Source organism: Callithrix jacchus, chromosome 14 (genome assembly GCF_049354715.1).
Source record: "Callithrix jacchus isolate 240 chromosome 14, calJac240_pri, whole genome shotgun sequence".
In the NCBI taxonomy this organism is placed as follows: domain Eukaryota; kingdom Metazoa; phylum Chordata; class Mammalia; order Primates; family Cebidae; genus Callithrix; species Callithrix jacchus.
The window spans coordinates 21,666,801-21,788,696 of NC_133515.1; the positions used below are offsets into that span (position 1 = coordinate 21,666,801).

At 42.9% G+C, this 121,896-nt stretch overlaps 5 protein-coding genes and 3 pseudogenes across 6 annotated transcripts in view; 5 read left to right on the forward strand and 3 right to left on the reverse strand.

The window, feature by feature from the left end:
• Positions 1-4,439, reverse strand: part of IL37 (interleukin 37) — an 11,882-nt gene extending 7,443 nt beyond the window's left edge. The window contains 1 exon segment of the mRNA XM_003735278.6: positions 4,337-4,439. The gene's annotated coding sequence lies outside the window, so the exon portion shown is untranslated.
• Positions 4,033-4,587, forward strand: LOC103789355 (opsin-3 pseudogene; annotated as a pseudogene).
• A 111-nt stretch (positions 4,588-4,698) lies between these two features.
• LOC118147241 (rab proteins geranylgeranyltransferase component A 2) lies at positions 4,699-5,450 on the forward strand. The gene has a single exon (XM_035271953.3). It carries the CDS (start codon positions 4,724-4,726, stop codon positions 5,408-5,410), a length of 687 nt encoding a protein of 228 aa, XP_035127844.3. The 5' UTR covers positions 4,699-4,723; the 3' UTR covers positions 5,411-5,450.
• Positions 5,451-5,933: 483 nt separating this feature from the next.
• LOC144579145 (rab proteins geranylgeranyltransferase component A 2-like) lies at positions 5,934-7,034 on the forward strand. Its single transcript, XM_078348413.1, is given in 1 exon segment — positions 5,934-7,034. A coding segment is annotated over 1 exon segment (1,101 nt).
• Positions 7,035-20,178: 13,144 nt separating this feature from the next.
• On the reverse strand, positions 20,179-23,414 carry LOC100407493 (putative ATP-dependent RNA helicase DDX28). The gene is given in 6 exon segments (XM_008980283.5): positions 20,179-21,304; positions 21,306-21,487; positions 21,490-22,065; positions 22,068-22,408; positions 22,410-22,663; positions 22,665-23,414. Coding segments are annotated over 6 exon segments (1,605 nt in total). The 5' UTR covers positions 22,701-23,414; the 3' UTR covers positions 20,179-21,088.
• A 50,146-nt stretch (positions 23,415-73,560) lies between these two features.
• IL1B (interleukin 1 beta) lies at positions 73,561-79,993 on the forward strand. Of its 2 annotated transcripts, none has more exons than XM_008980284.5 (7): positions 73,561-73,632; positions 74,164-74,225; positions 74,793-74,844; positions 76,811-77,012; positions 77,556-77,720; positions 78,950-79,080; positions 79,784-79,993. In XM_008980284.5, the coding sequence occupies exons 2-7, from the start codon at positions 74,179-74,181 to the stop codon at positions 79,991-79,993; spliced, it is 807 nt and encodes a 268-aa protein (XP_008978532.1). In that variant the 5' UTR covers positions 73,561-73,632; positions 74,164-74,178. The 2 variants fall into 2 exon arrangements, with proteins under 2 accessions (XP_008978532.1, XP_002757551.2); XM_002757505.7 differs by lacking the exon at positions 73,561-73,632 and adding an exon at positions 73,772-73,937.
• Positions 79,994-108,337: 28,344 nt separating this feature from the next.
• LOC100412896 (histone-lysine N-methyltransferase EZH2-like) lies at positions 108,338-114,768 on the forward strand (annotated as a pseudogene).
• On the reverse strand, positions 109,775-112,896 carry LOC103787839 (DNA annealing helicase and endonuclease ZRANB3 pseudogene; annotated as a pseudogene).
• Positions 114,769-121,896: the final 7,128 nt, after the last annotated feature.

Sequence of the window (121,896 nt, forward strand, 5' to 3'; positions counted from 1 at the left end):
CAGCCAGGACATCAGAGCAAGAAATGTCTTGTAGAAATGTAGCTATCCAAAGACATAAAGATACTGCAGTGCTGCTGAAGGACAGAAGGATGCTCACAGGCTGGAGGACCTGGAGCCATCCCTGAGGGGTACTCATGAAATCTGCCACCTGTATTAAGATAAATGCAGGGAGCTTTCACAGAACTCCCTAAAGAAGCAGTGCATCTGGTCATCTGAAATCGATTTCTTTACACCCAAAATCTATTTCCAAGGACCAATATTTTCTAGATTCTGAAGTCAGTCTACTGAGCGAAGGGACAAGCATTTCCAGGATTTACAGGTTTCCTAAGTTAGTGTCTGCCTGGCCCCCTGGCAATGCCCTGCTTGTTGGTGGAAGCTCTCCTGGGAGAGAGCAGGCTGCTACTGGGGCTGAGAGCAAGGTATTCTGTGCAGGTCTTAGAGATCATATTTAGAAATTCAGATGTGCTTTCAGTGGAGATTACAAGCAAGGGGACTAGATGGCCCGATGTTACTCTACTTCCCCATCCATGCCTGTTGGCCTTGAAAGCCAGCACAGGAAGATCACCTACCCGGGCCAGGGATCCTCATAGTCAGTGGCTCTGTCTTGGACTCCTGGAACTCTGCTTGCCTTCAGTTCTCAGGACCCCTTATTTAAAGGAGAGGTTTGGTACTCATTCAGAATCAACGATTTGGGAGTGGCTTGCAAATACAATACAGTATTCCTTTAGACAATAATAAATAACATCCTCAGTTATCAGTCATCATTCATTTCCTGCTGTTTTCCATGCCAAGGCTATAAACAAATTCCTGCGGGGTAGTGCCACTCTGCTAAGGGCATGCCACACCCATTCAACACATTTCGAGGCACTTGGGATAGATCGGGTGGTTGCCAGTCCAGTCTAATAACAGAGGTATAGAAAAAAGACAAGAGTGAAGGAAAGAAGAAGTGCAGAGCTTAGTCAGTCAAATGAGCATGGGAGGTTCAGGGAAGCCCTTGTTTTCTTGATAGTTCTTTGCCCTAATCCCAGAGTTTATGCAAGTGGAGTCCCCATCTTCGAGAGAAAAATGTCCTCCTTTCATGTCTCCTTCCAGGTAAATTCTGCGATGTACTAACACTGCCCTATACCTCTTCTCTGGGGCCTCTTCTTCACAAGTGACATACAAAGGGACCTTCCTTGATCAAGCCCTCCAAGGACTAGCTTCCCTCTGCAGCCCATTAGCTATTTACTTGCACTTCCATTGCATTTGCCTTTGCCAGTTACAGTGTATGGCTATGTTTTACAATGTCACACACAGCTAGTACTGTAGGCATTGTATGAAGGAAAATCCACATAACGAATTAAGGTAATAGCTTCTGGACCACCACCAGCAGCACGTCAATAACACAGGAACAACAGTCCAGCACAATAGTTAACCACGGTGCTCTCACTCTGCCAGATCTAGGCTCAGTCCATTTTTATTTTTCTCCAACCAAATCCTTTGATGACTCTGGGAGTAAATACCATCCTTCCTGTTTTGCAGACAAAAGGCAGTGCAGTTTAGAGAGGATGCACAATTTACCCAAGATCACATCCTTAATTGCTGGGAGAACTATAACACTATAAACCAGGCCTTTCTGAGCATGCTGCAGCCTCATCTCTTAAATTTGACTGAAGACTGTGGTCTCATCTTCTAGCCTTTCTTCACATACACATTTATAACATGCAAATAAAGGAATGTGTCTGACAAATCATTTTGTAAGATACATTTCCTACTTAATGCATCTTGCCTTTTCTACTCAATGTGATATCTCAAACATCATTCCATTTCATCAATACTTTTCTACAATAGTATATCTTATTACTGCAAGGTATTCCATTATTTGTCTAAAGACCTGACAAAATGTTATTCCCTTGATGGCTAGAATAAAAATTCCTGATTTGTCTGTTAAATTCCTAATAAGGACACACATATCTTTAGAGAACTTCTGAACAAACCTCTTGGGATGGGATGAGATTGTGAAGGAAAAGACGAAGTAAAATTTTTAAAAAGTGAAAGCAACCACGAACTTATCTTCTAAGAAGGTGGTTGGGTTAAGTGTGGGCACTTCTCTGGTGCTGATTTCTGGAATGAATGAGGATGTGAATGCGGGGGCAGCTGACCATTGCTCTCAGGATGGGGAAAATGGAGTTGCGGGGGAGTGTGCCCTGGTGAGGTAGTTGCAATATAGACTTGTAGAGATCTCACCGAGTGGTTCCAGAAAGGAAGGGAAATGAGAGAGAAGAGTTTGTCTGTAAAAGGGGGAGCTATGTAGTGTAGTGTAGAGTATTTACAGTAAGCTCTCGCCTTTATTGCCCCATATAAAACCTCAATAAGTTCAATTATCTGTACCAATACTGGTATACAAGGGACACTGTTTGTAGGAGGTTGAAGCTCAAGAGAAAAGGGACAGCTAACTTGAATGTCACATATGGACAGATCACAGTTTAATCCTCAGTTTTAAACTTTTGAGTTATTTCCACTTTTATACTATTATATGTAAGTTTTATATATATACACACACACACACACACACACACACACACATACACATATATATGGCCTAAAGTGCCAAAGGGGATATCTTTCATGTAAATAAATCAACTGCAAATCGTAGTCACTCTGTGCCCTGCCTTGTGCTGTGCAGATACAAAGGAAACAAAGGCCTTTCTCCTTTCCCAATACACATATAACACACATAACATATGTGTGTGTGTATGATATATATATGTATGTATAAATTCTGTGTTTAATATGCTCTTTTGATATTTCTGAACAGATTAGAACCCACTGAGATTCCACCTTTAAAGAAATTCAAGTGGCCACTTGACAGCAATGCCAGATAAGCTGACATGAGGAGACAGACAGCACGGGCTGCCAAGCATTCTCTTTATTAGACAACCAGCACCTACCCAGTGTGGGAAGCCAGGGTCCTGATGACTGTGCAGGGCTGGGGCTGCTGCTCCTTGCGTGACACAGCAAATATGGCATGTGTCCTCAGGTCACTGACCATCCTTTCTGATACAAGATATTTTGGCATTTTGGACCCTCACCTGAAGCTTCTGGCAGCTCTGAGTTGGTGATGGGAGGAAGGGGTCTTGTTCCATCATCCACAAGTTATTTCAAGAATTTATACCAATTTTTTGTTGTTATTATTTGGGCCATAGGAAGTGAGTATTAACAGAGGGAAAACTCTCAAGAGAATGTCCCACACAGTGTGGTGGTTGCTGTGCTATCACATTGTCTTATTTCCTATTTTCCAGCCATCCACCCATCCCTGACAGTCACTGGCTCAGCAGAGGGCCTTCTCCCTTCCATCAAACAAATGCCTGAGCTCCTCACTGAAGAGTAAACCACCTGCCAGTAGTGAAGTGTCCCTGCTATGATCCCTCTCTAAGCAAGCCTGGTCCAAATGAACTCCTAGGAGCCCACACCCTGGGAAATCTCCTGGCTACTGTTGTGGCTGGTCCCGCCTGCTGGAAGAGGTTCCTCCAGGGCGAGATGCAAGCCCTGTGGCTTTTCCAAGAAGCCCCTGCAGCATTAGCTCAGACTTGTACCATACTGGACTCCTGGGGGCTTTCTGCCTCCATTTCTTCCTTCTTCACTCCTCCATTATTGCACCCTTGGCCTAGCCCATGCAAGAATCCATCCCATCCTAGGTATTTCTGATGGCATGATGCCCCCAGTCAGCAGGTGCAGAAAGGATGTTTAATAATAACAACATCAATAACAATTTTTTATTTTCTCAATAGTCAGGTATCTTGCTAAATGCTGTTCATTGTTAACTTTTTTAATTCTCAAGAACCACTATTAGGTGAGCATTATTCCAATCCTCACATCATCCATGAAAAGTATGAGGTTTTGGCGGGGGGGAGAGGGCGGGCCCGGCGCTCGGTAGCGCGGGCCCCTCAGAGCACAATGGCCAGAGCCGGTGGCAGATCCCGAGCCCCATCCAGTGTGGAGCGCGCGGCGAGCCCGGTCGCAAGCTGAGCGCCTCCGCCCACCCAGCGCGCCGACTCCCTGCCATGGACTCGGGGAACTGCCGCGGCGGCCAGGGCTACTGGGACGGCGGCGAGGCCGCAGGCGCTGAGGGGCCGGCGCCGGCGGGGACGCTGAGCCCCGCGCCGCTCTTCAGCCCCAGCACCTACGAGCGCCTGGCGCTGCTGCTGGGCTCCAAAGGGCTGCTGGGCGTCGGCAACAACCTGCTGGTGCTCGTCCTCTACTACAAGCTCCAGCGACTACGCACTCCCACCCACCTCCTCCTGGTCAACATCAGCCTCAGCAACCTGCTGGTGTCCCTTTTCGGGGTCACCTTTACCTTCGTGTCCTGCCCGAGGAACGGCTGGGTGTGGGACACCGTGGGCTGCGTGTGGGACGGGTTCAGCGGCAGCCTCTCCGAGAAGAGTTCCAGTCACAAATGCATATGTGATGCATTTTGACATTTACTGCTAAGATGAAATGCAGAAATGAAACCACACATCCGTTTTAGTATTCTCAGATGTGATTAGATGTACTTTCTCATGTTTTTATGCTACTGACTTACAAGAAAAAAATTTTTTTTAAGGGTAACCGTTAAACAGCGAGGACCTGCAACTTCAGAGCTTCTGGGATAAACTGGAACATCAGAAGGACAGCTTTTATTACAGCATAATCACACCTTATTTCTTTCATCAGCAGTTGTCACCAGACGATTTTACTTCCTAGAATGGCAGACAATCTTCCCACAGAGTTTGATGTGATTATAATAGGGACAGCTTTGCCCGAATCCATTCTTGCAGCTGCATGTTTAAGAAGTGGTCAGAGGGTTCTACATGTTGATTCAAGAAGTTACTATGGAGGAAACTGGACTAGTTTCAGCTTTTCAGGATTGCTATCCTGGTTGAAGGAGTATCAGCAAAACAATGACATTGGGGAAGAAAGTACTGTTGCATGGCAAGACCTGATCCATGAAACAGAAGAAGCCATTACTCTGCGCAAGAAGGATGAAACTATTCAACCTACAGAAGCTTTTTGTTATGCCAGTCAGGTTGTGGAGGAGGGCATTGAAGAGATTGGTGCTCTGCAGAAAAATCCTTCCTCGGGGGTGTCTAGTACCTTCACTGAAGTTCTGGATTCTGCATGCTTGCCTGAAGAAAGCCAGTCATCACACTTTAATAGCGATGAAATACCTGCCAAACACACTCAGAAAAGTGCTAGAGAGGTTTCCCTAGAAGTAACTGATGTAGAGGAATCAGTGGAGAAAGAAAAGTATTGTGGAGATAAAACTTGCATACACACAGTTTCAGATAAAGATGGAGTTAAAGATGAAAGCATATCTACAGTAGAAGACAATGCCAATCAAACAAACAGAAATAGGATTACTTGGGCCGGGTGCGGTGGCTCATGCCTGTAATCCCAGCACTTTGGGAAGCCGAGGCGGGTGGATCCCGAGGTCAAGATATTGAGACCATCCTGGTCAACATGGTGAAACCCCGTCTCTACTAGAACTACAAAAGATTAGCTGGGCATGGTGGCGCATGCGTGTAATCTCAGCTACTCGGGAGGCTGAGGCAGGAGAATTGCCTGAACCCAGGAGGCGGAGGTTGCGGTGAGCTGAGATCACGCCATTGCACTCCAGCCTGGGTAACAAAAGCGAAACTCCGTCTCAAAAAAAGAAAAGAAAAGAAAAAAAGTGAAATAGGATTACTTACTCTAAAATAGTTAAAGAAGGAAGGAGGTTTAATATTGATTTGGTATCAAAACTGCTGTATTCTCAAGGATCGCTAATTGATCTTTTAATCAAATCAGATGTTAGTCGTTACCTAGAATTTTAAAATGTCACTAGGATTCTTGCATTTCAAGAAGGAAAGGTAGAACAAGTGCCTTGCTTTGTTCTAAAGGCTAAAGCAGATGTATTTAATAGCAAGGAACTTACCATGGTTGAAAAGAGGATACTAATGAAATTTCTCACGTTTTGTTTAGAGTATGAACAACATCCTGATGAATACCAAGCTTTTAGGCAGTGTTCATTTTCAGAGTACTTAAAAACTAAAAAATTAACTCCCAACCTTCAACATTTTGTACTGCACTCAACTGCAATGACATCAGAATCATCTTGCACTGCAGTAGATGGCCTTAATGCAACTAAAAACTTCCTTCAGTGTCTTGGACAGTTTGGCAACACTCCCTTTCTATTTCCCTTGTATGGCCAAGGAGAAATGCCCCAGTGTTTCTGTAGGATGTGTGCAGTTTTTGGTGGAATCTATTGTCTTCGTCATAAAGTACAATGCTTTGTAGTCGACAAAGAATCTGGAAGATGTAAAGCAATTATAGATCACTTTGGTCAAAGAATAAATGCTAAGTATTTTATTGTGGAAGACAGTTACCTTTCTGAGGAAACATGCTTAAATGTGCAGTATAAGCAGATCTCTAGGGCAGTACTCATTACAGACAAGTCTATCCTAAAGACAGATTCAGATCAGCAGACTTCCATTTTGATAGTTCCTCCAGCAGAACCAGGAGCTTGTGCTGTTCGGGTCACAGAATTATGTTCTTCAACCATGACATACATGAAGGACACCTATCTGGTACATTTGATGTGTTCATCTTCTAAAACAGCAAGAGAAGACTTAGAATCAGTGGTGGAGAAATTATTCACTCCGTATGCTGACACAGAAATAAACAAGGAAGAACTTACAAAGCCAAGACTCTTGTGGATTCTTTATTTTAATATGAGAGATTCCTCAGGCATTAGCAGAAGCTCATATAATGGCTTACCTTCCAATGTTTACGTCTGCTCTGGGCCTGACTGTGGACTGGGAAATGAGCATGCTGTCAAGTGAGCTGAAACACTTTTCCAGGAGATCTTTCCAGGTGAAGATTTCTGCCCTCCACCTCCAGATCCAGAAGACATTATTTTTGATGGTGATGATAAGCAGCCAGAGGTTCCTGGAACCAGTAATACAATAATAGCCAAACTAGAATCCTCTGAGGAAAGCAAAAACCTAGAAAGCCCAGAGAAGCACCTTCAAAATTAGAAAAGAACTATCTGGAAATGCTGTTTTGGACCTTTACCGTGGGGTCAGAATATTCTCATTTAAAGAAGAGTTTCCCATGTGAGTAATTAGAAGTAGTGATATAGGATGAATGCTATGCAGATGTTGTCTAACTCTCTTTCAGACATTCAGCATTGAATATCTTTGTTAACTTATCAATAAGTGATTTATTGATTATTGAACGTTTTGTTTAGAATGGGCTATGTGATCCAAAGTCTTAAAGCAGAGTTAGCTTTATTTTAGTATTGGGTATGTATGTAAGGGTTCCATGTTAGCAACTCAGCTTCAAGGTAATGTTGTATTTGCTAATGATCTTCAGATTTTATCTTTGTCTACAGAATAGTTAGTAATACCCAAGTAATATTTTAATTACTTTTACAGCTATTAGAGTTGCTGCAGGCTGTTTGAATAGTGAAACACACACAAATGGTAAATTATGTGGATCTTTTGCATATAATATAAATATATAGACATGGTGGTAGGAATAGCAACTAATACAGATGTCAATATGATAATAAAATATGTTTGTTTGTAATTGTTAAAAAAAAAAAGAAAAGAAAAGTATGAGGTTTGGAAGGGTTTTTAAAGTTGCTCTATGTCCTACACTAATAAGAGAGGGAGCTCAGATTTGTAACCAAGTCTGTCTACTTCCAGAGCCCAAGTTCTGATGCTCTCAGCACTCTCTACTGTGACAAGGAAGGACAAACCCAACGCTTTCTAGGGCTAATGGCAAGTGATTCAGAAAATAATTTTTCTAGTGTTCTACCCTTGAATGCCTCTCACTCACATTCAACTCAGAGTGGAAGGGTGTTTCCCTGGGAATCTGGTAAAACTGCTCAGTCTTCATGCAAAGGGAGGAGAAAATTGTGCTTTTTGCTTTCATGTTTCTTCCTTGGCCCAAAAGATAGAAAACCCTATCATTGGCACATACTGGGGAGAGGATCTTCAGGCATGTGGCTTTGACCTTTGCCCTCTGACTGTGGGGCTGGGCATCCTGAGGACAGGTGTGTCGCCTCCTGCCACTGCTCTCCTCCTGGAAGTACCCTGCACCAACCCAGATCCTGTTATCTGGAGGTCTCCACACAAATGTGGGCTAGTAATTCTCGGAATGACCCTATGCTCTGCAGACTAAAACTCTTTCTTGGACAGCTAATCCCATGATCTGGCCTCAGTGGACTGAGTAATAGGGAACCAACCTGAGTATAGATTCATGACATTCTATAGTCCAATATTCAACTAATTGGAGCACTATATAATAAGCAAAAATTTGATTCCTGCCTCCTGCAGCCTGCATTATCATAAGATGCTGTTATTTCTTATGATTTGTCCAGGCATGTAGAGCAGCAGAGACAGAAAGGCTAATTCTCTGCTCTAGGACTAGCCATGCTGAAGAGGCTGGACAGTGCTCAGGGAACTGATCCAGCTGCAGATGCCCAATAGAAACATTCAGACTGATGCCCAGAGCAGAGTCCAAAGGAGTATGGCAATGTATTGTCTTGGTAAGTATTCAGTTGGGGAAGATGGGAGGGGTGCCATACAGGTATGAGCAAATCCCATTAGGTGGGAGGAGCACAGTGAGAAATCTGGGTCAAGTAGTAGCCACTGCATGCTCCAGATAAGCATACAGTCAGTATCTGCAAGGCCCATGAACAAGGACCAGGGGTCCAGTCACAGGAATGAGGTTCAGAAGATTAGCAACTTTTAAGGGGCCAAGGTAGTGGATGGTAAGCAGGACACAGCCCAGAACAAGAAACAGTAGGGAAGTGGAAGAAATTATGTGATTTCATATTTGCTGTAAGTAGCTTTTGGAAATCAGTAAAGACATGTTTGCCAGACCCATTATTAGTGCTCTTACTAACATCTTCTGATTGTCAGTCTGCTCATTTCACTATTACATTTTCCCACAATGTCTGTACCTAAATGTTTGGCATGATTTCTGCAGTTGTTAGGTTTGGCATTCTGTATATATCCATGAAGACAGATATATGAATCCTGTTGATTAAATGCTTGCTCTCCGTACTGCTCTTTTTCTCATCTTAATCTGTTAATAATATGAGGTACATTAAGATCTCCCATGTAATATATATTTATTATTTTGATCTCAGTTTTGGCATTATATATTCTTGAAGCTGTGTTATTAGTGAGCCCTATGACAATCCTCACTTTATGCATGAGAAATCTGAGGTTTAGAAGAATTAGAAACTAGCTGTGTGTCTTACACTAATAAGTGAGAAACCTCAAATTTGCACCCAAGTCCAATTTAGAATTGTATCTCCCTGGTGAACTGAAGCTTTTATCTTTAAGGAGACACCTCTTTGTCTTTAGCAATGCTTAGTGCCTTAAAGTCCACTTTGTCGGACACAGCTACTTTCTTTTAATTCATTTTTGTGTGGTATATCTCTTTCCACCGTTTTTCTTTTTCTTTTTTTTAAATCATACTCTAGGTTCTGGGGTACATGTGCAGATTATGCAGGATTGTTGCATAGGTACACACGTGGCAATGTGGTTTGCTGCCTCCATCACCTACATCTGCCATTTCTCCCCAAGTTATCCCTACCCAACCTCCCCACCACCACTTCCCACTGTCCCTCACTCGCCCCCCGCAACAGACCCCAATGTGTGATGTTCCTTTCCCTGTGTCCATGTGTTCTCATTGTTCAACACCCGTCTATGAATGAGAACATGGCGGTATTTTATTTTCTGTTCTTATGTCAGTTTGCTGAGAATGATGGTTTCCAGATTCATCCATGTCCTTGCAAAGGACACAAATTCATCATTTTTTATGGCTGCATAGTATTCCATGGTGTATATATGCCACATTTTCCTTGACCAGTCTATCGTCAATGAGCATTTGGGTTGGTTCCAGGTCTTTGCTATTGTAAACAGTGCTGCTACGAACATCCATGTGCATGTGTCTTTATAATTGAATGATTTTTAATCCTTTGGGTATATTCCCAGTAATGGAATTGCTGGGTCAAATGGAATTTCTGTTTCTAGGTCCTTGAGGAAGTGCCACACTCTTCCACAATGGTTGAACTAATTTACACTCCCACCAACAGTGTAAAAGTGTTCCTATTTCTCCACATCCTCTCCAGCATCTGTTGTCTCCAGATTTTTTAATGATCGCCATTCTAACTGGTGTGAGGTGGTATCTCAATGTGGTTTTGATTTGCATTTCTCTAATTCTCAGTGACGATGAGCATTTTTTCATATGTTTGTTGGCCTCATGTATGTCTTCTTTTGAAAAGTGTCCGTTCATATCCTTCTCCCACTTCTGGATTGGTTTGTTTGTTTTTCTCTTGTAAATCTGTTTTAGTTCTTTGTAATCCTGGACGTTAGCCCTTTGTCAAATGAATAGATCACAAAAATTGTTTCCCATTCTGTTGGTTGCCGGTTCACTCTAATCATTGTTTCTTTTGCAGTACAGAAGCTCTGGAGTTTAATTAGGTCTCATTTGTCTATTTTGGCTTTTGTTGCCAATGCTTTTGATGTTTTAGTCATGAAATTCTTGCCCATGCCTATGTCCTGAATGGTTTTGCCTAGGCTTTCTTCTAGGGTTTTTATGGTGTTAGGTCTTATGTTTAAGTCTTTAATCCATCTGGAGCTAATTTTAGTGTAAGGTGTCAGGAAGGGGTCCAGTTTCTGCTTTCTGCACACTGCTAGCCAGTTTTCCCAGCACCATTTATTAAACAGGGTATCCTTTCCCCATTGCTTGTTTATGTCAGGTTTGTCAAAGATCAGATAGTTGTAAATGTGTGGCGTTGCCTCCAAGGCCTCTGTTCTGTTCCATTGGTCTATAACTCTGTTTTGGTACCAGTACCATGCTGTTTTGATTACTGTAGTTTTGTAGTACAGTCTGAAGTCAGGTGGTGTGATGCCTCTGGCTTTGTTCATTTTGCTTAGGATTGTCTTGCCTATGTGGGCTCTCTTTTGGTTCCATATGAAGTTTAAGGTGTTTTTTTTCCAGATCTGTGAAGAAGGTCATTGGTAGCTTGATGGGGATAGCATTGAATCTATAGATTACTTTGTGCAGCATGGTCATTTCCATGATATTGATTCTTCCTAACCATGAGCATGGAATGTTTCTCCATTTGTTTGTGTCCTCTTTTATTTCCTTGAGCAGTGGTTTGTAGTTCTCCTTGAAGAGGGCCTTTACATCCTTTATTAGTTGTACTCCTAGGTATTTTATTCTCTTTGTAGCAATTGTGAATGGGAGTTTGTTGATTTGGCTCTCTGTTAGTCTGTTATTGGTGTATAGGAATGCTTGTGATTTCTGCACATTGATTTTGTATCCTGAGACTTTGCTGAAGTTGCTTATCAATTTAAGGAGATTTTGGGCTGAGATGATGGGGTCTTCTAAATATACAATCGTGTCATCTGCAAATAGAGATAATTTGACTTCCTTCTTTCCTAATTGAATACACTTTATTTTTTTTTCTTGCCTGATTGCTCTGGCTATAATTTCCAATACTATATTGAATAGGAGTGGTGAGAGAGGGCATCCTTGTCTAGTGCCAGATTTCAAAGGTAATCCTTCCAGTTTTTGCCCACTCAGTGTGATATGGGCTGTAGGTTTGTTGTAAATAGCTTTTATTGTTTTGAGATATGTTCCTTCTATACCTAGTTTATTGAGAGTTTCCAGCCTAAAGGGCTGTTGAATTTTGTTGAAGGCCTTCTCTGCATCTATTGAGATAATCTTGGTCTTTGTCATTGATCTGTTTATGTGATGGATTACTTTTATAGACTGACATATGTTGAACCAGCCTTGCCTCCCTGGAATGAAGCCTACTTTATCGTGATGGATAAGCTTTTTATTGTGCTGTTGCAATCAGTCTGCCACTATTTTATTGAAGATTTTTGCATCTATGTTCATCATGGATATTGGCCTGAAGTTTCCTTTTCTTGTTGAGTCTCTGCCAGATTTTGGCATCAAGATGATGTTATTAGTTTCATAAAATGATTTGAGAAGTATTCCCTCTTTCTGAATTGCTTGGAATAGTTTCAGAAGGAATGGTACCAGCTCCTCTTTGTACGTCAGGTAGAATTCAGCTGTGAACCCGTCTGGACCTGGACTTTTTTTGGTTGGTAGGCTATTAATTGCTGCCTCAACTTAAGCCCTTGTTATTGGTCTATTCAAAGTTTCAACTTCTTCCTGGTTTAGGCTTGGGAGGGTGTAAGCGTCCAGGAATTTATCCATTTCTTCCAGGTTTACTGGTTTTTGTGCATAGAGTTTTTTGTAGTAATCTCTGATGGTAGTTTGTATTTCTGTGGAATCAGTGGTGATATCCCCTTTATCGTTTTTTATTGCATCTATTTGATTCTTCTCCCTTTTCTTTTTTATTAATCTGGCTAGCGGTCTGTCTATTTTGTTGAACCTTTCAAAAAACCAGCTCCTGGATTTATGGATTTTTTGAAGGGCTTTTTGTGTCTCAATCCCCTTAAGTTCTGCTTTGATATTAGTTATCTGTTGTCCTCTCCTAGCTTTTGAATTTTTTTTATCTTGCTCCTCTAGCTCTTTCAGTTTTGATGATAGGGCGTAAATTTTAGATTTTTCCTTGCTTCTCATGTAGGAATTTATTGCTATACATTTCCCTCTAGATACTGCTTTAAATGCATCCCAGAGATTATGGTACATTGTGTCTTCCTTCTCTTTGGTTTCAAAGAACATCTTTATTTCTGCCTTCATTTCATTGTTTATCCAGTTAATATTCAGGAGCCAGTTGTTCAGTTTCCATGAAGCTGTGTGGTTCTGAGTTAGTTTCTGAATTCTGAGTTCTAACTTGATTGCACTGTGGTCTGAGAGCCTGTTAGTTATGATTTCCATTCTTTTGCTTTTGCTGAGGAGTGATTTACTTCCAATTATGTGGTCAATTATAGAGTAGTGCCATGTGGTGCTGAGAAGAATGTATATTCTGTGGATTTGGGGTGGAGATTTCTGTAGATGTCTATTAGGTCTGCTTGGTCCAGATCTAAGTTCAAGTCCTGGATATCCTTGTTAATGTTCTGTCTCGCTGATATGTCTTATCTTGACAGTGGAGTGTTAAAGTCTCCCACTGTTATGGTGTTGGAGTCTAAGTCTCTTTGTAGGTCATTAAGAACTTGCTTAATGTATCTGGGTGCTCCTGTATTGGGCGTGTATATATTTAGGATCATTAGCTCTTCTTGATACGTTGATCCTTTTATCATTATGTAATGCCCTTCTTTGTCTCTTTTGATCTTTGTTGGTTTAAAATCCATTTTATCAGAGACTGGGATTGCACTCCTGCTTTTTTTTTTTTGCTCTCCATTTGCTTGACAAATCTTCCTCCCTCCCTTTATTTTGAGCCTATGTGTGTCCTTGCATGTGAGATGGGTTTCCTGGATACAGCACACCGATGGGTCTTGACTTTTTATCCAATATGCCAGTCTGTCTCTTTTGATTGGGGCATTTAGCCCATTTACATTTAAGGTTAATATTGTTACATGTGAATTTGATCCTGCCATTTTGATGCTAGCTTGATGTTTTGCCTGTTAGTTGATGCATTTTCTTCATTGTGTCAATGGTCTTTACCATTTGATCCATTTTTGGAATGGCTAGTACTGGTTGTTCCTTTCCTTGTTTAGCATTTCTTTCAGGAGCTCTTGTAAGGCAGGTCTGGTGATGACAAAATCTCTCAGCAATCTCTTGTTCATAAAGGATTTTCTTTCTCCTTCATTTATGAAGCTTAGTTTGGCTGGATATGAAATTCTACTAGGTTGAAAGTTCTTTTCCTTAAGGATGTTGAATATTGGCCCTCACTCTATCCTGGCTTATAGGGTTTCTGCTGAGAAATCTGCTGTGAGTCTGATGGGCTTCCCTTTGTGGGTAACCCAACCTTTCTCTCTGGCTGCCCTTAGCATTTTTTCCTTCATTTCAACCCTGGTGAATCTGACGATTATGTGCCTCGGGGTTGCTCTTCTTGAGGAATATCTTTGTGGTGTTCTCTGTATTTCCTGGACTTGAATGTTAGCCTTCCTTCCTAGGTTGGGGAAGGTCTCCTGGATAATATCCTGAAGAGTGTTTTCCAGCTTGGATTTATTCTGTCTGTCACATTCAGGTACACTTATCAAACATAGATTAGGTCTTTTCACATAATGCCATATTTCTTGGAGGCTTTGTTTATTTCTTTTCACTCTTTTTTCTCTATTTTTGCCTTCTCATTTTATTTCATTGAGTTGATGTTCAATCTTTGATATCCTTTCTTCTGCTTGATCAATTTGGCTGTTGAAACTTGTGCGTGCTTCACAAAGGTCTCATGCTGTGTTTTTCTGCTCCATCAAGTCATTTGTATTCTTCTCTAAGCTGTTTATTCTAGTTAGCATCTCATCTAACCCATTTTCTAGGTTCTTAGTTTCTTTGCATTGGGTTAGCACATGTTCTTTTAGCTCTAAGAAGTTTCTTATTACCCACCTTCTAAAGCCTTGTTTCTGTCAATTCATCAGATTCATTCTCCATCCATCTTTGATCCCTAGCTGGTGAGGAGTTGTGATACTTTGGAGGAGGTGAGGCATTGTGGTTTTTTATGTTTTCATCCTTTTTGCACTGGTTTCTTCCCATCTTTGTTGATTTATCTACCTGTGGTCTTTGTAGTTGGTGACTTTCAGATGGGGTCTCTGAGTGGACATCCTTTTTGTTGATGATGAAGTTATTTCTTTCTGTTTCTTAGTTTTCCTTCTAACAGACCCCTCTGCTTCAGGACTGCTGGAGGTCCACTCCAGACCCTGCTTACCTGGGGATCACCCACGGGGACTGTAGAACAGTAAGAGTTGCTGCTGGTTTCTTCTTCTGTTATCTAAATCCCAGAAGGGTACCTGCCAGATGTTGGCCTGAGCTTTCCTTTATGAGGCGTCTCCTTGGGTATACAGGGGTTGGGGAGCCCTTGAGGAGAGAGTCTGTCCCTTTTAGGAGCTCAAGTGCTGTGCTGGGAGGGCCATTGTTCCATGCAGAGCTGCTGGGCAGGTGCTTTTAAGTCTGCTGCAGCAGAACTCATAACAGCCTCTTCCCACGTGCTCTGTCCTAGGAAGATCAGCTTTATTTATATGTTCCTGATGTGCTGCTGCCTTTTTTCATAGATACCCTGCCCTGCACAGAGTAGTCTAGTCACAGTCTACCAGCAGATGCATTGCTGAGCTGCCGCAGGCTCTGCCCAGCTGCTGTGTGAACAGCCTCAGTAGTGATGGTCGCCCTTCCCCCCACTGAGCTGGGCCATCCTGTGTCCAGTTGCTCTTGCTGTGAAACTCTAAATCCAGAGTGTTTCAGACTGCTTGTTTGGTGGAGGTGGTACCTACTGAGCCAGATCATGTGGCTCCCTGTCTCTTGAACCCCCCTTCAGTTGAATGGGTGGCTTTGTCTCCCAGGCATTCCAGGTTGGAAGTTGAAACAGCTGCCCAGATTTGTGTGAGTTTCTATGCACCAAGCCAGCACTGGCTGAAACCGCTGTGCTGAAAACTTGTGGCGATTTTTGGCCCAGGACTCTCCTGGTCTGTGGGCAGTGAAATTTGTTTGAAAATGCAGTGGGCACTCACCCTCTGCATTGTTCTTGCTGGGAACTGCACTCTGGAGCTGTTCCTTTTTGGCCATCTTGGATCCTCCCCCGTCCCACCCCTTTTTCTTTCAACCTTCTCTGCTCTTACATTTTACATGTATCTCTCTTCTTTCTTTTCTTTTCTCTTTTTTTTTGACAGTGTTTCATGCTTTCACCCAGGCTGGAGTGCAATGGCATAATCTCGGCTCACTGCAACCTCCACCTCCCAGATTCAAGCAATTCTCCTGCCTCAGCCTCCTGAGTAGCTGGAATTACAGGCACCCACCACTACACCCAGCTAATTTTTTGTATTTTTAGTAGAGACAGGGTTTCACCATGTTGGCCAGGCTGGTCTTGAACTCCTGACCTCAGGTGATTCACCCACCTTGGCCTCCCAAAGAACTGCTACTACATGCATGAGCCACCATGCCCAGCTTATTTTAGATATGTCTCTCTTAAAAACAGCATGGGCTCTGTTTGCTTTCCTTATTCAGCTTTATAATATAAATCATTCACATCAAACATCTAAAACACCATGGATTGTAAAACACAGCCATATTTTATGTATGAATTAAAAAGAGAAACACAACCAGTTAGGTCCTGAGACACAACACCTTAACAACATCTCTGTGATGTGTATAAACCAATCACACCAGTTTCTCTGTTCTTCAATATTTCTTTCATCAATTCTAAGAGATATGGCAATTTCTCTGGTTTTACATTCCCAGAAGCAAGGAAAAAGCACACAGCTTCTTCAAGTCATGAGTAGCTTCTTTTTTGTAGCTCTTGATGTTTGCAAAAAAGAATGGAATTGCTTCACTAATATTAAATTTTCATCCTATTGCTCTGTTTCTATGACAAGCCAGAGGTCATCTTTTGAAGACATTTTCAACAGCAATTAAACACAAAACATGTAATGGCAATGATATGCAAAACTCAACTGATGACCAAATGAAGAGTTCTGACCAAGTTGACACAAGCCGACTGACAGAGCTTGTAATACACACAGCTTGACATATGCCTCCCCATTTCAGAGATGTAAAAATATGAATAAATGTTTGCCCTTAAATCAATGAAATAGAGCATTTGGACTGAAAATCAGCCACTGTTACAGTGTTTTCTATTCATTATTCTCATTCTGTTTCTTCTCTTCCTTCTTGCTTTCTTCTGGTTTGAATATTTTCTGTCATTCATTTTTCTTCTTACTAGTTTGAAACTTATGCATTTATTTTCTCTTCTTTTAGCACTTACCTAAAATTACCCTGTAATCCATAAATCCTTAATTTATTTAAAAACCTAATGTTAATGAGTAGCTGTATTTTCCTCCAACATAATTTAAGGCCCACAGAACACCTTCACTTATCTCAATCCTCTCCCAACTTATATGATTTTAATGCCACATATGTTAATTCCATATACTTTAAAACCCTCTAAAATAATATTTTATAGCATGAGTGTTCGTTTACATTTGTGTATAGATTTAGAACTTTCTTTGCTATTTATTTCTTCTTCTACTTATGACCTCCGCTCTGGGATCATTTTCCTCCTACTTGAAGTACTATATTTTAGTACAATATTTTAGAACTATATTGTTCAATACAGTAGCCACTAGCTATAAGTAGCTATTGAAGTTCAAACTAAGTAAAATTGAGTAATACTAAAAAACTCAGTTCCTCCATCTCACTAGCCATATTTCAAGTGCTCAGCAGCCACATGTGAATAATGACTACTGTACAGCAAATTTATAGAACGTTTCCATCATTGCCAAGAGCTCTATTGATAGTGTTCATCCAGAGTTTCTGTTCTTGGACCAAACTGAGGGTTGGGCTGCTATTTCTTGTGGCCCGATAACAAGATGCAGATGAACTGGGAAGGTAGAGAGTTTTTATTTCCACAGTTACAGGGAGAAGGCCTGAAAATTATTGCCAGACCATCTCAAAATTGCAAAGTTTTTCCAGAGCTTATATACATTCTAAGCTATATGTCTATGTGTAAGTGTGCATTCATCTAAAGACAAGTGATTAACTTCTTTTAATCTATAACTAAGGTCTGAGTTCTGAAGACCTTCCTCTGGAGCCTCAGTAAATTTACTTAATCTAAACGGATTCAAGTGCTTGGGTGATTACCCTTATCTCATCCCCTGCTAAATCGTAGAGGTTTGAGGGGTTCCTTCAGACCCCCAATAAACATGTTTTCGGAGGCCTAGTGAGTTTCTTAAGACTCACAATAAAACTTGTTTAATCCTAAATGGATCCTGTTAAGAATTCTTTCTTTATTTTGTCATGCTTTTAGGAAAGACCTAGGCAAAACTCTTGATAGGCTTTTGTTACATTCTAGCCTTTGTATAAGGGCACTGGCTTTTAAATATTTAACTTAACCATCAGTCAGTACTGAAATAGTTGTTATGGAGGTCTGCATTAGTGAGACCTGGCCTGCCACATTTCCTTTTCTGAAGATCTTATGGTGGTGAACACCTTTGTGAAAGAAAAATATATCTTAAGACCCCAAAATCACTAAGCCAAAGAAAACAGTCCAGCTGGGAAGTGCACCAGGCAAACCTGTCTCCCATTTCATTCCTAAATAACAGCTACAGGGAAAAACAAGCTGCATATCTCCCTCACAATATTGCCCACTAGGAAATTCCTTGTGGGCCCCCCAGATACTTACCCTAAAAGAGTTCTATTGAATTTCACTCTGACAATGTAAACTGATAGCTTGTCCTCACAGGTACAGGACAAGGGACAGGACTCAAAGTCATCCTTCTTTGCACCTGCGACGAATGCATATCTGATTGCTTCCTCCACCCTATGTTTGTTTTATCTTATGTAAAAATACAGATTCATTGAGCTAGATGAATGCATAAGTGACTATTCCTCTGCCTGCCTCTCACATGTAAACTACTGACCAAAGACTCAAAAGAAGGCAACCAATTGCCTCTTATCCACCCACACCTTATAAAAATGGATTCCACTTTCCCCAGTATCTGCCCTTTCCCCCTTAAGTATTAAAGCCCTCAAAATCATTTTTGGAGAAAGGCACAGACCTGCCTCCTGGGCGTGTACCCTTAACCTTAGGAAAATAAATTTCTAAATTGATTTAGATACCTTTTGGTTTACACCTTCTATTTGTGTTTGGCCAAAAATATCCTTATTTCATTTGCATTCTTAAATTGCCAAGTTCATTGTTACCTGTAAGAAGCTTCAATTTGTTCTCTGCCCAAGTTACTTTTATAAGTCACACTGTCCTGCCATTCACCTCAAGGAATATCTAATCTCTGTCAAAAGGCAATCTAAGAAGCTCAAGTGGAATTTTCCATTTTTTTCCTAGAGAAACAGTATTGTCGATGGGGTAGAGCTAAGCAAAATGCTGATATTGCTGCTGGGAATAGTAAATGAACTAAGTGAGTTTTTGTGAGAGAATGGGAAGCCAATCATCATAAATTATATTATTTTCGTTGGAAAATGCATCTTGAGTTCCAAACTCACTCACAAATGAGTTTTTGGAAACTTAAGGGAGCCCCTGGCCTTAGTCCTCTAAGAAGGACCCACAAGCCCAGCAGATAAGACAGAAAGAAACTATTATCAGGTTGGTGCAAAAGTAATTGCAGTTTTTGGCTATTACATACAGGCAATCCACCTGCGTCAGCCTCCCAAAGTGCCAGGATTACAGCTGTCAGCCAGCCTGCCCAGGCGGTCATATTTTTTTAAATCCTAGGATGGAATGTATATACACTGTAAAAAAAGAATCTCACTGTATTAAAAATGTATAAAATAACCTCACTAAAGGGAATGAGTGAGAAAGGTGCTGACCTAAAGTAGCTTTGGATGTGAGGGAAGTCTATAAGACTAAAGGCAGAAGGTGCTGTCTGTAAGCACTGTGCTCTGCTGGCAAGTTGTTTCCCACCAATTCAATTTAGTGTTGAAACCGTTATACATGTATACTGGAATGGAACAACTGAGCCAATAGATAGTGGGTTGTCGGAGCCAGGTTTCTCACTGTTAGAGTAAGAGTTTACAGACAAGCACACGGGGAAAAGTTAGAAGGATCTGTGTGATAATGAATTAGAACTGGAGACATCAGTATAAACTCATGTTTAGTTTAATATAGAGACAGATGGTTACATATAGACATATTTATAGCTATATCTCTGTACTGTTTGGTATATACACATGTATTTCCCTGATCAATCAACTGAGAGAGCCTGGAAGCAATGACACCTCAGTAACAATGAGCATATCTAGGGCCCAGCTCTCAATTTCCAGTATCATTCTCCAACAAAAGTAACCAGGGGCCTTAGAGAAATGGCTGATTTTAGGGATGGTGAAGAAAAGATACAAGATGAGCCGAAAGCATTCTTTAGTGATAGAAAATAAGATGGTACTTTAAAAAAGGCAATAACAGGATGTGTCAAAGGAACACAGAAGCCAACAGAAAGAGCTACCAATTGCCAGAGCTGGAACAATTTTCTGAAAATAAAACATACATGTAGCATTGTATTATAAACTAAATTATAAAAAAAAATCCATACTGATTTTTAAAAAGATTTCATAAGTAAATGGGGAGAAGAGACAGATCTTCCTGCAGAAGAATTAAGCAAATTCTCAGGACTTTATATCCTAAGATTCTGAATTAGCATGTCCAACGTTATTCCCAGAAATCTGCAGTTTTACAAAACTCCTCAAGTGATTCTGGTGTAGATGGTTTCCGATCATACTCTGAGAGACACATCTCTTCCTAGTGTGTCTTATTTGAAAATGCTGTCAAGTACATGACACAGCTGAGAACTATTTGGGGTCATTGGGCTCCAGTAATCTGCACTAAAGGAGTGAGTCTAGCCATCAATACAGCCTGTGATGAGAATCCTACCATGATAAAGAAAAAATATGACAGGACCTTGGACATGGAGAAGAACAGCATCAGTGAAGAATCCAACACTTAAATCCAACACTGCTAACTCATTTATTCACTCATTCATTCATTTTATTTCTTTTTTTTTTTTCAAAATCCACTTTTATTTTTCACGTCTTGTGAAAGACTACAGAGAGCCATGCTCAGCGGCCAGCAGCGTACCTTTTTTTTTTTTTTTTTGAGACGGAGTTGACCCAGGCTGGAATGCAATGGTGCGATCTCAGCTCACCGCAACCTCAGCCTCCTGGGTTCAGGCAATTCTTCTGCCTCAGCCTTCCGAGTAGCTGGAACTACAGGCACGTGCCACCATACCCAGCTAATTTTTGTATTTTTAGTAGAGACAGGGTTTCACCATGTTGACCAGGATGGTCTCAGCTCTTGACCTCGTGATCCACCTGCCTCCGCCTCCCAAAGTGCTGGGATTATAGGCATGAGCCACCGCGCCTGGACGCAGCTTACCTTTCTAAGTCATACAGCAGCTCATCCTGCCCTCAAGGGGCTGAAAGGGCAGCCCAGAGCCTCCCACTGACAGGTGTGCTCACCTACCCAAGACACTGGGAAAGATCCCTGTTCTAGCATCACATTTTACTCAGATTTGTCAAAATCAGGTTGCTGTGGCAAAGGCTCTTTCACTGAGGATGGCAGTCCTGGAAGACTTCTTCGTCAAGCCGCCAGCTCAATCTTCTGAACCAGGCTCACATCCCAGGGATGGGTCACAAAACTGATGACGGTGCCTGGAACCTCACTCCCCACACAGCCTACTCTCCCTGCTCTATGGATGTAATCTTGCAGTGTAGGGGGGGAAATCATTATTGACAACCAGCTCCACACCAGTGCTCTCTAGGCCCCAAGAGACTATGTCTGTGCAGAAAAGTATGTCTTGGGAGCCCTTCTGGAAGGACTGGAAGATACCTGCCCTCATCAAGGCTGGCATTTTCCCCTGCAACCTTAGGTGTTGGATTTTGTGATCATCCAGAATATATTCCAGCTGGAGCTATTACCGAACACCAGAACAGTTCCCGAGGGGCCAGTCTTTTCTGCTCTGTCGTGATGCTTGAGGATGTGCACCAGTTCGGTCACCTTATCTGCTCCCTTCAGTCTCAGAAGTGTCTGTTTCACATGAGACATGATACAGTGGAGCTTGGAGCTGGTGATGGTGGTGACAGAATCTGCACTGGCGACTTTATTCAGCAACTGGCCTACACCTTTGAGAAATGTGGCTCCTACCAGCACTAACTGAGCTTTGGGATTGAAGGGGTCTTCCAAGTCAGCTGGGCCTTCTGCGATGTTGCTATTCTCCAAGATGCAGTACACAAGTTCCAGGAAGCTTTCATCCAGCAGTGTGTCTGCCTCATCCAATACCAAGAAGGAGAGTTGCTCCAGGCTGGTAAGTCGACTTCTCAGGGCTTTCCACAGTGCCCCTGGAGTGGCCACTAGCAGCACATAGGCTGAAGGTTGTTTGGACAGTTGCAACCTGATCCTACGCATGCCACGGCCTCCCTCCAGGTCCTGCACCAGCAGGCCCAAGGAGCGCCCCAAGGGTTGGGCCACGGCCCGCACCTTTGGGCCAATTCTCGGGAAGGCACAAAGACCAGACATCGGGGCATGGGGATAGGAAGGGAGTTCAGGCTTGGCAGGCCCAAGAGCCGTTGAAGTAGCGGCAGGAGGTAGCTGAGAGTCTTGCCACTGCCGGTTTCTACGGCACAAAGGATGTGGCGGCCGCGAAGTAGTGGGGGGATGGTGTTAGACTGCACGGTTGTGGGCTGAACGACTTCAGGTGCAGCCTACTGTAGTGCGTGCAGCACACGGGGCTCCAGGCCAAGGTCAGCAAAACTGTCCTCGGACGAGGGCTTCTGCACCGCTGGCACCTCCTGTAGCGCGCGCTCGATGGAGAAGTGGTCCCGGCCAGCTTCGAGAGGCTAGCGGCGCGATCTCTCAATGGCCCAGAGTGAGGCGAGCTGGCTGGTTTAACTCTGGCCGCCGCGCCGAAACCAGCAGCGGTCCAGGTCGCACCGGCCCCGGCCCCGGGAGTCTCCGCCGTCTGCTCTGCAGCTGTTCCAACTTCCGCTGTAGAGCCACTGGGATGAGCACTACCGGCAGCGGTTCGTCTGGACTGCGGACCATCAGGCCCCGTCGGGGAGCTAGGAGCAACCGAGCCACTTAGAGAAAACAGCCGCACGGGCCGCCCTATAGCCATGTTTCCCTTGGTCCGTTTTATTTCATTTTTAAGGACTTGTTTGCTTGAGGTACTGTCTAGATGCTGGAACTAAAAATGGTGAGCAGGATATCCCTATCCTTGAGGAAATGGTAGTCCAGTCAGAAATACAGATGTCAATCCAAGTTTCACACAAGCACATGTACAAAAACCCCTAGGACAAATGCTATGAAGAAGAGGTGCCCAGCACTCAAGGGCTTTCATTGGGGTTGGAAGTGACTCTTGAACTGAGATTTAGATAATTAACTAGCTCAAAAGTGGAAAGAGTCACTTTCTCCTCTCATTTGAGGTCATAATCAGTTTCAGTTACTAATGTTAGAACAAGCAAAAACAGAAAAAAGGCAGCGCAATGAGGATCTTTTGGGGAAGGCTGTGTCTCTGTATCTGAAAGACTAATTTCTCTGACACCGTATCTGTGCACCTTGTGGGTCATGCTCTCCTTTCACGTGAGAGGAAAAGCGTCACTGCCCTAGAGGCACAGAGAGCTCAAGACACAATCTTTCCTTCCTGCCCCCATTCTCTGGCATACACAAAGCCAATTTCCAGTCATGACAAATGAAACCAATTATTCACGACAGGCTATTTTCAAGATAAAGCTTTGGGCATACCCAGAGCATTCCATCACTCTGAACTCCTTCCCTGGAAATTTAAGAAGTAAAGCTGACTACTGGTCCTAGACAGCCCAGAGCGCTTGGACCCTGTTTGCTCTCTCATACAATAGCCATCCTCATCCCCATCTTTATACCATTTTTACCAGAAAAGAATAGCCCAAAAAGTAAAATTTTGTTTTTGTTTTCTCAAGGCAGTGTCAAGTGGTGCAATCAAGGCTCACTGCAGCCTTGACCTCCCATGCTCAAGCGCTCTTTCCACCTCAGCTTCTTGAGTAGGTACTGACTGCAGGCATGCACCACCATGCCCAGCTTTTTTTTTTTTTTAAAGACAGGGTCTCATTATGTTGCCTAGGCTGCTTTTGAAATCCTGAGCTCAAGTGATCTTCCCACCTCAGCCTCCCAAATTGATACGATTACAAGTGTGAACCACTGCAACCAGCCAAAAAAGGGAGGAAGAAGTAAGGTTTCTTATTCCTCTTTCCTCATTTACCCATGGTTGTGGTCAGTCTACAATCTCCACCAAGGTAGAATTAGGAGATGGGAGAGTCATCAGCTCTTCTCAGTATTTCAAAAATTCAGAAAAATTTAGATAGTTAACCACATCAAGCCCTTCTCTTTTACTGGGTTATGTACAGGGAATAAATAAATAAAGCCTTCTCAGTTATCCTAGGATCAAGTCTCTCTGCTTTTAGGTGGAATTATCTCAACTCTATGTTGCGATATGATGATCTTGCACTGACCAAATATCGCAATTGACCATTGAATGTTTTCAACACGTGGTTTAAAAAATAAATTCTTGCATAGTAGATAGAGTTTGCTGATAAATCTATTAAAATTTACTGTGGTGTTGGAGGGGTGAAAGTGTAACTAAAGAGGTTTTCAATAGTGCAAAGACTGGGAACACTGGTGTAACAGAGAACTGGCTTCAAATCCTGGCTTCATCTCTTCTAGCTCTGTGGACTAGCTTACCTTAACTTTCCAAATCCAGATTCTTCATGTTATAAAGTGAGATAATATCAGCCTTTCTGGGCAGTTCAGAGAATCAGAGGTATAGCAAGTAGTGCAGCACCTGATGTATGGTGGATTGTCCTCCACCCAGGTGAAGTTCTAATGAGGATGATGGTGGTGATGATGATGATGGTAATAATGGTGATGCTGATGATAGTGATGGTGATACTAATGATGATAATGAAGATGATAATGATGATGATGATGATAATGGTGATAGTAATGGTGACAATGAAGACCTCTCATCCACAGAGACTCTGGCTCAATTGGTTTGCCATAAGGTCGGGCATCAGTACTATTTTAAAGCTTCCCAGATGACTAATGTACAATCTGGATTGACAACCACTGTCCTAGTCCAGCAGACCTCAAACTCTTTGATCTCAGGACTCCTTTATACTCTTAAAAATTATTGAGAACACCAAAGAAGTTTGTTTTAAACACAAAAACATATACATATCCCTTTCATTAGCCATTAGATTGATGACATTATCACCTTATGTAGCCCCTAAAAAACTCCACTGAACACTAGTAAAAAGAAATGAAAGGGCAGCCTGGCCAACAAGACGAAACCCTGTCTCTACTAAAAAATACAAAAACTAGCCAGGCATGATGGTGCACACTCGTAATCAGCTAATCAGGAGGCTGGGGCATGAGAATTGTTTGAACCCTGGAGGCGCAGGTTGCAGTGAGCCAAGATTGCACCACTGCACATGAGCATGGGTGACAGAGCAAGACTGTCTCAGAAAAAAAATGAGAGGGAAAAAAAATAATGTCTTGTCCTATTATGAAAGTTGTTTTGGCTTCATGGACCTCCTGATGCTACCTTAGACTAGTTTTCCACACTATTGCTCTCTGTGCGCCTCTACCTCCAACACTGCATACACACCCACAGACTGTCAGTCTCCCTCCCTGGCATCTCTGCCACATCTAGAGGAGAAGTCATACCATTGGCTTTCAGGCAATACAAGACAATCAAATCCCACATAGCCTGATGCTAAATGATCATTAAAAAGGGGCCAGACCAAAAGTTGCCACAGTTCTTGCTGCTTAAAATGAAACATTATAGATTTGCAAGATTAATTAATAGAATAAACAAGACTGAAAAATCTGCACTGGCAAATGAACCCTCAGGCCTTTTGAAAACAGAGGAGTTGCTGAGCAAAACTAATTGCTTGACCAATCACACATCACCTTGACGACTGACAATGACACTTGGCTGATCTAGCTGAGTATCGACTGTCCAAACTGGTGGCCATTGGGAAAGATTAGTTCCACATACAAGTTCACTTGTCCACACAATGTTATATTTCAAAATATGAATTAGTTTCCAACATCAAAATCAAGACATTTCACATAAACACCTGGATTTCTGGCTTTTTTGAAACAGAAGAAAATCTGGCAATACTCATGCTTTGTTTCCTCAGTGGGATGAAGATGGCACTTGGGTCTCCTTTTTTACTGAAGCCTACTTCTCTCACCTGCATTATATTTAGTATTATATATGCACAAAGATAACATTATCACTTTTGCTTAAGAAAATCATGGATCTTGAAGGCCTCTCCTTTCTTTAAGTCATATCAGTAAGGTTAGACTCACTTCATGTATTTAGAGGTCAGTCTTACTATAACCTCTACTATACAGAACTTACTCTGGGATCTGAAAAGCCATGAAGCCAGGAAGCCAAGAGAGCAGGCTCAATGTCCATGAAATGTCTTCTGAACAAAGGCATTGCACTTGGCTGATTCTATTTTATACACAACTCTAAAATGTCTTATCATATTTTGCGGGCCAAAGAGGAAAATAATTAGACACAGAAAAAAAAAACCCAGCTTGCAAACATAAGGGGGAATCCCCCACATCACCCCACATCTCCCTCCCCCAAAACACCATAACTCAATGCAAGGAATTTTTAAAAATCAAGATTAAAGCCCAAATGTTCCTCTAAGACAAGGAACAAGGCAAGGATGTCTGCTTTCACCAATGCTATTTGACATAGAATTTCTAGCCACTGCAATAAGTCAAGAAAAAAGAAAAGACATATAGACTGAAAAGAAAGAAATAAAGCTGTATCTGTTTGCAGACAACATGATTGTCTATATAGAAAAATCTCAAGGAATCTACAAGAAAAATGTAAAAGTCTCCTAGAACTAATAAGAGAGTTCAATAATGTTACAAGATATAGGAACACAGATTGGCACACAAAAATTCATTGCGTTTCTATACACTGAAAATGAACTAGTGGAATAAAAAACACAAAATCATTTACAATTGTTCCCAAGAAAGTGAAACACTTAAGCATAAATTCAACAAAACATATACAGAATCTTTAGGATGAAAATTTTAAAAAACTAATGACATAAATTAAAGAAGACCTAAATGCTTGGAGAAAGATGCTATGTTCATAGATTAAAAGAATCAACTGAGTAAAGACATCATTTCTTTTTAAATTAATGTGTAGGCATAATGCAGTTCTTACCAAAATCTTCGTAAGGTTTTCTGTAGACATAGAAAAAGTTATTTTAAAATTTATATGGAAAGGCCCTAGAATATCCAAAAAATTTTTGAAAAAGAATAAAGTAGGAAAAACACTTTTTCTAATGCTAAGGCTTACTATATGGCTGCAATAATCAAGACAACATGGCATTGGGGAAGGAACTGATGCATTTTTTAAAATTAACAGGGTAAAGAGCCCAGAAATAGACCCACACGAATATGTCCAATTAATTTCTGACAAACGAGCAAAGGCAATTCAATGGAGGAAGGATACCCTTTTCAATAAAAGGGAACTGGAGCAATTAAACAAACCTATGTAGTTTTTAAAAATGACCCGAAACCTAAACATCAACCTATATACAAAAGTTAATTAACAATGGATCATGGACTCTAATGTAAAACATTACTCTAATGTAAAAAATTGGAGAAAATCTTTGGTACCTATGACTAGGCATAGTTACTAGACTTAACACTAAAAGTGTGATCTATAAGAGGAAAAATTAATCATTTGGACCTTATGAAAATCAAAATATTTGCTCTCCAAAAGACCCTGTTAAGAGGATGAAAAATAAATTACAGACTGAGATTTGTAAATTACATATCTGACAATAGACTTGTATCTAAAATATATAAAGAACTCTCAAAACTCAACATTTAAAAAAATCTAATTAGAAAATGCATAAACATTTTACCAAAGGGGGCATATAGATAGGAAATAAAGCACTTGAAAAGATGCTCAGCCTCACTAGCATTAGAAAAATGCAAATTAAAACCACAATAATGTATACTACATACATATAAGAGTGGCTAAAATGAAAAAATAGTGATAACACCAGCTGTTAGTGAAGATGTGGAGAAATGCTCATACATTTCCGGTAGAAATGTAAAATGGCATAGCCACTATAGAAAATTCTTTGGCATTTCCTTTTAAAACTAAAAATCAATCTACCGAACAATGCAGCAATTTTATTATTGGGCATATATCCCTGAGAAATGAAGATTTATTATCACAAAAATTCTGTACACAAATGTTTTATGTACATAATGGCCAAAACCTAGAAACTATCCAAATGTCCTTCATTGGGGAAAGGATTAAACAAACTGTGATACATCCATACCTTGGAATACTACCCAGCAATAATAAGGAAAGAATTACTGCTGCACACAAGTCGAATCAAATCCAAGAAAATTGTGCTGAGTAAAAATCTAAAAAGCCAATCTCAAAAAGACACATACTTCATGATTCCATTTGAATAACATTAATTAACATAATTATACAGATGGAGAACAGAATAGTGGTTGCCAGGAATCAGAGGGTGAAGACAGTGGGGTGGGCTTAGGGTTTGAGGATGAAGAGGGTACAGCTGTAAAGTACAGCAAGAGAGAGTCTCGTGGTGAGGGCACAGTTAACTATTGTGATTGTGATAATTACACCAAGCTACACACATAATAAAATTGCATAGAGCTACACACACGCACACAAATGAGTGGAAGTGTAACTGGCAAAAGCTGAGTAAGCTATGTGGACAGCTATTAAGCTATAATACACTACCAAAAATTTCCCAGTTTTGGTAGTGTATTATAATGCAAGATGTTAACATTAAATGAAGCTGGGTGAAGGAGGACTCAGGAACTCTCTAGACATTTCTTGGTACTTTCCTGTGAATCCATAATTATTTCCAAATAGATATTTTCTAAAGCTTAAATCATTTTAACTTTAAAATGTCCCTGTTAACTGCTGAAACTCATATCTCAATACACTGATCAAGAACAGTACTAATGGTTCCCAGCCTCCAGGAATTCACAATTCCTACTGACTTTTCTTTGAAACCTTGGCCAAGTCAGGTCTCTTCTCTGGTTCTCAATTTTTCATCTTCAAAATGAAGATTGAATGACTATTAAAATCTCTTGCAATTCTTAAGATGAAGGGCCCCAAAGGAACTGAGGAGTATGCTATGTAACGTAAATATGGGTTTTTACTCCGTCAACCAGCCAAGACAGAGGACAAACACCAAGACATGGCAACCGAGGAGGCCATGTGTAAACAAAGATCATTAGACATATGCTCTGGGCTTTGCAGCCCAACTGGTGTGGCCAGTTGGTGGGGTATGAAGAAAATGGGGGCTTCCCAGAACCATGTTGAGTAGAGATAAACAGGGAGGAATGAGGAAGACATGGGGGCAGTGCCAGTCTCAGACCAAGGAGGCCACACCCACATATGTTTATGAAAGACTGACAGCCCTGCAAGCTGAATGCCACCCTGCCCTCTCCAGTCCCCACCAGCCAGTATAATTTGGGAGTGGTCTTAACTGCCCACAGCTGAGGCCCAGGCACTGGCACACTCACCTGTTAACTAATGCCTTCTACACATCTGCCTCTTTAGTCCTTACCTCTCATGTGGAATTGAGACTTAACTAACTGCCAACTTGACATGGTCACTTAGCATCTCTTCTTCAAATGGCCAAAGCCAAACTTTTGCCTCTCTACTCCCCAAATCTACTTCCCTTCTAGTTAGTTTTCCTTCTCGGGAGCCAGCCACCTCTCCACAATCAATTAACCAGTTCTGTTGGCCCCACCTCCAAGACACATTCCAAATCTGTTCACTTCCCTCCTTGCCCTCTGCTACCACCCAGCTCCAAGCCACCGTCTCTTCTTCTGTGGACCTTACTGAGTCCCCTGCCTCAACGCTGCCCAAAATAAAATGGCCCTTCTACAGTGTCAGTTAGATCTTGTCATTCCCCAGCCTAAACCTTTAATGGCCCCCATCTTAGTTAAAATAAAATTCTTCACCCTGGTTGACAAGGTCCCATCTCAGTCTTGTACTCACGCCCTCCACTCTCAGTCTTGCACTCACCCTGCCGCATGCACAGGACTGCCTCAGGTTCCTTCTTAGGTTTCTCTGACAACTCAGGGCCTTTTCACATGCTACGGCCTCTACCTGGCTCCTCCCCAGGTCTTTTCATGCCTAGCTGCTTCCCATCAGCAACCCTCAGAGACCTTCTCTGCCCCACCTCTCCAGGTTCCACACCTGCCACCCTCCCCCAATCACATAACAGTTTCCTCACAGAGCGAGTTACCATCCCAGCATTTTCCTAACTTATTTTTGGGACTGGTCTATTGCCTGTCTCCACCACTAGAACATAAGCTGCATGTGAGCAGGAGCCTTGTCTATCTTGTCACCCCAGTGGCTGTGACATAACCTGATACACATTAGATGCTCAGTAATACATGTTTGATTAATGAAGTACTGGTAACACCACTGTGTTTCCCTAGCTGTGTAGATATATCTGTCATCATTTCCTAAGAACCTACAGCTCTCCCACCATGACTGCTGTTCTACAGTCCTGATTTGCTAGACTGGAATCTTTTTTTTTTTATTGCATTTTAGGTTTTGGGGTACATGTGCAGCGCATGCAATACAGTTGCATAGGTACACACATGGCAGTGTGTTTTGTTTGCTTTCTCCCCTTCACCCACATTTGGTATTTCTCCCCTGGTAATCCCTCCCCACCTCCCCCTCCCACTGCCCCTCCCCTTTCCCCCCTATAAACCCCAGTGTTTAGTACTCCCCTCTCTGTGTCCATGTGTTCTCATTTTTCATCACCCGCCTATGAGTGAGAATATGCGGTGTTTCATTTTCTGTTCTTGTGTCAGTTTGCTGAGGATGATGTTCTCCAGATTCATCCATGTCCCTACAAACGACACGAACTCATCATTTCTGATTGCTGCATAATATTCCATGGTGTATATGTGCCACATTTTCCCAATCCAGTCTATCATCGATGGGCATTTGGGTTGATTCCAGGTCTTTGCTATTGTAAACAGTGCTGCAATGAACATTCGTGTGCATGTGCCCTTGTAGTAGAACGATTTATAGTCCTTTGGATATATACCCAGTAATGGGATTGCTGGGTCAAATGGGATTTCTATTTCTAAGGCCTTGAGGAATTGCCACACCGTCTTCCACAATGGTTGGACTAATTTACACTCCCACCAACAGTGTAAAAGTGTTCGTTTTTCTCCACATCCTCTCCAGCATCTGTTGTCTCCAGATTTTTTAATGATCGCCATTCTAACTGGTGTGAGATGGTATCTCAATGTGGTTTTGATTTGCATCTCTCTGATGACCAGTGACGATGAGCATTTTTTCATATGATTGCTGGCTTCATATATGTCTTCTTTCATAAAGTGTCTGTTCATATCCTTTGACCACTTTTGAATGGGCTTGTTTGTTTTTTTCCTGTAAATCCGTTTGAGTTCTTTGTAAATTCTGGATATCAGCCCTTTGTCAGATGGGTAAACTGCAAAAATTTTTTCCCATTCTGTTGGTTGCCGATTCACACTAGAGACTGTTTCTTTTGCTGTGCAGAAGCTGTGGAGTTTGATTAGGTCCCATTTGTCTATTTTGGCTTTTGTTGCCAATGCTTTTGGTGTTTTGTTCATGAAGTCCTTGCCTACTCCTATGTCCTGGATAGTTTTGCCTAGATTTCCTTCTAGGGTTTTTATCGTGCCAGGTCTTATGTTTAAGTCTTTAATCCACCTGGAGTTAATTTTAGTGTAAGGTGTCAGGAAGGGGTCCAGTTTCTGCTTTCTACACATGGCTAGCCAGTTTTCCCAACATCATTTGTTGAACAGGGAATCCTTTCCCCATTGCTTGTTTTTGTCAGGTTTATCAAAGATTGTATGGTTGTAGCTATGTTGTGTTGCCTCTGATGCCTCTGTTCTGTTCCATTGATCTATATCTCTGTTTTGGTACCAGTACCATGCTGTTTTGATTACTGTAGCCTTGTAGTATAGTTTGAAATCCGGTAGTGTGATGCCCCCCCGCTGTGTTCTTTTTGCTTAGAATTGACTTGGCTATGCGGACTCTCTTTTGGTTCCATATGAAGTTCAAGGTGGTTTTTTCCAGTTCTGTAAAGAAAGTCAATGGTAGCTTGATGGGGATAGCGTTGATTCTGTAAATTACTTTGGGCAGGATAGCCATTTTCACGATATTAATTCTTCCTAACCATGAACATGGAATGTTTCTCCATCTGTTTGTGTCCTCTCTGATTTCGTTGAGCAGTGGTTTGTAGTTTTCCCTGAAGAGGTCTCTTACGTTCCTTGTGAGTTGTATTCCAAGGTATTTTATTCTTTTTGTAGCAATTGTGAATGGCAGTTCGTTCTTGATTTGGCTCTCTTTAAGTCTGTTATTGGTGTAGAGGAAGGCTTGCGATTTTTGCACATTGATTTTATATCCTGAGACTTTGCTGAAGTTGCTTATCAGTTTCAGGAGTTTTTGGGCTGAGGCGATGGGGTCTTCTAGGTATACTATCATGTCGTCTGCAAATAGAGACAATTTGGCTTCCACCTTTCCAATTTGAATACACTTTATTTCTTTTTCTTGCCTGATTGCTGTGGCTAGAACTTCCAGTACTATATTGAATAGGAGTGGTGACAGAGGGCATCCTTGTCTAGTGCCGGATTTCAAAGGGAATGCTTCCAGTTTTTGCCCATTCAGTATGATATTGGCTGTTGGTTTGTCATAAATAGCTTTTATTACTTTGAGATACATTCCATCGATACCGAGTTTATTGAGGGTTTTTAGCATAAAGGGCTGTTGAGTTTTGTCAAATGCATTCTCTGCATCAATTGAGATAATCATGTGGTTTTTGTTTTTGGTTCTGTTTATGTGGTGAATTGCGTTTATAGACTTGCGTATGTTGAACCAGCCTTGCATCCCCGGGATGAATCCTACTTGATCATGATGAATAAGTTTTTTGATTTGCTGTTGCAATCGGTTTGCCAATATTTTATTGAAGATTTTTGCATCTATGTTCATCATGGATATTGGCCTGAAGTTTTCTTTTCTTGTTGGGTCTCTGCCGGGTTTTGGTATCAGGATGATATTGGTCTCGTAGAATGATTTGGGTAGGATTCCTTCTTTTTGGATTATTTGGAATAGTTTCAGAAGAAATGGTACCGGCTCCTCTTTGTGTGTCTGGTAGAATTCGGCTGTGAACCCGTCTGGACCTGGGCTTTTTTTGTGTGGTAGGCTCTTGATTGCTGCCTCGACTTCTGCCCTTGTTATTGGTCTATTCATAGTTTCAGCTTCCTCCTGGTTTAGGCTTGGGAGGACACAGGAGTCCAGGAATTTATCCATTTTTCCAGGTTTACTAGTTTATGTGCATAGAGTTGTTTGTAATATTCTCTGATGATGGTTTGAATTTCTGTGGAATCTGTGGTGATTTCCCCTTTATCATTTTTTATTGCATCTATTTGGTTGTTCTCTCTTTTCTTTTTAATCAATCTGGCTAGTGGTCTGTCTATTTTGTTGATCTTTTCAAAAAACCAGCTCTTGGATTTATTGATTTTTTGGAGGGTTTTTCGTGTCTCAATCTCCTTCAGTTCAGCTCTGATCTTAGTTATTTCTTGTCTTCTGCTGGGTTTTGAATTTTTTTGATCTTGCTCCTCTAGCTCTTTCAATTTTGACGATAGGGTGTCAATTTTGGATCTCTCCATTCTTCTCATATGGGCACTTATTGCTATATACTTTCCTCTAGAGACTGCTTTAAATGTGTCCCAGAGATTCTGGCATGTTGTGTCTTCGTTCTCATTGGTTTCGAAGAACTTCTTTATTTCTGCCTTCATTTCGTTGTTTATCCAGTCAACATTCAGGAGCCAGTTGTTCAGTTTCCATGAAGCCGTGCGGTTCTGGGTTGGTTTCTGAATTCTGAGTTCTAACTTGATTGCACTATGGTCTGAGAGGCTGTTCGTTATGATTTCAGTTGTTCTGCATTTGCTGAGCAGTGCTTTACTTCCAATTATGTGGTCAATTTTAGAGTAGGTGTGATGTGGTGCTGAGAAGAATGTGTATTCTGTGGATTTGGGGTGGAGAGTTCTGTAAATGTCTATCAGGTTTGCTTGCTCCAGGCCTGAGTTCAAGCCCTGGATATCCTTGTTGATTTTCTGTCTGGTTGATCTTTCTAATATTGACAGTGGAGTGTTAAAGTCTCCCACTATTATTGTGTGGGAGTCTAAGTCTCTTTGTAAGTCGTTAACAACTTGCCTTATGTATCTGGGTGCTCCTATATTAGGATCGTTAGCTCTTCTTGTTGTATCGATCCTTTTACCATTATGTAATGGCCTTCTTTGTCTCTTTTGATCTTTGTTGCTTTAAAGGCTATTTTATCAGAGATGAAGATTGCAACTCCTGCTTTCTTTTGCTCTCCATTTGCTTGGTAAATCTTCCTCCATCCCTTTATTTTGAGCCTTTGTGTATCCTTGCATGTGAGATGGGTTTCCTGGATATAGCACACTGATGGGTTTTGGCTTTTTATCCAATTTGCCAGTCTGTGTCTTTTGATTGGTGCATTTAGTCCATTTACATTTAGGGTTAATATTGTTATGTGTGAATTTGACACTGCCATTTTGATGCTAGCTGGCTGTTTTGCCTGTTAGTTGTTGTAGATTCTTCATTATGTTGATGCTCTTTAGCATTTAGTGTGATTTTGGAATGGTTGGTACTGGTTGTTCCTTTGTATGTGTAGTGCCTCTTTCAGGAGCTCTTGTAAAGCAGGGCTGGTGGTGACAAAATCTCTGAGTACTTGCTTGTTCGCAAAGGATTTTATTTTTCCTTCACTTCTGAAGCTCAGTTTGGCAGGATATGAAATTTTGGGTTGAAAGTTCTTTTCTTTAAGGATGTTGAATATTGGCCCCCACTCTCTTCTGGCTTGTAGAGTTTCTGCCGAGAGATCTGCTGTGAGTCTGATGGGCTTCCCTTTGTGGGTGACCCGACCTTTCTCTCTGGCTGCCCTTAGTATTTTCTCCTTTATTTCAACCTTGTTGAATCTGACGATTATGTGCCTTGGGGTTGCTCTTCTTGCGGAATACCTCTGTGGTGTTCTCTGTATTTCCTGCAATAGTGTTGGCCTGTCTTGCTAGGTGGGGGAAATTTTCCTGGATAATGTCCTGAAGAGTATTTTCCAGCTTGGATTCATTCTCTTCGTCACATTCTGGTACGCCTATCAAACGTAAGTTAGGTCTCTTCACATAGTCCCACATTTCTTGGAGACTTTGTTCATTCCTTTTTGCGCTTTTTTCTTTGATCTTGGTTTCTCGTTTTATTTCATTGAGTTGATCCTTGACTTCTGATATTCTTTCTTCTGCTTGGTCAATTCGGCTATTGAAACTTGTGCATGTTTCGCGAAGTTCTTGTATTGTGTTTTTCAGCTCCTTTAATTCATTCATATTCCTCTCTAAGGTATCCATTCTTGTTATCATTTCCTCAAATCTTTTTTCAAGGTTCTTAGTTTCTTTGCGTTGATTTAAAACATGTTCTTTTAGCTCACAAAAGTTTCTCATTATCCACCTTCTGAAGGCTAATTCCGTCATTTCGTAACAGTCATTCTCCGTCCAGCTTTGTTCCCTTGCTGGTGAGGAGTTTTGGTCCTTTCTAGGTGGCGAGGTGTTCTGGTTTCGGGTGTTTCCTCCTTTTTGCGCTGGTTTCTTCCCATCTTTGTGGATTTATCCACCTGTCTTCTGTGTAGTTGCTGACTTTTTGATTCGATCTCTGAGTGGACACCCAGATTGTTGATGATGGAATATTTCTGTTACTTGGTTTTCCTTCTACCAGTCTAGCCCTTTCACTGTACGACTGCTGAGGTCCACTCCAGGCCCTGCTTGTCTGGGGTGCACCTGTAGCGGCTGCGGAACAGCGAGGGATGCTACCAGTTTCTTTTTCTGCTATCTTTGTCCCAGGATGATGTCTGCCTAATGTCAGTCTTATGGATATAGAGGGGTCAGGGAGGTGCTTGAGGAGACAGTCTGTACTTTATAGGAGCTCAAGTGCTGAGCTGTGAGCTCTGTTGCTCATTCAGGGCTGCTAGGCTGCTATGTTTAGTTCTGCTGCAACCTAATTTGTAAGAAAACCCCTTTTTTTCCTCAGATGCTCTGTCTGTGGGGGAGGTTGGGGCTTTCCTTGTGAGTGTCCGCCTCACTGTCCTGCCCAGCTAGGAGGCAGGCTCGTCACTTTTTGCCTGCCGAGCCTCCGCCCTGGTGGTGTGAGGTTCGCCCTTTTCCTGCAGGCTCTGCCCTTCTGCTGTGGCCTCCGCCCTGTTGCCACGGGCTACGCCCTGCAGCGGAGTCTCTCTGCTGTACCGGGTTGCCTCGGCAACGGCAGGCTGCGTCAGCAATGGGCATGTACCTCAGTAGGGGCTGATTGCCTCGGTAATGGCTGACGCCTCTCCCCTGCGGAGCTGCGCTTTAAAAAAAACCTATTCACCGGGAGCGTTTGGAATCACCGTTTTGTTTGTCGCACTGCGCTCCCCCAAACGCTGAGTCCCTGGGATTTCCTGGGCTGGGTCACAGTTCAAGACCCGTTCAGTCTCAAGTTCAGCCCTCTCGGGTCTTAGTTTGCCAGTTCAACAGGGCACCCGTAACAGTGCGCTTTTGTATGGAGCGCTGTGGAGCGCCTCTGTGCTCCGGCGCGGGCCGGAGCCACACCGGCTGCTGGCTACGCCAGCGGAGACCTCTGCCTGGCGTCCCACATCTCTTTTATACCTGGGAATTTCCCCGTTCTGTGGGCAACTAAGATCCGTCTGGAAATGCTTCCCCAACTTACCCTCTCCGTGTGTCCAGTGAGAGCTTCAATCCTGGGTTGTTCTCACAGCGCCATCTTGAAGATCCTTCAATCCTGGGTTGTTCTCCCCTGCTGTGAAGCTAGACTGGAATCTTAACCTCCACCCTTACCCTTAGTCTCCTCCCCCTGGAGGCTAAATCCTAGTCCCTAAACCCCCACCAAATGGCTAAGACCCAGCTTCCAACCAGACAGGCCTATGCTGAGACCTCAGCACCACCCTTCTGTGGTCTCATCCTTATCTCATCCTTCAGGGCCCAGATTAAATGTCTCTTCTCCAAGGAAGGCTATCCTCCTTCTGCCCCTCAGCACCCTCCACAGCCACCTCTATGCCTCCATCCCTGCCTCCCCAACCCTGCAGAGAAGAAGAAGTTGCTAATCTGCTGTGTCGACATCTGCTGACTGCCTTCGACCGGGAAGCAGGCTGGTGGTGTGCTGACAGCACACTTCCTGAGCTCTGGTGGAGTAGGTGCACTTTCCCTTTTTGCAGCACTCAGAGGAAGGATTGCTTCTTAGACAGATCTGGCCAACCTCTCCCTTGTGAGAGAGGGCCCAGCCATCCTCCTGCCCTCTTTCTTCCTCGTGCCCCCGAGTGGTAAAGGCACCTGGTCAGAGCCTTCTAGAAAGAGACCCAACCATCCACCATACTTTCCCAGTTCCAACCATCATCCACATGGCTGGCTGCTCAGGTAAATGCAGTCTATTTCACATACTCAACCATCTAGTATCGGATAGGAGGACACTAGAGTGACACTGTTCTCCAGCCTTGAGCCCAACCGTGGACCCCACCCAACCCAGATACCAGAGAGGCCCTGTACTAGGATGCTATTGGATGCTTGTCCAGTCATGTACAAAGTTAGCCCTTTGGTATATAGAATTGACTATGTACAGCTTCCTCTACGGGGAACCCAAGAGGGAAGAAGAGATGCATAGTAGGATTTAGATGCAAATCCTCTGCTGAGCACCTTGCACTACATTCAGTGAGTAGCACGTGGTAGGTGCTGGATAACGATTGATTGATGGATTTAATACAGGTAGAGAGTACAACACAATCTAAGATCCCAGGGGTGGGGAGACCACACTCTTGGTTAGAGAGAGCGGACCGTGTGGCTGGGAGAGTCCCACACAGCACTCTAGTGACAGTGCAGAAAGTCACTGTGGGAAATCTAGAGGTTTCTAGAGGTTGTTATTTCATCATAGCACTGTGCGGGCCAGCCCTTCCTGCTCTACTGACTGCCGGGTAAAGCTTTCTCTTTTCCTCCTAGCCAGGCAGCTCTCGAAGTGCTCCACTGTCTCACCTCCACCCAGGCGTCTAGGCGTGGAGGATACTTGCTGACTGCTTGTCTGCTGACTCATCCCTTGGTCTCACTTGGGAAACCTGCCACCAACTGGCCTCTTTCCAAGCATCAGCCTCCTCATTTTCTTAATCCCTTATGTGTGATCTCACCTCTACACAGTGGCTTGCCTCAAGGCTAAATTCCAATATGAATAAAAATGACTCTTGTCATTTTCCAATCTTCCTTTTAAAATACTATTTTAAAATTCTTTTTAGGAAGATCACCTCAATGAAGACTACTTTTACCTAAGAAATGTTAAAATACGAAGACAAGGCTGGGCCAGGCGCAGTGGCTCACGCCTGTAATCCCAGCACTTTGGGAGGCCGAGGCGTGTGGATCACGAGGTCAAGAGATCGAGACCGTCTTGGTCAACATGTTGAAACCCCATCTCTACTAAAATACAAAAAATTAGCTGGGCATGGTGGCACACGCCTGTAGTCCCAGCTACTCGGGAGGCTGAGGCAGGAGAATTGCTTCAACCCAGGAGGCGGAGGTTGTGGTGAGCCGAGATCACACCATTGCACTCCAGCCAGGGTAGCAAGAGAGAAACTCCATCTCAAAAAAAAAAAGACAAGGCTGTAATCCGGGGATTCCTGTCAAAATGGCTAGCAGACACAAGTCAGACAACAGGCTAAAAATGTGTGAAGAGTGGTTGCCTTTGAAAGGTGGAGTTGGTGATGATTTTCTTCCATTTTTCCATGCTTTCTAATTCGCTACAAATAGTTTATATTGCTTTGATAACCAGGACCTCTGATAACCTGCCCCCACCAAGTAAAGACAGCTGGGAAAGTCAGCTTAATGGGAGGTGAAAGGAACAAGGCAATACACCGTTCTCGGGTACACAGACCTAAGCTTCTCTGGGTGTGGGAGGAAAGAGAAAGAAGAGAGAAACTCCAAGATCCAAGAGATCCAAAAAGAAGGCTGGAGTCTGAGGACCCAGAAGCTTAATGGCACAGTTACCACTGTTGTGCTGAGGTTCTGTGGCCTCTGGGCCTCTTGACAACCGGGCATAGACCCACAGAAAGCTATCTCTAGACCCTACCTGGGGGAGGGGAAAGTGCTTAAGATCATTTACAGGACAGCCACCTGGGCCTCCAGTGGTTTACAGTTCCTTCATCCAGATGGTCTTCATTTAGCACATGCCAGGTGCTAAGCTGGATGCTGAAGATACAACGGGGAACCCATCCACCATGGTTCTGTCCTTGTGACATTCACATCTAGGGAAAGCCAGCAAAGGGGAGAAATAGAGGAGACCATGTTAGGCAGAGAAAATACCCCAGGGCAAGGAAGAAGCCAGCCCATTGGTTCCATCTGGCTAGGCCTCAGTGCCAGGTTGGACTGGAGGTGGAGCTGAGGAGCTGTCACAGAGCATTCTGAACACAAATGTCAGAGTCCCTCTAGATCAGGGTCCTTAGGCATGGCAGCATTGCTTCAAGTTTTTCCTTTTGTGATGTTTCCATTCATGGCAATGTGGAAGCTGGGTCCTGGCAGAGAAGGGCTGGGCTGGGAGACCAGTTAGGAGACTAAGCTGTGAGCCAAGGAAGATGAGGACTACCTGAACCCCAGGACAGGTGCAGGGCCCAGAGAGAAGTTTTCTGAGGTTTTAAGTAGGAAGAATCAAAGCAGCTGGTATAGATCTTTTATTACATGTAAACTGGAATACAGCATCTGCTCCAGGACAAAAGAGTAGGCAGAAAACAAAACAAGATGGAAATGGAATTAGAACAAACCTGTGAGGGATGTGAAGTTAGGAGTAGAGAGTCCAACACTGACTGCAATCATGAAAATGTAAAACAAAAATTTGCTAGGTGTGCTTACTTAGAAAGAATTAGCTGTCATAGTAAGTTCACTAATGCTATGGCTTGAATGTGTCCCAAATTCATCTGATGTGTTGGAAATTGAATCCCCAATGCAACAGTGTTAAGAGATGGGACCTTTAACGGGTGATTAGGTCATGAGGGTTCTGCCCTCATAAATGGATTAATACTATCATCATGGGAGTAGGTTCCTGACAAAAGGAGGACCTCTGCCCCCTCCTCCAGCCCTCTTGTGCATGCTCTTGCCGTTCCACCTTCTGCCATGGGATGACGCAGCAAGAAGGACCTCACAGGATGCAGCTCCTTGATCTTCGACTTTCCAGCCTCCAGAACTGTGAGCCAAACAAATTTCTATTTATAAATTGCCCAATCTCAGGTATTCTGTTATAGAAGCACAAAATGGACTAAGATAATTAGATTCTCAATTTTTATCAAACTGTTGAAGTAAAAGATAAAAATTGAATAAAGAAATTAAAAGGGTCAGGCACAGTGGCTCATGCCTATAATCCTAGCACTTTGGGAGGCCAAGGAGGGTGGATTGCCTGAGCTCAGGAGTTCAAGACCAGCCTGGGCAACACAGTGAAACCCTGTCTCTAAAAAATTAGCCATGCATAGTGGTGTGTGCCTGTAGTCTCAGCTACTTGGGAGGCTGAACCCAGGAGGTGGAGGTTGCAGTGAGCTGAGATTTAGCCAGTGCACTCCAGCCTGGGTGACAAAGTGAGACTCTGTCTCCAAAAAAAAAAAGAAAGAAAGAAATTAAGAGCAGGTATTAATCCCAAATATCCCACCATGGGGACACATTAATGTTTGCTTGGTCACTCCCCTAGTATAGTGCGTGGAATGTCTTCAAGGACCCTCTGTTGTAAATACAAGGACCAGCCCTACTGGGCTCAATACATCCCTCAGGCTTTGTAGATCCCTACTCTGTTGCCATCTCTCAGAGGATTTGCAGACCAAATCCAAATACTTAAAAGAGCAACACTCGCAAACATGCAAATCAGAGCAGAAAAGAAACTTATAAAAAGCTCTGAAATTATGAGAGAAGACAATGGGGACCTGATGGTGGTGGAATTTTCTCTCTATGCATCTGTTTTCAGGGCTCGCTTTCTCAATAAACCTTAAATTTCTTTTAAAATAAGGGAAGAAGCAAACATTACATTTAAGAGAAATCATTTTCATAAAGAAGGGGAGATTTCCAGGGTATTTTTGCTTCCATGTTTTGCTTCCATGAATTTGTGTTTAACAGAAGATGCAGCAAAACACACAATTATTGCAAAATCAAGAAAATCCACTTCACAACATCCCTTGGTTTCCCAGGCCACTGTCACAACTGAAAACACATATTGTGGTTAATTGTGTGTCACAAATTAGAATGACAAGGCAAGAAAAAAAACTCTCTGATTAACTAATAGCAGCCAACACAGACAGCCTATGTGGCTCGACAGTGCTGGTTTATAAAAGGCAGAAGAAGCAAACTGCTTCTGTGACCACAACAGGAAGGGCCTCTGCCCTTAATGAATAAATAATGTTTAAATTATTCTCCCCCATTTGCAGAGCATTTTCCCACTCATCTGACCAGGTATTATGATATCTGACCCAGAACTTGTATACAAAATAAAAAAAATAAATAAATATTGGCTGGATGCAGTGGCTCACACCTGTAATCCCAGTAATTTGGGAGGCCGAGGCAGGTGGATTGCTTGAGGTCAGGAGTTTCAGACCAGCCTGGCCAACATGGTGAAACCCCATCTCCACTAAAAATATAAAAAATCAACCGGGTATGGTGGCACATGCCTGTAATCCCAGCTACTCAGGAAGCTGAGGCAGGAGAATCACTTGAACCTGGGAGGTGGAGGTTGCAGTGAGCCGAGATTGCACTCCAGCCTGGGCAACAGAGCAAGACTCCGTCTCAATAAATAAATATAAATAAATAAATAAATATGGAACTCTCCCAACACAATAATAAGACAAACCCCCAAATGTTTTAAATGGGCAAAATATTTGAACAGACACTTCACAAAAGAAGATATAGATGGTTGAAAAGTTGTTCAACACCATTAGTCATCAGGGCAAAGAAAACTAGAACCATAGTGAGATTCCTCTGTACACCCACTTAAATGTCTAAATTAAAGAAAACAAGTTTCAGCAAAGCTGTGGAGCAACTAAAATTCCCTTGTATTGCTGGTAGAAAAACAAAGTGGCATCACCATTGCAGAGAATTTTTTGGCAGTTTCTTACAAAGTTAAACATACACTTATTGATATCACAATTCCATTTCAAAGAAATGAAAACATAAGTCCACACAAAGACTTGTACCATGGTAGCTCTATTCATAATTGCCAAAATTTGGAAACAAATCAAATGTGCATCAGCAATGGAATGGATATACAAATGGTGGTACATATATACAATAGAAAACTAACCTGCAATGGAGAGAAATTAACCACTGACAAACACAAAAACATGGACAAATCTCAAAAACGTTATGCTGAGCAAAAGAAACCAGACGCAAAAGACTGTACAGTGCATGATTCCATTCATATGAAATCACAGAAAGGGTGAAGTGCAGGTGCAGCAACAAAAAGTAGATCAGTGGTTGCCTGAGGATGGGGTGGAAGGTTGACTACAAAGAGGCATAAGAAAATCTGGGGGTTGATGAGGGGTGACAGAAATATTCCGTGACTTGATTTGTGTATTAGTTTCATAAGTTATATATTTGTCACATGAACCCAAAAGTATCTGAGACAGGTCTCAGTTAATTTAGACAGTTTATTTTGCCAACGTTAAGGGCACATCTGTGACACAGCCTCAGCAGGTCCCGACAACATGTGCCCAAGGTGGTCAGGGTAGAGCTTGCTTTTATACATTTTAGGGAGACATAATACATCAGTCAATACATGTAAGGTTTACATTGGTTCAATCTGGAAAGGTGGAGCAACTTGAAGCAGGGAGCTTCCAGGTTATAGGTAGACAATTATCAATAGAAGTGAATGTCTGGGTTATAATAAGCCATTGTGGAAACCAAGGTTTTATCTTGTAGATGAAGCCACCAGGTAGTAAGCTTCAGAGAGAATAGATTGTCAATGTTGTCTATCAGACCTAAGGTCTGTGCTGATGGTAATGTGGGTCAGCTTTTCCTGAATTCCAAAAGGGAGAAGGATATATGGGGGCATGTCCAACCTTCCCTTCCATCATGGCCTGAACTAGTTTTTTCAGGTTAACTTTGGAATGCCCTTGGCCAAGAGGAGGGGTCCATTCAGATGGTTGGGGGCCTTAGAATTTTATTTTTGGTTTACAATGAAGACTTATCAAGCTGTACACTTAAATGGGTATGTTGTTAAATGTAAAATACACCTCAATAAAGATGATTTTAAAAGAAATTAATGCAGCTAACTATGACTCCTTGGAAAATAAAATAGTGTATGTGTATGTACATACACATGCAAAGAAATGGGTTGAAGCTAGAAGGATGCCAATCAAATGATAACATGGTCATCTTGGGGTCGGAGAGTACATTTAGGGATGATGGGAGCTGTAAAAGCAGACTTGGACCTTTTCTTCTACAAGTACTGTGTCATGAATTTTGGAACAAAAAAAAAAACTCAGAAGTAGGAGAAGGAGCAGGAGGAGAAGATGGAACTTAAGTGATTTGCCCAGGAGCACCTTGAGAAGATGAGATTGAAGTTTAAGTCTAAGCTTTCTAATTCCATGAGTGGGAGTGACCACAACCAAGAGGAAGCTCAAAAGGAAGATGTTCTCCATCATCTCTTGCTCATCCTGATAGCATGCAAAACCACGTCCAATGCAGCTTAGAAAACTCCCAAATTGCCAAATTTCATCGAAAACACTTAATGCTGTGGTTTCCAATTCCAATTGTAAAGTAGATATGATGCCATTTTTACCATTAAATTCTCAGAAATGAAGAGAGCTCTCTTTCCGCCTCCTCTTCATCTGCTGTGGCTTTGGTGAAACATGCACTCACAGGCTCACCTGTCTCAATGATCTCCAGTAAGTACACGTGCACAGAGGCCACAGCTCAGCTCTTCCTGGTCCCACCAGGGTTGATTCTTTGAGAATTCTAGAATGTCACATCATAGGCCCCCCCAAAGAAATCCTGCATCTTGCCTCCAGAAATATGAATCATAGCAAATTTCAAATCAATCATTGTTTAATACTCTCAGACTGGGCACATCTAATAACATATTTTCCGTTTTAGAACAGTGCCTGGGGCATATGCACTATTTGTGGAAGCAATAAATAGACACGGAGCTGAAACAAAAACAAATGCCAAATTGCTTTTATAACACCTGTTTTCCTTTTTATTTCTTTATTCCATTTGGTTTTGTTTTGCTTAACTCTACCTCAGAACCTAGTCTGGTAAACTTATAACCCAGAAGTTCCCTTGAAATGTGGATATTCACCCAAAAGGGGGCAGGAGAGAGTCTCCTGCCTGGAGGGAGGCCAGCACGCTCTGTCTGTCAGTTGTGGGTCAGGCCAGGGCCACTCTGCTACCTACAGGATTAGCGTGGGGCTTTATGAACCACGGCTTTCTAATAAACACAGGATCTGTTTGATAGCGCCTCCAAAACACACCTACCTAGTGATGAAAACCTTCATGGCAAACATCTTTAGAGATGTTCCCAGCTTAAGGCTCAGAACACAGACACTTCCCAGGAAAGACATTGTTTCTCAGCCCCTAGGAGCCTTGCTTTGCTTTGCTTTGCTTACAGACTCACTGTTCTTAAATCACTCTGGAACTAAGATAACATTTATCTCTTCTCTTATCCTCTATTTCAATAAAAAGGACCCCTCACTCTTGTTGCTTACTATTGGCTACCTCTCCATGGGGAGAAATAGCTGATTTATCAGTAGCCCAAATCTGGAACAGTGAGCAGGGAAGCATTTAAAATTGGAGAATTTAGGCCAGGCACCATGGCTCACAGCTGTAATCCCAGCACTTTGGGAGGCCAAGGTAGCTGGATCGCTTAGGAGTTCGAGACCAAGCCTGGGCAATGTGGTGAAACCTCATCTCTACAAAAAATCCAAAAATTAGCCAGGCGTGGAAGTACACATCTCTAAGTCCCAGCTACTCAGAAGGCTGAGGTGGCAAGATTGTTTGAGCCCTGAGGTCGAGGCTGCAGTGAGCCAGGATCACACCACTGCACTTCAGCCTGGGCAACAGAGTGAGACCTTGTCTCAAATAAATAAATTAAATTAATTAGAGGATTTAAGGATTTTCCCTACACACACTTCCTTATTTTCTCTGGCCCTGTCTGACTACTCTCCCTAACTCCCTGCTTCTCTGGTCTCCCAAAACCACTCCAGAAAAAAAAACAATGCTTGGGGACTAAAGGAAAGCCAGGTGACAGTGACAGTGTGACAGAAGACAAAGTGCCTCTGCCTGACCAAACCTCAGTCAGGTCCCTGAGCTTTCTCTTAGCCCTATCTGCAGACTTTCTTATAAAAACCAGTTTTACCAAAAACCCTCCTAAGCCAGTTTGTCAAGATCTTCTTACCCTCAATATCCATCTGATCCGATTCTTTATCCCCCACAATTCCCCAGTGATGTCTGATCGCCAGGACTTTCTTCAGCAAGAGTGGTTATTGGGTTTAGCCAGGACACCCGCTCACCCCTGATAGGCCCTTGTAGTAATTCTTCATCCATGGGTCCCACCCTTCTCCCAGGCTATACAGTCCCATGTGCCCACCCTGCACTCAGAACTAAGCCCAGTTCTATACTGAGGTCTCGCTTCACCTCTTGCCAGAGTCCTGAATAAAATCGGTTTCCACATTTAAAAGCTGTACAACTCTGGTTGTTCCTTGACAGAGGGTAATTTTTATTCCATGTGATAGTTTGCCTTCCCTCAGCCTACACCCCACAAAACTGCAACTCTGTGTGCAAGAGCCAGACAGCCCTTTCCAACAGAGAGGAAGAGGCTGCCTTAGTGAAAAGGAAGAGGTTTTGGGAGGAAGGAGTAAGTCCGAAGCTGCCCCTCCTCTGGACTGAACTCCGGGAGGGGTGGACGATAAAACCCAGATACATTTAGAGGACTTTGCTTTGCTTCCACAGGGAGCCCAAGGAAACTCCAAGCCCTCCAGGGACTAAAAACAGCAGAACAACAAGGAACAGCAGCAAAGGTCTGGGCAGAATTATACTATGTGGGCACAGACACATACAGAGTGTTCTGTGGCCCCAGGAGAGTTCATAAGAAGATCCAGAGGCTGTTCTGTTCCATTTCTCAGCAGAGGGAGAGCCCCATGGGCCTAAAAGGTAGTCATCAGGACAAGAAGGATACAAACTGTCCTGCAGCGTGAACCACAGGGAGCAAGGCCATCAATCACCAGACATCAGACTGGCCAGACACAGCTCTGCAGATCCCCAAGACCACCATGGACCCACCGCCCCTCACCAATAGCTCCAGGCTACATAGACCCCTCCACTTCATGGATGTCCTCAGAGGAGAAAGGGAAGGCAGGAATGGAATCCTGACTTGGCTCAGTTTAAACATAAGATGACTGCAATATTATTGGATTGCTGAAGTTTACCTAAAAGAAATGAGACTAAGTTTTCTGACACAATGCCAAATGAGAATCAAGGGCTTCAAATGAGATTAAAGTGAGTTATAGAAAAATGTACTTCCCTGAGGGACCTGTGAAATGTGTTTGCTATGAGAAAATGACCAAAATCCATTGTGCTTCCCTGAGGGACCTGTGAAATGTGTTCACTATGAGAAAATGACCCAAATCCATGTTCTTAGCTATGGGACTCAGACTGACCCCTGTTTCTGGAGCCTACACAAAGGGCAGGTTAAATCCCTGTTTCAGGCACAGTGATTTAAATGTTTAAAAGGAAACAGGTGGGCCTTGGCAATTATGGTAACATTTCACAAGTTTACATCTCTGTGAGGCTGGTAGTGTAATCCCCATTTTGCAAAGGAGGAAACTGAGGCTGAAAGCACTTAAATGGCCTCTTCAACATGGCCCAGTTGGTAGAGAACAGAGATTTAACTGAATCCAGCAATTCTATACTTAGAACTGGCTCTCTCTTTATTATATCTCACTACTACTTTGATATTTGAAATGTTTAACTTTTGTCAATCAAAAATAACAATAATTTTAGGAATAGTGACTACTATGTCATTTAACTTCTTACTGATATTTTCAATATTTCATGCCAGTATTAACTTCAACTCCTTAAGAGCTAACCATGGCATCAACTCTCAACAACCATCCTTCCAGAAATATTTTCCCTTTTCTTTTCTTATAGAGTCGCACTGCCCTATATGGTGATCACATGCCACATGTAACTATCGAGCATTTGAAATCAGCTTGTCAGAATTGAAGTGTAAAGTGTAAAACACACACCAAATTTCAAAGACCTGGCACATAATAAACAATGTAAAATATCTCATTAACAACTTCCATGTCGACTGTATGTTCAAATGATAACATTTTGAATATATTGGATTAAATACATGGATGGTGCACCAACACCCCCAGTGCCTTATCGAGTCTCTGCTTCACATTCTTGCACTTCTGACTTGGAAATAACATTGGCATCTAAGAACCTATTAATGTCGTTAAGTTCTTGGAAACCACAATTTTAAACAAAATGATGTATAACAAAACAAACAACATTGAACAAAATGACATTATTCGAGGACCTGCTGCACATTGTTTCACTTAAAGTCATTTTCAAAGAACCAAGTTACTTAGCTCCTCTGAGCCTTGTTCATGCCCCTGCAAAGAGGGAAGGATAAGAATCACCAGTGCTTAGTGACGCCGTAAGGAGAAAATAAAATAATAAATATGAAATAGTTGATAGCGTGCTTGTCACACAGAAGATGTGTGAGCCACAGTAACTGCTATTGTCTGCTTCACGTCACCAGTAACAGTCCAGGGAGGCCTTTAATGGGCATGGCGCAGCATTCACACGTTGGAAATGGGTGAAGGGAAAGGCTAGGCTCATCTGAATATAGCAGGATGCTTGTGATGTTTTGCGGAGGAATCAAGGACTAGTTATCCATAGCTATAACATGCATGGCTCAAATGAGACAAGGCATACGAAACCTTGTCAGTAGTAAAGCATTGTGAAATGCAAAGACCAGCTGTGAGTGGTGGTGAGTCAGGCCCAGCTTCCCTTCGTGCCTGGCTGAGTGGTTCTGGGCAAGTCACGCCATCTGTCTTGATGCCCTTCCCGGTCTGTAGAGAGGGAGCAACTGAGGCCCCTTCCAATACTGAAGTCCTTTATTTCTGCTACTTTAGAAATATCCACACTTTTGGTAAATTCAAATGATCAAATGATTCTATTCCCTAATGTTCAAAACTAGCCCCAGAAGCATCTAAATGAATCAAACCAATAAAATATTTATTGTGTAGGTTTGAATTGTTGAAACTTCTACTTTAGCAACACACACACACATAAAAAAGAAACCCCATAGGCCTTCCTCTTTCATTGGATAAACGGGCCTTCCTGTGTGGCCATTCAAGTTATGATGGAGTAAATGATTTCCAGCTCGCCGTTTGCAGCAGTCAGGTGGGTCCCTCCTACGTGGCAGCGGCCCTCCTGACATGATTTCCTGTGTGTTGGCATGTTACCACTGCAGCTTAAATAAGGAAGCAAGAACAAAACAGCCTCTGGCCCCAAGAGACTGTTGGAGGCAAAGGTTTCAGTCCTGAGAACGTCACCCCTGGGGAGCCCAAGAGCCCAGCCCTGACCTTTTCACCAGTAATAACATGAGAAACCACAGGTACTGCCTTTGTTTTGGATACAAAGAGTGGTGCTCTTCCTTCAATCCTCCTTCAGTCAGGTCTACCCCTTCATGGATGCCCCGACCTCCATGGTTCCTACTTGAGTCCCTGCTTCCATATTCTTGCACTTCTCACTTGGAAATGTCCCTGGAGTCTGTTAAGCAGCCGTGTTTGGAAGTTCTTGGTGTGCAGGTGGATGTGTGCACGTCCTCTCTCTCAACAGGACACAAGCTCCCCAAGATCAGACAGTAAGCCTCCACACGGCTTCCCAAGCCGCCCCAGAAGCACCAAGCATGTGAGGCGTACTGGGGCCCAGGCCATGATGGGAAGCACTCTCTGCCTAAAGACTACGATGCTGCACCCTCACCTGTGGGAATGAGCCCCCGCTCTGGTGTCTGCCTCAGTCCTTCTTCCTGGATGATCAACATGAACTCCTCGCCCCTCTTATTCACTTTGCGTAAACTGAAAATAACAAACCTGGGCTCCTTCTGTCATTGGAACAGGTCGTTGTTGTTTTTTTTTTCTTTTAGTAAGATTCAACAGAGATGATTCAACACACCTAGGATATAACACATGGGCCATGAATCAAGCCAAGCATTGCTCTGGTCAACCTGGTTGTCTGGGCCCCCTTGGCAGGTTTCTCTCCTGAATCTGCCCCTCAGCCTCCCTCTCACCACAGCATGTCCAGCTTTGGGTACAAGGCCAGTAAATGGGGAAGGGGATCAGATGACATAAACAGCCCTTCCCTGTCCCAGTGAAATATGTTTAGATGATAGATGGCATTTCCCCCCTGTATCTTTCCCAGGGCCCAGAGTCTCCACTTGCTAGAGGCAGAGAGAGGATGGAGAGCCCCTTCATTAGTTGGAGGACATCATAGGTGGGCAAGAAACCACAAGACTGCCCTGAGGCCCAGCCTTGGAATAGCAGCACCTGTTGCCACCCGTGGTCTGGGGACAGGGTCACAGGAAGGATGGGCATCCTAAGCTCTTTCTCTCTATGTACTAAGTTCAACCCATTTTCCTACCTCACAGAGCCAGATCAGCCTCTATGAGGTCCTGGTGGTAAAAGAAGTGCCTGCCTGCCTGCCTGCCTGCCTGCCTGCCTGCCTGCAGGGGGGTGCTTGTGTTTGCATTCCTGGGAAGGCGTTGGTTAGCTCTGCAACAGGCCCTTCTGACCAGCTCACCTCTACCTGCACACCTCAGACCCAACTACAAAGAAGATCCAAGCACCAATGCAACCCTCTGGTAGCCTGACGCTACCAGATTCCTCTCTCAGCTCATCTATCATGGAGGGCTCCCCAGTTGGGAGTCCTCAAAAACACAAATCATATTGACAAGCTAGCTGCCTGCCTGCCTTCAGCCAGTCTACCTGCTGCTGCCTTCGGGTTTTCTGCCAACATAGCTCAGACTCGCCCTTGCTTGCCTGATACGGCAGGTGCAGTTCTCTCACACCAGCCAATCATCTGCTGCAACAGAGCCTAAAATGAATGAGGAGAACGTAGAAGCTTGGTCAGATCACCAGCAGCCATGGGGTTTGTAGTCCTCTCATTTTCTTCCACCTCGGCCTCCACCATCACTACCATGACCACTTTTGACCCCCAGGCCCTCTGCTGGGATGTCCTACAACCCCAGAGCTTCCTGGCCTCCGTTCCTGGCCTTGCTCTCTTCTCCTAGAGCCAGTTCAATGGCTTGTGGGCACATCCCATCCCTCTCAGTAAAGGGGCACATGGCCCAAAGCCAAACCATTCCTCCCTAAACTCTGGGACTAGAAAACCTAAAAACAGTCAAAAGTCCTTCCTTCCTCAGAACCTCTGGAGTCTGGTTTCCTTGAAAGACGCTTTCAGGTGGCTTAGGACAGTATTAACTGGGGTCTTGCTAACCCTGCCAGTATTTTCCCCAAGGCCAATGCCAGGCTATTCTGAGCCCAACTTGGGCACAGAGCAAAAAGGACAAGCAGCCCATGAGCCCTACTGCACATCTCCAGTCATCATATCTGTGTCCGTATCTTTGTGAGAAGGACATGCCTATGATCTGCAACAGTGATTTTCTGAGATCAACCCTAGTGTCAAGCTTCCTGAGCCGTAAGTTCCATAAACCATCAAAATGGTATGCTTACGGAAAACTATTGATGGTGGTAGTATCTGAGCTGCAATATCTGTCTCTCAGCAGAGACAGAGCATTTTACTTTTCACAATGAACTCTCTTGCACTGTTTCATTTCTTACTCTAAGCTTGTATAACTTTTTTTAAAACTAATAAAAAGTCCTAGAATTTCAGAAGTATACTATCCAATTTGCATAATCTGGGATTCCAGTTGTAGCACAAAAATCCTTATTCGGCTATGCTGTCATTCATACACATGTGAAATTCAGCCATGATGCTTAGAACCAAGATTAATCCAGGGGGATTTCCTCACTCAGCCAGTGTGCACTCAGCTCTGTGCTGTGGGGACACTGAGGTGGTATGGGGCGGCACAAGCCCTTGTCCTTAAAGAGTTGAAGTAAGAAGCCTAATCAAAGAAAGTGGCCATGTTCTAATTCTTAAGGAGGCCCCAGAAAAAAAAAAAAGTGGGGAACGTGGAGCAGCCCCAGAAGGGTGAGTTTATTACTAGCACAAAAGGACCCTGATCCAGGACACCCCCAGACATACTACTTAGATAGAGCAGCCCTACCCTTCAACAGCACCTCTCCTTTGTACCTGAGTTTAGTTCCTTCAAAATGCTATAAATGGGTATGTTATACAGTTTGATGTAGTCATTTCACAATGTACACATAGATCGAAACATCACATTGCGCACCGTAGACATATACAATTTTTATGTGTCAATTACACATGCCTTAATAACACTGAGTAGAGAACACTTTGAAACAATAAATTAAATTCTTAGGTTTTGAACCAACCTCCTCTTCACCATGAGGTCATACTTTGCTACCACATCCATTGTTTGGAGGGTTACTGGCCCGTGTTCTTTAATATTATGTAGAATTGTTGTGGGAATTAAAGGAGATGGGTGATCCCAGAATTCTTAGTCTTCCTTGGGAATGACTAACCTAATACTCCAACATTTCCTGGAGGGCTCAAGGCTCCAGAATTGGAGTATTTCCTCTAAGACATGTCTATACATCTCCAAGGAAAATGCTATACGCTCTTTCTCCACCTTTCCACACCACCTTCACCAGCATGATCCTTTGACTGTGCAGTTACCTCAGTGAATACCCAACTCCTCCAGTTCTCTCAGCAGAGTTCTTCAAGGAAAGTAACACTCTAAGAAGCCTTTTGGCCTCCACATGCCCTCAGCTGAACTACAGTTCTGGGGAGGGAAGGCTCGGGATAGGATGATACTTGCCAAGATGCCCCAGAGACGTCACGTGGGGGGATGGCAGGGCAGGCATCAGAGTGGGTGCCATGGCATCTCCTGCCACACTCTCTATCCTATGGTCCCCAAGTTTGTGCTTAGAATGTGAACAAACAATCTGGAGCCATTTTTCTGGGACCTAAGTGGAGCCCTGGAGGCCCTCCACCAGCCCATTAGTGCTTCTGCTCTGCCTGGATTAGGCAGAATCAGACACCCAGCCCCAGTATGAGTCACTCCCAACTCACTGCCTGTCATCCTTTACATCAGTCTTGATGATCAAATGCCATTGTACCCCTGAATTACATCAGGCTGGGAGCATTTTCCTAAGCATGCTATCCCTAGGGCCTCATTCCCATTCCCAAGCCCCATGCCCCACTGTCATTTGGAAAAGTTGGAAACTATCAGAAGAATAATTCAATAAGTCATTCTGCATCTCACTGCTGTCAAAGGACAGGAAGCCCTGGGAAAACAAATATAGGAGAGCAGGGATCTGGGGATTGAAGAGCTGCTGTAATCTCAGGCAGCAGCTGCCTATGAGCACGTACCCCTTCAGATCAGGCTCAGGATAGGATAATGATACTTGCCAAGCATGACTGTTAATACAGTCTCTTAAGACTGTCTCCCTTACATGGCTACAGGCCCTCCAGGGCCCATGACTATATGGAAATGACCTTGGCCCTGGAGGTCTGGGGTAGGGTCCTTTGCTAAGTAGATACAAGGGAAGGCAAGTGAGCCATGCCAATGCAGCGGTTCATAAGTCAGGCCCTCTCAGATCCTTTCCCTCAGCTCTCCCACCCTGCACTCCTTCATTAACCCTGTTCTCACTGAAATTCCTAGAACCATTTTATTTTTAAAGATAGTTTCACTCTGTCACCCAGGCTGGAGTGTGGTGGCACAATTGCGGCTCACTGCAGCCTCAACCTCATGGGCTCAAGCAATCCTCCCACCTCAGCCTCTCAAGCAGCAGGGACTATAGGTGCACACCACCACATCTGGTTAATTTTGTTTGTTTTTCATAGAGACAAGGTCTCACTATGTCACCCAGGCTGGTCTTGAATTCCTGGGCTCAAAAGAGCCTCCTGCCTTTGCCTTCCAAAGTGCTGGGATTACAGGTGTGAGCCATTGCATCCAGCCCTATTTATTTTTAACTTGGATTCCCAAGATTCCTCTAATAGCATCTTACCTTGGAAATAAATTACAACAATAATATTTATCAAGCCCCTACTATACATGAAACCCTCTAGGAAGTATCCTAAGTTGTTTATCACATATATTCCGAACAACATATTCCACAAGGTCAAAGTTCTTCTTATCCTCATTTCACAGGGAGAGACTTGCTCCAGTGTAGGATACTGTGTTCCAGGTAGAGCCATCCCATCAAACTTGCTGTTTTCTTACTGATGTGAGTCTGTGATGTCTATCAGTTACTAAGAAACACACATGTTCAACCACTGACTGGAGGGTCACCCCAAGGGTATATCAAACACACATATCAAATTAAAGTTAAGGCATATCCAAACTTTAATTCATTAATTCCTCTTATGTTACCACCCTTCCACTCCAAAGCAAACCAATATAGCTTCTCATTCTCCTGGTTTCCTTGTGGTTTTGAATAATATTACTTCAGTGGGTCAGCCTAGAAGTCTCAGAATTATCCTCAACTTTGCTTCCTCAGATCACACCCACATCCAGTTGGTCACCATGTCCATTTTGATTCTACTTTGAACATATCTCAACTACCTCCCTTCCATTCTGCTCCCACCACTGCTGCCTTATCTCAGGATCTCGTCATTTCTCCCCAAGCCTCCCTGTCTCCCAGCTTTGAACCTGGACAACTCCAGCCCTTTCTCTACTACAGTGCAAAACATGAACTTGCTAAAATGCAGATCTGATTTTTGTTACTCAGATTTCTCTTGCCTAGTGCACAAGGTCCTTCCTAATCTGGTCCCTGCTGCTTTCCCAGCCTTATCGCTCATCACCTCCCTGCAGAGACCCTGCCTGACAGTCTTCTGCTTGATATTCCCCATCTCCCTTTGTGTACTATTCTTCCTTCAATATTCAGTGCAAGTAGCAGCTGGCCAAAAATGTGTTCCCATTGGCCAGGCACAGTGGCTAACGCCTGTGCACTTTGAAAAGCCAAGGTTGGAGGGTAGCTTGAAGCCAGGAGTTTGAGATCAGCCCAGTCAACCTAGCAAGACCTCATCTAAAAAAACAAAAACAAAACAAAACAAAACGAAAGTGATTCCCAGTGCTCCCAGACTCAATCAGCTGGCCCTCCTCTTCGTGCCATGCACATAACTCCATCAGAGCATTTATAACACTACCATCATTATTAAGTATCTTCATTTGTCTTCCCTAAAAATACTGTGCACTTCTTGAAATCAGAGACCATGTCTTACTCAAGTTTGTATTTCCAATGCTTATCATAGTAGGATAAGCACTACATAGTAGAATCAAATGCATAGTCCTCTTCCTTGAAGTTCACTGGCCCATTCTCTCCTATGTTGTAAGTCAACCAGATTGTGCCTGGCTTGGCAGCAACTCTGAAAGTCCTAACTCCTCTCTTCTCCTCCTCTCTATTCCTGAGCTAATATCTGGAGTACCTGTCAGTAGTATGCATCTCTAAATAAGTTCAAATTATTTCTTGGGTATATTCCTTTCAGTAAATGGCTCAGTACTTCGCCGCACTATACAACTCAACATTTTCTAAGAATTCAGACCATTTTGCAACAAAATTAGATATGGCTTTGAAACAGGCCAAACCACTATGGACAACAGCCTATTCTACACAAATTGTACATCTATCAGCTTTTCCAACCTATAATCTAAAGCATGGGAAAGTTTCTTTAAAAATGTAAATTAATATTATTAACTCTTATTTTAATTTTAATTCCTTCATGTGAGTCAGAATCAGTTGGAACAGTTTCCTGATGGATGAGTGATTTCTAACAGGGTGAAACAGAGAGTGCTTTTTCCATTCATCTTCTAAGAAAACTACATTTTAATCACTTGATTTTATTTTGAAGACAAACTAGATTCATATTCCACTACAGAGGACAGAAGAATAAGCATTTTTTTCATACAAGGATTTTACCATAATATTCTAGGAATGCCCTTATGAAACAAATAGCCATGCTGTTTGATTATTGCCGGAAATAGTAGCTTCAGAATAACTCTTCTAAAACCAAAGCCATCATTTATGAAGATACCTCCAAATATCAGATAAGCCTGCAGCTAAAGCTAAACCACCAACTAAAGTATTAATGAATAAATGTAAAACAATGTTCTTCAAAACATGATAAAAATTCTCCAAGTATCAGCCTCATTATCAAGAGTCTGCATCAACAAAATTCCTGTCCTCAGTTCCCTACACTGAAGGTAAATTTGTATTTGGGTAAATGATGCAGCTATAAGTCCTCATAAATAACTTCATGATAAAGTCCCACCTGAGCATGAGGTGGACCACATTCTTACATTGTTTAGAAGAGGAAGATTTTGTCTTTGAGCTTTTCCCTACTCTTTTTTGGCCCCCAGGGGAAGGTTCCATGCTCTTTAACATGGCACAGCCCTGCCTTTGTTATGGTTCTCCATTTCCTGATTCCACTAAAAGGGAAGAATGAATAGCCCAGAAGTGTAATATGTCCATTTAAATACAGTTTAATTTCAGTCAATAGCAATTTATTTATTTATTTGAGACAGAGTCCTACTCTGTCGCCAGACTGGAGTGCAGTGGTGTGATCTCAGCTGACTACAAACTCTGTCTCCCAGATTCAAGTGATTCTTCTGCCTCAGCCTCTCAAGTAGCTGAGACTTGGCTCTATTTGGGAAGCTAGTAGGTGCGCACCACCACATCCAGCTAATTTTTGTATTATTAGTAGAGACGGGGTTTCACCATATTGGCCAAGATGGTTTCGATCTTTTGACCTCGTGATCTGTCCACCTCGGCCTTCCAAAGTGTTGGGATTACAAGCATGAGCCACCGCACCCAGCCAATAACCATTTATTTATTTATTTATTTTTTTGACGGAGTCTCGCTCTTGTTACCCAGGCTGGAGTACAATGGCACAATCTCGGCTCACCGCGACCTCCACCTCCTGAGTTCAAGTAATTCTCCTGCCTCAGGCTCCCGATTCCTGCTCTTAGCTCACAATCTAGATAGAGCACTTGATTGAGTTCCATGAGAGCTAAGAGCAGGAAAGTATCTACTTGAAGTTTCAACCAGGTAAACATTGCAGTTCCTGCTCTTAGCTCTCATGGAACTCACAATCTAGTAGAATTACGTTTGCAACATACATCCTGACACTATCACAAAATAAGCAATTAGCATTGAAAATAATTTACAGGGCCGGGCGCGGTGGCTCACGCCTGTAATCCCAGCACTTTGGGAGGCCGAGGCGGTGGATCACGAGGTCAGGAGGCGGAGGTCGCGGTGAGCCGAGATCGCGCCATTGCACTCCAGCCTGGGTAACAGGAGTGAAACTCGGTCTCAAAAATAAAAATAAAAATAAAAAATTACAGGCTGGGCGCGGTGGCTCACGCCTGTAATCCCAACACTTTGGGAGGCCGAGGCGGGTGGATCACGAGGTTAAGAGATCGAGACCATCCTGGTCAACATGGTGAAACCCCTTCTCTACTAAAAATACAAAAATTAGCCGGGCATGGTGGCGCATGCCTGTAATCCCAGCTGCTCAGGAGGCAGAGGCAGGAGAATCGCCTGAACCCCGGAGGTGGAGGTTTCGGTGAGCCGAGATCACGCCATTGCACTCCAGCCTGGGTAACAAGAGCAAAACTCCGTCTCAAAAAAAATTAAAATTAAATAAATAAATAAATAAATAAAAACAAAAGTTGCAAACAGAACAAAATGAAAAAAATACAAAGCAAAAAGGCCCCTATTAAAACCCCTCTGGGGCCCATTCCCCTACCCCCCACTCAACAGAAACCACATTTAACACTTTGGTGCATATCTTTCCAAATCTTTTGTTTCACACATATAAAAAGCATACAGGCTTTGATTTGCCTCAGGCCGTACATAGTGTTTTCCCGCTTGCATTCTACACTTAATATATCTTTGACATCTTTCCATTGTCCGTGCATGCTGTCTGGATGTCATTCCATCATTAAATACCCTTTAAAAAATGGCAAAATCACTTTAAAAATTCATCCACACAAGTATATGTTTACAATTTTAAAAGAAAATTAACAGAATCCTAAAACAAAAACAAACCTCCAAAAATAATCTCTTATCTTTCCACCAGCATGAAACAGTTCATTCCTTTTTCACACAAAACAAATGATGTGATTTTGAAGATTAACTCTAATCTCCACATTTATATACAGAATGCTCCATTTGTTAAGCCTATCTGAAAAGAATTAAAAAGTTCAGGTGATTAATTCACTTACACTTAGAAATTAAGTAAATATACTATGAATACACATTGTGATCAGTTATAATATGATGCTTCTTATTCTAAGCTTTCAATTAAATAACATTAAAAAATGGACAAATAATACAGCTACTACCTGAAACATCCAGAAATTCAAAGATTATATTGCCAACTAAAACACTACCATTTGCTTTTTTTTTCCTACTTGGTAGCAAATGCTAATGGAATTCAATCCTGGTTAGTTAAAGTCAGCTGGAATCACACATTCTATCAGGGTAATAAGAAGAACATAATATGCCTATTACAGAGTTAGATTAAAATATAAAAATTCTTATTGAAAGTAATGACTGCGTAGCACATGGGACTTTGTCAACTGCTTCAACACATTGTTTACAAATGACAAGATGTCCACAAGGAATAAAAATGACAGCAATATTTCTATCCACACAGCTTTTGCAAAGCTGTTCTTCAGTACCGATCTCTTTCTGCAATGAAGTCTGACTTGACTCATTTTGCGTACTGTCTTTCTGAGCCTTCACTGAATCGGCAACCAGAACCTCAAGAGATTTGTAGTTGCTCCCAGATCTTTGAACTTTTTTCCTCCATTATTTTCTTAATGTCCTTGAAACTGAACCCCTTTCATATAGCTCCTTGTAACATAGGATTATGGAAGACGGTATCATCAATTTTTCCAGTTAGTGATGGTGTTTTTTCAGCAGTTCTTATGAGACACTCCTCAAATGAATGGAATAAATGAAGATTGTTTATATTTTCTTGCTTCTTTTGTTCTAACAGATCTTTACACCCTTAATACCATTTAGCATGTTGTTCCCAAGGTTCTTAGCTGGGCTTCCAATCAGTTAGCCCCCTTCCACATTGAAAGCACTTTACCACCTTCACCTAAAGCATAAAATCCAGCTCTTGCATGAAGAATGGATTTCTTGGAGAATTTGTTGAATTTGAGAAATTGCACACCAGGACAGCTAGCCCAAACTGCCCGAAACAATGGGCTTGGTAGAAGGGGAGGGTCCTGAAGGGGGTGCGGCCAGAGTCCCAATCTGGAAATGCCAATTCGGCTCTGCAGCTGGGCCCCAGGCACTTGGGCCTGGCATCCCTTGATTAGCGCCATGTGGGTTCCAGCGTGACCAAGGTCCTGCCGCTTCCCCAAGCCAGAAACAGGCAGCAAGAAAAAGGAAGTCATCCTATCATCCCCCCACCCCAGCAAGCCCCACCCCAGCCGTAATCCAGAAACTGCTGGCAATTCTTAAGACATTTCTAGTAATTGTAAACCTAGCTTGTTTATTAGATTTTACTTACGTTACGTAAACTGAAAAAGCATTTGACTAGTGTTTTCCTTTTTTCTGATAAAGTATTTGATTCAAGCACTTTTATTGTCTTAAGCCAATTAATTAGAGATCCTCTATGTATTTTCAGTAGTGAAAACTTGTGTACACAACACATAAGTACAAAGATATATTAGGAATGCTGATAGAAGTACATCTTATAGAGTCATAAAGACCTTTTATTATTTTTTTTTCTATCTTAGACTTTCTAATTCTTGATAACTTGTTTCACTACTTTGGCAGTTGTCAGCTAAACAGCCCTATATCTATATATTAAAGGAAACAACTCTTAGATGAAAAATCAGATAGCAAAATTTACATCTCAAGGTACAGAAGAAAAAGTCTCGTGGTACTAGAAGGAGATTAAAGATGGATGCCAAATCCACCATAAAATTATAGAAATCTACCATGGGATTGTATAGGAGACCAATTTTATTTTGACTGAGACTACCTTTTTTTTTTTTTTTTTTTTGAGACAGAGTCTCACTCAGCTAACCAGGCTGCAGTGCAATGGTGCATTCTAGGTTCACTGCAACCTTCGCCTCTCTGGTTCAAGAGATTCTCCAGCCCCAGCCTCCCAAGTAGCTGGAATTACAGGTGTGCACCACCATGCCACCATGTCTGGCTAATTTGTTTGTATTTTTAGTAGAGATGGGGTTTCACCATTTGGACCAGGCTGGTCTGAAACTCCTGACCTCAGGTGATCCACCCACCTTGGCGTCTCAAAGTGCTGGGAGCCACTGTGCCCAGCCGAGACTACATATCTTTTAACTGGATCTCTGAGCTCTGAGCAGAGCCCACCCTGAATTCTGGTCTCCAAGAAGGGAGAATTATTACGAGGCCAAACCATGTGATGCTTTCACAGTGTACTTTAAAATTTTTTTTAAAGACTTCTTCATGTCTAAACTATAGTCTTCCTTGAAAACCCAAGAGTAGCCTCTGAGGCAATAGCTAGTCAAAAATATAATAGTCAAAAAAATCAGGTAACACAATACAAACATAAGCAGTTTAAGAGCTGAAACAAACTTGTCTGTTTATACTCCAGGGATTCCATAAGGAAAAATAGAAGTTTCTCCCAAAAGGGATCCTGGTACCTTCTCCATTTTATTTAAGGAACCCCAGGCTATTATAATCTATTTTAGGTCTCTGCAGCAGAGGGTGGAAAAGAAAGGAGAGACAGCAGAATTAAATAAAGAAAACAGAATCCAGTCAACTGAGAAGAAAATAACTTTTGCTCAAAAAAGACAAGTTCCTAGGAGAGGAAAAAAAAGAAAAAAAGAAAGGCCTTTTAAATACAAACACGCACATATACACACACATCGTGGATGTTAGCTTTTAATTAAGACGACTTTTAACCATTGAGCTCCTTTAAAAAAAATCTTTTAAAATCTTACTACCATATTTCAGCTAGGACAAATTGCTGCTATTTCAGAAGTACCAAGTATCAAACCAGAAATGGCCTGATTTAGGAACCAAACCCAGGCTGTCATGGTAGAAAAAAAGGCAGAACCTTAGCTATGGAACCGCAGCATGGGGCAGCAGCCATTGCTCTTTCAGTTTGGCCTGGCTAGCAAAAAGGTGGCCTTGTTTTTTTATGCTGTCCGTTTTTTCCCCCACCGCATCACCTTTTTTGGGGGGGGGGGGGGCGGTGGAATTTAGCCATTTCAGAGGCCTCGTTTCTTATAATACTTTCCTTTGGATTTGATCAAGTCAGAATTTAGACACTTCAGAGGTCTCATTCCCCATAATTCTTTCCTTTGGATTTGATCAAGTTGGATAGAGTAGGTCAAACCCAATGGGAAAAAGACTGAAACAACAACAAAAACAGAAACAAACAAACAGTTCAGCAAAAAAAAATCGTACAACTTATATGATTACTGAGTGCTCTCTCTAATGGTCAGGAGAAATTAAGACCAGCTGATTGTTAAACTTCAGCAAAGACAAAATCCCAATTCAACTACTTACCTATGAAGGGGTCTCAGACTGAAGATGGCTCTCCACCATCCTAGAAGCAGGAAAATAACTTGGACTCATCTTCTGTGCTGGGAATGAGCTCAAACTCCTTAAGGAGTTACCTGCCTGCCATCATCATGGAAGCAGGAAATCTTGCCTTCCTTGTTGGAAGCAACTAAAACTCAAAAAATAAATAAATAAATAAACTTTTGATCTTGACCAAATTTTGGAAGACCAGGGTTTCTCTGGAGGAGATACTTTTAGACCTCAGCAAATTGTTCTATTAATTTGAGCCATAAAGTTAGCTAGCATAAAGTTAGCTCATGCTAGTACCAAGTACCAATAGGAGATTTGTCAAAGGTAAGGGGCATCTCCATTCAGAATTCCTTCGTGGCTACCAAAGTATGAACCCCAAAAATCTGAGACAGCTCTCAATTAATTTAGGAAGTTTTGTTTCACCAAGGTTGAGGATGCACACCTGTGACACAGCCTCAGGAGGTCCTGGCCACATGTGCCCAAGGTAGAGCACAGCTTGGTTTTATAATTTTATGGAGATGTGAGACATCAATCAATATATGTAAGATGTACACCGGTTCCATCCAGAAAGGCTGGACAACTTGAAGCAGCGGGGGAGCTTCCAGGTCACAGGTAGGTGAAAGACAAACAGTTGGATTCTTTGAGTTTCTGATTAGCCTTTCTAAGGGAGGCAATAAGATGTGCGTTTATCTCATCATAGGGATGATGTTGAATAGAATGGGAAGCAGGTTTGCCCTAAGCAGTTCCCAGCTTGACTTTTACCTTTAGCATAGTGATTTGAAGGCCCCAATATTTATTTTCCTTCTATATCACTGTGGGCAGCAGAATAGGAAAGCTTTGTAAGACTGGCGGGCAGTGTGAGAGCCCAGTGAGGGGTGGTTATCCTATGCCCATGGTGGCAACCACCTGTGAGGCTGAATAAACTCATTTCCCCACGTCCTCTAGCAGCCCCAGTGGAGATACAGAGGAAGCAGACCAGCGATACAACACAGTCTGAAGTATTGTCTGGTGAGTGTAATGGAATAAAAATGGGAAGGGTGCTGAGGAGACCAGAAAGAAAATGGTTGAAGAGATGGGGCACAGAAATTAAGCTGGCTCAAAAAGGAAGGAAAAGCAGAAAGAGCTGATAGAGAGAGGGGATGTCTATGGGTTAGCAGTCCTGATAAGGACAAATCATTGGTACTTTGAGAAGAGAGAGGGTGAGAAAGCAGGAAGGCTGTCATCCCAGAGGACAACTGTGAGCATAATTCTAAGAGACACCAGACCATGGGAGTGGCCAAAGAGAGTGCCTCTTCTCACCTTTTACTCTTAATTCCTTGTACTCAAGACAATAAGTTCCCTGAAAAGAAGTACCCATATTTAATTCATCTGTGTCTTCCTAGCAGTACTAAAAATATTATATGAAATGTATCTAAACCTTTGAGAATGTGTGATGCTAAATCGTTAAGAATGCTGGAAAACTCAGGACCCCCTGTGTGGTGAGCCCAATGCAGGTCTCCATTTGGACAAAGGCCTCAGGAAACTAATGAGACATAGGGACAGGGATGCCCGCCAGAGCAGCATTCCTCATCCCACTGCAGCCCGGGCCAGCTGACCACTTAATGAGTAAATATCGCCAGTAAACACTTTGCAGTCATAACACGTATGCCCACTTATGACCACTGATGCCTGTAGGGCGATCACTGGCATCAGAGATTTGATGGCAGCCATGAAGACAAGGCCATCCTCATTAGGAAGGGAAGGAAGGAGAAGGGAGGAGGGCAAACGAATCTTTCCTGCTTCTTGATCACACCCATCTCTGTTAGGTGATTTCCCATGGGTGACTTTGTTTATCTTTATAATAACTCTGAGAATTAGGTCTTACTGTCCACATTTTGAACATGATGACATCCGGCCAGGAAGCTGAGTAACTTCCAGGGACATAGCTAAGAGGGCAAAGCTATATCCAATCCCCTCTTTGTTTTTTTCTGGCTTATCCACTTCCCCAGCCCATCTGCAGAGTGTTTACTATAGGTAAGATGGCCCAGGAGGAGTGGACATGGGCAATTTTGCCACGGCTCTCCAGGAACTTACTCACTGGTGAGCAGGGGCAGGTATGTTCCCAACCAGGCACAGTCAAAGCAGGAATGCTATGTTGAAAGGTTCTTTTCTGGCTTTTAAAATGATGGGTTTGTTTCCTCGTTCTTAAGATTGCTTTTTCACTGACTAGAACTTAAAAGAAATTTTCACAAAAATTTCCCTTCCCTGGCACAAAGTGAGCTTGAAATGAATCCTTGTGTGCCTTTGATATTTTAAAATATTGGCCTCCCATAAAATCAACCTTTGGAAGGAGGAAGTCAAAGAAAATGCTAGATTTCACAAAGGCTAATTCCTTGAAATCCAGTTGTCTACAGGATAATGTTGTCAAAGAAAAAATTATTTGGCCTGGCACATTGGCTTACTCCTGTAATCCCAGAAATTTGGGAGGCCGAGGCAGGTGAATCATCTGCTGTCAGGAGTTCAAGACTAGCCTGACCAACATGGTGAAACCCCATCTCTACTAAAAATACAAAAAATTAGGCTGGCATGGTGGAGGCTGCCTGTAATCTCAGCTACTCTGGAGTCTGAGGCAGGAGAATCACTTGAACCTGGGAGAAGGAGGCTGCAGTGAGCTGAGTTCAAGCCACTGCACCCCAGCCTGGGCAACAGAGCAAGACTTTGTCTCAAAAAAAAAATTTTTTTAATTCACAGTAAGGAAGATTTTTATTCATAGCCAGAACAGAAGATATAGGCACCACTGCAATGGGACTTTGCAGTGGGGGAAAGAGATTGGGCACAACTTCATATAGAGCACAGGCAAGGACATAGTCAGAGCCAGGAAACAGAGCAGAGATCCGTGGATGCAAAATTACTAAGAGGAAGCATGAAAAATAAGGGAGTTTCTGCCTAAACCCACCTAACAGGATCCTTGCTGAAAACAGGACAGGGTAATTAGACACCATCTTGGGGATGGTGGAGAATGGGGAATTCAGTGAGATTTCAAGGGCCACCAGATATCAAGGGTGAACAGATATTGAGCATAGAAGTTTCTCGATGAAAGAGAATTTCACAAGAAAGTCTACAAATGTGCCTAGGAGAAGGTTCAGGAGCCCAACTAAAATTTGGTCAAGCAGAGAATATTTGTCAGTGTAGGAGCTAAGTGTTCTGACAAACAACATATACTAAGCCAGCCAGGGTGACATATGCTCCAAGAAAGCACTGAGGGCTTATTTCCTTTTCCCCCAATCTCCACTCAGTCAAGTGTAATCCCCTTGTCAATGTAGCCATTTGTAAGAAGGCAATCAGGCAGGGTCCCAACTCCTAGTGACAGGACTGAATGACTCAGTTCTGCTGAGGAGAATGGCCTGGAGCTGACACTGAGATTTCAGAGTCCTGGGATTCCCCAAATCGCAGCGTAGTGCCATGCCCTCTCTCCATCTGAATGCCCAGTGTGGGCAGGAGCAACTGCAACTGAGACCTGCCTGATCTGCTAACTAGTCTTGTCTCTCAGCTATAAACTGACCTTGGCAGCTGGCCAGAGAGATGAGCAAGAGATTGCTGATGCCTTTAAGCCCCTGTGGAGTAGGACTCTGTTGGGGAAGGTCATTCATTCTCTTGACTGAGTAGCAATTTCAGAAGGAAGTCCCATGCAGAAGTGAGAGAAGGCAGGGAATCCTGCCTACTCAGCTAGAGCAAAACAATCTACGGGACAGGACCCAAGGATGTGATCCTCCCACCCAAAGGCACTGAACTAAATGACTCTAAAATACTTTCTAGGACTCACATTCTTTGAAGAACAGGGAGTAAAACATAAGACACGTAAGACAGGAGCCAACAAGTGAGGACTTGGAAGGAGATGATTCATTCAGTCAGTCTCCACTGAACAATTTTAATCATCCATGCTGGCATCGGGACATGATATGAATAAGTTGACAGGAGCTTACTCTGATTAAGCAACGGGCTTGTGCAGAGACCTGTCAGTCAAGAATAAACAGGAGATGATTTCAGACAGTGAGAACAAAATTAACAAAGCCATGTGGTAAAGTGTGGCTGAAACTACAGATGAGTTTAAGAATTGAGAGGTCTGGGGAGTTGTTTGTTTTGTTTTGTTTTGAAGACAAGGTCTTGATTGGGCATGGTGACTCATGCCTATTAGTCCCAGCACTTTGGGAGGCTGAGGTGGGAGGATCTCTTGAGCACAGGAGTTTGAGTCTACTCTGGGCTATATAGCAAGACGCTTCTCTACAAAAAGTGTGCAGGTTGAGGCTGCAGTGAGCAGAGACACACTGCTACACTCCAGCCTGGGTGACAGAGCAAAACCCTGTCTCCAAAACAAACAAGCAAACAAAAAACAGAATCTTGCTGTGTCACACAGGCTGGAGTGCAGTGGTGCAATCATGGCTCACTGCAGCCTGGAACTCCTGAGCTCAAGCGATTCTCCCACCTTGCCCTGCCAAAGTGCTAGGGCTACAGGTGTGAGCCAGCACACTTGTCCTCAGAAGAGATCTTAATAATAAAAGGACAAATTGCCTTGTGCCCCTTAGGGGCAGGGTTGACACATCCAAGGATCAAGCAAAAGGCCTGTGCTGAGTGGGGTGAGCAGAGAAAGGCTGAGAGCTGGGAAGAGGGAGATGCAGTGCCAGGTGGGACAGGGCCTTTTAGGTAGGCTATGGGAGGCTTTCAGAGGACACCCCACCTAAACTAACCCATGACATTGCAGTGGGGGCCTGTTGAAAACACAGACTTCTACCTGAAAGCCAGAGAATTGGAAGGAGTCTTTCCTCTGAAGAGGGACTCCAGTCCACAGGCATCTTGCCACCAAAGACATGGACAGGCCCTGGGGAAAGATGATGGTGGCCTCACTGGAGGAAAACCATTTGCCACCTGAACTAGCCCAGGGTGGGCTACCCAGGCACTCAGGATACATACCCATGCATGCACACACAGAATCATACTCCTTCATGTTACTCCTCAATTCAGGGGTTTCAACACCCATTTTTTATTTTTGTCTTTTTTTTTTTTTACATTTTTCCTTTTTTTTATTTACTATTTTGAGACAAGGTCTCACTCTGTTGCCCAGGCTGGACATACTGTAGTGGTGCAATCATATTAGGTTGGTGCAAAAGTAATGACAGTTTTTGCCATTATAAGTTTGGCCATTACTTTTCATGGCAAAACCGCGATTAATTTTGTGCCAACCTAATAGCTCACTGGAGCCTCAAATTCCTCCTGCCTCAGCTTCCTGAGTAGCTGGGACTACAGGCATGTGCAATCACACCTGAGTAATTTTTTTTGTTTTTCTTTTTTTGGTAAAGATAGAAACTCATTTTGTTGTCCAGGCTGGTTTCAAGTTCTTGTCTTTGTGCCTTCCTCTGCTCTGTGCAAGACCTTCTGGATGCCCAGCTAATGAAGACTTCCAGGGAGAGGAAAGGTACACACAGGTCCCTGAGCAAAGCAGCAGGGTTTATCAACCACAAACAGTATGCCCAGCTCCACTGGCAGTCCTAGAGAGGTCACATTCACCCCGAGTGTATGTGGAAGGCCTCTCCCTAGCAGATGGTTTAAACACCAGCCACAGCACAACATATTGTCTTAAATTGTGGACATATGCAAAAACTCTTTGAGGAAAACTCTCACATCTGGTGTGGTTTTGTTTTGTTTCCCTTCCTTTATGTACACAACACACACACACACACACACACACACACACACACACCCTCCAACTGAATGCCTGGTGTGCTGAATGGATGCATGGCTAATGGAAGTCATTCTAAAAGCTACTTTCCTTGGCATACCCTCACCTTTGATTTCATCTTTCTGGAACTCCTGTGTTCCCAGGTGAATTTGGAAAGCCCTCAGGAAACATTTCAAAACAGAATAAATGGGAGTGTCTCTCTAGAAATTTACCTGCCATAAGTACTTCTGATAAGAAACAGGAAAGGTGGCACCACACATTCCTGGTTAGACTGTCAATGCTAGTCACCTTCCTGTCCCACAAGACTTTATTAAAGGCTCAAAATTCCCGTGGAAGTACGTGGACACCACTCTGCTTCCAGCCAGCTAGGGAGCAAGGTGTCCGCTGTGCCTTTGTGGCAGGAACTGTGCTTCTCTACTCTCCCACTCTGAGGTCTTTGGGGCTGGCCTGCTACCTCCTCGTTGACAAGGCTGCTTAGTGAGCAGTTCATTCTGAGCTGGACATAGTGCTTCTGGTGAGTGTCTACTTCTATTTAACCCAAAGATATTCTTTCCTAAGGAAATGCTTTCCTGTTGGGGGAGGTTAGCTCCAGAAGAAAGCCACGAGTGATGGCATGATGGCTCCTGGCTGTCATTGTTTGGTTGGCTGATATTCGTGGAGCACCACCATGAGCCAGTCATGGAGCTGAGCAGTATATGCCAGCCCTGAAGCAGGTGCATTAACAGCAAGGGAGACAATCAAACAAAGCATAGTGATGGAGGTGTGCTGAGGGTGTTCAAGACTCACAACACAGAGGAAAAGCACCCACCACCCAGCTTGGGAAGGAACTTGTCATGGAGGAGGTGAAGCATGAGCTGAGTGTTGAAAGACTAGACAATAGCCAAACTACAAGGAGGAGAAGGAGTTTCAGGGCAGAAAGAACAGGTTGTGCAAAAGCCTAGAGACTAGAAAGAATGTTACATTCAGGAGTTGCAAATAGTCTGGAAAGGCTGATATATGGGTCAGGAGAGAAGGACAGGGGATTCCAGCTAGGTCCTGCTTGCCACACTCAGGAGCTTGAATTTATCCACAAAGGAGATGGAGAACCAGTAATGTGTTTTGTGCAAGGGCTTCCTGTCACCAGATTTGCTTTTTGGAGAGACCTCTGTGGCTGATGTGTGAGGAAGGGATGGATGAAGTTTGCACGGCAATCAGGAACACCAATTAGCAGATGATTCAAATGGCCTAGGGAAAAAGGGCGAAGGGCTTGAACTACCATGCAGCAGTAGAAATGGAGAGAAAAATAGCTTCCAGGCACTCAGGAAGCACTAAAAGTGAGTACTTCAAAGAACCTATGGTAGGTAATGGATGGATGGAGGGTGAGTTCTAGGGTGGCAATGCCTGGGAAAATACTTTCTGATTAAGACAGGGAGGTGGATCAACAGAAGTGGAGGGCTTCTGCTTTTCACTTTAAACACTTTTGTAATAGTTGGAACTTTGAAAATGAGCAGATATATTAGCAAAAAGTCTACAGGGAATATTTTTGAAATCACTACTAGTTCTAACATATAACTTTCAGCTTGCACACATCATCAATTAACTTTGATAGAGGCTTTCTAGAACCATCATCCCAAATATCAATCCTTGTAAAAATCTGTTTTGAAAAACTGGCTTTGTAAGATGGCCTCATAGATTCTTCATGGTAGATTTTCTAATATTCTAATGTCAGGGAGTGAAAGGAATTCATCAGAAAATGTCAAATTCTGGAATCTCTATTCATGGTATTGAAGTTTTGCCTTCACACAAAAGTTTAACACCTTTACAAAATCAGACTTCCTTATTTTACATTGCTCAGTAATTAGAGGAAATCGGCCACCTAGAGCCTGGGTTCTAGACTTTGCCAATGGACCCAACAAATCCTGAGTGGCCTTGCTGAGAACTTCTTCTCCCAGGAGATAGAAAACTCAGTTCCAGCCAACAAGAGGGAAGCAGTTGAAGAAGTAAAATTAACAAAGTCCTGGGAGGAAATGACCAAATCGTCTTTGATTATGTAATAACCAGAGCGTAGAATACAGAAACAACAGACATTTGGGAGAGAAGCGTTTGATCATAGCTTTAGGAGAGAAGTATTTTTCAGCATCATAAGCACACAATTCCAAGGATAGATACCTTCAAGGGATTGCTTTTGACAGTTATGACAAAGTCTTAAAGAAGAATGAAAAAAGGTCAGAGGAAATCTTCCAGCAACAAAGTTGCCAGTTGTGGATGAGAAAGTGAACAGGAATAAGGAAGAAACTCCGAAAAGGGAAGAGAGATCACTAAAAACCCTGATTTGGAAAGTCCCAGTGCTACCCTGAGAGGAGAAACAAATTCACACAGCTCATCACTGCCAGAAGAAGAAAGGAGGAAAACAAGAAAACAAAGAGTATCTCAATCCTAAAAGGACAATGTTGAAACACTTAGGGGCAGAGGTGAATCTGCCGGGCCAATGTAGTTTAGAATGTCATTCGATCACTGAGAATGAGAAAGAAGCCTGCCGATGGGCACTGAGTGGACAGGAGGAGACGGGCAAAAGATGTTTGTAACAATTAAAAGTGAGATCCAGTTTGGATTCCGTTAACCCATGTTTGAGTCATAGTTCCAGCATTTACTGTTTAGGTAGTCTTAAATAAGTTATTGTCTCAACCTCAGTTTCTGCATAAGTCAAATCAATTATCTACTTTAAAGTTTATTGAAGAGTTAGTAAGATAATGAGGAAAAAAAGGTGCCTGGCACTTAGTAGATTCTCAATAAAGGACAGCTTAAAAAAAAAGTATTGCTTCTAAATTTATATGTAAGAAAAAATGATATAATACAACGATATAAGACCTGGACCTGCAAGACAAATTCAGCCACGCCCATTCATTTATGCATTATCTGACTGCTTTTCTGAAAAAATGCAGGGTTGAGTAGTTGCACCTGAAACATTTATTATCCGGCCCTGTACAGAAAATGTTTCCAGACTCTGGTTAAGTGGTACCAGGATCCCTTCTGTTTACAGTCCTCTCTCTTATACCCATTAGGTATGAGAAAAGACACAGAGTAGGAGAGCCCTGCTATCTACCTTACCCACCCAGAGGATTTTTCTGATGGATGTAAAGGAGGGACAAGGTCTCACTGGCCTCCCAGACTGGCATAACAACTCAGCTAGCAGGGAAAAGCCACTGGAGACCACATACCTCGCCAGCCCCAGACGCCTGCTCATATAGCTAAGCCCTCCTTGTTCTAGACCAGGGAGAAGAATGGAATGTCCCTTAGACTCTGCATGTCCCCAATCAGAGTACCTGGATTTAAGAGGAAGAAGACGCCCATTGGAGATGATGCTGTAAGAGGAGTGGAAGCAATATGATAAAAATCACAGCACCAGTTCCCAAATAATTCCAGAAGCAGGAGGGAAAGGAGAGAAATATCCACAGAGATGCTGTTTATACTTGAAGATCTCACAGGGACTCATGGAAATGATGGAAGAAAATGAAGCTCATAAGAATAATGTTAGGAAGCCAATGCCAAGAATGAGATGGGGCTTGAGGAAAATGGTGAAGGCAGATTGCTTAGTTCTTTTCTAAGCAAGAGGGTGAACAAGGAAGGAACAGCCCACTGCAAAGAACGGACATCACTACATGTACACACGATAATATAAGAACTAACTCATGTTTATTTTGCTGTCTTCTTGTTCAAAATGATTGAAGACCAATGAGATGAGGTCAACCTTGATAACCAGCTAGGAAGCCCATGATCAGACACAAGATGGTATCAGGGCACTTGCTGCTTTGAATAAGTGTCAGTCTCCTATCTTGAAAGAATGACCTGCCAGGGTGAAGAGAAACTTGCAGCTGAGAAAGGCTTTAGTGACTCAAGAGCTGAAAAATTCCCCAAAAGCTGGAGCATCCTGGCGCTGCCAGCTCCCCACTTCTGCTTGTTCCAGTTCCTTGAGGCTACATCACCATCTACATCATCATCACTTTTCCACTCCCACCCTTAGTGTAACTACTTCTACAGAGAGATATTTTCTGCCCGCTGGGGATTGGAAGGAAGTGCTGTGGCCTGAGTGATTACCTTGGGAAGACAGGATCTGATACATACATTGCACAACCTGACTGCCTGACATAAGAGGTTTCACTTCCTGAGATGGACGGAATGGTGGCAGGTTTGAGTCCAGGTTACAGGGCCAGGATGAGACATGGCAGAACTGTGGAGACTGTTACATCAGGGGCATTGCACCATTGCTAAAAAATTTCCCTCGAGCAAAAGCATCAGGGGCTCATGCAACCTGGATACTAGTGCTGCTTCAACCACACTGTGCTATTGGATGAGTCACTTCATCCGTCCTAGCCTTGGTTTCTTTGTCTGCTGTTCCCATTCATATAGCTATTCATGTCTTTGTCTCTGTGGTCCCACTAGATCCCACCAATCATTAAGGCTCCTTTCAGCTGGCAACTTCTGAGGTCCTGGATGCTACAACTGGAAGATGGAGAAGTGGAAGCTCAAGGTTTCTGACCTGTATGCCAAGTCCCAGAAGCAGAATGGACTAACTCAGAGCGATGCTCTGATCCCTTGCATATCTCCCTTCCTTTTACTGGCTTTGACCCTCCTTTGCTCAGCTTGTAATCTCGTCAACAGACCGAAGGCCTCTCTGTGTGCTGTCAGGAGAGTCCACAGAGCCACCAGCCCTCCAGACCCTTCTGGTTGCCACATAAAGACTCTGAGGAAGGGTTCGAGGCTGCCCTGATCATGCAATGAATGCATGATTGCACCACTGCACTCCAGCCTGGGGGACAAAGCTAGACTCTGTCTAGGAGAGAGAGAAAGAGAGAGGGAAGGGACGGGAAGGGAAAGGAAGGGAAGGGGAGGGGAGGGGAGGGCAGGGCAGGGGAGGGCACAGTGGCTCACACCTGTAATCCCAGCACTTTGGGAGGCTGAGGTGGGTGGATCATGAGGTCAGAAGATCAAGACCACCCTGGCCAACGTGGTGAAACCCCATATCTACTAAATGCAAAAATGAGACAACCTTGGTGATGCGCACCTGTAATCCCAGCTACTCGGGAGGCTGATGCAGGAGCATCGCTTGAACCTGGGTGGTGGAGGTTGCAGTGAGCCAAGATTGTGCCACTGCACTCCAGCCTGAGTGACAGAGCAAGACTCCACTTCAAAAAAAAGAAAGCAGGGGGAGGGAGAGAGAGAGACAGAGAGAAAGGAAAAAAGGGAGGGAAGGAAAGAGAAAGAAGGAAAGAAAGAAAGAGAAAGGGAGAGAGAGGGGAAGGGGGAGAAAAAGAAAGAAAGAAAGGGAAGGAGGGAGGGAGAAAGAGAGAAAGAAGGAAAGAAAGAAAAGAAAAAAGAGAAAGAGAAAGAAAGAAAAGAAAAATAGAAAGAGAAAGAAAGACTCTGAGGAAGATGGCAGTTCCTACAGCGGGGGCTTGGTGGGGACCAGTTGTTAATTTGCAAAGTGGATCCTGTGAAGGCAAAACAGAGGAGTCCCCTAGGCCACCCAGACAGGGCCTTCAGCTATCTACAGGTCCAGACACCAAACTTCTTGAGGGCTCAGTGTTAGGAATGGAGTATTGCTTCTCAAATTCACAGGAAACTAGCACATTGAACAGCTTTTAGATTTCCTGTGGAAAATATAACTTACTAAAGACGGAGTTCTATGTCTGCCTTCCTGATATCAAGATACTGGGAGCCAAGTTAAAAATCAGAAGACTGCTTGGCAAGCAAGTCCATGAAATGCTCTTTGTCCCACAATAGAGCCTATTTTCTTGGTGCCTCAAATACTCTCACAGGAGCTCACACAGGGGCTCACTCCCTTGGATAATGCAGAAAGAGCACAATACCTGGCACATGTTCATTTGAATAAAAATGCTGTCAAATTGGGGAGAGAGAGCCTGGGGAGAAGTGCCAGATATAGGTGAAGGGGAGGAAGGCAGCAAATCACACTGCCATGTGTGTACCTATGCAGCTATCTTGCATGTTCTTCACATGTACCCCGAAACCTAAAATGCAATAAAAAATAAATAAATAAATAAAATAATAAAACAGCTTCCTTCCTATTTACACTGTTAGTCTAATGCAGAGACACTGTAAATATAGAAAAACGATAACAGGCATTACATATTATATTATTATAAAGAGGCCTTTTGTACTATAATGGAGAACGTATAAAGAAGTTTGAATTTTCTGAATTTACAGTTTGATACTAGCACAGCACATAACCATGCCCATGGACATTAATGTATTTTTGTACATGTATATGATGGTCTCTGATGTTCTGGAACTTGACAGTATTTCAAATAAAGTAATGAAACACCCCCCCCCAAAAGAAATTCCCATTTGCCCACTCAAGCAGCAAACTCTACCACCTAATGTACATACCAGGCATTGTGCTAAACTTGGCTCAAAAAGATTTCACAGCTTCCTAGAGGAACCAGAACAGGGAGCAAGATTTCAACTCAGTGTTGTAAGAAGTGTTACAGTGCAGATCTGCCAGAGGCAAAGGAGGGTGTTCCTAGACTCCAGGCACTGTTCATAACCTGGACTCTCATTCATTCAGATGGAGGGTTCCCCTGGGCAGTACCCTGGAGCAGGTACTCTGCTGGTGTCTTGGTTAAAGAGAGACTGATAACTCTGGCATTAGCAAGAGATAGAGTCTCAGATGGATATTCTTACAGAAACAATATTCCACTTTTCAGAGTTCACCAAAAAATTCTTTTAGGCAGAGATCATCTGGCATTGATCTGATTTATCCAAGAGACTGACTGGGATAACAACACCTGGTCTTCCAGGGTCACATGAGCTTACCTCCAGGGTTGCCCCAACTCTGTCAGGAGCTTGCACTCCTGCATGCTGTATGTTCCCTGCCCCATCCAAGAAAAGCCAAGTGTTTCCCCAGAGGCTCCTACAATTGATGGAGAGCTCCTGAGCTAGAGAACAGCACCCAAGGTGGAGACCCGCACCCTCAATCCAGACACAGAGGGCTATTGCCCCTTAATTGTACCCATTTATCCATCTCTAAGTGAGAAGATTCCTAAATTTAAGTAGGAAGAAATGAATGAAGAAGAGGATTTGTGTGTACAAATCTGTGTGTCGTCCACTTCGTCCCAGATATCATAAATTTAAACATTCTTCTAACCTAGGAAAATCCAGTATTTTAATGTCGACATCAATTGCACAATGGTTGTCAGAAAAACCATGTGTATTTGCATGGTGATATATTGATAAAATGTGTAATAGTTTGCTGCTCCTTTCCATGAACCAGAGAGTTATTTCAGCTTAACAGCTCCCTCCCCTAGGAGTTTTCACCAATCCTCTTCCCACCATCCCCCAGTCCTTTGACTTGATTTCTCAACAGAGAAATTACTCAGCCTCTCACTTCTGCTTTTGAAGGCCATAAAACAGTCAGGGAGAAACTAGCAGATAGCAAACCTCTTTGAGGCACAAGGCACAACAGGCTGCTCTGGGATTCTCTTCAGCCAATCTTCATTGCTCAAGTATGACTTTAACTAATTCTTCCTTACAACTAGGGAAGGGAGGTGCTAAGGGAGTCTCTCTCTCTCTCTCTCTCTCTCTCTCTCTCTCTCTCTTTCTCTCTCTCTCTCTCCCCCCCTCTTTGTCTCTCTCTCTCTCTTTCTCTCTCTCCCTCCCTCTCTTTCTCCTGCCCTCTCTTCCTAGCTCTCTCCATCTCTGCCTCCCTCTCTCAGCTTTTTGCAAATATGCCAGGTGTAAAGTAATTGCTTATGACTCCAGAAATATTCTGGGAATGAATACTGCTTATCTAGCACCTGACACCCTGAAGGTTAGTGTCAAAGCCTCTTCTACAGCTCACCTCAAAAATGCACTGCTAGTTTGGGTTTGGTTTAGCAAATTCTTTTCTCTAGACTCAAAGGACTTCTCTTTCACATATTCATTCATTCACTCAGAGATCACTTCTTTGTGTGTCTGCCATGTACTGGATGCTGAGAGAAATCACACATGAACCTAGCTGTCACGGTGAAGTCACTCATTTTCTTCTTTTTACACAGGTGTCTGAAGCAGCCATGGCAGAAGTACCTGAACTCACCAGTGAAATGATGACTTACTACAGGTCAGTGGGGACACTGAAACCAGTAACATGAGCAGGACTTCTCTTTCAAGAGCGGGGTGTTATCTGTGCTTGGAGACCAGATTTTTCCCCTGAATTGCCTCTTTCCATGGCAAGCAGGGCTCCAAGTAAATCTGATTTGAAGACTACTTTCCCATTATAAGTCCCTCCAGCCTTGGGACTTGGAGGCTATCCAGATATGTTGTTGCAAGGGCTTCCTGCAGAAGCAAATGAGGAGAAAAGATTCCAAGCCAACGATAGAAAGAATCCCTTTGCAAAGTGTGGCTTGGAAGAGAGACAGAGAGCTCAGATTTTAGCTTACTCTGCTGGGCTAGAGGTTAGGCCTCAGGATCCAACAGGGAGCACCCAGGGTGCCCACCTCTCAGGCCCGGAATCTGCCTCCTAGACTGTTCTGTGCCTATCATCGTGGAACTTGCCAGGTGTTTTCAGGCAGCTTTGAGTGACACGCTGTTTGCAGTTTCTCATTAACAGTCAAGTCTTGTACACAGGGAAGGAAAAATGAACCTGTTTAGAAGACATAATTGAGCCATCCCCCTGTTTTTATTACAGTGGCAACGAGGATGACTTGTTCTTTGAAGTCGATGGTCCTAAACAGATGAAGGTAAGACTATGGGTTTAGCTCCCAACCCAAGGAAGGGCTCTAACACAGGAAAAGCTCAAAGAAAAGAGTTCTGAGCCATTTTGATGCCATGGTATTTTATTTTAGAAAAACTTTCCCCTCTTCCAGTGAGACACAGGCTGCACCACTTGCTGACCTGGCCACCTGGTCACCATATCACCATAGTCACTCACTAACGTTGGTGATGGTGACCACACTTGGTGGCGACAGGGGAGTAGTAGCGACAATGTTTCCTGTTTTATACTAGGAAGACAGTCAAGTTTTCAACACAAATTTGATTCTCCTTTTAGGAGACAGGTTCAGCCTTGTTCCATCAAGTTCAATCACTTGAGTTAACTCATAAACCAAGAGATGATCTTGAGAACTAACAAATATCTACCCCTTTCTAGTAGAATAGTTTTTTGCTTCCAGGGGTGAAGCTTCTAACAAGAAGATGTAAATGATGTAAACAAAAAGATGAATTGAGACTTGAAAGAAAATTATTCACTTGCTGTGTGACCTTAACAAGTCATTTACCCGCTTTGGACCTCATCTGAAAAGTAAAGGGCATGAGCTAAATGATCTCCGAGATGCCGGCATCTTGCAAATTTTGGTTCTGAAATATTTTCAGTGGTAGCTAAGGGCATTTGGGCAGCAAATGGGCATTTTTCAGACTCATCCTTACAGAGAGCCATGTTATACTTCCGCTGTCCCTTTTGTTTTATATGATTCTCAGTAGCTGTCCTACGTGGCCCAGCCATTGGCCCAGTTAGGTCAGTTGTGCAGGTTGTGAGGAAGCCACTTTTCTCTGACTTTACTTTTTTCCAGTTTGTGGCAGCCTCCCCTAGCCTCCTAATCCAGTCCTCAGTCTTGTTAAAACACATTTCTTTAAGACTGGCATAACTGGTTGGCTCCAGCCGTGGAAGAAGCCCGTTGGCTTCTCTGCCTGGTCTTCACCCCTATTGCCTTTTCCAGCAGCTTGGTTCTGCTCCAGGTAGGAAAGTCTCTCGTGCTCAACTTTCTTTTGTGCATTTAGAGGTCTCTTTAATTGTCTTTCAAGCCTTTGAACCATTATCATGCCTTGAGACAACATCAGTTAAGCCTTAATACAGAGCCTCTCTGAATAAGAAGACAGTGGTAATTTTAAAATATTTCACAAACAGTAACTACTCTTACAGGATTTGCAGAATGCCACGAGACAGTGTTATGAAAAAGATAAAAAAGGAACTGCGTAGAAAAATGGAATACTTGCTGAGCAAGCATAAGTGAATGGAAAATGTTAGGATCATCCGCATGAGAAAGCAAATCATAATGTGACTGCATTAGGGATACAAAAAGATATAGAGAAGGTATACATGTATGGTGTAAAAATATGTAAAAATACAAACATATTTGTATTTTTTCACATACAAAAAAGAAGAACAAGGTAGAAATGGGATTTATTCTAAAAGAATAGCCTGAAAGGTGTCAGAAAGGCCACATCTGGTCTTGGGTCTGCTTCTAACTTGCCGCCGAGCTTCAAAGAGGAATAATCTTTTTATCTTATTTTATGAGAGGGAGTCTCACTCTGTCTCCCAGGCTGGAATGCAGTGGTACAATCTCGGCTCACTGCAACCTCCGCCTCCTGGGTTCAAGCAATTCTTTTTCCTCAGCTTCCAGAGTAGCTGGGATTATAGGTGCCTGCCACCACACCTGACTAATTTTTGTATTTTTAGTAGAGACAGGGTTTCACGATGTTGGCCAGGCTGGTTTTGAACTCCTGAACTCAAATTATCCACCCATCTCGGCCTCCCAATGTTCTGGGATTACAGGCTTGAGCCAGCACGCCTGGCCCAGAGAGGGATGATCTTTAGAAGCTCGGGATTCTCTCAGGCCCCTTCCTCCTCTCTGAGCTTTCTCCTCTCTGATGTCAAAGCATGGCTCCTGGCAGGACCACCTCACCAGGCTCCCTCCCTCACTCTCTCCACAGTGCTCTTTCCAGGACCTGGACCTCTGCCCTGTGGATGGCGGCATCCAGCTGCGACTCTCCCGCCAGCACTACAGCAAGGGCTTCAGGCAGGTTGTGTCGGTTGTCGTGGCTATGGAGAAGCTGAGGAGGATGCCAGTTTACTGCCCACAGACCTTCCAGGACAATGACCTCAGCACCTTCTTTCCCTTCATCTTTGAAGAAGGTACTTAGCCTCGCACAGGCAGTAGATCTCCACTTGTGTCCTCTCGGAAGCCATCAGGCTTCCAGCCAACTAAATTCCCCCAGAGCCAAAGCCCTTCAAAGATAGAAAGCCCAGCAGGGAGATAAAACAAAGAAGGCTAGAAACCAAATCAATCATCTCTTTAGTGGAAACTATTCTTAAAGATCTTGATGGCTGCTAACATCTGCAACTCCCTCATTCTTTCTCAGGGCCCTTTCACTTACATTGTCACCATGAGGTCTGTAACCTCCCTGTGGGCTAATGACCATCATCATTTTACCTAAGTAGCTCTGTTGCTTGTCCATAGTGAGCAGTAATAGAGCTGAAGCTGGAACCTATGTCTAATAGTGTCAGGTCCAGTGTTCTTACCCACCCCACTCCCAGCTTCATCCCCACCAGTGTTGTCATCAGACTTTGACTGTCCATGCGCAGATGTCCTCCAAGGAACAAAATTCTGCTGCCTCACCTCAAGAGGCCTGCCCTTGTGATTTTATGCCTAAGTAACATAAGTGCTCCACATTTCAGAACCTATCATCTTCGACACATGGGATAATGAGGCTTATGTGTGCGATGCACCTGTACGATCCCTGAACTGCACACTCCGGGATGCACAACAAAAATGCTTGGTGATGTCCGGCCCATATGAACTGAAAGCTCTCCACCTCCAGGGACAGGATCTGGAGCAACAAGGTAAATGGAGACATCCTGGTTTCCCCACCTGGCCTCCTGGCAGCTTGCTAATTCTCCATGTTTTAAACAGAGTAGAAAGTTAACTTAAGGCAAGTGATCAACACAAGCGAAAAAAAAATTAAAATATAATATACAAACTTTTGTTTGGTCCTAGAAATGACACATTTGATTGCACCGGCCGGTACATTTGTTAACAGGAGTGTGACCCTGAGAAATCAGACGGCTCAAGCACTCCCAAGACTATGTCCAGCCAAGTCTCTTGGGCATAGTGCTGTGTCAATGCTTCCACAATATGGGGTCATTTGATGGGCATGGCCCAACTGCCTGTGGGTTCTCTTTTCCTGTTATTGAGGCTGAAACAAGAGTGGTGAAGTGATAATATGTCCATCCCCATCCCCAGCCTTGCCCCCTTCCCCCAACATCCTTCCCACCCAATGCCAGATGATTCCTTGTAGGGAAATTTTCCTGCCCAGCAGGAACTTATATCTCTCTGCTATAACTGGCAAATGTTTCAAGTGCGGTGAGCCCGTCATTAGCTGTGGTGATCTGCCTGGCATCATGCCACAACAGCCAAAGCCTGTGCCCAGGAGTGTGGGCAACTAAGGCTGCTGACCTTGAAGGGCAGCCTCACTCAGGCGAAAGCTATTTGCTCTCAGCCAGGCCAAGAAAATCTTGTTTCTTTAGAACTGAGTAGTCAGAGTGGCCCCGGGGCCTCCAATGGACACTGCTGTGACTGAGGAAGATCAAAATGAGTGTGTCTCTTTGGAGCCACCTTCCCAGCTCAGCCTCTCCTCTCCCAGTTTCTTCCCATGGGCTACGCTCTGTTCCTGAAACAGCTTTGGTGCCTCATTTCTGGCAGAAGTACAGATTTACCTCTTTCCTTATCTTCCACATTGATCAAATTATTCTGCTCCTCTGGATGGGCACATTGCCAGCCAGTGGCACAATGGCTTCCTTCCTTCCTTTACCATTTAAAATGCAGACCCTTCTTCATTCTCCACCGTTACCCTCTGAAACCCTCAGGCCTTTTGGGGGAAACCCTAAATCAACCAAATGACCCTGCTGCTTGTCTGTGAGAAGTCAAGCTATCCTGTCTCTTAGGCCAAGGAGCCTCACTGTGTGTTCCCACAGGGGCTACCACATTGCATGTATCCTACTCATGGGGGCCAGGGGTTGGGCTGACCTTGCACTGCTGTGTCCCTAACCACAAGACCCCCTTCTTTCTTCAGTGGTGTTCTCCATGTCCTTTGTGCAAGGAGAAGAAAGTAATGACAAAATACCTGTGGCCTTGGGCCTCAAAGAAAAGAATCTGTACCTGTCCTGTGTGCTGAAAGATAAGAAGCCCACTCTACAGCTGGAGGTAAGTGATGCTATGGAATGAAGCCCTTCTCAGCCTCCAGGTATCAGATATTCCCAGGCAACCATCTTCTCCCTACCCTCACCCCTAGGAAAAGCTGAGAACAGGCCTATTTGACAATGTTTAATTAACATAAATGAATTTAACGTAATTTATAAATGCATGCAACCTTCAATCCTGCTGCAGAAAATGACACTTTGCTGGTGTCATTATGTCCTACCGTAGTTACGACTCTGTAGATTATGCATTGTTAGGGCTGCTCTCATTTGATAGACACTTTGGAAAATAAATGACCTAAAGGATCGCATAATCACATCCGCTCCACTCCCCAAATCACCCCTATTATCAACTTCAGCTTTCCCAGCAAAAGCTTCATTTCCAAGTTGATGTCATTCTAGGACCATAAGGAAAACTACAGTAAAAAGTCCCTGGAAACTAGGTACCTCGAGAAGGTCTAGCCTTTAAAAAAAAAAAAGACGAATTCTCACCTACATTCTACTCCTCAGTATTTGGCACTAAGTTTTAGAAAAGAAGAAGGGCTCTTTCAGTAAACATACAGAAAGTTGGGGGCCCAATTATAACTCAGGAATCTGGCTCCTGATCCGGTGACCCGCTCATCAATCTCCTCTCCAGCCAACCCAAAGAACATCTTGCCCACAGCATTTTTGTCCCTTTCCTCACAAAAATTCTTTCTCTTTTACTGCAGAGTGTAGACCCAAAAAATTACCCAAAGAAGAAGATGGAAAAGCGATTTGTCTTCAACAAGACAGAAATCAATAACAAGCTGGAATTTGAGTCTGCCCAGTTCCCTAACTGGTACATCAGCACCTCTCAAGCAGAAAACATGCCTGTCTTCCTGGGAGGGACCAAAGGCGGCCAGGATATAACTGACTTCACCATGCAATTTGTGTCCTAAAGAGATCTGTATCCAGCGGGTCCTGTGCTGAATGTAAACTCAACCCCTAGGGCTGGAAGAAAGAGAACAGAAAGGTTTTAAATGTGGCTATAGCCTGGACATTCCTGTTGTCTACACCAATGCCCCTGTGCCTGTCTTAGGGTAGTGCTAAGAGGATCTCCTGTCCACTAGCCAGGACAGTCAGCTCTCTCCTTTCAGGGCCAATCCTCAGCCCGTGTTGAGCCAGGCCTCTCCCACCTCTCCTACTCACGTAAAGCCCTCCTGACAGAAACCACGGCCACGTTTGGTTCTAAGAAACCCTCTGTCCTTCACTCCCACCTTCTGATGAGCAACTGCTTCTCTATTTATTTATTTATTTGTTTGTGTTATTGATTGGTCTATTTAATTTATTCAAGGGGTCAAAAAGTAGCAATGTCTGTAAAAGAGCCCAATTTTTAATAGCTATGGAATCAATTCAGTTTGGACTGGTATGCTCTCTTAAAATCAAGTTCTTTCACTAAGACTGAAAATGTATAAGCTCAGATTATTTAAATGGGAATAATTATAAATGAGCAAGTATGATCACATTGTTCAATGGTTCTGAAATAAACTTCACTGAAAAAAAAAAACAAAAAAAAAGGTCTTTCCTGATCATTGACTTGTCTTGGATTTGACACTGAATGGTTAAGATAAACAGGGCTGTGAGAGTTCTTGGGGGACTAGAAGCCCACTCCTCATGGCTGAGTGCTGCAAAGTACCTAGAAACATCTTTAGCCACCAAAGACTATCCTCCTTATCCATCCCCTTTATTTCTATTGTTCAACAAAAGGATATTCAGTGCACATCTGAAACAGGATCAGCTGAAGCACTGCAGCTAGTTGGGACTGGCAGTTAACAGCTGCCAGTGATTTCTCTATCAATGCAGCAAACATCTGTTGAGCAAGTGCTATGTACTAGAAGCAGGGAGTACATAGACAAGAGAGGTAAGAAGTTCCTCCGCAGATAGGAGAGGCAGGTAGGTAAAAGCAGTAACAAGGCAATGTGCCAAGTAGAGTAAAATAAAATACAAAAGGAGTATCCAGGAAGGAGTGAGGAGAGTGACATATGAATCAAGCCTAAAGGGAGAACAGAAAATTTCCCCACATGGGCCAGGTGTAGTGGCTTACACCGTTAATCCCAGCACTTTAGGTGGCAGAAGCAGGAAGATAGCTTGAGCCCAGGAGCTCAAGACCAGCCTGGGAAACATAGTGAGACCTCCATCTCTACAAAAAAATAAAATAATCAAATCAACCAAGCATGCTGGCACGCACCTGTAGTCCTAGCTAGTTGGGAAGCTGGGATAGGAGGATCACTTGAGCCCAGGAGGTCAAGACAGCAGTGAGCTATGATCACACCATTGCACCCAGCCTGGGTGACACAGTGAGACCATATCTCTAAAAAAAGTTCCCAGATAAAAGAAAAGGCCCTGAGGTAGAGGAACCAGCATGAACAAGGGCATGGGGGTGTAAGAATGAATGATGCAAAACGTACACTGTCAGGATTGTGGGAGTCACCAGAAGAAAAGTCAAAGCACGAAACAAGCCAGGAGAAAAGTATTTGCAACCCACATTCCAGGTAAAGGGATAATTTGCTTCACATCTAAAGAACTGCCTCAAAACATTAGGGCAAAAAAAGAACAAAATCCAGCAAAACAAGAGGCAAGGGATATTAACAAGTCTGTCACAGAGAAGAAAATACTATTTGATCTTGGTCAGAGTAAAACAATGTTCAACATTACTGGTAATAAGAAAGGCAAATGAAAAGCACAAGAGATACTAATATTTTCCCATCATATTGACAAAAATCAAAAGTTTAACAGAATCTGTTGGTCAAACTGTGGGGAAATCTTCACTGTTAAATATTACATGTGGGACTATAAATTGATATGATCCTTATAGAGCAAAATTTGCTAACTATGAAAATCACAAGTGCACTTGCCCTTTGATCCAGCAATTTCACTCCTGGGGATTGATCCTACAGTTGGATATGACCCATGTGAAATGAAAAATGATCAAAATTATTCATTGTACATCATTTGTAATAAGAAAAAATGGAAGTAACTCAAGTGTCTATTAACAAAAAACAGGCTAAATGAACTACAGAACATAGAATACCACACAGCTATAGAAAAGAATGAGAAAGCACCCTGGTATGGTTTGGATCTGTGTCCCAGCCCAAATCTCATGTCAAACTGTAATTCCCAGTGTTGGAGGTGGTGGGGTGTGGGGTGATTGCATTATGGGAGTGGAGTTCTTTGGTGCTGTTCTTGTGATAGAGTTCTCACAAGATCTGGTTGTTTAAAAGTGTGTGGCTTCCTATCTCTCTGTCTCTCTGTTTCTCTCTCTCTCTTTCTCTTGCTCTAGTGCCTTCTCTCTCTCTCTCTCTCTCTCTCTCTCTCTCTCTCTCTCTCTCTCTCTCTCTCTCTCTCTCTCTCTCTCGTCTCAGTCCTGCTCCTGTCATATAAGACACCTGCTCCCACTTTGCCTTCTGCATGAGTAAAAGTTCCCTGAGGTCTCCTCAAAAGCAGATGCTGCCATGCTTCCTGTGGAACAGCCTGTGGAACTGTGAGCCAATTAAACCACTTTTCTTTATAAATTTCCCAGTCTTGGGTATTTCCTTATAGCAATAATGCTCTCTGCACAAATATGAAATCCTCTCCAAGACATGCTGATACCTGAAAAACAACAAGATGATATGCTAACTCTGAAGTAACAAAAGATAGGGGAAGAAGAGCAATGCATTCCACTGCGCTTGCATTTGATTATTTTAATTCTGGAAGATACATAAGAAATGAACAGGCCAGGCGCGATGGCTCAAGCCTATAATCCCAGCACTTTGGGAGGCCGAGACAGTGGATCACGAGGTCAAGAGATCGAGACTACCCTGGTCAACATGGTGAAACCCCGTCTCTACTAAAACTACAAAAAATTAGCTGGGCATGGTGGCGCGTGCCTGTAATCCCAGCTACTCAGGAGGCTGAGGCAGGAGAATTGCCTGAACCCAGGAGGCGGAGGTTGCGGTGAGCCGAGATCGCGCCATCGCACTCCAGCCTGGGTAACAAGAGCGAAACTCCGTCTCAAAAAAAAAAAAAAAAAGGAATGAACAAAGTAGTTGTCAGAGGCTGAGAAATAAGATATATAGGGACAGGTGTCGGCACAAGACACTTTTATGAACACATTTTATACAGTTTGGTTTTTTTAAATTTGCTATTCATTTATTTATTTTATTTTGAGACAAGGTCTTGCTCTGTCACCCAGGCTCAAGCAATCGTCCCACCTCAGCCTCCTGAGTAATTGCGACTACAAGCATACCGCACTATATTAGTCCGTTCTCACACTGCTATCGAATGACCTGAGACTGGGTAATTTATGAACAAAGGAGGTTTAACTGACTCACAGCTCTGCAGGCTGTACAGGAAGCATGGCTGGGAGGCTTCAGGGGGCTTACAATCGTGGTGGAAGGCAAAGGGGAAACGAGAACGGCTTACCACAGCGGAGCAGGAGAGAGAGAGAGTGAAGAGGGAGGTGCTACACTTTCAAACAACCACATCTTGTGAGAACTCACTCATTATCATGAGAACAGCAAGGAAGAAACCACCCCCATGATCCAATCACCTTCCTCCAGGACCCTCCCTCAACATTGAGGATTAAAATTCAACGTGAAGTTTGAGTTGAGTCACAGAGCCAAACCATATCAGCCACCATTCCCAGCGAAATTTCTTAATTTTTTTAGATACAGGGTCTCACTGTGTTGCCCAGGCTGGTCTTGAACTCCTGGGCTCTAATGATCTTCCTGCCTCGGCCTTCCAACTTGCAGGATTACAGGCATGAGCAACCATGCCTGACCTACGGTTTGATTTTTGAGTCATGCAAATGTATTATACAGAAATAAAATAATAATTTTTGAAGATTTTATCAAAAAATACATATCTGACTTCTTGCGTAAAGACCACTGTTGAGCTGAGGGAGCTGCCAGTCCTTGGCAGCTAACTCTCAATACTCTCCTTCTTTGAAGTTCTCCAAGCTGGGGCAGAGGCTGGCAGAACCCTCTCCTAGCTCTACTTCATAACTGCAGTGCAAAGGATGACACGGCTGTTGGAGAAGACATCCAAGTGGCGACCATTCTGTAAGATGGAACATAGATGGTGGCAGGAAAGCAGATGGTCTGGGAAGAAAGCAGAGGAGCCTGTGAGCTCGAGCTCTCATTCAGCCCCCTATCCTTGACTGAGTGATACAGTTCTACCAGCCCCCTCAGATCCAAAAGCAAAGACATGCCAGGAAGAACGAAACTGTGAAGGCATCTCACCTTGTGAGGAAGCCAGATTCCAAATCATCTCTGTATGGGTAAGTGGGTACAGCCATTTTGGAGAGAAAATTGGTAGTGTCTAGTTTTTTGGGTTTTTTAAGTATGTTCTTTGGCTCAGCAGTTCCACTATTTGGCATCTTCCCTAAAGAAATTTATGGACATCTACTGATGTGTTGTTTATAAATACTTAACAAAATCTACTAGAAACAACCTACTACATATCTATTGGTAGAGGCAAGGTTAAATAAACCATGGTAAGTCAAAAAAAAAAAAAAAGGAGATGGTACTGAAATGGGATGATATCCAAGAAAAGCATTGAGAGAAAAGGGCAAATTGTGGAACAAGAACAAAGTGATAACATTTACATAAAACAAAACACTGCACTTCTGCAATGCATAACCATGTGCTTCTAAAGGTATATAGAGGCAGAGAGTTCCAGACTGAAAATAGTGGTTACTCGGAGTGGGATAGAGTGAAGGAGCAAGTCATTAAGAGGAACTTTAGCTTTATTTATGACATTTAAATTTTTACCAAAAAAAAAAAAAATTTTTTTTTGGTAAATGTGTTTAACAAATTTTGTATTATTGGATTTTTGTTCTTGTTTTTTCTAATGTTTTGACAGATCTCTTTATGTTAAGCAAATATATTTGTGAATGACTGATATCGTTTTTTAATCCCCTGGAACCCAATGTTCAAAAGCCTTGGGTTCCAATTTCTAGATCTGAGCCAAAGATTAAAATTGCCCCTCCAGACCAGAATCTACCTTTCTATTGCAGGTTTAGAGCCAAGTTCTCTCCCTAGGTAACAAACAATTTGTTTCTCTGCACTATGTGTCCTTGGCCTAGAAGACAGAAATGGTCTACCACTAAATGGAAAGGATTATTGACTTTCCCCACTCCGATAACTTGAGTGGGGAAAGTCAATCTTTCCCACACCCAACCCAGTACACAAATACAACTGGAAGAAGGCAGTCTTTCTGAAGGGCTGTGAAGCCAACTTGTCTCCACCTGCAGCAGGTTACACACCACACCTCCACAGCTTCTACCAGCTTTCAAGGAGAGCCTGTGTACCTGGAGAGGAGAATTCAACTTGGTGTCAGATTCTGCAATGGGTACTCTGTAGGGACAGGCTGTGGCCTACCCTACAAGCTTGGACTGGAGTCAGCAAGTAGGTGGGCTGGAAGAAGATGAAAGATATAAAAGTGGGGGAAAGCACTCATGCTCTGGAAGACAGACAGCAGGTAGTTGGCTGCTACAACATCCTGGTTAGAGGTAGAGGGGTAAGTCAGCGTGTCTTCTGCACAGACCTGTTCCCCACCTCATTCTTCATTCCCCATACAGCCTTCCTGAGTAATTCACAAACATCTGATTCAACTAGAAGCTGGGGTGAGGATGACCTAGAAGACTGGTGTGTTGCCTGCCCAGGGGTGTGGGCCCATAGTCAGAGCCTCCTCCCAACTTTTAGCACATCTCGCTCACATCCTGGGTCCTTAATTAGCAATGTGGAAGCAAGCCAAGTGATAAGAGTTTATCTCTAGGAAGTCCAGAAGCACTAGATTTCTCATTTGTATAAGCATAATTATTTGCTTATATAAGTAATCGTGAAAATTCAATTCCCTCTCAGAAAGCAGGTCATGAAACCATGAAATGCAACATGTGGGCCAGAATCACAGGGGACGGCAGGGCTTGGAGGGGAAAGGATGGCAGAGAGGAAGAAAGCAGAGTACCAGGAGCCCTAAGCTGCTGTCCAAGTCAAGGGCTCACTGTCTCTGAGAACATTTCATTTTCTGGTAAATGGGGCAGCTAGAGATAGAGGGTTGGATAAGCGCCAAGAGTGAGCACAGCTGAGGTCAAGGCTGTACCTGCAGTCTGGACTAGAGCAGAAAACCTGGATCCATCTTATCCCTGACCTCATTTCCTCCTCTGTAATAATGTGCGGGTGGGAGCAAGTTCTGGTCATCCGCTCTAGCATTCTGTGGTTCATTTCCTCATCAGTAATGGAAAATCACCAAGCAAGAAAACAGGATACAGAATAACTTGATGAGTGCAATCAGAGGTGCTGCTTCAGATGAGGAGGCCAGGGAAGCCCCCCTGAAAAGGTGGCTTGAGCAGGTGACTGAATGTAGAGAAGGTGCCAATCATGCAAAGATCTGGGGTACAGCTTGCCAAGCAGAGGAAACCCAAGTGCAAAGGCCCCGAGGTTGGACATGGGCTTAGCACAAATGTGGCATGGCAAGAAGGCCATTGTGGCTGGAGCAGCATGAGCAATAGGTGGAGGGTCTGAGAGGAGGGCAGAGGGGCAGGGAAGAGCCAGGACCCAGTAGAAGAGATGTGAACTTGGTGTGCCTTGCAAAGCCCTTGGAGGTTCTCAAGCACAAAGGAGATGGTCTAATACATGGTTTTAAAATGCTACTCTTGCTGTTGTGTGGAAAATTGACCCTGGGGGAAGGAGGAGTTGAAATGTCAAAATGGAAGCAGATCAGTCAGGAGGGCAGGGCAACGGACTATGCAGAAGAGACTGACATCTTAGACTCAGGCAATAGGAGACAAGGCGGTGAGGAATATATTATTGGCATAAAGGTATCAGAACTAGCTGATTGCATCAATGTGGGAGATGAGGGAAAGAAAGCAAGCAAGGGGCATTCATAGGTTTAAGGGCTGAGTAACTGGGGAAATGGGGATATTTAACAGAAATGGAGAAATCTGAGGAAGGGGCAAGTATTGTGTGGGCAGAGGTCAAAATTTCTGTATTTTTGGCTAAGTTAATCAATATTTGAGATATCTGTTAGATATCCACATGAATATGTCAAATCGTCAATTGAATATATGATCCAAATCTTAGCCCAGACAGGTCTCACACCTGTAATCCCAGCACTTTGGGAGGCTGAGGCAAGAGGATCACTTGAGGCCAGGAGTTTGAGATCAGCCTGGGCAATAGAGCAAGACCCTGTCTCTGCAAAAAAAAAAAAAAGTCAGCCAGGCATGATGATACATGCCTGTAGTTCCAGCTACTCAGGAAGCTGAGGAGCTTCCCCATACAGTTCATGGATCACTTGAGTCCATGGTTCAAAGCTGCACTAAGCTATTCACACCACCCTCTTGCTACACTCCAGCCTGGGTTATAAAGAGAGACCTCATCTGTTTAAAAAAAAAGTTTAATTAAAAGTAAATCCAAAATTTCCTGAGATACATATTCAGGAGTAACTGTCATGTAGAAGGCATATAATGTCATGGGTCACATGAAACTACCTAATGAATGTCACTGGAAAAGAGAGAATTGCTAAAAACTGAGCAATGGGCATACCAGCACTGTGAGATTGGAAGGAAGAAATCTAGCTAACAAAGGAGACAAAAAAGGAGTAGCCAGTGAGACGAGAGAAACATCTGGAGAGAGGAGAGAGCAGGCAAAGGTGGGTGAAGGAGAATGTAGTCCACCAGGCCCAACAATGCTGAGTAGTTGAGTAAGTGAGGACATGCCCATTGTATCTGGTAAGAAAGAGGATGTCGGTGGCCCTAAAACAAAAGTGATGAAGAGCTTCAGGACAGTAGTCTGACTGGAGTGAACTAAGGAGAGAATGAAAGGCAGAGACATGGAGGCAGGGAGACTCCTTGAGTAGTTTTGCTGTAAAATAAAAGTGGGTACAGAGAGGGGGAAGGGGGACAGAGAAATGCAGGGGTAGCTGGAGGGAGCCATGGAATCAAAAGAGGGCTTTTATGTTTAAGATGGTAGTTGTTACACAGCACATTAGTAAGTTCATGTGAATCATGATTTAGGTAAGAAAGATCAATAATGCAGGGGCCAAATCCATGCAGAGCCCCCAGAGGAGGTGATGAAGAGAGGTGACGAACATCATTTAGATGCAAATAGGTTAGCAATTTCTAGGGTAGAAATAGGAGTCAACTCCTTTCTGATTGGTCCTTTTTTTCTGAATGAGATAGCACATCAAGTGCACTCAGCCATGTTAGCTGTTGAGGTCTTTGTGGCTGTCAAGCCTGTATAGACTTGGCTCTCCTCTCCAGCTCTTCCTATCAGACTAAGCTGAGCTGCACTGGCCACTGTCACATCCTCGTGGGGCCATGCTCTGCCACACTCCACATATTGCTGTGGTTTGCATACAAACCCTAGAAGGTCCTACTGGCTTCTCCTAGAAGAGTCTGGGCAACATCTCTCCCTTACTTATTATCACATGGCACTGTGAGCAGTGGCCACATACTTAAGCTGGCAGGACGGGCCATCCCAGGCAGTAAATGCATAAGATACTCAGATTTTAAAGCACCTGTTAATCAGTAGAATGAGTTTAGAATTGTCATCAATACACATTAAAAAAAAAAAAAACAGGCAGTAAAGAAATTAGTTGAGTAGGATAAAGCAATAAAAGATATCAACTACAAACCAGATAGAAGATGCAAAATTGTACCTATGTAAATTAGGTGGAAAAAGTTGAAAGCAGATAAGATAAAATGGGTAAGCATGACATTTAAAAGGTATTCATGGGACTTGGTTACGAAACCAATTCACAACTAAAAAGCAACGAAACCAATCAGGCTCCTTGCTGACTTAGGAGCCTGATCCCAACTCTAGAATGACTCAGCGTGTTATCCTGTGGTGAGTATAAACCAATGACCCTGTCTCAGATTCACTAGCCAATAGCCCAAATCACGTACCTGAAACTTTGACTCAGAAACCTCAGTGTCAGAATCTTTGACCTAGGAATCACCTGTAGTGGTGAATCTGCAATTTGCACCCCTTAATTCAGCAGCTTTACAATACCCCGGGGGAAAAAAAGGCATAGAGCTGATGACCTAGAGGAAACCCACTGCAGCAACACTTTCTCCTTAAGTTTAAAATTAAGTGTTGTTTTAGAGTCCCCGGAGTAATGACTTTGTTATTTAATGTGTCTGAAACAATATTAATTTTGTAATTCCAATTTGAAATGTGTAATTGATATTAGACTTCTACTTTAATCTGAAAGGTCTAAAACAATGTGGTTAAGTTTGCAAAAAGTGTGTGAATTTTTAGTCTGATTTATTACGTTTTTTCTTTTCTTTCCTCTTTTTTTTTTGGAGTTTTAGGGATTGCTTGGGTGGCTAGAAAGATTTTATTCATCAGAGTTTTAAGTCTGCCTTGGCAGGCATTTGTAGTGTTTGAAATAATCAGATACATTAAATTTGTTATTTAAAATATTTAAGGGAACGCAATTGACTATGCTAGAAAAGAGAGTTAAGTATTTAGAAAGATTTAATATGGTGTGAAAGTTGTCAAACTCAAAATGGAGACACTAATGTTAAGAAAACCCTGTTTGTTAAGAATTCGTTAACATTCTTAATTAATGTTAAGAAAATGAAGCCAGGGAAGGCCATGAAGAAAGGGTTCTCAGGCTTGTATGCCTGATCATGAAAAACACTCTCCAAAAACCACAACCTGCACAAAGGCCATTGCAACCTTACACAAAATACACTTCTTTAAGGCCATCTGCCCAGCAGCTGCCTGTCCGACCTCAGAATGGCAATTTCTCTGTTATTGCTCTTAGTAGCCAAGCATAACTATTTCAAAACACTGATGTAATGCTCATTTTTTCTTTTGAAAATCTTTCTCTTCCTGTAAAAAACTTTGTCTTCTTTACTTACCGTGAATATAAACATGGTTTACTATGGCGTGCATATTCCTGCCGCAATGCTCTATTCCCAAACAAACATCGTTTACTTTGAGAACCTCTCTCTCTGTTTGTGATTTAGGTTGGTGATGTAAAGCAATGATACAACTAAGCGTTAATTCAAAGAGAAGTGGCTTTTCTCTTTGTTATATTAAAAAGAGGCCTTATAAATAGAACAGTAGATTTGTAAGTTGAACTTAAAACATTAAGACAATTTACAGGCCAGGGATAGTGGCTCATACCTGTAATCCCAGCACACTGGGGGGCCAGGACAGGAGGATTTCTTGAGCCCAGGAGTACAAGACCAGTGCAAGCAACATAGACCTCGTATTCACTAAATATAACAAATTAGGCCAGACACAGTGGCTCACACCTGTAATTCCAGCACTTTGGGAGGCTGAGGCAGATGGATCACTAGAGGTCAGTTCATGACCAGCCTGGCCAACATGATGAAATCTGTCTCTACTAAAAATACAAAAAAATTAGCTGGGTGTGGTGTGGGTACCTGTTATCCCAGCTAATTGGGAGGCTTGAGGCAGAAGAATCACTTGACCCTGGGAGCCGGAGGTTAAAGTGAGCTGAGATAGCACCACTGCACTCCAGCCTGGGGGACCCAGCAAGACTCCATCTCAAAAATAAAAATTAGTCAGGTGTGGTGGCACACATCTGTGGTTCCAGCCACTTGGAAGACTGAGGCGGGAGGATCACCTAAGCCCGGGGAGTCAAGGCTGCAGTGGGCTGAGATCACCCTACTGCATAGCCTAAGCAACATTTCTTAATATTCTCTTTTTCTCTCATACTCATTTTCCTCACAGCCGTCTCCACCTCTCTCTTCCAAACTTCCTGTTAAAATCCCTGCCCAAGGGAATTTTATTCAATTTTGTAAAATAGAGGCTGCTCTCATTTAAAAAAAAAAGAAGAAGAAGAAGCCCTACCCCATGTCCCAGATCCCTGCTTTGTCTTCCCCCCTGAGTGAAAGGTCTTCTGTCTTCTAGGCTGGAGTGCAGTGGCATGATCATGGTTCACTGCAGCCTCAACCTCCTGGGCTCAAGCAATTCTCATGCCTCAGCCTCCCTAGTAGCCTCCCCATTTGCTACCATGCCTGGCTAATTTTTTTCCTTTTATTTTGTAGAGACAGGGTCTCACCAGTTTGCCCACACTGGTCTCAAACCCCTGGGCTCAAGTGATCCTCCTGCCTCGGCCTCCCAAAGTGCTGGGATTACAAGTGTGAGGCAGTGCACCCAGCCTGGATCTCCACATTTTTATAGATTTACCTTAACAAAAGTCTAAACAGTTAGACTGGCTAAGGCAGAACTGCCCTTATAAGATCAAGTATAAGGGCAAAAGACTAAAACACTGTGTTAACAATTATCCAAATGTGGGGAAAAGGCAAAGAGAGTATGTGTGCCTTTTCAGGGTCTAAACTGCCTGCCCAAGAGGAATCTGATGCTCTCATGCAGAGGTCCACAAAACTTTTTTGTAAAAGGTCAGATAGTATAGTAAATCTTTTCAGCCTGAAAAGCATGAGGTCTCTGTCACAGATGCTCAACCACCATTACAACAAGAAGGCAGCCATAGACAATACATGACAAATGAGTGTGGCTGTGTTCCAGTAAATCTCTATTACAAACACAGGCAAGAAGCCAGAGCTGACCCCTGGGCCACAGTTTGCTGACCCCTTTTCTAAAGAAAAATATCTTTGGCCAAGTGGATGGCTCACGCCTATAATTCCAGCACTTTGGGAGGCTGAGGCAGGCAGATCATGAGGTCAGGACATCAAGACCATCCTGACTAAAACGGTGAAACCCCATCTCTACTAAAAATGCAAAAATTAGCCTGATGTGGTGGCAGGCACTTGTAGTCCCAGCTACTTGGGAGACTGAGGAAGGAGAATTGCTTGAACCCAGGAGGCAGAGGTTGCAGTGAGCTGAGATCACACCACTGCACTCCAGCCTAGGTGACAGAGTAAGACTCCATCTCAAAAAAAAAAAACTATTTTTGTTTGACTTACCATTTACTATTGATTGAAGACAAGGTTCTGTAGAGTCAGTTGTTAACTTGCAGGAGATTAATAAGTGGCAAGTAATTTTTATTCACTAGAATACAAAATTATTTCTGTTCTGTAGAAAAGGTAAACCCAACTGTTGTATTATTGCCCTCTTTGTATCAACTTTGCTTCATTTTTAAAAAAAAATTAATATTATTGTCTTAATTTGTACATAATTTTGCTCATTAAAAAAAATTTTTTTTAATGCATTTGAGACAGGGTCTTACTATGTTGCCCAGGCTGGTCTTGAACTCCTGGCTTCAAGTGATCCTCCCACCTTAGCCTGCTGCATAGCTGGGATTACAGGCACAAGCCACTGCATGCAACTAACCTTTGCTTCTCATTCCAGCATTTTTTATTCCACTGATTATATGTATATGTATATCTGCATGTCTCTCTCTCTCTCTCTCTGTACACACACACACACACACACACACCACACACACATATATGGTATATATATAGAGAGAGAGAGAAAGAGAGAGAGAGAGAGAATTTTGCAGCCCCTCCTGGAATGCAGTAGTGTGATCTCGGCCCACTGCAGCCTTGACCTCAGTCTCTCCTTATCCTCCTTTGATCAGTTTTGCTATCTTGTCAATTCCCCCAACAATGAGTGTGATGTTGTGAAATATATATTTGTTCTTCATCTCCTGTTTCCTGACATAGAGCCTTTAAAAACCCTTGGAATCTCTGGAATGATAAGAATGTCATTTGCATGCTAACAGGATGACTGGTGGCTGGCAGCCCCAGTGTAGTAGCTTCAGAGCTTGTCACAGGAAAGACCAAGGCAAGACTGGAGACTTGGAACTTTTAGCCCCACTCTCCAACCACTGAGGAGTGGAGGGGCTGAAGATTGTGTCAGTCATCAGTGACCAATGGTTCAGTCAATCATGTGTATGTAATAAAACCACCCTTAAAAATGCAAAAAGGACAGGGTTTGGGAGGGCTCCCAGATAGCTGAACACAAGAAGGTTCCTGGAGGGTGTTGCCTCAGAGGGGCATGGAAACTCCACGACCCACACCCCTTCTCACAGGCCTCACTCTGCACATCTCTTCATCTGGTGTTCGTCTGTATCCTTTGTAATGTCTTTTAGAATGAACCAGTAAACCTAAGTGTTTCCCTGAGTTCTGTGAGCTGCTCTAGCAAATTCTTGGAATTCGAGGGAAGCAATCACAGGAGCTCAGATTTATAGGCCATCAATCATCATCATTTATAGGCCATCTCTACTAAAAATAGATGACAACCTACCACTTGCAACTGGAATCTGAAGTGGAAGGATGTCTTGCGGGACCGAGCCTTCAACCTGTGGGATCCAATGCTAAGTCCAGGTAGACAGTGTCGGAGTGAATTAGGATACCCAGCTGGTGTCAACTGCTGAAGGACTGCTTGTGGGAGAAATCCCCATGCATTTCAGTGACTAGAGGTCACAGAAATATTCAGTGTTGAGATGTTGTGAAAGCATCGTAGGAAAAACTGCATTTGTTTTTTTTCTTTTTACAGTGAGTTAAATTTTTGACACAAGTCTACTGCCTATTAGTAAAAGGGTTAATTTTTTTAATGTCTTGAAAGTTGTATTTTGACAACTTCCATATCAATCATTTTTTTTCCTGTCCCTTTGGAATCAAAATCACGTGGGTTATCCTGAACCAGGCTAAAGACTATTCCCCAAGCCTTGAAAACTTTGAGGCCCTTCTGCCAGCCCCAATCCCTCATGAATATCAGGCCTCCTGGAGTTTAAAAAAAGAGACTTGAGGCTGGGCAGGGTGATGCACACCTGTAATCCCAGCATTCTGGGAGGCTGAGGCAGGTGGATCATGAGGTCAGGAGTTCAAGATCAGCCTGGCCAACACGATGAAACCCCTTCTCTACTAAAAATACAAAAAAAAAAAAAAAAAAAAGCTTAGCCAGGAGTGATGATGCACTCCTGTAGTCCCAGCTACTCAGGAGGCTGAGGCAGGAGAATTGCTTGAACTAAGGAGGTGGAGGTTGCAGTGAGCCAAGATCTTGCCATGGCATTCCAGCCCGGGCAACAAAGTGAGACTCTGTCTTGGGGAATTAAAAAAAATAGACTTGAACAATGAGGCTCCACTGGATGGATTTAGGGGAAGTAGAGGAAGCAGGACCTGCCGGTGCAATGCCACACTCCACCTGTCCAGACTTGGACCTCATCAAGGGAGGTCTGTGGGGACAGGGAGAGGACCTCTGCCTGCACCCCCTTCTCTATTCCCCAAACCCTGAGTTGTGCTGAATGTAGTAAACCTCTAAAACAAGGGCTCAATTTGGCAATAGGTATCTGAAGGACTTGAGGTGCTTCTCCCTCCACTCACCGCAAGCTCCGCCTCCTGGATTCAAGCAATTCTCCTGCCTCAGCCTTCCAGGTAGCTGTGATTACAGGTGTGTGCCAACATGCCCGACTAGTTTTTGTATTTTTAGTAGAGATGGGGCTTCACTATATTGGCCAGGCTGGTCTTGAACTCCTGACTTCAGGTGATCCACCCATTTTGGCCTCCCAAAGTGCTAGGATTACAGGCATGAGCCACCGCACCCAGCCATTGTGTATGTATTTTGTGAGTATTTACTAGAACATTATTCAAAATAGGACCAAAAATTTTGAAATAAACTGAGGACTTGTTAAGTAATTTTGGATACAACCACATAATGGAATACTACACAGCCGTTAAAAGTTACATTGAGGCCAGGTGTGGTGGCTCATGCCTGTAATCTTAGCACTTTGGGAGGCCGAAGTGGGAGGATTGCTTGGGCCCAGGAGTTCAAAACCAGCCCGGGCAACATGGCAAAACCCCCTCTCTAAAAACAGCAAAAAAAAAAAAAAAAAAAAATAGCCAGGTGTGGAGGTGCACAACTCTAGTCCTCTAGTCCCAGCTACTCCGAGGACTGAGGTGAGAGGATCACTTGAGCCAGGGAGGTCGCAGCTGCAGTGACCCAAGATCAAATCACTGCACTCCACCCTAGACAGCAAAGCAAGACCCTCAAAAAAAAAAAATTTACTTTGTCTCAAAAAAAAAAATTACATTGAAGAATATCTTATGGTATGGTTAAATATTCATTTTTCAGTATTAGATGCAAATTAAAGCAAATTATAAAAGGTATAGTTTGATTCCAACTTTGATCACTACATACATTCTATATATGACTATATATACATATATTATATATATGAATGTATTGTGTATGTATATAAATATAACAATATATGTTCTATATACAGATATTATATTTTACACATACATACACACATACATAATATCTTCTCTAGAGAGCAGAAAGAGATTAGACTGATAATGAAGATGCGATACAATCCAGTCCAGCTCAACCTAGGGGATTGGTTTTAAAGCCTCAAGAGAGAGAAGCTGGGACTAGACAGCAAGGCAGCTCTTTGTAAGCATCTTTGTGTTTCATGCTATTGGGGTGAGAAACAACAGCACAACTTTTGAAAGCCCCTTTCCACTTACCCCACAAACTGCGGAGCAACTTTAGGACTCTCAGAGTTCAACAAGGCCATTTGGAGAGGAGAAGAAGTAAAAACATGGATGAACTTGATCCTGAGCTCATGGACTCTGCCGTGGGGGAAATTCCTAAAACAGCAGGAGAGACCCTGGAGGAAGGCAGAAGCCCTGCATCAGCAAGTCCAGGCAGAAGCCTGCATTCCACAGATGCTCATCTCTCTGGCTGGTGAGGTCTAAGGACATTTGGCCTCAATATTAAGTCACATGAGAGAGGTCACAAACCCAGTCCCTTGGCTACAAAAGGAAATAAACAAACTCTGGCTCGAGAGGTTCTAGAGAGTTCTCACGGATGAGATGAAATTTAAGCAAGGCCCTGGAAAATGAGAATTTCAACTGATAGATGTATGGTAGGTCAGAAAGCAAAGGTAAAGGGGGCAAGTGCAAGGGGCAATAACAGATACGACCAGAGTGGCATGGGGCATGGCTAGTGCAGGAGATTAGACTAGAGTCTGGGAATGCCACAGTATAGTGGTTGGATTTAATCCTAGGGGTGATAAAGCAAATTGATCAACTCCCAACCCCCTTGTAAAAATGGCTCCAAAATACCAGGTGTTTGATAAATAACTACTTTTACTCTACTATTCCCACTCTCTTAAGATGAAAAAGAAAGTGGAGGCTTAGAGAAGGGCAGTGTCTTGTCCCAGTCACACTGTGATTTGGCCACAAAACGAGAATGAAACCTCATACCCAAAAATGCTGCCTTGGCCTCTCTTCCTTTCTTTCCTCCTTGATAGATTGCAGACTAGGTCCTTTCCAGTTATAAAAACAGATGATGCTGTTGTCCCATTTTGTATCTAATCCTGCTGTGTTATAAAATCATGAGGAGGCTCTGTACATTCATCTTGGCCAATTCCCTTCTTATCTCTACTTCCCCCATCCCCTTTCCCTAGAGAAAGCCAGCATTGTTCTTCTGGATCCATCTCTTAAGAAAGTGCTTTGTCTCCCTGGTTATTTAGGGGATAAGAAGTGGCCTAGGTGACAGCCCTGGAGTGGGCTGAAAGCAACAAAAAGCAGGTGAAATAGACAGTTACAATGACGACAATAATAACAACCAACACCATAAATTCTTTTTTAGCACACTGAGAGAAAACTTCTCACTAACGAGAAAGAAAAAAAAAAGATAATTAAAATCTCCTGGAATGCCCACAGTCATTGAATAGCTACATGTGTACAGCACTTGGGTATTTTTACATACTTCACATTTTAGCCTTCAGAGCAGCTCACAGGAGTGAATTTAATTTTTAGTTCAGCTCCTGGCACAGTGCCCAGTACAAGTTAAATAAATGTTCTGTGAGTAAATGACCCTATTTTTAGATGAGGAAATCGAGGCTCAAGGAGAACAAGCAGTATAGTGTTCCCCTCCTTTCAGGCATCTCCCTTTCACCCCACTGAATGCAATAGTCCGAGTGCCCTGAACTTGACCTTCTTCAGCTTTCCAGACTGGTTCGTCTAATCCCCCTCTGACTCACCATGCCACCTCTCCTGGGTATGATGTCTACATTTTAAAATGAAGCGTGAGGAAATAACACATTAGTCCACTTGCCCACCTCCTCTCACGCCGAAAAAAAAGCCTCTTTATAACAGAAACGTCTCAGCCTGGTAGGAGACTTTTGTTCCCTCATTTACGGTAGAAAGTCCCTAACCTTGGACCTCACACCACAGCTATTCACATGGGGAAATGAATAACATGAGAATTCCGCATATAACTCTCCCGGGCTCCAGTACAGACTAGTTACTGCCATGCTGTCGTTTGACCATCAACCCTCCCATCGACAGAAAATGAACTTTGGAATGCCTGCCCCCAATTGGGGTAGGACTCCCCAGAACCATGGACATTCCTCACCCACTTCTTGGAAGTGGCAGGTTAGGTTTAGCACACAGTCTGCAGAATGTCTACACACATGGCAATCATCTCTGTCAATTGTGACAAATAGCTGGACTCAGGCATACAATATACCCACTGGTTCTTCTTTTTTGGCAATGACATCAGGAACATTTGTATCTGCCATCCCAGGGAAAGGTTAAGAGAGATAGGTCTTTAAACACAAAATGGGTGGAGGCTCGGTTCTGAAAAAATAAATTCTTTCACTCACAACTATTTTTTTTTTCTGTCAATAAAAATACTTAGAGACTGAGTTGGCAAATGAGAACCTGGGACACGTGTGGGGAAATTCTGGTTTCTGTTGCAGCTACTGCTACTGCTACTGACTAATCGCTCTGAATTCACTTTGTCTCCACCGGAACTCTGCCCCAACTTCCTTAATAATTCCCCAGCACAGGGAGTATGCAATCGCTTGATGCTTTGCTGTTTCTAAGACTGGAAATGGAATATTTGTGGAACTTCCTTTGCCAGAGGAAATGATAACCTTTAACTTTTCATCGAAAGAGAAGGAGGTGGGTGCTGTAATACAATTCCCTCTGTCAGTACTGTCTAGCAAGGCTAAGAATCACCCTTGGAGTGACCTCAGCAGAGTCCTTGAGAGACAGCTGGACAGTGGTTTTACGGGTGTCCTGGGCCTAAGCCCAATCTGCCCTCCTACTAATCCACCCTCCACTCTCAGGAGGCCTTGGATTCTATTTTCTAAGACCAGGAATGAAAAAGACTCAACAAGAACCTTACAGTCCCTACTTGAGCCTGCTTCCCAAGCCTGTCCTAGGAATGTCCCTCCAATCCCCCAGCTCATCAGCCTTGTGGCCTCCCTGTGTGAGAAAGGTATTTTCTACCTGGCCACCAAAAATAGTCCTCCCTGGACTTCAAGCTGTTCCTCATCAGCTGGTGCCCTGGAGGGTCACACCTCCCAAAGTTCTCTTCCTGGCCCCAGGCCCTGGAATCCCTGTATTCAGCAACTCATCTTCAACTCCCTCTCTCTCTCCCCTCCTTTCTCTTCCCTGCCAGGAAGGCCCTTTCCTAAGTGACACCAGACATACCCCTCTTGACCTCCACACCATCCTGCATTGAGTGGGAGCATCGCTTTTATCTCTGCAAGACCTCTCCCTTACCCATGGGCTGGCATGCTCTCCTGAGTAGTTTCCCAAAGCAGCTGCTGCAGTAGAAGCAGGAAAGGAGAAAGGGAGGGGAAGCTACTTTTTTTTACTGAATGCCACAGTAAACAATATATTGGGTCATCTGAACTTACTGAAGCACAAACCAGAGATGGCATTTTTTTCCAGTAACTGTCTTCAAACATGCTCTGTCAGAACCCCCTGACATCTCAGGCCACTGCAGAACTTTTTGATAAATAAGTTGCATATATGAACGGTCTCAGAGCCCAGAAAAAAATAACAGCTATGCACCCCTGTACCTATTTCTGTACTTTTCGCCAAACTCCATTGAAACATTAAAACATTAAAGGGATTATTAAATACACAACTCCACAAGGATGGGAAGAACACATGAGAAGACAGCAACAGTGAGGGAGAAAGGGATACATTTCTTTGATCAGTCAGGCAATTCCCTGGCATTCACATCACCAAGTTTGTATTTGCAGTAGCAATTCCAGAGTTCTGAGTCTCACATAGAAGTATCTTTAAGAAAAAAAGAAAAAATAATTTGAAGGCTGGAAAACAGTTGGGTAAATGGTAGCTGATCCTAAGTGAGCAGTGGAGAAGTTGAGAACCAATCGGCATCTAGTGCCTTTGGGATTGGGATTGCAGGGATGGTAAAATAAAAAAAGATTGCACGAAAGCTGGTTAAGAAATAGAGATAATTCTCCACACACACCCCAAAAAATACATTCTGCATGTTTCCATTTATATAAAACTCTAGAAAATGTAAACTAAGACAAGAGTTATGGCTCACACCTGTAATCTCAACAATTTGGGAAGCCAATGAGGCAGGATTGCTTGAGACAAGGAGTTCAAGACCAGCTTGAAAAACATAGTAAGACTTATTTCTATTTAAAAAAAAAGAAAAATGTAAGCCAGGTGTGGTGGTGTACACCTGCAGTCCCAGCTACTCAGGAGGCTGAAGTGGGAGGACCACTTGAGCCTAGGAATTCAAGGCTGCAATGAGCTATTATCACACCACTGCACTCTAGCCTGGGCAACAGAGTGAGACCTTGTCTCGAAAAAAAAAATCAGGAAATGTAAACTAATCTATAGTGACAGAAAACAGATGATTGTTTACTTGGCAATGAAGGAGGAGAGGAGAAGGAATTACAAAGAAGCTTGAGGTAACTTAGGAGGTATATAGTCTCTTCTCACACTGCTACAAAGAGCTACCTGAGACTGGGTAATTTATGAAGAAAAGAGATTTAACTGACTCACAGTTCTGTAGGCTGTACAGCCGGCATGGTTAGGGAGGGCTCAGGAAACACAATCATGGCAGAAGGGCAAAGAGTAAGCAAGCACATGTTCACATGGCAGCAGGGGAGAGAGCCAGCAAAGGGGAGCTCATGAGAACTCATTCAGTATCTAGAGAACAGCAAGGGGGAAGTACACCCCCACAATTCAATCACCTCCCACCAAGCCCCTCCCTCAGCTTTGGAAATTACTATTCAACATGAGATTTGGATGGGGACACAGACCCAAACTGTATCAGGAGGTGATAAATATGTTTACTATCTTGATTGTGTTGATGCTTTCACAAGGTTATATCAAAATATAAGTAGCACAATTTAAATATGTGCTCTGTTTATTATATGTCTCTTTTAGGTTAGTAAAGCTGTTCTTTAAAATTTTTTTTGACAGGGTTTTGCTCTGTCACCCAGTATAGTGGTGAAATCACAGCTCACTGCAGCCTTGACCTCCTGGGCTCAATAAATCTATTATTTTAAAATGCTAGAGGAGCTGTGAGAAAATTCTCATTTGTTGCTAATTGGAGAACAGCATGATAATTATTTAACTTTTGAGTAATGATAAAAATGATATTAACAGGGGAAAAATAAATGGTTAGATTTTCAGATCATCTTTCCAATACTAGCAGAAAACAGAATGTTAAGGTAGGAGATTACTAAAAATAAGATGATCATTGAAAGGATAATTTTGAAAATCATGGTGCTGAAAATTCCAGGCTTTCTCCCTCATATTACCTGCAGAAGGCTGGTAGCCAGGCCTTTATCCTCCAGGCAGGAGATTGAAAGAGCCTTCCCCAGGGAATCAGCCCTATATTAATATTAGGGGTTCCCAAATCCATTGGCCTTGACACACAACCAACAAGCCTCACACATGTATTGAGAGTTTCCAATCAGCTTTTTAGTTGCCCACTCTCAAAAATCTAATATTACTAAACATCTGCAGAAAGTTTCTAGCAAGATAGAGATCAAAACAAAACAACCCAAAAAAGCAGATGGGGAAAAAGAGACTGGGTAAAGAGAAGAAAACTTTAAAAAAAGATCAGGTGCAGTGGCTCACACCTGTATCCCCAACACTTTGGGAGGCTGAAGCAGGAGGATTGCTTGAACCCAGGAGGTCAAGACCATCCTGGGCAACATAGCAAGACTTCATCTTTATTAACAATTTAAAAATTAGCTGGGTATGGTGACACATGCCTGTGGCCTCAGCTAGTTGGGGGGCTGAGGTAGGAGGATAGCTTGAGCCCAGAGATCAAGGCTGCAGTGATCCATGATCACAGCACTGCACTCCAGCCTGAGTGACAGAGTGAGACACTGTTTTGAAAATAGAAATAAATAAAAATTTTAAAACTATTATGAACATCTCTAGAGTAATAAGATAGTAGAACCATCAAATAAAGGCAAAATACTATGGGGGAATATGTGAGGAAGAGAGAACTGTATTCAAAGTAAAAATATATATAGTAAGAAAAATGAAATTCAATAAAAGAGTTGGGAGATAAGGTCAAGTAAGTCTCTCAGAAAGTAAAGCAAAAGGATAAAGACTTAGTAAATGAGGTAAAGTTAATAGGAATATTAGACAGCAGCTCTAAGAGACTCAGAGCTGAAAACAGACCAGAAAGAGACAAAAGAAAAGAATTTTTCCAGAGAAAGAGATAAGAGAAAAAAACAGTAAAAAAGGAAATAATAAAGTTTGCAGAACTTGAAGAACACGAGGTTTTCCATTAAATGGCCCATTGAGTGCCTAAAATAATGAATGAAGAAAAACATGCATCAATGAAATTTAAGAACACTGGGGATGAAGAGACAATCCTACAACATTCCAGACAGAAAATAACAGTCACATGGAAAGAATCAGGCATTTGAATGGTGTCAGACTTCTCACAGCAATATTGGAAGCTAGAAGAAAATGGAGCAATGTCTTAAAAATCAGGAAGGAAAATTAATTCCAACTTAGAATTCTATACCTAGCTGATCTACCAAATGTCAGGATAGGATAAAGATATTGTCAGATACGCAAAGTTTCTGAAGAAAATAGTTCTTCCCAGACATCTTTCCCAAGAGGCCACTGAAGGGAAACAAGAAGAAAAATCCAAGGCAGAAATTAGGTGAAGGGAATCCTGATGGTGAAGGGAGATCCCAGGATGAAAATGGACACAGCAACAAGGAGCCACCAGTCCAACTTGGAGCAGGGTCAGAGAGGGCTAGGAATTTTTGTTCCTAAGATAAAAAGAAACTGCCTAATACATCTGAATGTCTTAAGAGGAGATTTAAATAATTACTGAAAAGTTTAAAGTGGAATTAATAATAATCAGAGGTGGATTTACTGTGAAGCTAATCAAACTTAAATTTCAGAACACTTCATCTGCAAGAGTCCTTTCCAAAACCCTGTACCTAATTTTGTATTTATAATTTTACATTTGTTTTCTTAAAGAGGACCACAAACATAAACTATATCCAGCCTTCGTAATAAGTACATAGGAAACTAAGCAAATGGGGGGAAAAGACAAAGAAAAGTACCTGGTTTCCTAAATGGTTCGGATCTGAATAACATATATTCATAATAATACAAGCACTGATTACTGATCTAAGAAAATGAAGATACAATTGCATTAGAAAGACCAGGAGGTAGGAAATGTGAATGTGTGTGGTATAGACTGGGGCAGAACAAAGAACCTAAATCCTCATTTTCCAAAGATAATTGTTAATACCTAAAACTCAAAATTCAAGAAGTAACAATAAAAGCATGTCATTAAGAAACAAGTACTAAACACTAGATAGGAAGGTAGAGATGGGGGCAAGAATATGATCATTTTTTGCAACAAATTTTATAAAACGATTTGACTGTTTACATGTAGAACTTGGATCTTTTTTTTAAAAACACGCAAAATAATAATACCATTATTTTTTAACTGGATTTTTTTTAAAAAGATAAAAATCAGTCTTGTTTTAATAATTAAAACTCATTCCAAGTTCATCCACCCAAAACTTACATTCAAAAATTAAAACTTCTGGAAAATGAGTTTGCAGATGTTCATTATGCTCATTTTTTAACTTGTATGTTTGGGCGAATGTCATGATGAGACTTGAGATGGGGGATGAGAAAAGAAGAAAAAGATCAATCCCACATCCCATTCAATTTTTCTCCAACCTATAGCTCTGGAGAAGGGCAGCAGGTCCATCCTTCACTCTTTCTTCCCCTCTTTCCCCTCCTTCTGGCTCTTCCTCCTTTAAGTTGGAGCCCAAGAAGAGGCACTGGGAAATGGAAAATTCTTTTATATGTGGTACATGCTGGGAAAGCTGCTATGGAGACCTGGCCCCACTGTGGGGCAGGAATGCTCAGCTGAGGCCTCATGCCCAAGCTAGCATAGACTCGTTTGGATGTGTAAGGTGATCTGACAAGGCAAAGAGCAGGAAGTCATGTATGGGTATGAACAGATCTGCATGCAAGAGTGGGGAGAATGTGCCAGAGGAATGGGGTGTGAGAAAACAGCACAGCACGTTTCTTTAGCAGGTGTCTGCTTAACCACAGGAGGTCACAGAGAAAGAGGCGTAGAGGAGTTATTTTCACTGTGAAAAAAGTTATTTTCAATGTGAGTATAAAAAAGTGCCCAAGACACAGAGAGTACCAGGGGGATGTCCTTCTTCCTACATGAATGCAGAATGATCACAGGTTTTTTCTTTTTCTTTTTTTTTTTTTTTTTGAGACAGAGTTCCGCTCTTGTTACCCAGGCTGGAGTGCAATGGCGTGATCTTGGCTCACTGCAACCTCCGCCTCCTGGGTTCAAGCAATTCTCCTGCCTCAGCTTCCTGAGTAGCTGGGATTACAGGCACGCACCACCATGCCCAGCTAATTTTTTGTATTTTTAGTAGAGATGGGGTTTCGCCATGTTGACCAGGATGGTCTCGATCTCTTGACCTCATGATCCACCCACCTAGGCCTCCCAAAGTGCTGGGATTACAGGTGTGAGCCACCACACCTGGCCTGATCACAGATCTTATAACATACACATGGGTCCTCAGAGGAGAGACAGGCCTCCAGAGTGGACATCAGCATTCTCCTCTGGTCAGCAGCAGCAGGGCCATTGCTGGGGCCCTCATGAAGCTTCATGGACAATGTGCTGTCAGCAACAGCACGAACAGTGCCTGGGGGACTGTAGCTACTAGACCAATTTTCATGTAAGATGGCCTCTGAGGACTCAGAGATGTGCCAGGCTGAGACTTGCAGGCAGCTCCAAGTTCTTGGTAAGAAGGCAACAGGAACTAGGGAAACTGGAATTACTGTTACTATAATTCCTTTACATCCACACAGTCATGAGGTCCAGAGAGTCTCTCTTATCTTTTTTAAAGACAGGGTCCCACTCTGTCACCCAGTCTAGAGTGCAGTGGCATGATCATGGCTCAGTACAGCCTTGACCTCAGCTCAAGTGATCCTCCTGCCTCAGCTTCTCAAGTGTCTGGGACAACAGGTACATGCTACCATGCCCAGCTAATTTTTTTTGTATTATTATTTTTGGTAGAGACTGGGTCTCCCTGTGTTGCCTAGGCTGGTCTCGAACTCCTGGGCTCAAGTGATCCTCTGGCCTCAGCCTCCCAACATGTTGAGATTATAGGCATGAGTCACTGCACCAAGCCAGTATAGTCTTTTAACAACTACTGAGGTACGACTAACATTAAAAAAACTACACAAATTTAAATATGCAATTTGATAATTTTGACAAATGTATACACCAGTGAAATTATCACTACAGTCAAAATAATGAACATATCCATCAGTCCCAAGCTTCCTCAAGCCCCTTGGTAACCCCTCTCTCCCCACTCCCTACCACCTAAATCAGACAACTACTGATGCATTCTGTCCCCATGGGCTCATTTACATTTCCAGAATTTTATATAAATAAAATGATATAGTATATACTCCTTCGTGTATGGCTTCTTTTGGCCCAATTATGTCAAGATTCATGCTTATGGCTGTGCGTATCCTTGGCCCATTGCTTTTTCTTGCTGAGTAGGATACCACTGCATGGATAGACCATATCCATTCACTCTTGAATGTTGACTTTTCTCAGTTTTTAGCAATGACAAATAAGGTTGCTATGCACATTCTGGTATAGGTATTTGTACAAGCACAGGCTTTCATTTCTCTTGGGTAAAGACCTAGCCATGGAAGGGCTAAGTCACATGGTAAATAGATGTCTAACTCTTTAAGAAACTGTCAAACTGTTTCCCAAAGGGATTGTTCCATTTTACATCCCCACTGGCAGTGTATGAAAGTTCCCCTTCTTCCACATCCTCACCAGTCCTTGGTGTGGTCAGTCTTTTTAATTTTGGACATGCCAACAGGTATAAAATGAGGCCCAGAGAGTCTCAAGTTACATTTGTATCCTTTTTGGCATCCAAAACAGTGTGAAGGATAGAGAAAATACTAGTTCCTTAATTGGTCAATCATTTACAGTAAGTGGAATTTTTTACAAACTGGAAGTTCCACTGGGTTAAACTATGCCATTTATTATTGGCAATGTTGTATGTGTATGTGCCAACAGGCACCTACATAAAGAAGCAGGAAGGTGCAAAGACAAGGCGGGGCATTGATAAGGAGGTGACTCGGGCTCTGATTCTGCTCTATCACCTAGTAAAATATTAGTTAAGCAGCCATGAGTAACTCACTTAACTTGCCATGGGCTCCATTTTCTTATCTGTAAAATAGGAACACTGAAATAGCTAGTTTGCCACGGTTTGTGGATAATCAAAATTACAAAGATCAGTGACATTTCTATGAGAGAAATATATTTCCAAGTATTTTATGGAGTAGATCAGACACAAAGGAAGACAAACTGAATATTTTTTAGTATTTCTTTTTTATCGAAAAATTCACATTTTGTTAAATTTTCAGAACTACTTCTTGAGGAGAGTGTAGCTGCCCCCATTTAGAATGATAGAAAACATCAGTCTTTTTGACTCCAAAGCCAAGTTCTCGCTACAATGAGAAATGAAACAATTGGATCACTACAGATGCAAGGACTTCTCAGGGGCCCACAATTGTGAATTCTGTTCCCCTACTGAATAGAGTTAAAGTTCCACAATACAGTACTCCCTAGCTTTTCCACGGTTTCACTTTTCATGGTTTCAGTTACCCACAGTCAACTGCAGTTCGAAAATATTAATGAAAAATTCCAAAAATAATTCATAAGTTTTAAATTGCGCTCCATCTGAGTAGTGTGATAAAACGTGTGCCACCATCCCGCCTGTCCAGCTTATCATTAGTCATTGACATCGTCTGCTCCTAACGTCCAATCGTGACTCTATGATCCAGGATCACCAAAGCAGATGACCCTCCTTCTGACATATCGTCAGGCCAATATCAGCCTAACACTACATCACAGTGCCCACATCAGTCACCTCACTTTATCTCATCAAGGAGGAATTGGATCAACTCACATCATCACAAGAAGAAGGGTGGGTATAGAACAGTAAGATAATTTTGGGCCAGGCATGGTGGCTCACTTTTGTAATCCCAATACTTTGGAAGCCAAGGCAGGAGGCTTGCTTAGGCCCAGATGTTCAAAACCAGCTTGGGCAACATAGTGAGACCTCCTCTCTCTACAAAAAGATAAACAAAATCAACCAGGCACGGTGGTGCATGCCTATCGTCCCAGCTACTCAGAGGGCTGAAGTGGGAGGATCACTTGGTTCCAGGAGGTTGAGGCATCAGGGAGCTGTGATTGCACCAACCACTGCACTAGAGCCTTGGCAATAAATTCAAAAAATTATCTGAATGTGGTCTCTTATTCAAAAAAAGGAGATAATTTTGAGTAAGAGACCACATTCAGATAATTTTTATTTACAGTATATTGTTATAATTGTCCTATTTCATTATTATTATTTTCTCTTTGCCTAATTTATAAATTAAATATTATCATAGGAATGTATAGGAAAATCATAGATATATAGGGTTGGGTACTATCCACAGTTTCAGGCATTCACTGAGGGGCTTGGAACGGGTCCTCCTCAGATGAGGGGGCACTACTGTCATCTCCTCAGTAATTCTTGATTCAATCATCAACACAAATGGTTTGGTCAGGTCTTGCCTCTGGAGACAAAATTGCTAAGGATTTAGAGCGGGGGAAATGTGGTTCACTGGGAAAGTCACCTCTGCTCTATTGGAGAGCAACTTAAAACCCAGACCATGACAAGTAGAAAGGCCACTCCACACTCTCCTTCACACCTGGAGTATTCAGGAGCCAGTCATATTTCAGGACCACCGGGGCAAACTGGGGAAAACTGAGCTGCCTGGAGAAAAGCAATCAGCTTCACAAGGGGCTTAAAAAACAAGCTCTGGGAGGAGCAGTTGGTGAAGACTCGGGGACACATAAGAGATGCCATCAGATTTCAAAGGGCTCCCTCATTGTGTCAGACTCGTGCATCTTCAAGGGCATAAACAGATGGAATAAGCAGATGAGACTCACAGAGGACATCAAAATAGTGACTCCCCAGAATAAAGAACATTCTAGTAACAGAGCTGTCCATCTGCAGAATGGATTGCTTCACAAAGCGACAGGCGCCGTGCCTCTTGAATCACCATCTTCATAGGAATGCAGTAAAAGGGACTTAACTCCTGCCCTGAAGAAATGGTTAGACTAGGGAAAGAAATCCAAAATGTTTTAAAAGGAAGCGACTATAGGCATCTCCTGGGAGTTTTCTAAAGACTTTGTTTAAAGAAACTAAAAAGCTGGGACAGGAAATGCCAAATTAAATTAAGAAAGACTTGCTTTAAGACAATGCAAGTGGCTGGTAATGAAGGAATGAGTCCTAGGCCCTGGATCAACGGTATTAGGCATTGCTGAGCATAGAGCCAATTCTGTTCACCAGATTTGCTTGGAAAGGGCCAGATGAGAAGGACTTTTCCAAAGGCACCTACTACCCAAAAAGCTGCCGAGGAGTCCAATGGAGCCCAGAGAGAATGTTTCCAAGAACTGAGGCCCAGAGGAAAATCTCCTTATAAAACTTTCTTACAAATTGAAGGAGATATTTTAAAATTTTTTAGTGTTTTTAATTTTTTTATGTTTTTCTTAAGACACCAGAAATTATATATGTTTGTTGTAGATTTTTTTTTTTTTTTTGAGACGGAGTTTCGCTGTTGTTACCCAGACTGGAGTGCAATGGCACTATCTCGGCTCACCACAACCTCCGCCTTCTGGGTTCAAGCAATTCTCCTGCCTCAGCCTCCCGAGTAGCTGGGACTACAGGCAGGCACCACCATGCCCAGCTAATTTTTGTATTTTTAGTAGAGACTGAGTTTCACCTTGTTGACCAGGATGGTCTCGATCTCTTGACCTCGTGATCCACCCGCCTCGGCCTCCCAAAGTGCTGGTATAATCCCACCGCGCCCGGCCAGAAATTTTTAAAAAATGGATTTTGGCGCTCGGTCCGGTCGCATCGGACACCCGGTGGGACACAGAAGGCAGTGGAGCCCCGGCGGCGGCAGCGGCGCGCGAGAGCGACGCACGGGAAGAAGAATAATCATCGGCCAGACTGGGAAGAAATCTGAGAAGGGACCGGTTTGTTGGCGGAAGCATGTAAAATCAGAGTACATGCGACTGAAACAGCTCAAGAGGTTCAGACGAACTGATGAAGTAGAGTATGTTTAGTTCCAATCGTCAGAAAATTTTGGAAAGAACGGAAATCTTAAACCAAGAATGGAAACAGCGAAGGATACAGCCTGTGCACATCCTGACTTCTTGTTCGGTGACCAGTGACTTGGATTTTCCAACACAAGTTATCCCATTAAAGACTCTGAATGCAGTTGCTTCAGTACCCATAATGTATTCTTGGTCTTCCCTACAGCAGAATTTTATGGTGGAAGATGAAACTGTTTTACATAGTGTTCCTTATATGGGAGATGAAGTGTTAGACCAGGATGGTACTTTCTTTTTTTTTTTTTTTTTTATGTCAATTACATTTTAATATTATCATTGTACTTTTAAATGCATATAATCATCTGGTTATGCCTTACTATAAAGTGTTTTATCATCATCACTCATTTTAAAAGAAGTACCAGAAAGATATCTTTAATAACACAGGGTTTTAAAAGGAGAATATGAGAACCAGAACATAAAGAATATTTTGACAATAAGCCTAGTTTTATTAATTTTTTTAAAAAAAAGATCTAAAAAACCAGACTTGTGCTCACTTTGGCAGCACACATACTAAAAAAATAAATAAATAAATAAATAAATAAATAAAGCTTAAGTGGCATTTTACATTTTATGGTTTCAGTTATTTAATAGTTTTAAAAATTGCTTTACACAGAACTTCCGAATTGTCCACAAACACCATTAGTGTTAGGTACCTCATTTTGAAAAGGATATTTTTGATAAAGATGACTGGCTAAGAAATAAAGCAAGGAAGGAAACACCCAAAATGTGTACCCCAAGGTCATTCTGGAGGTATTTAGTGGACAATCTCTCTTGAATCCTAAGAAGGCTGGTCATGCTTGGCCCATAACTCCTGAATAATGATTTGCCTCTGAAATTTCCCATAAAGTTTTGCAATGTTCCATTCATACCTATGACTGTCCAAAACCAATACTAATCCAGAAGCATTTTTCAGGTAATCGAGAGTACATTTTTAAACACAGTCTATGCACAATACAGTGATTAGGCATATTAGGGATAAAGAGCTTAACAAAACATTGCTGAAACATAATTGCTAGTCTGCATCAAATCAGAAAGACCACAGAAATGTTTAGTATCATATCTGAATTTCTGTTAAATACTTTCAAAATGTATTTAACACTAAAAGTAATTAGTACAACAGAATTTGAATTCCTGATTTTTGTTCTGAAAATTTTTACTCTCAATGTATTAAACATGGAAAAATTTTGTATTAAATTATTCCACATGTAAACCATATGTCATTCATTCAAATATTTTTCTACTTTACTTCTTTACCAAAAATCATGTGATGTCTGATCCATGCTTTGATGCTAGAGATTGTCTTCTCACCTCGCTTCTTTCCTTAGCTTGTCTGGCAGTTCACTCTTTATGACAGACTGTGCAGAGAGTCTGCAGGTTGTCCAGGGAACACTGTCCTCCTCCCCTGTACACTGGCTTGATGTGATCCACCTGCCAGAAATGTCCTTCCCCTGGGTTTCTTATCATTTCATTTAGCTGTTCTAATGGGAGCTTTGAAGTCCAGGTAGCATCCAGAAGATTTTTCCTCTGACTTTTAGGGGCATCCCTCAGACGTAAAAAGAGTTCTTGTGCATTCACATTACAGAGCTGATACACACCATGTTCAGTTTCAAATACTTTGGCTCGCAGGTAACTGTTATTAGATCGAATCCAAAACTCTTCCTGACATTTCAGAGAGCAAAACCATGAATCCCAAGCGTTTGCTTTACACGCTTGCTTAGTTTGGCAAGTGGGTTGCTGACAGTGAAGGCAAAGTGGATTTCCTTCATTATCCACAGCTTGTAAATAGCCTTTGGATGTAGAAGCCTTCCCAGTGGGATCAGCCTGGACTGTGTCTGGACTTAGAAATGGGACACAGGCTCCATCTTCCAGAAAGTTTTTGTAAAAGGATCCCATGGTCTGGACTCCTTTGTGATCAGACGAACATGGCCCCCAGCATTCCTCACTTTGTCCACTGAAGCTATAGCAACATCTTCTTTGGTTATGTATCATCAGAGAGCGATTTTGTTTCAGCTGAAAGCTTGCTGGTAAATCTTCCCAAAGGTCTAATTTTATATCTGGAGGAATGAAATTACAGCTCATCTGTTTTCCATCCTTAGTATAGAGGTGAATCCGGTCAGTATTCCTACTTGCACAAAACATTAAGGTGTCATACACTGGCAAAGTGTCTGAACTCTTCAACTGTTCATTACCTGGCTGGGGTGTAAGTCTGTCTTCTTTCTCAATTTTTAATGTTTCTTCCCTGCTGTCAGCCAACTGGTCAGGTTCTGACTGTTCAAGGACTTGTTTTTCACAGTCTAAGATAGTTTGAACTTCAGAGGTATCTTTCAGAGAATCGTGCTTCTCATTTTTGTTTTTATCCTGGATATGGTTGAGGCGATCAGCACTGCCTTGAGGATTCTCACACATTTCACAATAACGTAACACTGAATTATTGATATAGGTGCAGAAACTACAATGCCAGCCCTCTACAGGAAAGGTTGGGGTGGTTGACTGGGCCTTGGTCTCCTGGACACTTTCCATGAGTGGAGTTCTGATTTGTCTGGACTGAGATGGTGTTTCTTCTGAGGGACTGTAGTGGTCGTCCGTGGTAACCAATTTCAATCTTTTAGTTTCAGGTTCAACATCACTTTCATAATCGATGATATCTCTTGCAGCTATTTTTGTAGGTTCTGATGACACTATAGTATTTTCCTCCTGGAAATTCTTTGATTTATAACAGGAGGTCATCAACTGTCTTTTTTTAGGTTGTGGTAAAAGAAATGATCGAATATCATGTTGTTTTTCTTTTTCAAAATGACTGAACAAAGCTTCCTTCCTTAACTCTTCAGAACTGTCATTTGGAGTCCGAGCTTCAGCAAACTGCAGGAAATCCCATTTTTCCTTATCATCTTCCTCAGCCTGAATTTTTTCCTTCCTACCATTCAGTGTGCTCCCTGTAACTTGAGCCTTGTGATTCAACATTCCCCACATAAGGGTGTCTAGAGTTCCATTTGCAATAAGGTAGTGAATATTCACAGAACTGCACTGGCCAATTCTGTGAGCTCGGTCTTCTGCTTGTTTTATATGTCCAGGGTCCCAATACAACTCAGCAAAAACAACATGACTTGCTGCAGTAAATGTTAATCCCTGGCCAGCAGCCTGAATGCTTAGGATAGCCACACGAGTGTCAGGATCCTTTTGAAGCTGATTAACCAGATGTATTCTTTCTGAAGATGAAACACTTCCATCTATCCTAATGTAACGAGTCTTATTTTTGATGACTGCTTCTGTGCAAGCTTGGAGCATGCTTAAATGGTGAGCAAAAACCAGAAATTTAAGCGAATCATTCTGAAGCATCATCTTAATATAATCCTTTACAGCACCTGCCTTGGCAATAGCAGTTTGTTTAAACATGCGAGTTATCAACCCCATGACTATCTCCATGGCACTTGAATTTGGCGTTCTCATTAATTTTTTCCACTCTTCAAAGCTGGTATTCAACTCCTTGGCTGCTGCTGATAGAAGATCAAATGGAATACGCTGTCTGATTTTAGGGGGCAGCTGGGTTAAAACTTCAGTCTTTAATCTTCTAATCATTATGTCACTTAATAGCTGGTGAAGTTCCTTAAGATTTGATGCCCCTCTACAATCCCACTGAGGTCTTTTACCAAAATATCTGATGTGCGCATTACAGTATCTTTTTGCATAGTCGGTCCAACTTCCAAATTTTTGTGGAAAGAGAGCTTCAATCTGCATGAAAAGCTCTTCAGGCCTTCCTAAAGCTGGTGTTCCTGTAAGAAGAATGGCTCGTCTGGCTTTCTGTACTACTGGCAATAAAATCTTGCTTCGAGTTGCATTTCTGGATTTCATGTAGTGTGATTCATCCACTATAACTACTTTGAACTTCTGATTATTCAGTGCATCTATCAAAGTCTCTGCATCCGTGGTTAAGAGACCATAACCCAGAACTGTCACTTTACTGGTTGATATTCTCCTAACATCAGTTTTATTCTGAATAACATTGATTTCTTCTGGACTTAGCTCTGGGATCCATTTCTCAATTTCTTCTGTCCAAGGGTACCTCAGAGATGAGGGGACCACTATTAACAGAGGCCATTCCTCTTTATAGAAGTAAGCAACTGCAATTGCCTGGATTGTCTTTCCTAGACCCATTTCATCAGCCACCATACACCTGCCATTTCTTTGGAGAGCAAAAATGATGCCATCTTTCTGGAATGGAAGCAGCTTTGCTCTTAGTCTGTCAGGCAAAAAATCCAGCAGTTTATCAGAGTCACTTGTCAAACAAGAGATCTGAGATGTAAGAGACTTTATTATGTTATGAACCCTAGGCATGATGATCCTTAGGCTCCAACTCATGGGAAAAGGTGGCTCTTTTACAAGTGGGCAAAATGGCTGTCCTTCAGGATGGTACTTTCATTGAAGAACTAATAAAAAATTATGATGGAAAAGTACTATAATACTGGGGATAGAGAATGTGGGTTTATAAATGATAAAATTTTTGTGGAGTTGGTGAATGCCCTTGGTCAATATAATGATGATGACGATGATGATAATGGAGATGATCCTGAAGATAGAGAAGAAAAGCAGAAAGATCTGGAAGATCACCGAGATGATAAAGAAAGTCACCCACCTCGGAAATTTCCTTCTGATAAAAATTTTGAAGCCATTTTGTCAATGTTTCCAGATAAGGGCACAGCAGAAGAACTAAAGGAAAAATATAAAGAACTCACGGAACAGCAGCTCCCAGGCGCGCTTCCTCCTGAATGTACCCCCATCATAGATGGGCCAAACGCTAAATCTGATCAGAGAGAGCAAAGCTTACACTCCTTTCATAGGCTTGTCTGTAGGCGATGTTTTAAATATGACTGCTTCCTACATCCTTTTCATGCAACACCCAACACTTATAAGCAGAAGAACACAGAAACAGCTCTAGACAACAAACCTTGTGGACCACAGCGTTACCAGCGTTTGGAGGGAGCAAAAGAGTTTGCTGCTGCTCTCACTGCTGAGTGGATAAAGACTCCACCAAAATGCCCAGGAGGCCGCAAAAGAGGACAGCTTCCCGATTACAGTAGCAGGCCCAGCACCCCCACCTTTAATGTGCTGGAATCAAATGATACGGACAGTGATAGGGAAGCAGGGACTGAAACAGGGGGAGAGAACAATGATAAAGAAGAAGAAGAGAAGAAAGATGAAACTTCGAGCTCCTCTGAAGCAAATTCTCGGTGTCAAACACCAACAAAGATGAAGCCAAATATTGAGCCTCCTGAGAATGTGGAGTGGTGCTGAAGCCTCAATGTTTAGAGTCCTCACTGGCACTTACTATGACAATTTCTGTGCCATTGCTAGGTTAATTGGGACCAAAACATGTAGACAGGTGTATGAATTTAGAGTCAAAGAATCTAGCATCATAGCTCCAGCTCCCGCTGAGGATGTGGACACTCCTCCAAGGAAAAAGAAAAGGAAAACAGGTTGTGGGCTGCACACTGCAGAAAAATACAGCTGAAAAAGGATGGCTCCTCTAACCATGTTTACAACTATCAACCCTGTGATCATCCACGGCAGCCTTGTGACAGTTCGTGCCCTTGTGTGATAGCACAAAATTTTTGTGAAAAGTTTTTTGAATGTAGTTCAGAGTGTCAAAACCGCTTTCTGGGATGCCACTGCAAAGCACAGTGCAACATCAAGCAGTGCCCATGCTATCGGCTGTCTGAGAGTGTGACCCTGACCTCAGTCTTACTTGTGGAGCTGCTGACCATTGGGACAGTAAAAATGTGTCTTGTAAGAACTGCAGTATTCATTGGGGCTCCAAAAAGCATTTATTGCTGGCACCATCTGATGTGGCAGGCTGGGGGATTTTTATCAAAGATCCTGTGCAGAAAAATGAATTCATCTCAGAATACTGTGGAGAGATTATTTCTCAAGATGAAGCTGACAGAAGAGGGAAAGTGTATGATAAATGCATGCGCAGCTTTCTGTTCAACTTGAACAATGATTTTGTGGTGGATGCAACCCGCAAGGGTAACAAAATTCGTTTTGCAAATCATTCGGTAAATCCAAACTGCTATGCAAAAGTTCTGATGGTTAATGGTGATCACAGGCTAGGTGTTTTTGCCAAGAGAGCCATCCAGACTGGTGAAGAGCTGTTTTTTGATTACAGATACAGTCAGGCTGATGCCCTGAAGTATTTCCGCATCAAAAGAGAAATGGAAATCCCTTGACATCTGCTATCTCCTCCCCCCTCCTCTCTGAAACCGCTGCCTTAGCCTCAGGAACCTTGAGTACTGTGGGCAATTTAGAAAAAGAAAATGCAGTTTGAAATTTTAAATTTTCAAAGGACTGTAAGAATAATTTGTAGTAATGAGTTTAAAAATCAACTTTTTATTGCCTTCTCATCAGCTGCAAACTGTTTTGTACCAGTGAATTTTTGCAATAATACAGTATGGTACATTTTTCAACTTTGAATAAAGAATACTTGAACTTGTCAAAAAAAAATGAAATTTTTTTAAATGAAGAAAAGCACAAACAAAATGCTCAAAATCTTCTGTAATTCCACCACCAAATGATCACTGCTATTGACACAGTGGCACATATCTGGCTAGTCCTTTCTGTTTTATAAAATGGAATTACAATATGAATACTGCTCACTAATTGAAATACAAACCAAAATAGAAAATAAAACATATTTGTTTCATCTGTGTCTATGGGTTTACCTTATTATTTTACAAAAAGCTCTTAAAAGTTAACAAAAGTTGAACACCCTCAATAAAAAAAAGTAAAAGTAATTAACAGAATTACTAAAAACATTTTTGAAAGCAAAAGTAGTCAGTATTGGTGAAAGGCTACAAAAGTGGTCTCTTATATAATGCTGGCAGGAGGGTAAAAAGACATAACCTTTTTGGAGGACAATTTGCTAATAGAGTACCAAAAATCTGACAATTGAAGAGATCTTTGGGCTGAGTGCAGTTGCTCACACCTGTAATGCCAACACTTTGGAAGGATTACTTGATCTCAAAAGTTCAAGACCAGCCTGGGTAACATACTAAGACCTCATCTCTATGAAAAATAAGAAAAGTTAGCTGGGCATGGGGGCCTGTGGTCCCAACTACTCAGACTGCGGCAGGAGGATTGCATGAGCCTGGGAGGTCAAGGCTGCTGTGAGCCATGTTCATGCCCTGTCTCACAAAAGAAAAGAAAAGAAATGAAGAGAGAGAGAGAGAGAGAGGAAAGAAAAAGAAAAGAAGACAGAGATCTTTGAACCCTGAATTCCAGTTTTAGAGATTCATCTTAAGGAAATTCATTCCAAAGAAATTTATCCCCAGGATTATCTAAATTTTTGCCTTTATTTTCTTCCAGTAACTTTATTATGTTTAAGCCTTTAATTTATTTGGAATTTATTTTGGTATGAGGAAGATGTGACCTTTCTTTTTCTTTTACTTTAAAAAAAATGCATGACAATTATTATTTTAGAGACACGGTGTTGCTCTGTCATCTAGGCTAGAGTGCAGTGGTGTGATCATAGCTCACTGCAGCCTTAAACTCCTGGCCTCAAGCGATTCTCCCGTCAGCCTAAGGGTAGCTAGGACCACAGGCATGTACCACCATGCCCAGCTGTTTTTTTGTTTTCTGTAGAGATGGAGTCTTGCTTGCTATGTTGCCAGTCTTGCTGTGTTGTCTCAAACTCCTGGGCTCAAGCAATCCTGTCACCTCGGCCTCCCAAAGCTTTGGGATTACAGGTATGAGGCACTGTGCCCAGCTGCCTTTTTATTTTTTAATTTTTCAAATGCTTTGTTGGTTTCAAAATACCACTTATTAATCCACACTCTCCCCCTCTGGTTTTAAATACTGGAATGTAACAAAGGCTTTGAAATGTAACCCAACGCCTTATTCAGGCTACATTTAAGGAAATCTGAGACCAAGAGTCTGAAGGCCTAGTTTCCTTCCTCAAATCCAGGATATGGTAAATGTGTCACGTCACTTCCACTCTTTCTATTTTATTTCTAAGAACTCCTTCTTTCCAAACTCTGCTATGCCCCTGGCTGAGGTCTATAGAAATTCCCAGGGTCCACAGACAAAGCAGAACTCACTTATGGGGAAATCTGGGAAATGTTTATCTGTTCAATTAAGCCTGCCCCATGTGGTGACTCAGATTGTCTAAAGTGCAAAGCATCATTTTCCTCCCCAAACCATTTCCTTCTCCAAACTTCTCTATTTCTGTGGTCCAGACTCAAGATCTTAATGTTACCCTGGAGTCCCCTTCCACTCTCCTGCACACCCAGATGGCCCTCCCTCCCCAGATCCATTCTCCTACCCTCCCTCCCATCAGTTTGGTGAGCCCATCACTGCTTCCCCTGGCCCAGGCTCTCCCTCCGGGCACTTGGAGCAGCAGATGGATCTCCCAGCCTTCACTCACTTCATGTGGTAATCTGTTGTGTTCATCACTGTCAGAATCTTCTGCGTCCCCTCACTGCTCCACTGAAAACACTCTAGCAGTTCCTCATTGCTCATTAACGAAAGCCCAGATATTAAACTTAGAAGGCCCAACACAATTTGCCCCTACCCCACCTACCTCTCTAATCTTTTTTCTCCTTACTCTGACAGATAGACTCCGTCTATTATTTATTTTCTTATTACTCTCTTCTACTCTTAGTATGAACTGGATTTAGGGATTTTTTAACATTGCTTTCAAGTATGGAATAAATTTATTCATTTTTTTTTTAATTTTTATTTCATTTTTTGAGACAGAGTCTCACTCTGTTGGAGGGCAGTGGTGCAATCTCTGCTCACTGCAACCTCTGCCCCCCAGGGTTTCAAGTGAGTCTCCTGCCTCAGCCTTCCGAGTAGGTGGGATTATAGGCACCTGCCACCACGCCTGGCTAATTTTTGTGTTTTTAGTAGAGGCAGGGTTTCACCATCTTGACCAGGCTGGTCTTGAACTCCTGACCTCGTGATCCACCCGCCTCAGCCTCCCAAAGTGCTGGGATTTCAGGTGTGAGCCTCTGAACACAGCCAAATTTTTTTTTTTTTTTTTTTTTTTTTGAGACTGGGTCTCACTCTGCCACCTCGGCCAGAACGCAAAGGTGCAATTATATCTCACTGTAACCTCGAATTCTGGGTTCAAGCCATCGTCCTGCCTCAGCCTCCTGAGTAGCTATGACTACAGGTGTGCATCACCACATCTGGCTAATGGAATAAAATATTCCAATGCCTAATCTTAATTTTTCTTTTTTGAGATGGAGTTTCACTCTTGTCATTCAGGCTGGCATGCAATGGCGTAATCTCAGCTCACTGCAACCTCCAGCTCCCGGGTCCAAGCAATTCTCCTGCCTCAGCCTCCCAACAAGCTGGGATTACAGACACCTGCCACCACGCCTGGCTAATTTTTGTATTTTTAGTAGAGACAGCGTTTCATCATGTTGGCCAGGCTTGTCTTAAACCCCTGATCTCAGATGATCCACCCACCTCAATCTCCCAAAGTGCTGAGATTACAGGTGTGAGTCACCATGCCAGGCCTAATTTGTTTGTTTGTTTGTTTATGATGGAGTTTCACTCTTCTTGCTTAGGCTGGAGTGCAGTGGCACGATCTTGGCTCACTGCAACCTCCATCTCCCGCGTTCAAGTGGTTCTTCTGCCTCAGCCTCCCAAGTAGCTGGGACTACAGGCGCATGCCACCACACCCAACTAATTTTTGAATTTTTAGGAGAGACGGGGTTTCACCATGTTGGCCAGGATGGTCTTGATCTCTTGACCTCGTCGTGATCTGCCTGCTTCGGCCTCCCAAAGTGCTGGGATTAAAGGTGTGAGCCACCGCACCTGGCTGCCTAATCTTAATTTTTAAAATTGTAAATTACATTGTACCTAATGCCCGTGCATTTACTTTTTTCAGTGGGTCAACAGCCCTCGCTTTTGCAAAGGTCCCAGGCACTGACTGCTCCCTCCAGAAGATGCATGACTCAAGTACATCCCTGTGGCTCTCACCTGGATGCCTGCATTCTCCTTCTCTCACATTTGTCCCCTCCTTTGGAATTCATATAGAATTAACTGCAAATTAAATTCCAAACCTGCTTAAAACATCTCAAGGTTTTAAGCAGGTTTTAAACAAGGTAAGGCCTTGTAAGGCTTTGTTTTTCCCAAGCTCATCTTTTGAAAGACATAAGTGCCTGCAAGTTGTACCATGTTAGGTTCTAGGAATTTTTCATCAAAGACTTTATCCAACTATTTTCCTCTAAGTGGAGAAAGTGCTAGGGGCAGAATACAGCACTGAATGACTGAAGAGAAGACACTGAAATCAGGCCAGAGGATGCTGGAAGGAGCAATGAGGAACACCAGCCACAATGAGGAGCCAGTGATGATTTTGGCTTCATGGGGAGGTATGTGCCACACAGATTTTATCTCCATGTGAATGAACCACAGCTGTCAGCTCCCTTGTCTCCAGGACATCACTCGACATTCTCGCCCACCTTCCAGCTTCTGTTCCCAGGGGCCTTCATCTGCCACTTCTGGGTGAACACTGGTTGGTCAACTGCTAGGTGTGCCTTCCTGCTCTGCACACCCTCTCTGGCCACCCCACCCACTCCCACATTGCACTGCAGAGGAGCCACATATCTAGCTCCAGCCCATCTGGCTCTTCTGAACTCTAAATTTATGCAGGTGACTGTTGTCAGTGTGGCCTCGAAGGCCCATCACACTCCAAAGAATTTTCCCCATGCCTGCCAGGACTTCTCTCAGAATGCAGTGTCCTGGTTGCTCCCTCCAGAAGTGCATCACTTCAGCACATCCCCGCAGCTCTCACCTAAATGACTGCATTCGCCCTTTCCCACATTTGCCCCCCCTTTGGAATTCATTCATGTCGATCGATTTGCTTGCTCTCCTGCTTAAAACACCTCAAAACTGCCTTCAGGATAACCCACTGTCCTTAACAGGTTGCCCATGGCCTGGCTCTTCCCATCTCTTCAGCCTCATCCCATGCCCCTTGCCCCTCACTCTCTGGGCTTCTGCTGGCCTGGCTCTTCTTTAACACACCATGGTCCCTCTAGTGTTTGGGACTCTGCATGTGCTGCTCCCATTGCCTGGAATATGAATCCCTCTCTCTAGCTCTACCTGCACCTTCATCTGATTAATTCCTACCCTTCCTATGTATGATATTACTTTTTCAGGGACTCTGGCATTTTAAACTGATCAGGGCCTCCCCAGTATATACCTTCAAAGCACCTTGTATTACTTCTTTCTTAATGACCACCTGCTGTAGACTGAATGTTTGTGTCCCTCCAAAATTCATATGTTAAAGCATAGTCCCAAATGTGATATTTGCAGGAGGAGGGCTCTTTGGGAGGCAGGGACCACATGGATGGGATTACTAACCTTATAAAAGAGACCCCTGAGGGCTCCCTTGTCTCCTCCACCACATAAGGATGCAACAAAAAGGTATGGTCTATGATCCAAAAAGCAGGCCCTCGCCAGGTACCCAATATGCTGTCACTTGAACTTCCCAGCCTCCAGAACTGTGATAAATGAATTTCTACTGTTCATAAGCCACCGAGTCTATGGTATTTTGTTATAGCAGCATGAACAGACTGATGTGCCACCCAACAATGATTATCCGTGTAATTTATGGTTTCTCTGCTAGTAGAGATGCACCATGGGGTTAGGAAACATGCTTTTCTTATTTTCCACACAGTCCTTAGCTCCTAGCATGTTCTTGAATCAAAGAGCCCCATCTTTTACGAATGAAGGAGTGAGTGAGTGAAGGAATGAAAGAACTGATAACCCTCAATAATTATTCTAGCCTTTTATACCTACTATTGAAAAGCTTGCATTCTACTCCAAATTAATTTGGCTTTAACTCCAAATTAATTTTGGCCAGCCACATTTGACATTCCCTGCGGTAAATCCATGCTTTCCATCCTATGTCAAGGAAGGACCTGGACTAGTAGAGCCAAGAAAGGTCTAAATGCCATAGGTGGGAAAGAGAGACTAAATCTGAAAGGAAGAATAGACTAAGCAAAGGTATAGAGATCGGGGAATGCTGGACATTTGGAGAGAAGGAAAAGGAAACTGACACTAAACTGAAGAGTCTCACAAACACAATCTCATTTCATCCTTCGGAGACCCTATGAAGTAAGAATTACTATCCCAGGGCTGGGTGCGGTGGCGCATGCCTGTAATCCCAGCACTTTGGGAGGCCAAGGCAGCGGGTCACCTGAGGTAAGAAGTTAGAGACCATCCTGGACAACATGGTGAAACTCTGTCTCTACTAAAAATACAAAATTAGCCAGGAGTGGTGGTACACACCTGTAATCCCAGCTACTTGGGAGGCTGAGGCAGGAGAATCACTTGAACCTGGCAGGTGGAGGCTGCAGTGAGCCGAGATCATGCCACTGCACTCCAGCCTGAAAAATAGAGCAAGACTCTGTCTCAAAAACAAAAAAAGAAAGAAAGAAAGAAAGAATTACTATCCCATTTTTACAGATGAAGCAATGGAAGTTCTGAAAAGTTAAGTAGGAGAGACAGACACAAAATATGTGTCATGCTTTTCCTCCTCCTATTTCCTCAGCCGGGGATATCCATTCTCCCTCCACTATGCAAATCTAACTCTTCAAGTTAACATGGAACAGCCTCTGAGAAGCCGTCCCTCTATTAGCCTCACTTACTCCCTCTGCATCATTCTGCTTCCTCTCTGTTATAACACTTCTTTATTCTGCTGGCATCACAGTCATTTCCACATGCCTTCCTCACAAGTTAAAAGCTTGTTAAGGGCAAGTGGAGTTCTTTGCCACCTCCTTCCCCAGGGCTTCTAACACAATTCCTCATGCATGACAGAGTTGTAAAACAGGTTACCAAGCTGTCTCCAGGCAGGTTTGCATGGAACTGTGCTCTGCAGGAATACCCACTCCCTCTAGGTTCTGGCTCCTGCTCCTGAGTCCAGGCTCAGGCTCTTTCATCCTGCTCTTTTGCACTTGGGGAGCCACAGTACCTTTGAGCAACTTTGCAGGGGATAGAATGGCCCATTAGGGGCAGCACAAAGACCCCGTGGAGGGAAAGTGATAATCATATTTTTTAGATGTTCATTTTCTTAACAAAATGTTCTAATACTTGTCCAGACTTTCACACTCAAAAACCTGAGCCTCCTTTTCTTGAGGATCATCAAAGGCCCTGATGATCCTTCAGGTAGGTCAAGCTTTCTAGATAATAAGGCTAAGTCATAATCACTTAACACACATGGCTAAATGGCCATTTCCTTCTAATTTATCAGCAACTGTTATATATTTCTATACTAGAAAAGAAGCATTTCTATTTACACTCAGAATGATAAGTTAAATTTGCCATCAAAGTAAAGCAGAAAGCGTATAGCGTGTATCTATTTG

Bases quoted from the DNA above. Each gene is read 5' to 3' on its own strand.
- LOC118147241 (XM_035271953.3), top strand. From the start codon at position 4,724: ATGGCAGACAATCTTCCCACAGAGTTTGATGTGATTATAATAGGGACA.
- IL1B (XM_002757505.7), top strand. From the start codon at position 73,902: ATGAATACTGCTTATCTAGCACCTGACACCCTGAAG. The intron at 74,845-76,810 runs GTAAGACTATGG...CTCTCTCCACAG, and splicing joins ATGGTCCTAAACAGATGAAG to TGCTCTTTCCAGGACCTGGA. The intron at 79,081-79,783 runs GTAAGTGATGCT...CTTTTACTGCAG, and splicing joins AGCCCACTCTACAGCTGGAG to AGTGTAGACCCAAAAAATTA.